Below are 144,179 nucleotides of genomic sequence, written 5' to 3'. Positions count from 1 at the left end.
CACTAAGGTTGAAGAGTTACTTTGCTTGCTTTCATTTTTCTTTAACTTCTAATAATTAGATTTGTAGTGCCCTGGTTTCATACAATAACTATAAGTAATTCCTTATGGTTTCTTTTGCCTAGACTTGGTGGAATTTTGCTCCTTGGGGTTATACTTCTGGTTTTTATTTTTCGCATTCTTCTTAAACCGTTTTTCTTTAGTCCCAAAAAACATGTATATATTCAATTATGCCCTTCTTTGTCTCTCATCCTCCAAGTCACACTGATTTATCAATTCATTCATACTCCATTTGTGAATACAAGTGTTGTAATTAATCACAAAGGTTACAAAGGATTTAGGTAAGGCAGGTAGCACAAGATAAATGAGGAAACCATCATCTAAATCCATTTTCAAATCAAGAAAGTTGATAAACAATCCTAGATACCTTATTGATAAGCTCTTTTATACTCATAAGGTGTTTAAAATTTTGTATCAAAAAGTTGGAAAAGTAGACTCATAATCATAGCCTTTATGGAGACTATAAATCGACTCTTAATAGTGTTAAGGTTTTCCCTAGTAGTATCAAATATGGTAATGCCGGCCTTTAATGGCTCCAAAAGCAAACTTTGAATGATAAGAAGAGCCATTTTGTTGGCCTACTACCAATTGTTATATTTAGTATGGGTTTAACTACTCACTTTGTTGGAGGTTGTAAAGGCTTGGGTTGTGTGAGGCAAAAGTCATATTAACAAGCCCTTAAAGACTGTATCAATCTGATTTCTTCATCGCTTGTAATTGGTTTCGCTCAAAAGGTCAATTGATTGAAATTAAGCAAAAAGGTTTTGAGTATTCATGGCTGCCATTCAAATATAAATACCAATTTTAATTTGCACAAATGAGAGCAAACTAAAGAGATTACAAATAATGGATAGTAATTAGGCATGATTATCAAAAGACAAAGTTGTATATGGTCTCACCCTCTCTACTCGTTTAGGTTTAAGAGAGATCCCATAACAACCAAACGAATTTAAACACACAAGACAAACAGCACATGAACATAGCTAACTATTAATCACTTAAACCTCTAGGTAGAGATGTAAATCGGATGGCTCGGCACGTGTGTGGCATGTGCAAAGTGCGGGCTGACCGGGCCGTGTTTCCCTCCCCTGGGATACTTTGGGGGGTCAAGCCGACATAGCCCATGGCTCGATCCTGTGTGGGCCCAGGTCGGGCTGGGCCATTACGTCGGCTTGGGTTGGGTGGGCTGTGGGCTGTGTAGTGGGTTGGGTTGTGGGCCAACCCTTGGGCCCAGGTTGAATTGGGCCAAATTGCTTTTTTTTTTTTTTTGCTTTTTGACATTTTGATTTTTTTTTTGCTAAAATACTTCACTTTCCTTAATTCAATAATTCCTTTGAGCTTTGGGAACAAATTGGAAAAATAGAAAATCTAACAAATAAATTAAAAAATACTTAAATACTTAACAAAATACAAATTGTAAAAAATTGGAATTTTATTTCTTGAATTTGAAAAATACAATGGGCAATGGGAAATGGATGAATGAAATATAGAAAATGGACTAAAATATAAAAATATATAATACCATTATAAATTTAAAATAAAAAATTACATTGTTGAAAAATAAGAACTAATATAAATAAAATTGGAAAAAATTACAATAATTTTAAAGTTGAAAAAATCACAATAATTGAAATAAGGAAATATTAAGTAAACAAAAGAATAAAACAATATTGACTTCATTTTTCTTCAACTTCCACCTGCACCTACATCCTCATCTAATCATCCTAGATTGTCATCATCTACTTCAAGTGAAACATCAGGTGTAATGTCATGCCCTCCTTTGTCTTGTAATTTATTTTCAACATCCAACCAATCTTTAAGGTAGGTGCACATCTCCAGTCATTCATCATTCGTAGAACTTCTCTTTTTGTCTAGCACCCTAGTACCTACACTAAAACAAGACTCCGATGGAACTATAGACACCAAAGGGGTAAGTATATCACGTGCCATGGCGGTAAGGACTGGATAGTTTTTTTTTAATGTCCTTTCCACTAGGCTAAAATATCAAAATTATTATCCCATACCTCGTTGTCGGAGGAATCAATTAAAGTAAAAACACTTGCTTGTAAATAAAAATTAAGTTCAGCAAATGAACTGGTAGTAGATTTCTGCCTCTTATATAGTAGAGACCAAAATTTGTCTCCACTATTGGAAATGGAACTAGTTGTTTTAGAAGTGGAACTTGCACTAGTACAAGATTTCTTATGCCCACCCATTTGAGATTCATATAAACTATACATTTCAAATAATAAATTTTTAACTTCTTATATTTTATTTCCAACTTCAATATTCATATTTTCACAATATGATTCAAGTAAAATTTTTTAGCCATCTTTCTTAATGCTAGGATCCAATATTACAACTAAGCAACAAAAGGGAGACATTTTCTCTAATGGGTCAGACCAAATTACCCCTCATCAAGTGCCCCCACTCCCGTGCCTGAGGTGCAAAACTCGGGGCAGAAGTTTATGACGTGTTTGGGAGAATTTGGCATGTTCATTGGTTTGGCCGAGGTCCGACTTATGAGCCAAATCTGATCGACCCAACTGGCTCAACCTCAGGGCAAGATCGTGTCTCAAGAATGCACGAACGCCACGCAGACTATAAACTCCACGGACATCAAAAACACGCTCAACCGAGTTCACCCTTGAAATTTGAGCGATCGCCCTCCTGGGGGCCGTTAAATCTGCTCGATTTGGACCGTCTATTTTCGGTTATATCGGCTATAAATAGGAGCTTTAGGGGGTCCATTTTTCTTCATCTTACTTTGAGCTCTCACATTGTCTTTGGTGTTTTCGATGTTGTTAGGTCGGCCTTTCTCCCTTTTCTGTAAGTCATCTTCCCTGCTCATTCCATTTCATTTTCCTTGCTTTAAATATGTCGGGTAGCTAGTCTAGAGAAGATAGGGCCCACTTTGGTACGACAGTGGAGGCCACCTCGATCCGAGATCGACGAGGTCCCCACAAAGGGGCCTCGTCTTTCTGTCGGCCAGCTCATCCTAGAGAATCAAACCGTTTCGGTCCCACCCAAATGTCTGTCGAGGAGATTCGTGCCTTGGCCACTCGATATAGATTTCCCGACCACTATGGCTATTCTCTTACCATGGATGGCTTTTCCTGGGAGCATCACAATATTGAGATAGTTGTCTTCGCGGAGCACTTGAAGGTTGAGCTCTATTTTCCACTTCACCCTTTCATTCCTAAAGCGTTAAAGTTCTATAACATTACCATTGATTAGTTACACTCAAACTCTGTTCGTACCTTGGTCATTACGATCTCTCTTTTCTTTGACATCGACCTCCCTCTTGGTATAAAGACCTTCACCTCGGTCTTCTAGATCAAACAAAACCCTGCCAGTGCCCCAAACAAATTTAGCTATTTTTTGCTCTACCAGCCTGGGTACAAGTTGCTCCACAACTTCCCTTCGAAGGTCACGGCCTGGAAAAGTAGATACTTCTTCCTTGCTCGGTTTAGGGGGTGGCCTTTCCCGACACATTGGAGGAAAGGCATCAAGGATACCAAGCATGACCTAGGTGGCGAGATGTAGGCCAGAATGCGAGACCTAGCTAAGCGTGATTTGAAGCTTGCTAACAACTTGGTCGAGGACAAGCTTATTTAGGCCGGGTTGAGTCCTCCAGGTAGATCATCACCTCGGGTGTGGATACATTATCTCATGCTACTTTACTTTATGTTGACTTGGCTAACTCTTGACTTTCTTCTGTAGGCAATATGGCAGATATTTTGGCAATAGGGCTTCTTACCGAGATGAAGAAGAAGAAGAGGAAGAAGAAATCATTCTGCAGAGATGCATCTCTGGTGCTAGCTGTTGAGCCCATTTCCCCCACCACAGTCGATGAGGTTTCAGTCATAAACTTGGTCGAAGAAGACCAGGAGAAAAGGTCGCCACACTAGCCCGAGGTGTGGCCCAAATGTCTTGGGGATAGTTCTACGGATGAAGTCCCCGAGAAGAATCTGAGCATCATGGATATCCGGACCTGCCTCTTCAAAAGCAAGGAGGCCACCTTTCCTTAGGAAATCTCCAAGTTCACTGAGATGCAGCCTGTCGAAATGGGTGCAAAGATAATGCATTGTGCCATGGTGGTAAGTTCTCGAGCCTATTATTGTGTTGCTACCGAGGTGCTCTCTGGTACTTAGTGAATTTCTCTTCTTCTTGCAGATTAATTCCATGGCGCACATTTTTGTAAAGCAGTTTGCTTAGCAGTTTGCGAAGGTTGATGAGGCCAAGGTGGGGGCGGCTGAATATAAGTCTAGGGTGGAGCGGGCCGTCGAGCCCATCGGCAAATTGAAGGATGAGTTGGTGTCTGAAAGGAAGCGCAACGAAGAGCTAGAGCTCGGCCATACGCAACTCAAGAAGGATCTTGAGGAGAAAGGGGCCTCCTTCGCAGAGCATGAGACCATCCTCATTGATTCGATCAAAGAGTACAACGTCTAGTCAGAGTTTCATATAGAGAGGCAGGACCTCAACACCTCGACATTCTATAAGGGTTTCAACCTTTGTCGGATGGTCGTGAGGTCGATGTATGCTAGACTTGACCTTGAACCTGGACTCCGAGGAGAAGGAAGATGACAAGGTTGACGAGGATGCCATGGAGGAGGCTGACCTGGACGCCGCTGAAGAGGATGCAATGGAGGAAGAAGCCGCCAAGGAGGATCCTGCCGCTGCTGTTGAAGATGGGGGCGAGGAGCCCCAACGTGTCTGATGATCTTCTCGCCTATTTTCTTGGACCCCCTGCACAAATGTTACTCACCGAGCCTTCGAGCTTTGTCTAGAAGATTTCTCTTTCTCCTCTTTTTTTTTACAACATAACGTAATTTTTTTGTGAAGTAATGAACAAAAGTTCAATTTTCATTCTACACACCTCACATTCATTTGTTTGAGGTTCTTGAACTTAAAAAATAATTCTAAGTGTAGGTTCACTTGAGGTGCCTAGCTCCCATAGTGGCTAGACACAATATGGGATATAACCCGGGGTAACTATGTGCGAAGGCGACTAGGCATAGTATGGGATATAATCCAAACTGCATATGTGCCAACAAGGCATAAAAGAAGATATACTCGAATTGCCCATATGCTGAAATGACTAAGTTTTAATATGGTGCTAAAGTTATTACCAAGTCGGCGTGGGGGCCTTTAGGCTTAGAGTGACTTAGCATCCCCTCTTTCGTATATAATTTAGCCGACGTGCATTCTTTGCAGGGCAGCTTGACCAAGTTGCTGAAGTGGATGGTCTTTCATACTTAGAAAAATTTTATTGATGTTGCGGATGCTTGATTCCCTATCTCATAAATAGTACTTCATTTGGTTATCAACGTTCCAAGCATGAGGTACCTGCCTCCCCTCCAACGTCTCGAGCTGGTACGCCCCTTCATTGAACACCTGTTGTACTCTGTAAGGACCCTGCCTGTTCGGTCCCAGCTTACCTACATCGGGATCGAGCACCATAACTTTCTGAAGTTCAAGGTCGTTGACTCAGAAGTGGCGTCACTTATCTCTGGCATTATAATACCGAGCTATTCGTTGTTGGTAAGCTGCATTCCAGATATAGGACAGGTTGTGCACTTTTTCTATTAGGTCAAGATTCAACCACAGCTCGTCGTCATTGGCCTCTTCGTCATATGCCTCTAACCGCAAGGTCGGTACTTCAATTTTGGTAGGGATGACTGATAACCCTGCATTTTAATGCCTTAAGGGCATCAATTCAAGGGTATTTTCAGCCTTTGAGATGTCAAAGTGTACCCTTTTCCCATTTAAAATCAATTATGTGACCTCTGAGGGTCTCTGTGCAAATTATGAAGAAAACTGGGAAGTTTTCTAGGCTGAAGTACATTTTTGGAGAAACTGATGTGAAGACTGAGAGAAGGGATATTTTTGTAAAGAACCGATAACAGGAGGGCGCCTCCTATCTGCTAAACCTAGTTGGCGCCCATCTTATTGTATTACCATGCTCCCTTCTCCTTAGCAAACCCTAGGGAGCCTTTTTAACCTAATCTTTTTAGTCTTAGCAAACCCTAGCTGCCCCTAGGTCTTTATTCTCCATCCTCCACCTCTTTTAATCTCAACTACTCATTTTAGGGCTTTCCTTTCTAGCTTTTAAACCCTAGGGCGCCACCTATTCTGCTAATCCTCACCATTCAGCCCCTTACCTCCAAATCTCAGCCACTCCCTCCATCTTATATCCCAACCATTCAATCTAGGGCACCACCAATTCTTTTAATCTTAACCCTTCAACCCTAGATGTTCTAATATACACCCTCCATTTTAGGGTGCCCAAATCTCTGCCCTACATAATATTGGGCACCCTCTCCTTTTATTTTCAGCCATAGGATCACCCCAAAACCATCTTAGCCACCTATTAGAAACCCTAGGGCATCCCTAACGTTGCTAAATCCCAGCTGCCGCCCCCCATCTTTCTCCCTATTTTCAGTTGTGTCCACCATTCTCTATAAAAAAGGGTTCCAAGGTCCCTGTAGAAGGGGTTGGTCAATTCACCCAGGTAAAAAGGAAGGCTGATCTTGAGAAGTTCAAAGGTAGAGGAAGAGGAGGACGCCTAGACAAGAGGAGGTGTTCCTACTTGCAGTTTTCCATCACCACTACTGCCACATCTGGATTTGAATCCCAACCATTTTTTCTTCAATTTTAGAATTAATTTTTGTTCTTTAATTTCCTGTTCATTTTTTTCTTCCTGCAAATTTTACTTTTCTAAGATTTAATTTGTATTTTATTTCTTTACTGCATATCTAAAATTCGGTCAAGTAAGACGAAAGGCCTAGCTCAAGAAGTTCGAGGCTCAACGGAAAGATCCGGAGACTGCTACCTCTGATCGAATTTTAGATTTCTTCTTTTTAATTTTTGTTGTTTATTTATTGCTGTTATTTATTTTATTTTTAGCAATGTTCAAACTCCATTTTTATTTAATTACAATTTAATTAATGAAAGTTTTGTGATTCTACAATTTCCCTTTGCATTGTTTTAGCCGGATTAAGGTTTGTAAGAATTTTTCCATCGCTACCCTGTGGATACGACCCGTTCTCACCATTTACAATGTTTATAGTTGCTGTGAGAAACGGAAAAAAATTATAAATGTTTAAACTGGTGTTCCAAAGTGTTTAACGGTGCGCTTCCGGATCACACCAATGGCGATATCCGTACTATACGTCAAGTTAAATGGGGTCTCTCTGGTCTCTCTGGTCACCGTTTTGATTGTAGTCCAGTAGGCCAAAAGGACGTTGGGTAGCTCATCCACCCACAAACCCTAAGCTCAAGGATTGCCCTATTCGTCACCCCGACCTGTCCATTTGCCTATGGATGCGCTACCGAAGTGAAATTCTGTTGGATCCCCATCTCGACCCACCAATTTTGGAACTTTATGTCTTCAAACTACTTCCCGTTGTCGGATATCAACACCTTCGAGAGTCTGTATCTGCATACTATGTTAATCCAGAAAAAATTCTGTACATTTCAAGTTGTGATTGTTACCAGTGGATCGACCTCCACCAACTTCGTAAAGTAGTCAGCTGCAACGACCAAGAACCATCTTTGCTCGATCGTTGGTGAAAATGGACTGAGGATGTTTATTCTCCACCAGGCGAAGGGCCACGGGCTGGTCAAGTGCTTGAGGTCGGTAGCGGGATGGTGAAGTATGTTGGTGTGCCTTTGGCAGTTATCATACTTCCTTACAAACTCGAGTGCATCCACCTTCATCATAGGCCAATAGTAGCCTCGCCTTAGTGCCTTTTCGGAGAGCGCCCTGCCCCCTAGGTATCCTCTAGAGAGACTATCGTGGATCCCGTGCAACACTTGGCTTGCCTCTGATGGTCGCAAGCAATGCATGTAGGGGAGTGTGAAGGATCTCCTATATAGCTTCTCGTTAATAAGGGCATAACGAGCTGACAAATGCTCTGCCCTCTGAGCTGCGTTACAATCTGTCGGTAGGGTTTCGTGGGGCATATAATCAACAATCGGATCCATCCAGCTCGGTTTTGCTGTCAACATGGGAGGGACCTCTTTTGCCGCCCTCACAATGCTAGGTCATGACAGGTCATCAACATATACCATCCTTTTTGTGACATCGCTTGCACTAGCTAGCTTCGAAAGCACATCGACCTTTGTGTTATCTATCCTTGGTATTTGTTGGATGAACCAAGAGTAGAAGCTAGGCAGGAGCTCTCTTACCTTGGCCAGATAAGCCAGCATGGCGGGCTCCCGCACCTCATACACTTTATTCACCTGGTACACGACCAACTGAGAATCATTGTATACCACGACGTGCTTCGCGCTGTCCACCCTCACCAAAGTCAGCTCGACTATAAATGCCTTATACCATGCTTCGTTGTTCGTTGCCTTGAATGCAAATCGGAGAGTGTACTCTAGTTTCACGTCGTTAGGCCCATAGAGTATAAGTTCGATTTTGATTCCTCGCTGATTACACGAGCCATTGACATGGTGGATCAAGGGCTCCCCATCCCAAGCCGAGGCTTCCCTGTTCAGAATGGGTGTCACGTTGGTCAATGCCTCTGACGTGTTAACAGGCTTAGTCATCTTAGGGTCTGGCATGCTGAACGTGAACTCGGCTACAAAATCAACCAAGACTTGCACTTTGATTTCTGGGCATGGATCGAACATAATGTCATATTCACTCAACTTGATTGTCTACTTTGTTTGTCGTCCCAAGACCTCAGGTTTCTGAAGTACATGCCTCAGAGGTCGATCAGTTAAGACTATGATGGTGTGGACTTGGAAGTATGGACATAGCTTCTAAGCTACTAAGATTAAGGCGAAGGCCAGCATCTCAATGTCGGGGTACATGGTCTTAGCTGCATGCAAAACCTTTCTTATATAATAGATGGGTCTCTAGACCGGATTCACTTCCCTTATTAACACCGAGCTCACTACCTCGTCACTAGCAGAGAAGTAGAGTTTTATCTCGTCACCAGGCTCAGGTCGGGTTAGTATAGGTGGTGAACTTAATTATTTTTTGAGCCAGTCAAATGCGAGTTGGCACTCCTTGGACCACTACAATTCCTCATTCTTTTTAATGGTCTTAAAGAAGGGTAAGTACCGCCTAGCTGACTTAGACATAAACCGGTTCGGGGTAATAATTCGGCCAATTAACATTTGTACCTCTTTTACTGACCTAGGTGGTCTCACATCTAAGACAGCCAGGATTTCATCCAGGTTGGCTTCAATGCCACATTTGGGCACTATAAAACCAAGAAATTCTCCAGATGTGACCCCAAAGACATATTTATTAAGGTTGAGCTTCATGTTATACTTTCTTAAAGTTTGAAAAAACAATTTAAATCATCAATAAAAGAATTTGAAAATTGGGGTTAGGCACCCCTCTCTCTTGTCAGTGGAGAGATGTGAAAGAGTGATCCCTCACCCTCTAGTCCAGCCCCCTTTTGGACGTAGGGGACTGAACAAAAAGGTAGGAAACCCTACCCCTTTTCTATCAACACCCCCACCTTCGGACTCAATCGGCTGGTCTGAAGGGTTGAAAGAGCACGTCAATCCCTTCCAAATTTCCAAAAAACATAACAATCTAGAAATTCACAAAAACACGACTAGAAAGAAATGATAGAACAAACATAAGAAAAAGAAACCTAGGCTAAAAGCATAAACTAATCTAACAGAAAAGCATCTAATAAATGTAAAACTCGAATCTAAAGAACCGAGTGTGAGGTAAGCGTATTACCTCAATGTTACCTCAGAACAACCAAACAATGTTGCTATCAATGTTGATTGAACTAGAAAATCCTGGAGGGTCGGTTCAAGTGACTTTACTGGAATGGGACTTTAAGATTGTTGTTAAAAAAGCCTTTACTGACGTTGACAGTGGAAGTGAGTCGAGGGTAGAGCAACAACAAACTGAGACTTCAGCCAAATTCAGTTGGAGATCAATGAGCATTGAACTAGAGAGGGTTTGCCGGATTGATTCTCTATATGACGGCAGTGGTCGATTGGTTCTACTCTGAAACACCCTATCCTCTAAACCGTCTCTCTCAGAACCCTGTCTAGCATATTCCTAGTCTTTTCTTCGTAGAACCGTTTTTCCTGAATCCCTTCTACTCTTGCATGAACTCTCTTTTTCTTTTTTGAAATCCCCTCATCTTTCTCCTCTCGACTCAAATCTTTCTCTCTTTCTCTTTTCTTCGCTCTGCCCAAAACCTCTCTCTTTGTTTTTTTTCTCTCATTAGAACTCCCTCTCAATTCTCCATTCGGTGGCCCCTTAATCTCTTTCACTCGAACTCCTTTCTTAATCTCTCCTCTTCGAGCCCCCCTATTTGGGAATAACACTTCTTATTTATAATGGTAAGGAAGGGCGGTTTCTGAACGAAAACTGAGAAAAAAGGGTGTTACAATAAGTAAGGTCAAGAGGAATTGATTGGTATTTTTTTGAAACTTAGGGTAATCTAGGAATTAGGTCAAGGGGAATTTTGGGCAACTCGGTCAAGTGTGTTTTGGTAATTTTGGAAGGAGGGGTATTTTAGTAATTAAGTCATGGGTAATTTGGAAATTGGTCAAATGGGTAGTTTGGGTAATGTTGGTCAAGGGTATTTTGGTAATTTTGGAAGGAGTGGAATTTTAGCAATTAGGTCGGGGTAATTTGGGAATTGGTTAAAGGGGTAGTTTGGGAATTGATCAAAGGGGTAATTTAGGTAGTTTTGATTAAGGGTATTTTGGTAATTTAGGAAGGAGGGGTAATTTGGAAATTGGTCAAAGGGGTATTTTGGTAATTTTAGCTCTAAAGGGTATTTAGGTATTTTCAACTGAAATTTGGTAAGGTGGGGTAATTTGGTAATTTTAGCTCTAAATGGTCCTATATCAGGAAGATCTGGCAAAGGCTTGATTTGGCTAATATAGGACCTTGAAATGGAATCTTGGTGCGATTAAAGGGCCAATGAAGGTATTTAGGGTTGAGATTTCACAGGTGAGCATTTGGGAGTGTTCGAGAAATGATGGTTGTGTTTGATCTGATGGTTGAGGTGCAAGTGTGAGTCGATCGAAGCAATTGAATAGGTATCGTGCAGGTTTGACAGTGGATCTAAGGGATTTTAGGGTGAAAGTTGGGGGTTTTGGGTGTTTTGGACGGATCAGAAAGGTCTGATTGGGTGTTTGTGGCAGATTGGAGGTTCAGTCAGCGGACCGAGCAAAAATCGAGTGTTTATAGCCGCCAAAAGCCGCAGCCCTGAAAAGACACAAGAAGTCCATTTTGGGCAATATTCTGGAAGCTCCAAATAGAGCTTTTTGCCTTTTTCTCAATTCATCTTCCTATGGAAAGACATGCGGATAAACGCGCCTTAACCAAACGTTCTTCAAGCTGTTAAGATCTTGATAAAAAAGCTCACATCGTCTTTTAACTGCCAGAGATTGGAGTGGATCTTTAAAAAAATAACTTGCCAAAGAACCCCGAAGTCTGCTGCAAGGAGCTTCTCAACCTCCTCTTCTACTACCCACCACCTCTATGGGGTGAGGTTCCTTTTACTTTTCCTGACTGGCCGAACTAAAGGGTCTACATTCAATTTGTGAGATATAACAGTTGGGTCTATGTCGGGCATTTCTGATGCTGACCATGCCAAAACATGTAAATTACCAAGTAAAAAAATTACCAGTGTAAACCGAAGTGGTTCCTTTAGGCGAGCTACGGTCTAGATAGTTTTCACGAGCTCAGTATCAAAGACCCGGACCAGGATTGTGTCCTCCATCGGTTGAGCTCGCTCGTCTATATGCTCGGGGGGCAGCTCCAACTCGACGTTGTCTGTCAACTCCGCTTTGCCCTACAATGCCACGACATTGCACTTCCGCGATTCCAACTGGTCACCCCGTACCACCCCTACTCCATACCTTGTCGAGAACTTCATCGACAACACCGCACGAAGTGCATGCAAGATGGATCGACCTAAAATTGCGTTGTAGGGGGATGAGGTGGCGACCACCAAGAAGGTGTGCTCGAATCAAACTGTGTTGGGCTCCGATCCCACTAAAACCGATACTTTGATCCTGTCGAGGGGCTTCACCACGTCTCCGCTGAAGCCGACAAGGAAAACGTCTATTGGCTGCAAGTCTTTCCGCTCTACAAGCATTAGTTCTCCAAGAATAGAATGTCTGTCGAGCTCCCTATGTCGACCAGAATATGCTTTACCTAAAAGTCCTTTATGATCATTTTGACGACAATGGCATGATTGTGTGGATATTGGATTCTACGTGCATCGTTCTCAGTGAAGTAAATGACTTCCTCCACCCGAGGGTTCTTTGAAAGGATTTTGACTTCGTGCTCTAACTCCCAGACTACAATCTTCCCCACCGCCGTGCTGCACCCGGCTACTATAGAACCTCTTGTGATCATGTTGATCACACCATGGATTGGCCTATTTGGTCGTGGTGGATCTCGAGGTGACTTGTCACAGTCTTGCCGCCTGCTCGATTCTTGTGTGTCTCTAGGTTGGTCAGTAGGTCGGGCATCTCTTTCATCACGTTTGATAAACTGCCTAAGGTAGCCGCGACGGATCAACTCCTCGATCTCATCCTTCAGATTTTGGCAACTATTTGTGTCATGGCCGAGGTCATGATGGAAGTGACAGTATTTGTTTGGGTTATGGTTGGTGGGGTCGCCTCTCATCTTGGTGGGGTTCTAGATCGCCTGCCTGATCCAGAACCCCAGTGAGGTGATCTACTCCTCCTTGGCGATCTTCTTTGCCTACCGTAAGTTAACTGGCTTCTCTTCGGCAACTTGCTTCTTCGCCGTTGCTTGTTGTTCTCCGCTTCTTCCTTTGGATGCTTTCTCTTCCCAGCCAGATATATCTCAAACCGAGATCCCAATGCCACCTCTACTTTTGTAAACTTGTTAACTACAATGAGGAACGCCTCCATAGAGGTTGGGGGTTCAACTCTATTTGCTAGAGCAAGTTGGGTGGAGGACACCGTTCACCACCATAGTGAGCCGTACTACTAGGTCGAGGTTAGGAATTTGGAGATGTTCGAGATTAAACCGCTTGATGAAGTCACGGATCATCTCGTCTGGTCGTTGTACGATGTTCAGAAGGCAAGTCGCAGACTTTGGGCACCTTTTGCTAGTGGCGAAGTGTGTCATGAAAAGGTTCATAAACTGACTCCAACTCTTTAACGAGTCCACTAGGAGTCTTGAATACCACATCCGAACTATTTTTCTGAATGTGATCGAGAAAGCCATGCAAAGTCTCACGTCATTTGCCCCTATGGATCTTCATCAGGGCTTCAAAACTGTCAATGTGGTGTCTGACATCGGGCTGCTGGTTGTTTTGATTATTGTTTTGGTTGTTTTCATTCTGTCAGTTGAAGTTTTGCTGCTTGAAATTCTATTGGAACGGTTGTGGCTACTACGGTTGTTGTGGCGGCATGAATGTGATGAACCTTTCCTCCCATGCCCGCATTTGAAGGTTCATGCCGCGAACGTACTGCACTAGTTTGTAGAACTGTCGCACATTGATCCCTGCGGGAACCGATGATGGCTCTACCGTGGGGAGAGAGGCGTTCTCCTGGTACGGCAGGTAGGCCGAGTGGGGTCAGTGGCACTATAAGCTGCCCGATTGTCATAGATGGGACTTCGAGGTTCACTGTGGGCTGCTCTTGCCCCCTGTGACTTGCATATCGTTGTTGTTGATGTTAGCGAGCTGGTTGCCGCTGGTGGATGCCATTGGATCAGTGAGTTGAAGAGGAATGGTGAGAACTAGGCTTTTAGTAGTGGATCCCAGAAATGGTGCTAATTAATAATAAGCGATCTAAACACAACTAGTTGGAAGGTAGCTCAAGCGTCAGATTAACACATGGCTGGTTGAACTACATGAAGAACAGTATCAGAGGTCCCGGGTGCTTTACCCAGTGTGGGCACTTCAATGCTTAAGTTAGCGAAAGAGTGTTATAGTGAGCTGGTTTGCTTATAAGTATGAGAGCATCAGAGCTAAATCGCGCGTACCTTATGAAGCTGGAGATGATGCCCTTATATAAGCAAGTTATTGTAGGCCTCACAAAACACATCCAAGATTTCTGGCCCGCATAACCAGGAGTCCATTTTGCCCCCGAAGACGGACTTCATGTGAGCTGATAAGGCTTATCGAGTCCGTCCAATACAAATGGAATAAGGGTAAGGCTCACTGACGTGTGGTGTGACCCCGAAGATATCAAAGATGACTGGCTAGCTTCTAAAAGATGGCTGCGTGGCAGCTCCATAGGTTGGAACACCACAAGCTGCTCGGACCTTGGTCTTAGCCGAGGTGTCCAAGGTGCTTGAGCTAACCTAGCCTGCTGAGGGGTTCAGAAATGCTGAGTTGTCATCTAATCATCAAGTCGCTCCACATGTCTGCGCCCTAATGGGTCGGGCCCAATTACCCCTCATCAATTTTTATTACAAATTGGTTTGAAATTTTATATTCCATTTTCATCATTAATAAAATATTTCTTATTTATCATACTTATCATTGTTTAATATGTCAAATATATGGTGTTAATAATGTTCCAACATTTTCTTTAAATTCTATATTTTTAGCATTTTATCTATTTTTTATGTTCTCTTATTTTTTAATTGTGACAACATGAGATGTCCCATTTGACCCAAAATAGTTTAATTTCTTACTACCACCTAGATGAAAACACTATTTTGTCCATGTAGACATTAAAAGTACAAGTTTTCAGGTTATTAGAATTATTAATTTATTATGTATGGATTTAATTAGTGGAATTTAGTGTTGAGAATAAACAAAGTTGCTTTAAATATATGATTCAATGAAGGTGAATGGGATCATGATTCAAAGTATCAGAAATGCCAAGTGTATCGGAAAGGCAATTTAAAGAGACGTATCGGGATACACTTTACGTATCAGAGAAAAACTAAGATACGCATAGATACGCTTGAAAACACTATAAATACTTTAATAAGTCATAAAAATACATCAACAATACTAATTATAAGACCTCAATGAGGTGTATATACATTAAATTAATATACTTTAATGATTTTATGAAGAAATATATTATAGCTAGTTATAATTTCATTAAAAATCCTATGCTTAACTATAATTTATAAATTATAATTCTGAAGTTTTAATGTTTTATGGGTTGAGAAAAACCCAACTCTCCTGTCCAACCATAAAACATGCATTGACACAACTTCTATATGAAAATATAATTAATAATTATTTATTATTTAAATATTTATTATTTATTTCCAAAAATTATAAAAAATAAATAAATATTATATAATATATTCAAAAATAGTTATTAAAGAAGAAATTTCAATTGCTTTGTGGATGAGATAGACCATCCATAGAATTATAATATATTCAATCATTGTGATAAAATAATTAATTAATTAAGTAATTTTTAATTCTAAAATATATATAAAAAATATTTATTAAAGAAGAAATTACAATTATTTGTGGATATGATAAATCATCCATAGAATTATAATATATTCAATTGTTGTGATCAAATGATAAAATATAATTAATTATTATTTATTTTTAAAAATATAAAAAATAAAAAAATATTAAAGAAGAAATTTCAATAGCTCTATGGATATAGATAAATCCAAAGATTGTGATTTTCCACAAATATCTTTAGGAAATTTCCATAAATCTACTGATAACACAAAAAAAAATTGTGATTTTGAATGTAAGAAATGTAGAGCAACATAAATTTAAACATTCAAGAAAAAAAGTCACAAAATATTATAAAAGATTGAAAAAATTTACCTATTTTTGCCATATTTTTTTCAAAATTTTAAAAATCTTTAAAAAAAATAATGATGAATTATAATATATTCAATCATTGTGATCAAATGATAAAATATAATTAATTATTTTTTTTAATTCTAAAAATATAAACAATAATAATTATTAAAGAAGAAATTTCAATTGGTTTGTGTATATAACATGTCATCCATAGATTTTTAATATATTCAATTGTTGTGATCCAATGATAAAATATAATTAATTATTATTATTTTTTAATTCTAAAATATAAAAAAAATCAAAAAAAATATTGAAGAAGAAATTTTAATTGCTCTATGGATATGATAGATAAATCCATAGATCTAAAACATATTTAATCTTTATAGGTACAAAAAAAATTATTTTTCCAAATTTTTTTGTTAATTTATATTTTCCTCAAATATCTTCATGAAATTTCCATAAATCGACTGATAACACAAAAAAAAAATGTGATTTCGAATGTGAGAAATGTAGAGCAACATAAATTTAAACATTCAAGAAAAAAAAAAGAAATTACAAAATATTATAAAAGGTTGAAAATTTTTTTCTTATTTTTGCCATACTTTTTTCAAAATTTGAAAAATCTTTAAAAAAATTAATGATTCACACTTGTTTCTTGCAAACTTTTGCAAATCTAGCACACGAGGAATGAAGTTTGGAGTTTTAGAGTCATTTGGGGGTGAAAGAAGACTTATTTCGGGGAAATCTTTTCCCCTTTAGTTTTTTATTTTTTGTTTTGGGTCATATCTGTTTTGTCGATACACCTTGATACGGGTCCGATATGCATGAAAAAATACAAAACGACCGATTTCCATGTGTATCTTGTATCGATTTTTCAAAGATACGATATGATACGCCCCATAGTATTGAAATTTTAAACCTTGAATGGGATTTAATACCTAATATGTGATTTAATGAGAGGGAATTGAATGCATTGAATAATTGTATTCAAATTACATTTTCTACCATCACAATAGAGGGATCATATTTGAAAAAAGGGGGTATTTTAGTTAAGAAAAATTCTAGAAAATTTAAAGGCTATTTTTACTTTTTATAATAGTATAGATATAGATTGGGAAGTTATAGTGTGTACTAGTTTGAAAAAGAAGTTTCTATTTTTTGTTTAAAGTTTGAATACACGTAAGTAGGTTGTCAATTGGACTGAATTTGGTCCAATCCAATCCGATCCAATCCAACATAAGTCCATTCACAAATGGACCGGACCCCATCCAATCCAAATCCAATACAAGTTAAATCCAATCCAATCCATTTTAATGTAAGTGGACCAGGTTGGATCCAATCCAATCTAAACTGAACGAAATATCAAAATTAATATAAAAAACCTAAAAAATATAAAAATTACATAAATATATTAAAATGAAAAAATATGAATCATTGAAATAAAAACTTCTTCACAGAAGGTTTCCTTAAATTTGTACTTTATACAGATCAACAACTTTGTAACTGTAGCTTGTTTTAATACAAGTAGTCTTATCAAGGAACAAAACAAAATGGAAATCCCTCGCTTGTCAAATAGGGTTGTCAAGAAGGCTGAATCATATTTACAATTACAGCTTTAGAAGTTGAGTTGTTCAGGCTGGATTTCACTAGCCATAGATAACCAAGCTTCTTGATCATAGCAATAAAGTTTTTTCCCTGTCACAATGGTTGTAGAAGTTAAATGATTTATAATCATTTGAAATATATTATCATGCCCACTCACTAATCTTAGGTTCCTCTTATAACAATTCATACAGACAAATCAATACATCTCTAGAATTATAACCTATATAGATAACATGTAATAATAATAAAAAGAGAGTCGCTTGCCATGATGGAAGCTAAATAATGGATACAAATCTGAGTGGGCTCTGATTTGTGGAAAAATTATAGGAAAAAGCATAAGTATAAATGTAGAGGTGTAAAATGGACCACAGGCGGCCTGCGCAAAGTGCTAAAAATATGGATACCCTAGGGTTTAGAATGAAGGGTGAGGATGGTTCTAGGGTGATCCTAAGGCTGAGAAGAAAAGGAGAAGACACCCAATATTATATAAGGCTGAATGGTGAAGAATATAAGTTAGGTGGCTCCTAGGGTTAGAATGCTAAAAAGATAGTGCCCTAGAATGGATGGTGGAGATTAGAAGGGATGGAAGGTGAGGATTTAGCAGTTAGGGGTGGTAGGGTTTGTTAAGAGTGAAAAGAATGGGTTAAAAGGTGCCCTAGGGTTTGCTAAGGCGTGGGGAGCATGCTAATACAGTAGAAGGGGCGCCAAACTGGGTTTAACATCTAGGAGGCGCCCTCCTGTTTTCAGTTTTTCACAAAAACACTCCCTCTCTCAGCTGGACTTCACACCAGTTTCCCAAAATCTGCATTTTAGCCATGAAAACTTTCCAGTTTCCCTACAATTTGCACAGAGACCCTTAAAGGCCACAAAATTGCATTTAACTGGGATAATGGCATATCTTGACTATTCTAAGGCCGAAAATACCCCTGAATTGATGCCCTTAAGGCATCAAAATGCAAAGTTACCACCGGCACGGATGTGAACATCCAAATTGAGTTTGAAGTTCACTTCATGGCTAAGATGGCGTGGAACCACCACCCATCAAAGAAAAGAACATGGGAGTGATGGGCCTCCCAAGTTCAAGAAACACTACAAGACATGAATCACACCCAAAACAGAACTAATCTAGGTACTTTTTTTAAGGGAGAGAGGGAAGGTATCAGGCACCCCTCTCCCACAATTGATAAGTAGTACTATTCCCCTAATTTAGTGAAAAGAAAGAAAAAAAAAACTATAAAGAATTAAGTCTACGAGAATGCTAGTAATTTTATGCATGAAAGAGGGTGATTGTCATAGAGGAATCTCCTCTCAAATGATTTAACCCTCCCATTCTCAATTTCAGGTGTGGGAAACCCTTAAAGGATCAAAGGATTTGGCAACTACACGCCGCTCTACTTTTTTATCCAAGGTTCCCCCCATTCCTACCAAACAAATGGGAAAGGGAAAGCCACAAGTGATTCAATCCCCTATGAAAATCCCTTCCAATTGTTATTCCTTATATAAAAAAAAATTCAAGAAAAGAGACCATTTAACCTAGACCAAATCAAATTGAAAAGCTATGAAAGTGAATAGATTTCAGCATTGAAACAAATTCAAATTCAGCCAAAATAAAAACTATAAGACAAGGGATATTCATTCAAAGTGATTAACAAAATGTTCTAATGATTCCTACAATAACCACCTTGAAAACTACTCAAAATAATTACATAATGTCACTTACATGAAAGGGGTCACTTGCTGAAATTAGAGACTACCTAGGATACCAATAAAGTTCAAGAAAAAAATGTATAAAAAAAGAAAAGAATGAGATGAGAAGCTCACCTTTTTGTGGCCTTTTGACAAGCAATTAGTGATGGATGATACGAGCTGAAATGTTGATGGTGTTGAAATGCTTGATCGAATGGCTTGTCTTCGCTTCTCTTGGTCGAATGAGATAGTGTCCCTAAGATTTCAGTTGTGAGATGGTGGTGGATAGGAGACTTTGGTGGTAGAGTGAGAAGGGAGATAGAGGGATTTCGGTTTTTCTTTGGGTGTGAGAGAGGTTAAGGGAGAAAGGAAATGGGGATTTTGGTTCAGGTTAGATTGTGTATTTGTGTGTGTGTGTGAGAGAGAGAGAGAGAGGAGGTGGAGGATGGTTGAGATTTTGGCTGTGGTGTTGTTGGTTGAAGGTGGATGAGGGTTTTTTTAGTAGAGTATGGTCCAGAAGATTGGGAAGGATGGGGAGGAGAGTTAGGAGAGATGGTGAAGTTCGGTTTGGGTTTCTTTACTGGCCAAAACTAAGGAGATCTTCTTCTCCTTCTCTTCTTCCTTCTTCTTCCTTTTTGTTCTTCTTTCTTCATCCTTCTTCATTTGCACGAAAATGGGATGTTCTCTTCCCCCTTTTTTTTAGGGCTGAGATCAAATGGGGGATGGAGAGGGAGATAGGAGATGAAGGAGAATGGTGGAGTGAGTGAGAGAGAAGGAGGAGGCTAGGGTTTTTGGTTGTTGGGTGTGAAGGAGAGTAGATGAGAGTAAGGGAGTTCGGTGGTGGAGGAAGGAGGTTGAGAGAAAGGAGGAAGGTGTAGTTCGATGGGAAGAGTCTTGGGGGAGAGAAGACCGAATGTGAGAGAATCCCCCTTCAAAAAAGATCATATTTTTTCTTGTCTTTTGGGTTTTTTTTTATCCAGAACCGAATTGGAATAGGGGTTTGCTAGGTTGGTTCGGTTAGGGGTTGGTTTACTCTCATTATAACCGATCTAGACTTAGTTTGGTTAGGCTTGGACTGAATTGGAAAGGGTTTAGGGTCTAGTTTGATTTGAGATAGAATGGTTAGGGTTTTAGGGTTTTGGGTAAACTCTCAAAATGATGGATGGCTAAGATGATTTGGTTCCCATCTAATGGCTACGAGGATTGCCACATATTTTTTTCTTTTTTTTCTCTTTTTCTTTTTTTTTTGTCATGGGTTCTCCCTCCCTCTTTGACCGAATTTTAGACTGGGGGATAACATACCTTGAAAGGTTCCCCCTGTCTCCCTTATTTATGGCTAAAATGTGGGAGAACTAAATTTAAAATTTAAACTTAAAATTTGAAATTTGAAAATGGAATTTGAGAGGTAAATATGAAGGTGGCGATATGGGTTTTAAGAGTTAGGGTTTTGGGGGTGTGGAAGTTAAGGCTAGGTTGATCCTATGGTGGAGAAGCAAGGGGGCTCAAACCAAGGGCTAGGATTGATTCTAGGTTTAGTGGGGGCTTAAATGAAAAAAAATAGAAGGTGGTTTTTTACAATGAGAAGGCAAGTCCAAGGGGTATGATGTGTATGATTCAAGGGCCGAGATTAAAACTCAAGATGTTAGGGTTTATCTCGAACAATGAGATCACACAAATTGGGTGATGATAGGGTTTAATGGCCTTAGGGCAGGTGCCAGAGTGAGAAATCATGATTTGGAGTATGTTGAACAACAGGGGGTGTCGAGTCGGGATTTTTCTAGATTAAAGGGTAAAATGATCATTTTGGGCCTAAAATTGGAGAAGGATTTATCCAAGTGTTTAGGAAGGTGATGACGTGGTCTTGGTATATCAAAGGGTGTACTACAATGCAGATCTTGAAATAGAAGAGTAACGGGCAATGAGAGCCCTCGACTTGGAACCTTTATAGATGAGGGGTAAATTGGTCATTTTAAGGTCTAGAGTTTAAAGGATCAACGATCAGGTGGTTTTGATGAGGTTTGGGGATGTCAGATGATGTGTAACGATGGATATCTTGAATTTTTAGAGTATCGGACGACAAGGATGACTCATTTGGAATCTTTTTAAGCGATGGGTAAAATAGTCATTTTCGGGTCTAAAATGTGATGGATCATCAATCGGGATGTTTTGATGGGGTTTGGTAGGTTTTTAAGGTCTTAGATGATGTGTCTCAATGAAAATCTTAGATTTAGAGAGTGGTGGCTAATAAGGTTCATCAGTTTGGAATCTTTTAAATGATGGGTAAAATGGACATTTTAAGGCCTGAAGTTGGATAAGTGGTTGATCAGGATGTTGATGAAGGTTTTGGTAGGTTTTGGGGGTCTTGAATGATGTGCATTGATAAAGATCTTATATCTGGAGAGTGGCAGCTAATGAGGATTGTCAATTTTGACTCTTTTTAGATGAAGGGCAAATTGGGTATTTTGAGGTTTGAAGTTGGATGGATGGTTGATAGGGAAGTTGATGGAGGTTACGGTGTCTAGGATGGAGTATCTCGATGAGGATACCGGATTTAGAGAGTGGTGGCTAATGAGGATCGTCTATTTGGAATCTTCTTGGATAAAGGGTAAAATGGGTATTTTAGGTCTAAAATTTGTCAGATGGTCAATCAGGTGGGTGATGAATGTTTTGGTGAGGTTTGGGTGCATTAGGAGTGGTGTTGTGATCGAGATCTAAGATTTTGATAGTAACGAACAACAAAAGTGATTGATTTTGAATATTTGTGTATTAAGGGTAAAATGGGGATTGTTGGATCTGAAATTTGGGCAGTGGTATACTGGTGTCCTTGGAGTTTAATGGAAGTGCTCGATGGCTTTAGTGGTGTGGAATCATGATGATCTAAGTCATGAGTATTTTGGCCAGCGAATGGGTTTAAAATGAAATCTTGGTTTGATTGATGGGTAAATAAGGGAATTTTTAGTTGGACTTTGGTGGAGTTACATGGATTTGAATTATGAGGCGGAGGGTTTGATCATGTTGGGGATGTGTGCATAGTAGCTTTTTGGTTTAAAAAGTGGTGTACTGTTAAATGTGTTGAAATGGAATCTCTAATGAATGAATGGTGAAATGAAAGAATTTAGGGCCGAAATTTGGTGTGATTGGATGATAAATGGCTTTGTTTCATGTGATGGAGTTTGATCAGGTTACAAGTGTGGTGGTGTGGCATAATCGTGATCGTCGGTTTGGAATCTTGTTGATTTAAAGGTGGATTTGAGGGTATGTGAGTTAAGATTTGGTTTGTTGGGGTTTTTGGCATGTCTCGAGGAAGTTGGTGAGGTCTGAATGGGTTAGAGAGGGAACCGAACAAAAATTGGGTAATCTCTATCGTTCTCCCTCAGTCTTTCTCCCGCTACCTCTCTCATTCTTTTTTTTTTATTTTTCTTACAAACTTTTATAATATTAATCAGACCATATAAAAGAACTAAAGGGACCAACCACTTGTACAATCAAGTTATAAATTTCTATCAAGTTGGTGTAAATTTCATAGCCAAGAGTTTCTTGTGAATTTTTATCAAATTACGGTCCTTTTGGTATGCAGGAATAGAGGTCTGGAATCGGAATCGGAATGGGTTGTTTTGATTCCAACTGTTTGGTTGGGCATAATCAAAATCCCATTCCCATTCCTACTGGAATGGCATTCCCCCATTTGAGGGAATGGCCATTCCCTCCCCCTCCCTTGGGAATGAAATCTCATTCATGCTGATTTTAATTCCCATTCCCATTCCTGTCTGAACCAAACAGTCTATGGGAATGGACCATTCCAATTTTGATTATGGAGTGATTCATTCCGATTCTCACTACGAACCAAACGAACCCTTAGTGTAATGATTTTTTAACTATACCAAGTTGGTCTCATGTTCTTTTATACAGTCTGGTTAATGCCATATAAGCGTGTAAAAAAATTAAAAAAAAAGAACAAGAGAAGGAGTGTGAAAGAAACAGAAGGAGAACAATAGAAATTACGAGAGGAGTGATTGACCGAGGAAGAGAACGAGAGAGATTGAGGATAAACGATAGGTAGAGAGAATGTGAGAAATTGATAGAGAAACGTAAATATAGAAACTGAAAACCATTTTTATTTATTTTCAAATCACACAGTCGTTGAGAAGAGAGAGGCGACCGTGAGAGAGATAGATAGATAGATAGAGAGAGAGAGAGAGAGAGAATGAGAGAAGGAGAAACTGAAAACCATTTTCTCATTTTCCAATCACCCAACATTAAAGGGCAATTTCAATATATGCTTTTTGTTAGGTCCAACATTGATTAAGAGTCCCATGTTGGCAATAGCCACATAAGCCTCCGATGATATGGCATGGGTTTTTATAATTTGAAATATAGAGTCGATTTGTCAGAGTTTTGTTGATTTCTAGACTAACCTATAGCCCGATTTTAAATGTACAACCGGTTCTTACTATAATTTTCCCAAATTTAAAACTAAACCGAAAGCAATTCTATTTTCTTATCCAGATGGTGGGTCAATGATCCAACTTTTATAAGAAACCCAAGATGTTATAATTGAATAATAAATATTTAAAAAAAGATAGAACACCAAAAATGAAAGTATACAGAATTTTGTTAAAAACATTTGAGAACATTTCTAATGTTATATATTCATCATATTAAATAAAAATTATTGTTAAAATAAAAATTATTTTTATTTATGATAGAAATGGAATACAAAATATAATAATAATTGTTATTTGGTACAAGCATTTAAGTTTATTTTTAATCATATTGTTACTTTTGTTAATTTTTAATTTCTATCTTAACTATGTTATATCTAAATTTGAAGTAATTAATATGTAGAAAAATTTCTCACGTGCAATGCATGTGCTTAATTACTAGTCCTTTCAAGCTCACTAAACACACTACCTCACATTTATTCCAAAGAATTAACCAGAATTCCTTTTACTTGATTATAGTGAGACAAGCTAAGGACCATTAGATGTTTACATCTCAGCAAAAATGGCAAGGATTGTTGAGAACACAATAAACATTATTGCAATGAACCAGATAGTGGACAACAAAAAATCCATCAACTCTAAATGTGATAAAGTGATGAGCCTATCCAACTTGATAGAATGAGGTATTAAAATGAAGAAAAGAATTTACATGATAAGATTGAATATTTTGGAGGGATGCAAGGGGATTGAAAAACGCACAGATGGGAAATTATGATACTTAGAGTTACAAGAGTGGAGAAGGAAAACCAGAAGAAAATATGCTTTCAACTTCTAAACCCAAACTCCAAAGTCATCAACAAAAAGATGGCTTACCAAGTAGTGTTTTTACAAACAAGGTAGTAGTCTTTAAATTTGTCTCCTAATAATTCAAGACTAGCAGAGGGCCCTTACTTCGCAAGGTTGGAATTGCAACATTGCTATTTGCTACATTAAAAATGACAAAGGTTTTTTAATAAGAAACTTGCAAATATAAGTATCCAAGTCTTGAAACTCATATAAAGACTTAAAAGAGATCATCATGTGCTCATTTTTGAAATATTGTTTCAGCAAAGCATCTCATATAAAAGAATACGATCATACAGTGATAGTTCTGAGTTCTACTTCATAGCTGTCATTTGTTTCACTTCGAGAACTCCTAGTTGAATCGAACAGTAGGACCGTTCGGCCCGAGAACCATCTTGGAAATCGGTTCCGTTTACCCCAAATTCGATCCCTGGCAAAAAATTGTTGAATCAGTTAACGACCCATTGACCCGAGCAGTCGACCCATTCAACATTTTTTTGCCATTTTTTATTTTTTAATTTTTGTAGTTAGAACGGGCCATCTGGTCGAATCGTCGACCTGGAAACTGGTGGCCAAAACGGTTCTGATTCTGGGTTGTTTTCTCTATATGTCAATAATTAGACGAAATAACTTTGTAGTCATAGTCATGGCAAGGGTGGACATTACAAAGGATTCTAAAACCTTTAAAGATATATCTAAAGTGACCTTAAACACAAAAAAAAATGCCATTAAATCCACCAAACTAAAAAAACCAAGTAAAACAAATTAGAAAATTGAGTTGAAGTTCCACTTAGAGACGGAGCTAAACATACATGCAATCAAAGAAACAAACAAAGCATATTGTCTTGTAAGAAAATTAAAACAAAAAAAAAACATTGTACAAAAAACCCAAAGAAAATACAAAAGGTAAGAAATAAAATTGTGGTAAACCCTATACCATTTTGGAGGATATTGAACAAGAAGACCAAACAAAAAACAAAACAAAAGCAGAAAATGAAAAAAACGGAACATACTGCACGCACACACTCGAATAAAGCCAATAGTATAAGCAAAGATTTAAATATCGATACGATACATCCGATATTAGGCGTATCGTATCAGTATCGGTGGTGGCGGATACATGATACGTTACGACTGGCATTTTATCGTGCCAGTCATGCGTATTGCTATGATATGGTACTGTATCGGTCGATATGGACCGATATGCGCGATATGTAGATACACATGCAACTTCCATCTTAAAAAAATTTGCGTCTTACACAACTCAAACCCAGGCCTACTCGCAACTTAAAATGCTTAGCGATTTAAGCCACTAAGCCATCTTATAATTTGTGATGGTAAATGAAATACAATTATTGTTATTATCTTTATTTAAAATGTAATCTGAATAAATGTCATATCTTTATATTAAATAGTTCTAACATAAAATTAAATACAATAATATTAAATTTTAAGATTTATAAATATAAATAAAATAAATAATCTACCAATTTTATATTTATAACAAAAATTGATTTTTTACTCAATAAATTTATACAAATAAAAAGATTAATAATAGAATAATTATTTTAGTACTTAAAATTAACATATTATATAATTTTAATATATTTTTTAAATTATTAACTGATATTTTAATTTCCACAAAATAATAACATATTTTATTATTTATAAAAATAAAAATTTTGTTTAAAAAATATTCAAGCATATAATATTATATTGAATCTATTAAATACACTAATTTAAATTTATATAAAAATTATTGAAGTAAAAGTGTTAATAATGGAATAATCATTTTAGTAATTAAAAATAATGAATTTGCAATATTATATGCTTTTAGAAATTTTAATATATACATATGAAATATTTTAAGTTAACGTCATATATTTTACAAATTTTCAGTTGATATTTTGATTTACATTTTATAATAACATATTTATTATTTACAACAATAAAAATATTGTTTATCAAGCATTTCAAAAATTAATATTTGGTTGACTTTTTTTGTTAATTGAAAAGTAAAAGTATTAAAATAAAAAATAATTATTATAGTAATTAAAATATAATAGCACTTGTTTGTATTTTGGAATTAAATATATAATAATGGTTTTATGCATGTATTAATTTGTAAAGATCTATATAATATGAGTCTTAGTCTCCTGATTGGTGGATTATCAAAAAAGTTGTATGATATATATGCATCCCATAATATTAATTGTAATATATTCCTTTATATATACCATTAAAATATATATTTCTTATTTTTTGTATCTTATTTGTAGCTATTTTGACATTAAAGCAAATGTAGTTGATGTATTTACGAAATTTGTATATATTTTCTTAGCGTATCCATGTGTTTTCATATCTTTCATTTGTATCCATGCGTTTCCAAAGCATACCCGTATCCGTATCCAAGTTGTCCGATACGATACCCGATACTGATACTTTGATCATTGAGTATAAGATACATTTGAATAGTGAAAATCCAAAAGCACAAAAACCATGGTTTTCAAATCGCCGTTGACCCAGATGGATGAACATTTTGGCACGGGAACCATCTAAGCAACCAGTTCTATTTTACTCCAATCTTGGTCCTTGGGCAAAAATCATTGAATCGATCAACGACCTATGGACCTGGGCAGTTGAACTATCGACCCCTTGACCCATTCAATGGTTTTTTACCATTTTTTTACCCAGTCCTTGGCCAAAAACTGTTGAATCGGTCAACAACCCATTGACTCGGGCAATCGAACCGTTGACTCGTTGACCCGTTCAATGTTTTTTGCTTTTTTTTTATTTTTTAATGTCAGAATGGGCCATCCGTTTGAACCGTATGGTCAAACCATCAACCCCAAAACTGGTGGCCAAAATGGTTCCATTTTTTGGTCGTATGAGTCGCACGCTCGAATGACATAACACATATGATACTGCTTAATGGACCTCACACACTCAATTTTTTGCCTGTAATTTTTGTTGTTAGTACAAGTTGTCTATTCAAACCGGACGGTCGAACCGCCATTTTTCTTTTTAATTGGGAATCATCCAGACAGTCGGTTTTGTTTTACCCCAATCCTAGTACCTGGCCAAAAACCGTTGAATCGATCAACGATCCATTGACCTGAACAGTCGAACTGTTGACCTGTTCAATGTTTTTTGGCCTTTTTTTTGTTGTCAGAATGGTCCGTTCAAACCAAGCGGTTGAACCGTCAACCCAAAATCGGTAGCCATAACAGTTCAGTTTTTGGTTGTATGAGTCACGTACTCGAATGACATAACATGTATGATATTGCTTAATGGACCTCACACACTCAATTTTTTCCCTGTAATTTTTGTTGTCATAACGGGTCATCCGTTCAAACCGTCGACTCAAAAATCAGTGGCTAGAACGGTTCTGTAATTTTTTGCTTGTAATTTTTGTTGTTAAAATGAGCCATTCATTCGAACCAGATGGTCGAATTGTCGACCCAAAACCGGTGGCAGATATATATATATTAAAGGGCTGCCATTTGGCGAAAGGGGAGACCACCTGTATCCCTTTAATAAATATATTAGCGAAGGGGCCCTGCTTCGCAGGGGCTGGAATGGAATTGTAACATTGCTATTTGCTACATTAAAAAAGATAATGGTTTCTTAATAAGAAACTTGCAATTATAAGTACTAGTCTTGAAACTCATATAAAAACTTAAAAGAGATCATCATGTGCTTGTTTTTAAATATTGGTTCAGCAAAGCATCTCATATAAAAGAACACTATCATACAGTGATAGTTTTGAGTTCTACTTCATAGTTGTCCTTTGTTTCACACCAAGAACTCCTAGTTGACCTGGATGGTATGACCGTTCAGCCCGGGAACCATTTGGGCAACTGGTTCGATTTTACCCCAAACCTCGTCCCTGGCCAAAAATCGTTGAATCAGTCAACGACCTATTGACCCAGGTAGTTTAACCGGCGACCCATCGATCCACTCAAAGATTTTTGGCCATTTTTATTTTTAATTAATTTTTTTTATTTTTGTTGTCAGAACAGGCCATCTGTTCGAACTGGACGGTTGAACCGTCAACATGGAAACCAGTGGCTATAATGGTTCCATTTTTGGGTCGTTTTTCCTAGGTGTCAATAATTAAACGAAATAACTTTGTAGTCGTAGTCATGGGAATGATGGACATTGCAAGGGATTCCAAAACCTTGAAAGATAAATCCAAAGTGACCTTAGACACATAAAAAATTGGCGGTAAAACCACCAAACTGGAATGGAAAAACCAAAAAATCGAGTCCAAATTTCCGCTTTGAGATGGAGCTAAACATACACGCAATCAAAGAAAGAGACAAAGCAGATTGTCTTGTAAGAAAAAAAAAATTGCACAAGAGAACCCAAAGAAAAAAAAACAAAAGAGGAGAAATAAAATGTTGGTAAACCCTAGACCATTTTGGAGGATCTTGAAGAAGAAGACCAAGCACAAAAAAAAGCAAAAAATGAAAAAAAAAGGAATATAGTACACACGTTCGAATAAAGCCCATAGTAGAAAAAAAAACTTTGAATAGTAAAAATCCAAAAGCACAAAAGACCATAGTTTTTGAACCACCGTTGACCCGTACGGATGGACATTTTGGCCCGGGAGCCGTCAAGGAAACCGGTTCCGTTTTACCCCAATCCCGGTCTCTGGCAAAAAATTGTTGAATCAATCAACAACCCATTGAACCGAGCGGTCGAACTGTCGATTAGTTGACCTGTCCAATGGTTTTTGGCTATTTTTTATTTATTTTTAATTGGGAATCATCTAGGCAACTGGTTCCATTTTATTATAATCTCGGTTCGTGTTGAAAATTTGTTGAATCGACCAACGACCCCTTGACCCGAGTGGTCAAACCGTCGACCTGTTCTATGGTTTTTAGTCATTTTATCATTCTTTTTTTTAATTTTTGTTGTCAGAATGGGCCATCCATTCAAACCGAACAGTCGAACCGTCGACCCAAAAACTAGTGGCCATAATGGTTTTGTTTTCAGGTTGTATGAGTCACATGCTTGAATGACATAGCACGTATGGTACTACTTAATGGACCTCAAACACTCAATGTTTTGCTTGTAAATTTTGTTGTCAGAACGGCTCGTCCATTTTTTTTATTCTTTTAATTGGGAACCATCCAAGAAACTGGTTCCGTTTTACCCCAATCCTGGTCCTTAGCCAAAAACCGTTGAATCGGTCAACAACTCATTGACCCAAGTGGTCTAACCGTCAACCTGTTGACCCATTCAATGGTTTTTGGCCATTTTTTTTTAATTTTTGTTGTCAGAACGGGCCGTCCGTTCGAATCGGAAGATTGAACCGTCGACCCGAAAAACAATGGCCAAAACAGTTCCATTTTTAGGTTGTATGAGTCACACACTTGAATGACATAACACGTATGATTAATGGACCTCACACACTCAATTTTTTGCCTGTAATTTTTGTTGTCAGAATGGGTCATCCGTTCGAACCAGATAGTCGAACCATCGATCTGGAAACCGATGGCCAGAATGGTTCCGTAATTTTTTGCTTGTAATTTTTTGTTGTCTGAATTGGCCATCTGTTCGAACCGAATGGTTGAATTGTCGACCCAAAAACCGGTGGCCAAAACGGTTCCGTTTTCGGGTCATATGGGTCACACGCTCGAATAACATAACACGTATGATACTACTTAATGGACCTCACGCACTCAATTTTTTGCCTATAATTTTTTTTGTCAAAACAGACCCTCTGTTCAAACCGTCGACTCGAAAACCGGAGGCCGGAACAATTTTGTAATTTTTTGCTTATAATTTTTGTTGTCAGAATGGTCCATCCGTTCGAACTAGACGGTCGAATCGTCGGTTGTCAGAGTGTTATTAACAACATTTATCAATAATAGTAAGTAATTATAATATTTTATTAAATAATCATTAATGATAGTTTTATTAATATTGTTTAGTTATTTTTAATATAACAATAATTATTAAATTTCTGAATAGGATTTATTAACAATATTCATTAAATTAATAATTACCAAAATTGAATTAAATTAACAATATTTATTAGTAATAGTCAATAATTATAATATTTTATTAAATAATCAATAACAACACTTTTGATAACATTTTTAATTATTTTTAATATAACAATAATTAATAAATTTATTAACAATATTTAATAATAATAATATTTATAATTTTTATTTAGAGTAAATATATATTTATTAATGATATTTATAATAACAATAGTTATTTATTATAATCACTAATTATATATTTATTAAATTACTATAATAAGCAGTAGTTATTAAAATCGTGTTTCTAAATTTATTAATAGTATTTATAATTTTAATTTAAAGTAAAATTAAAGTAAATATCTAGTTATTAACAATATTCATAATAACAGTAATTATTAATTATAATCACTAATTATATATTTATTAAATTGCTGTAATAATCGGTAATTATTAAATTAACATAATTAATTATTTTAATAATCAGTAATTACTGTTATTTATAATCACAATAATTATTTATAATCGGTAATGACAGTAATTAAAGGGAAATACTGCCCTTACTACAGATCTAGGTTGCTCTCACGTGGGATCTACTCGCACGAGTAGATTCCATTTCCTGCACGGAGAGAGCACCCATTTCCTATTAATAGATATATATAAGATGACTCAGTGTAGGAACAAACTACATGCTATATTTGCTTCATGAAAAAAAAAATGCAAGGTATATAATATCCTTATGTAGAAATCTACAAGAAAGGCCCTTAGTCTTAAACAAAGTTTAACTCTCAACTCTTAGGAGCCTATCATTTCCACTATCTCTGGGCCATCTTATGATAAACATACAACAACAAACCATCAACATTTGCTTTGTTAATAGACTTTGTTACTCTCCTTTGATCCACTTATAATCTATTCTCAGCTTGCAATGGTAAACTCTCTTGTGTTGCATATGTAATAATCACATTCTCATGACATAAACTTAATTGATATAGGTTCTATGTCTATTCATTTAATATCTATGATTTCATTTATGTAGAATCTTATTTATGGCATTTCTACCCTATCTTTCCTATTGACCTTTACTCAGTACAAAGCTCAATAGTCATTGTTTTTAGTCTATAGTATTTTCAATAATGCAAGAAACCATATTCACAATCTACTAAAAAAAAGATAGGTATTGCAGAAGGATGTAACAAGATGAAGCTTCACTTGTACAAATAATACAATGTTAAAAGCCTGAAACAAAAGTAAACCTGATTTAGATTGGATTGGTTCAATTCAATGGGATGAATATTGGTTTAACCCGAACTAGATTGGATGGCAAACCTGATTTATTTGCTAGTTAATACTTGTGGTTGAAGCCTATGTTAAGTGTTGGGAATTCTTTGCTTCAAGCAGTCGATCATTTTTTGGGTCGTGTGCTTCAGCTTCTTTATATAGTTTATTTGGAGTGCCCTAAAGCAGCACGACAAGCTTAATTGAATGTTAAGGTCAGCCCTAAAACCCTATTTGGAGGGGCTGAAGTGCAACAATTTATAGCTTTTTGACATGGACAACCTTTATGATTAGACCTGTTCATGGGCCAGTTCGGCCCCCGAACGGGTTTGAACATTATAGGCCTGTAGGCTTAAACTCGGGCCAAAAAGCCCGGCTTGTAATAAATTCGAGCCGGGCTCGGGTTTTGTCAAAATAGCTCGGTCCGACCTAAAATTAGACTTAAAATGGGTTATGTGATCATGTCCATTTGAATAAAATTTTTGATTTAAGAACGTAAAACTGTGTTTTAAAACGTAAAAGAAAGGGAAAAAAACCATCTTATAGGCCCATTGTTCATTTAAATAGGAAAAAAAAACCATCTGAATTTTTAATTTTAATTTGAATAGGGAAAATTGTAATTTTTTTTATTAGATCAGGTTTCGAGCTTTTTATCAGGGCCGGGCTCGGGCTCGGGCCTAGCGTATTTCCATTAATGATGAGGAAAAGCCTGGCCCGGCCCGGCCCATGAACATGTCTAGTTATGATCAATGACAAAATCGGAGAGTCCAAATCAGTTGTCAAATCGATCATTTTTTTGGGCCGTTCACTCCTCTACGGGTGTTTATGGTCCAGTTTAGTGCGATTTAGAGAAGACCTCAAACCAAATCAATAAATTACATATTTATAATTTTATACATTTGGTTTATATATATTTTATATAATATTATATGCTTATACATTATACTTACGTAATTATGTATTGATATTGTATATTTTTATCAACCTTTGGTTTGATTTATAAAATCCAATAAACCAAACTGAAATTGTAAACCGTAATTTAATAAAATAGCAAATCAAACCAAACTGTTTTTCAATGCAGATCAAATCAAACCGCAAATTTAATTTGATTTGGTTCGGTTTTGCCGTTTGAACCGGATAATAAACACCCGTACCAGCCTTTCTAGTCAGTTTATGAAGAGCGGTCAAAGCTGTTGAACCAGATTGGCAGAATGTTCAGCTCAGCTCTCCTAAACGGCAGCGGGCACCGTTAGAAGAGACGGGATCTGCTCTTCGCGAATGGGCGTCTCACGTGCACATCCACCGTGCATTAAGAACATCTCCCGTCAATAATAATTAATAAATGCGGGAGATGTTATCAATGCATGGTGATGTGCGTGTAAGTGTGTGAGGAGAAAATCCGGTCTCCCGTTAGAAAACGGTCCTCTCCCGAGTCCCGAACCTCTAAACGATTGATCGGCACGGTAGATGGGTTTATGGGCCGGCTTGGCAATCTTGGACCGTTATGGCCCATCTAATACAGACCTTGAACTCAACCGTGGTCCGTGGACAGTGGACTTGACTGGCTCGATTTTGGGCCGAGTTTTGGTGGTTGACTGGTGGGGAATTCGTACAATCGAAAAGCCGTCGTGACACTGGCGAGCTAACCCCCCTTTCGGCTTCCGCTTCTGTCGTTCAAAGGAATCAATGCGCGAGTAAGGGGGGAAAAACTCATTCTGGCTCTGGTCAACAAAATTGAAGACAATTTTTGGAAAATTTCTTGAAAGAGGTCCAAATTATTTTCCAATCTGAGAAGATGAAGATCACTGTAATGACCGCCGACGAACAGTTCATCACATTAGACGTTGATCCAGATGAATCTGTAACACCCATTTCTTATCCCAAACCTTACTGTTTCTTACATTCTACTGTATTTCATACATTTAATTATTTTGCAATCGAGCTAGGTTGTTCCATCTCGAAGTATGAAGTATGTTTTTCTTATATTCTTCTATTATTTGCTTTGGGCTGTGCATTAACAGGTTGAAAACGTGAAAGCACTGCTTGAAGTGGAGGTGAGAAGACATAAATAGTCGATAGCCCCTTTTCTTTTTAACTGTTTTCTATTTTTTTATTTCTTTTAATTTCCTTTTTTCCCGATTCTTGCTTTTTATCTCTACAGACCCGTGTGTCACTTCAACAGCAGCAATTGCTCTTCAATGGAAGTGAGATCAGGAATTCTGATCGGTTAAGTTCCCTTGGTGTTAGAGATGGGGATTTAGTGATGATGATATCTCGTGCCTCCTCTAGGTATCTCTTAGCACGATTTACTTTCCCACTGACAAACATCTGCAAATTACATTGGCAATTGGCATTACCCTATAAGTTATAACGTCACTTAGATTGATGGATGCTTGAGGTCAAATCCGTAATCTCCGATAGAAGTCTTCGTTTGGATTACACTTTCATTTTTTTTGTGTGTGGGTTGCATTGGGCTCAGGTATATAACTTGGTTTATGTACTCATTTTTTTTGATCATCATTGGTTTAAGTACTCATGGTTGATCTTACCTGCCAAAGGCTTATATAGTCTGACTAGATTATACCTACGACTTCAATATAACCACCGTTTTACATGGCTTGGTTCCATTTCTTTTTATCAAACAGTTCTTAGTCTTGATTAATGACCTCAACTCTCTTGTTTTAGTTTTTTCTTCTCCTTTTTTTTTTTCCAATTATCATTAGATCACTGGCAGTCCAGTACAAATACAAAAACCACAAATCCATCTACTCAACTCAATCAAAAAAGTCCTATCCCAAGTCCCAACTATATGAGGTTGATTCTTATTTTTCAACTCGACTATATAGGGTTTTATCCATGTTAAATTGTAATTCCTCATATTCTTCCACTCTATCATGTATTAAGCTCATCCAAAGCACTATAGATTACTGTGATTGCATTACTCAAACACACTTGTCATTCTTGTGAGCCCAAGTTTTACCATAACGGTCTTTAAGGCTCAGTTTGGAAGGAGTACAAATACAAATATGTAGAGCACAAAGCCTTGTATTTTGTATGTATTTGCACTGTACATATTTGTATTTGTATTCTTTCCAAACTGAGCCTAAATCATTTATCTTCTATATCAAATAAATAGATGGAGAGAAAAAGTACTGGTTTTACCTTTTGTGTTACAGACCCATGGCACTGTGGTTAAGGCAAGTGGGTCTTTTTAACTGGCGAAGTGAGTTGGTGTGTAGGTGACAACTAGGTTGCCAAGGTGTCATTAAATAAAGAGATATATCCTGTAATGTATATATAATAATACATAAAGTATTATGTAACTACATGTTAATTCAAAACTATGAAGTAAACCACTAAACAATCTAATGACAACTATAGAGCACCTTATTTTCAGAAAAGAATAAGAAGATTTTTGAATAACCAACCTGTCTCAAAGTAAAATGCCCACAGTGCACAAAGGGATTAATAGTGCTAAGTTTAGGTCTAAAACACTCATATTGATTCAACATACATTACATTCACTAAATGTCAATATATAAAAGGTGGGAATAATTACTTTTTTTGCCCAATAGAATTTTATCTATAGTATACAACATGCCTAATTGACACTTTAACTACATTGTACAAGGGAAAGAAAATTAGTTCAGTATTAACATTGAAATAAAAAAAAAAACTTATACAATATTAGAATGCAATGAACAGATTAGAGCTCTGTGCACAATTTTTTCTTGCCTCCTTTCTGATGATGCTTCTGTCTATGCCAAACTTAAATGATCATAGATCCTGATTTGTCTTTTCATGCTCAAAAAAGAACAGAATGGCAAAACAGGATTCATGATGCCAGGTCCATATAGTTGGGATAAGGCTTGGAGTTGATGAACTAGACTTTATGTGTAGCATTATTAGCAGTCCTTTTTCTAGTTGCGACCTGATGGGATTAGCCTTTTGCCTTTTAAGTTTCTTACGAAAAGTGCTCTTTTCCTTGGATTAGCAACTTTTACAATTTTTCCTCATTGTTTTGCTTTTAAGAAACTCAATCTTCAACACTTATTAAAGAACTTCTCTGCTGCGGCTTCTAGTTATACAATATGCCTAACTTTCCACTACATCAACTATTGTTGCCTCTGAGGAACTGGTGCTGAATCTGAGAGCTATTTTAGCAAATTCCGAGACGCTTACAGGTCTGAAAGTTAACCTAGGTAAGAGTATGATAATTGGGATAGGGGAGGGGAGGTAAGGAAGGAGGAGCTGGACCATCTTGCTGCGGTTTTTGAATGCCAAACAGGTGATCTACCTTTCCTATATTTAGGACTTCCGGTAGGATCCAGAACTAATGAAGCAGGGATTTGGAGGCCAGTGATTGAACGAGTAGAGAAAAGGCTAGAGAGATGAAAAGCCAAATACCTATCTCTGCTGGGAAGACTGGAAGAATTACACTGGTGAGAAGTGTTCTCTCAAGTCTGTGGACTTATTATCTATCTCTTCTGAAGGTTCCAGCAAAGGTGGCAGAAAAAATTGAAAAGATTCGGAGGGACTTTATCTGGGAAGGAGTTGGTGGTGCAAGGAAGTTTCATTTGGTGAAATGGGATATAGTGTGTAGGCCAAAAAAACATGGTGGCTTGGGTATTAGATGAGTTAAAACTTTCAATAAGGCCTTGCTGGGAAAGTGGCTGTGGAGGTTTGGGTTGGAAAAGGAAAGGGAGTCCCTTTGGAGAAGGGTTGTAGCAGGAAAATATGGGTTGGTGAGGTTTGGGTGGGAGTCAAGGGAGGTCTCCAACTCTTACAGAGTGAGTGTTTGGAAGGGGATCATGTTGTTCAATCAAGAGTTTAAAGATGTAGTCAGATTTAAGGTGGGAGATGGGGCAAGAATTTGATTCTGGGAAGATGAGTGGTGTGAAGTAGGGAAGCTTTGCGAAGTGTGCCTGAAACATTATAGGCTGTCTGAACACCAGATAAGAATTGATCAATGCTTTGAAGTGTGCAGAGAAAAGGTTGTATGGTGTCTCAAATTCAGAAGACCCTAGCTAGACCAGGATATAGAAGAATGTGTTCAGTTGTTGAACTTGCTTCAGAAAGTGGAGGTACCCACTTCCTCAAGGGATGGTTTGTGGTGGAAAGAGTGCAAGAATGGGGTTTTCTCAGTGAAATCTTTCTATCTAGCTATGTTAAAGGACCAGCAGGGATCAGATTATAAGGGTGGAATCTGGGGGAACCCCATTCCACCTAGAGTGGAAGCTTTTGCTTGGCTGGTTGCCATGGACAGCATCTTAACATCTGATCATCTGAAGAGCAGAGGGTTTTCATATGGCAAACTTTTGTGTCATGTGTAGTGCAGATGAAGAATCTGTTCTGCACTTATTTTCTACCTGCAAGACTGCAAGAATAATTTGGAGTTGTTACACTTTTTTATTTGGGAAAAGTACGATTCAGCCAAGATCTGCAGCAGAAATTTTCTCCACCTGGCCAAGAATTGGGGGAGGTAGGAAAGCAGGGGTAGTTTGGAGCTGCATTCCCATTTGCTGTGTGCTGGACACTATGGAACGAAAGGAACAGAAGGATTTTTGAAGACAAACTCAAGAACACAGAAGTTCTGGTGGCTCTGGTTGGGAAGCTAATTGCAGATTGGGTTTGGGTGTTACCAGATTTCGATCAAGTAAACAGATCATATTTGGGGGAAAATTTCTGGTGTTTGCTTGAGATTCAATGATGTATCTGTACCGGTCTTAGTGTTGGACTGTACCTAGTTCAGTTTTGCTCTGTTTTGTTAGTTAGGTGCCATCTTGTCACCCTACTACATGTAATCGATCTTTTTCTTTTAATAAAATTTCTAGTTTACTCTTCAAACAAAAAACTATGGTTATGATTGTTAATGCATGTACCATCACTCAAGGTTTATGATGACACTTGATTGTGTTTGCCACATAGGAACCTCAACCTTAAATCCTGTTTTGAAGTTTCATGTTTGTATAATTGCATTATACCTTGGTATATTAAATAATTTACCAATCAACTTGTTCTCTAAGTTTTGTTTTAATAATAAAATAAAAGGAGAACTTATTGGAAGGAAAAAAGTTATGATCGGAACAATGAAAGTTTACAGGTAACACTCTCAAGATCAACCATTTATCAAAAAAAAAAAAATCTCAACATCAACCATAATATCAAAGCAAGCCAAAAAAAAATAAAAGAAAAGAGAGACCCATTTGTCATCAGCTAGAACCCTCATCCAAATGGTTTGGTACCCCTCAACCTCTCTACCAAGTCAAGCTTTTTTTTTTTTTTTTTTTTTGAGCAAAGGTAAAGTATAATTATATTAATCAACAGGTCCTTTGTACAATGAGAAGCTGTACAAAAACAAACCTTAAGGACCTCAAAAAAAGGCCATCCTCAAAATAGTCAAGCTAAATTTTGACAGCTTTAGTGTAGGTAACCCAGGGAACTCTAGTGTTGGAGGTGTATTTAGGAGGAGTGCTGGAACCATATTATCCATATTTAGGTCCTATTGAAGTAGGATACTCAACAAGAGCTAGATTGTTAGCAGCACTATAGGGGTTAAAAGGTTGGGTAACCTCTCAATCTTAGGAACTTGGTGGTGGAGGGGGATTCCAAGGTAGTAGCAGTATGGCTAAGAACTGACTACCAAGGTTCATGACATATAATGAGGGAAATTAAGCATTAATCAAGGAGAGCTGGAACCTACTTTCTCATGGGTCCAAAGGTTAGCTACTCATGTGGCTGATAATATGGTCTATAGCTAAGCAAGGGGTAAACAGGGGACAACTATTCTAGGAGTGGGGGTTAGTCTGTAATGGTGTAAGCAAAAGGATAAATTTGTGGTTGGTAGCTGGACTAGTCCAACATATGGGGGATGTAATCACTGTTGTACATAATTCTTTTTCAACAATCCCAAGGAGCTTTTGTTGAAGGTAGACAAATTGTTCACCAGATTTTAGTGGTTAATGAATGGGTAGTAGAGAAGAAAAAAGGTGGGAAAGGTTTTATTAGTAAGCTGGATTTGGAAAAGGCTTATGATTTGGTGGATTGGTCCTTCCTTCTTGAAGTTATGGAGAAAGCCGGTTTTGGGGAAAGATGGAGGTGGTGGATTAAGGGATGCTTGAGCTCAATGCAATATTCAATTCTGATCATTGGGTTTGCTAGAGTTTTTTTACTAGCTCAAAGAGGATTGAGACAGGGTGACCCCTTATCCCCCTTTATTTTCACCTTGATTGCAGAGGTCCTGAGTGGAATGATCACAAAGGCGGATTTGAATGGTTTAATTAGAGGTTGGAGGTGGGAAGGAATGATATTATAGTTACCCACTTGCAATTTGTAGATGACATAATACTATTTTGTGAGGAGACTAGTCCTAAGACCCTTAGGAATCTTACAGATTTGGTAAGATCCTTTGAGAAGCTTTCTAATTTAAGGATCAACTTGGGGAAAAGTTGTCTGGTGGGCTGGACTTGCAAGATGGGGAAGTCCTTAGTATAGCAGAGGTCTTTAGGTTGTGAAGTCAAGAATTGGACTTTGGAGTATCTAGGACTTCCCCTGGGTGGAACCTAAGATTTGAGAGTTTTTGGAAGAGGAACTACATTTCTTTGGGTGGAAGGATTACTTTGATCAAAGTCACTTTGGCCAATCTTCCCATCTTCTTCTTAACCATTTTTCGCATTCCTGTCAAAATTGTTGGGAAGATAGAAAAGTTAATGCTAGATTTCTTGTGGGAATCGGGGGATGGAAAGAAAGATCACTTGGTGAAATGGGAACATGTTAGTAGACCTAAATAGAAGGGTGGGGTGGGGTTAGGTAACATAATCTAGAAGAATTTAGCTCTCTTAGGAAAGTGGTTGTGGAGGTTTCCTCTAGAGAGAAATAGGCTCTGGCACAAGGTTATTGAAAGCATACATGTATGGGTGGATAATATTGGTATGCAAAGGTAGCTCCCAATGCAAATTCCTTTTCTCCCTGGAAAACAATTTATGTGGTATATCCTTTGTTTATTAACCTCATTCGGTATGATGTGGGCAATGGGCTAAGAGTCTTATTTTGGGAGGACCTTTGGATTGGTATTCAGCCACTAAAGGTCCAATTTTTTGAACTTTACGCACCGTCCAATTACAAAAGTGAACCCATTTCTAAGTTTGTGATCTTCTTTGCCTCGGGCTTAAATTGGGATTTTGGTTTTAGAAGGTGTCTTAGGGAATTGGAGTGTGAATCCCTTATCTAGGGGTGGATTCGAGCCAAGATGAGCTGAATACTTGGCCATTCGAGCTCAACTCGCTGAAATTGTGTTAGGCTCGAGCTCGAGCTCGAGTTCGATTCGAGCTAGAGACTTGAGCTCGAGCTTGGCTAGATTCAAAGCTCGCAAGTTCGAGCTTGGCTTGGCTCAGCTTGAGCTCGTCTGCAAGCCAATTGTTTTCTAAAAAATAAAATTATACATATATATTTTTTATTTTATATACAAAAAATTAAGAATTATAAAAAATATTTATTATTATACATATAAAAAATAAAAAAATATACATATAAAATTATTTTTATTTTACACTCAAAAAAATAAGGATTATAAAAATTATTTACTATTATACATAAAAAATAAAAATATTATATATAAAATATCATTATATATAATAAAAATGATTTATTATATATATTTATATGTATGTATGTATGTATATAATAAAAAAATATTTATTTATTATACTAGGCTCGATTAGGCTTGCGAGCCTCATGAGCCGATCTTCACTGGGCTTGAGTTTGGCTCGATTAGCAAACAAGCCTATATATCAGGCTTGAGTTCAGCTCGAAGCTCAGTTTAAACTGAGCTGAGCTCGGCTCGTGGGCACCCTTACTCTTATCCTTCTTTTGGCCAGACTTGACTCTATTTTTTGGATCAATATGTTGAGGGTAACAGGGTATGGTCTATCTCCTCAGAAGGCTTTTTCACTTGTACTTCCTTCTTGAATTTCTTGATTCAGCTTTCTACCTCAAGGGTGTCATTCCAGGTGAGAGTTTTGGAGCAAGCCAATCCCTCCTAAAATTCAGGCTCTTTCTTTGATCCAAACTTCTTGGGATAGCCAAGAAAAGAGGGACAATGATGTGGAAAGCTGTGAGATCCGCCTTGATATGGACTATTTGGGTAGAAAGAAATGAGAGGATCTTCAAGGATAAGAGTAGAGCAGAAATGGAAATCATGGACACAGTAAAAATAAAAGTTGTCCGTTGGGTTAAGAGTATGGAGGATTTCCAAAATTTCTCTCTAAATGACATTTTTTGAGAAAGTGGAAGGAAGTGACATTGTTGGTTAAAAACAAGGAAATAGTGATCACGGTGTGGAGACAATCAGCAGCCAACTTTGTTAAACTTAACTTTGATGGGAGTTACTGGCAATCAGACAGCGGCTGGGTTGGGAGGGGTCTTCAGAGATTCAGAAGGAGGGGGTATTGCTTCTTGTGACATTTGAAGCTTCTTATGTTGGTTTTATTTATTTTATTCTTATTTCTATTCCCTTTTTTTTATATATAGCATGTATGGTGAACATCTTTCTTTTTTCTCCTTTCCCCCACTTTTCTATTATAACTCACACATCTTTCTTTTTTAATCAACAACAGAAACATTTCATTAATAATAACAATTATAAAAACATATCATTAATAATAATAAAGCATAATTATAATCCAGGCAATTACATCCTGGAGCCGATGAATATGATACATCACAGCCCAGAACAATTGGTCCCTGGCAACCCCTTGCTTGGCTAATAAGTTTGCCAAGCCATTTGCAGATCCTCTGACCCAAGAAAAGGTAGCTTCAAGTTTCCTGGCAATGCATCCAATCTCCCTTAAAGCTTGTATGTGAGTCCACGCTCAGTTTCTGCTTTGAAGTCGTGATATCATCAATTTTGAGTCCCCTTCTACCTCCACCTATCTGTGTTCTAACTGCTTAGCTAGCCTTATACAGTGCTGTAATTTCTGCATTTAGGGAGTCTCCAGTCCCTATTGGACCCGAATACATGGCCATAATCGAACAATTGCCATCCCTAAATACACCTCCTATTCTAGAGGGACCTGAATTGAGAGCTTCCGTCAAAATTCAGCTTGATCCTATTGTTAATTGGATGCCTCCATTATTCATGTATTTGATTGCACACTGAAGAAGAAGCTGCAACCACTCCCCAAGCTCTCAGAAAGTCATCCACTGTGTATTCCTTGAAGATCTTCATTGTTTTTACCCAGTGAACACCTTTCAAAAATACTTTCTATGATTGGCTCCTTTGTTTTGTTAAGCTCTTTGAAGATTCTAGTACTTCTCTCTCCCATAAAGTCTAAACTATTGCAGCTCTAGTGGCCCTCCACCTAATTCTACCTCTCTTTTTAGGTTCTCTAAGAAACCTGGGGTTGAATAAGCTGGCGACATCTTGAGGAGGACCCTACCTTCAACCAAAGAGAGAGCAAAAGAACACCCAATAATTTCATGAAAGAACAGAAGATTAGTAAATGGGAGATAGGCTCACCACTAGCTTTGCAATGGATACAGAAGTGGGGCGAGAGACACCAACTTGGTCTTTCTTTTTTGAAGCATAGCAGAGGTGTTAATTTTACCTAGCACCACTTCCCAAAAGAATGCCTTAATCTTAGGAAGTTCTGGTATACCAGGAGTGGCTGGCCAAATACGACTATCCCCACAAGAGTGATCCAGGAACACACTCCCAAGTTTAGATTACAACTCAACCACAGAGGAGCATTGCCCATCCCTAATACCCCTTCTAAAACCAAAGTCCCAACCATCCCCATTGGCAGATGACAAACAAAATTTTGAAATAGGTTCCTTCTTGTAAGAAGAAAGAGAATATTATAACTCACACATCTTGCTGGTCTAGTCTAGTGCTATTAATGTCAACTAGTCAGTGATTAGCCAGCTGAGGATCATACCAAATACATCACTAACTAGTTGGTGGTGGTGCCTATGATGCAGTCACCTAGGGCTAAGCATCAACTAGATCGACTAGATTGACTGAAAACTGGTCAGAATAGCCAACCTAGTCAACCACAAAACTATTTTAAAGTTCTATTTGCATGTCTTTATTTTGTTATATGCACATTATTTGCGTTAAACATTTTAACATTTCTGATGATACATGGTTGGGTGATGATATATAGAATACAGACAAGGCATAAGATAAAGAATAACGGTGAAAGAATTCTTTTAGTTATTCAATTATCAAAAAAAAAAATTCTTTTAGTTATTCTTGCGATCAATTATGTGCCGGTATGGAATTACCACAAAGGCACAAACAGGGGGATCACAGTAAATAATTCAAATTGCATTGTTTTTTTTCCTGAAAAGAAAGACTACCACTCCCTATCTCAATGTATCTTACTTTTCTTTTTTTTTTTTTTGTTTGCAAAAGAGACAGTAAATTACATCTTTTATATCATTCTTTTATTGCATATTTTTCTGTCTTTATTGACTTAAATATGATACTGCATTAATATCTTATATATATATATTGTGTGTGTGTGTGTGTGTATTTGTCTAGTAATCGGTTCACTGCGTTGTTTAGGGAGGTTTAACGATTAGCCATCATTTCATTGCATTGATAAACTGCCCTATGCTAATTTTTTTTTTTCTCCTTGAGTGATCTCAGTATGCCCGGCAATGATCTTAGCTTTAATCCAGATGGATCTGCTGTGAACCCTGGAGCCTTCCAACAGCATGTGAGGCGTGATTCTAATATGATGGCCCAACTTCTTCAGGTAGACTGCATTACCTTGTTCTCTTATCTTCTTGTCTATTTAATGATCATGAAACTCTGCTGTCAGTTTTAATTAATCAGTATCTTCCAATTGATTAGAATCTAAATTCATATTAGTTAGATGTGATTTTTTTTGATGAATTATTATTTAGATGTGATTAATATTTTTGATTGTTAAAATTGCTATTAATTCAAGATAGAAATGTAAAATATACAATGTCAATTAATCCTGGATGGGCTGGATATGCTTCCACCTAACCCATACTTTTTTTTTGAGAGAGAACTTTTTACATTACTTTTTCTTTGAAGAATAAAGAACCAAATACCCCACAGATTACAGGCTTGAAAACCCATCCAACCCAAGATAAAACCCGAAATCGACCCAAAGCAAATCCCCAAAGAAATCAAAAACATTGGCCCGACAGCTGACCCAATCAAAACCCTTTCCTGAAACACCACCCTTCAGTTTAAATCCGTGAGAACATCATCCTCCTGGTCCGAGACATCCTCATCCCAGACCTTGTTTCCTTTGGAAAGTAATTTTTTCTTCAATAACTCTTCCTTTTTTCTTTTCCTGAATTTCTCAAAGGCTCTCCTGGCAAACTCCTCCCCACCCCAGAAAAACAGACCCAGGCTTTTCCCAATTTTAACCTCTCTATCCACCAATTTCTGAAGAGCTTAATCACTTGATTCTCTGTCAATAGTATTACTACCCTTCTGCAACTTGTTCTCACCTGGGTCAATTACAGTACCTCTTAACTCGTTCTCCTGATGTTCCTCCGTCGAATGGGGAGTTGAAGCCTGAACTTGCTTCGTTGCCTCTCCATGGTCTGAACCAGATATCCCCTTACTTCTCACTCTCTTCCTTCTATACACCCATTTGTATTTTTTGTAGGTCCTGCCCCCACTAGGCTGATTTTGAGCCTAGAAAAAATCTTTGTCACATGTACAATGTTATGGTTTCTCAAATTACTTAATTTCTTGTTAATTATCCCGTTGGTCTGTTCCTCCTCCTCCTCCTCAAGTTTGCTCCTTCGGCCTAAGTTGACACCCAACCTACCAATCTTTATTTCTTCAAAATGCAAATGATCCTTGACATAGTGCACCCTGCCCTTTAGGGAGTTCCTCACCATTTGAAACTCCCTTTCCTCCAACCGCACCTTCACTTTCCATCTCGACATTGGCGTTATCTCTCCTCTGAGCTGCCTCATCCCTCCCTTCCACCCTCTCTGCTTCTGCTGAGGCCAGCTCATCTGAAAACTTCGGATCTGGTTTTCCTACTTCACCCCCAACCACTAGGGGCATCAAACATGTAATTGCAGATTTGGAGGAACCTTGGATCCCTTCGGGATCCCTGTAACCTGAGACAGAATTCCTGCATCACCATTCACAGGAGAAGAAAAGTAGTCGTTGGGAGCCTCTTGTGGTCCACCTACAATCCTCTTCCTACCTTTTTTGTCATACCTGGCGATCACCCAGATCCATCTTTCTCTAGCCTCATGCGAATTCCTTCTTACTGTCGTTTCACTCCTTTTAAAAATTGGTCTGATGAATCCAGGATACTTTTTCTTGTTGATTCCTTCCTTCTGAACTGATTCTCCTTTTTGCCATTGAACTCAACATTGATGTAGCCTTCATTCGACCTTTCTATTGGGCAGGACAAAAACTTCAGTTGAGTACCCTATTCAGAGAAAACCGACGAGTGTTGTGCATCACGCTTCTTTACCTCACCATCGATTCCTGGAAGGGGTTCATCTGTTCTCGCTGAATCCCCGTAAGTCCCATCATGTAATATAGTAGGGGAGACACAGCAGGAATGGCAACTAAATTTGAGCAGGCCTCATCGCTCGAATTTATCAAAGGCCCAAGTTTCAAGTGATTAATAAGGTAATCACGTGAGTTTGTAACCTCAGCTGATCTATTCTTTTGAACCGCTGGCTAACCATTCTCTTTGTATGGTGGACCCCACCCACTCGTCGATTCATTCTCCTTCAATGCTGTTTTTTTTTTTTTTATAATTTAAAGATTCTTTAAATTTCATTAAAACAGTAGAGATAAACAACTGTTACAAGCTTCCCCAATAGAGGCACAAGATGCAGCCTCACTCATAAAGAAAAGACAGCACAAAAATTACAATTGAGCCCAAAACAAATGATCCCTAGTTACCCCTTGCTTAGCTAAAGAATCAGCCATAGCATTCGCCTACCTCTCCACCCATTGTATAATCAAGCTCATCTGTTGTGTTAACCATCTGAATTTCTTCATTTCGTCTCGATAGCTTCCCTCCCTCCCCTTCAATGCTGTTTCCCCGTGCAATCCTCTTTCCCTGTGCGAGCCTCTTTCTTCATTAACCTCATTTATTCCCCCTTCTGTATTCAAGTCTGGAATTTTAAGCGTCTCACCCTACTTCTTCCCAGCATCCTTTCCAGCCTCCATGTCACTGCCCACCTGTGAGAGGTCAGTTACCCATACCTTGCCACTTGTAACCCGACCTACCATGTCATCACCCTCCTTCATCCTCCCAAACCAGAGCACCGCTTCCACTTCTGAAGCCACCCACACCCTGTTCCATGGGCCTCCGGTGTGCAGCATGAAGGACCTTGGTATCATCTCCGACTTGACTCCAGCAATCTTTAGGCATAGTGCCCTCAGACCAAGTTTGTTGAATGAAAGCAGCACACCTTCCATTGCTGTCGCTATCTGCTGAAGGATTTCTCCCTGCCAAAGATTGGAAGGCAGGCCCAGCAGGCTCAAATGAAAACAGCCATTGTTTAACTCCAGATAGTTGCAAGACAGGAACCATTTCCTGATCGTCACAGTCTCATCTTTCGTGTCTACTGTCTCACAATCCACCTGTCTTTCCTGCCTCCAGAATAGCCTTCCTCTCATTGAAAGGTATGAGAACTGTTTATTCTTGAACCCTTACTCTTTTGTCATGTCTTCTGAGATTCTTGTCCAGTTCTTCACTTCTTCTCTTGCCATAACCACTAGCTTTTGCTCCCAGTCCCCCTTCTCTCCATATAGTCTGATTCTTGGCTCCGATGTGAATAAAACACTTGTCACAGGGTTCTTACAATTGAACTTATCTTCGATTCCTTTTGCTTCTCCATATAGTTTGGGTTTCCATCGACCAAAACTGCTATTCCCTTTTTTTTGTTCAACCGAACTCAAGATTTCAAGAAGACTTCTCAGTTCTCACAGACCAAACTCAAGATTCAAGATCAAGAATATTGGAGGGAGGAAGACAAATCGAATCGTGCGTACAGAGGTACAGGTCCTCCTCCTCCTCCATCTCCTGTATGAATCCAGTTTCAATATTAAATGCATTTCAATATTTCCTGAACTGAAATGCATTCCAGAAATATATTGAATCTGGATCAATATTAATTTGTTATATTGTTAATTTGTTTTTTGCTTATTTATTAATTTGTTATTTCAATGAACATGATAAGTGCTGTGATGATACATGTTGCATACAATGAACATGATATTGTTATTTATTAATTTGACTACAGATTTGTTATTCTCATTTGAATGTTTCCTATTTTTTCTTGATTTATCCTTGGGTTATTTTTTATACAAATTTTGGCATGTTCAACTTGATTTGAACAATCAGCAATTGTTGAACCATACATTAAGTCACAAACAATTGTGTAAACTTTCAATTATTTATTTTTTCATAATTTTTTAATTTTTTAATTTGAGGCTTACACCTCAAACCGCCTCGAGGCTTACACCTCGCCTCTTTAGCACCCAACCACCTCACCTCCGCCTTTAGCCTTACCTTGATCCTTCCTGATTCTTACCTTCTCGTATAATAATCATTTGCTTCTTTCCTTTCTCGAACCTTTCTTCTAACGAAACAAACCCACCTTTGAGTTCCTTCTTCTTGCTGCAAAGTAGTCTTTATGCCTAAAGCTGAGTGTCTTTCCAGTCCATTCTCCAGTTCACATTCACTGCTCCATCTAGGAAACTCTGAAACCAGAACACCGCTTCCCCCACTAGCAAAACTGTACCTCTCCTGCCCTCTCGAATCTTAACTGTAATCTCTTTCTGTTGAGACATGTTCTCCAACAGAAACTCCTTCTTTCCACTTTGAAAAAACTCCACATCTTCTACCGGGTACTTGAGATCCCCAAGTGGTGATCCTGCTGTGATTTTTTCAGAAGAGCTGTACTAATGTGGTTAATTTACAAATGATGAATTTTTGACTTTTATGAATACTTTCGTATAATACAGTTTTATCTTTCTTTTTATCTTTTTTCATGGAAAGAGCATGTTTAAACTAGCATTCAGAAGGAAAAATAAAATATTTAGCAATGATTTGAATAGTGGAACCAAGGAAAGTGAAAAAGATGGGATACAAAAGCAGAACATAACTCATTAAGGTCACCATGGAGAGATTACAAAGCCAAAACAGAAAAAAGAAGGAAAAAAAAGCTAAGAAGAGCCCCAATTCTATGATTCCTTCACCATGCTTCCTCGGGTGAAACTATCTCTTAGCAAGGTCTCCAATCTGGGAATTCATTTTGAGAAGATATTTACTCTATATGCAAAACTCTTGCCTCCCTATTAAACTGTCTTAAACTCCATGGGCCATCTGACTCGTCTCTCAACCACCTAATGGTAACATGGGAATTATCCCCCATCTCTCATGTCTGAAAACCCAAAACCTGAGAAGAATCAACTTATGCAACACATACATGATAAGGACATCTCTTTGGTGAAGTTTTTGGACACAAAGTTTATATGAAGTGTTTGACATGGATGCAACATCCATTTTTTAGTGTCCATTGAATGTGGAGAAAGATATCCCTTGTAGAAAAGACAAAGTCCCTACTTTGTTGGAATCTCCCACTATCATTGTGCTAAAATAGGCAAGAATCACCCATTCCCTCTGTGACTCTGTTTCTAAATGCATGTCCAATATTAGAGGCACCAAAGATCTTAAGCAAACAACCATCAACATTAAGCTTGGTAAAAGAAGCTATGGACTGTGGCTCTCTGGTTGGCATTGACAAAGCCACTCAAACAGTGATCAAATCAATCATAGGCTCAAATGAGGTAATCTGTTGGAAAGAAATTGTGGGATTCGTCTCCTGGAGAGGTTGTTGGAACTAAATCACAATCTAAGCTGTAAATATCATTTTGTTTTGATAAATGAGTGGTAATTTTATTAAGAAGAGAAGAAAGTGTACAGTCAGCAGCCCAAAAGGAGGCACAAGATGTTAACCTCCCCTTAGGAATGAGGATATAATTACACTCTTAAGCTGTAAATATCATGGCTATCTGGTTAATTAAAAGTAATAATTCTCTCATGATCAAGTGTTGTGTGACCTGAATCTGACCTATCTTTGCATACTGTCAATCCTCAATAAATTTGAACTGCTGGCATAATTATCATTTTCAGAGAGAAGAGCAGATGAAGTTTTGGGTTCTTGGGTTTAGAACTGGTTTTGATTTCGACCCTGCCCAACTTATCAGTTCTATGTTGCTCCCTGATAGGTAACTGAAATTCAAATCAAAATATATTTTTTAAGATAAATAAAGAAAAAAAAATTATTACTAAAAAGAGTTTACAGCTCAAAAGATGACAAGAGGTCACCCCCAGAAACAACCAGAAAAAACAATAAAACAGGCTTAAATGCAAAATACATCAGAAACCCCGAAAATTAAGCTTTCAAAGAGCTCCAGAAGTCTGCCCCAAAATCTTCTTTTAATCCTTGAAAATCTGGTAGAGGTAACACCCAACCAATGATTGATGAACTGATCCAAGCCACCCACCTCTTCCCAACTTTTCTTCTTATTCTCGAAGATTCTTCTATTTCTTTCCTTACAAACTTCCCAACACACCGCAAGTGGAATGCAGCTCAGCTTGACCTTAGGACCACCCTGAACTCTTGGCCAAAGTCCAAAGATTTCAGACTGGTCTGAGATTGACCACCGATCTACTTTAAACAGCTTGAAAAAGTGGAACCATATTGGGGAAACGAAGCTGCACCCTAGAACAAATGCATAATGTTTTCTTCTCCAGATAAGCATAGGGCACACCTGCTTGGAAATTGAAATCCTCGACTCTTTATGATGTCCTGAGTCAGAATACACCCCCTGGCTATTAACCATGCAAAGGCTTTCCACTCTTAGGGCACAGGTTTCCCCCACACTCTCTGAATTGGATCAGTTTCCACCATATTTCTGATCAGAATTAGAGTACATTGACTTGACTGTAAATTTTCCATCCTTACATTCCTTCCACCATCTGATATCACCAACTGATGGATTAATTTCCAAAGATTGCAATTTGGACAGCAGCTCCACACATTCCTCTAGCTCCTAGTCGAGTAAAGGTCTTCTGAAATTTGGTGTCCACACCACAGAACCATTTTGAAATTTAAATCAAAATATGGTATGTATGACATGCCCATTGTCCCATAGATTAATATTAGCAATTCTATGTTGCTCCCTGAGAAAGGGGAGGCAAAAACAAAAAGAGGAGTAAATGCATCACAAGACAGTGTCAATCCCTTTGTTCTCCCTGGATTTCGTCATAGTTCTTTTTTTTTTCTTTTTCTTTTTCCCGCTTCATAGTTTGTGTCTTGAGCTTCAAAATAGATATAATAGGACTTTCAACTTAGGCTGCATTTGGAATGTTGTCAGAGAATTAATTCTGAAAGTTTGGTTTTATGAAAATTGTTGGAACTAATTCTTTTTCTGGGCTGAAAACTCACTATAAGAATTGTTCAGGCTGGAACTAATTCTTTTTCTGGGCTAAAAAATTTTACTTCAAAAGAACCATTTTGGCTCAGAACTCATTCTTCAAACAGTGATTCTCTGAAGCAAAATTTTAACCAAACATAAGCTTAGCCCCTTAGCCTTTTCAGAATCTTCTTGGGAGATAAAAATGAAACTGTAAGGTTGAAGTGGACTTTCCATTTTATCGTCTTGGAAATGCTAACACCAATGGAACACAGTAGTTGTTTAGGAATGGTTACACTAGGATTAAAAGAGGTGCTGACAGAAGTACTTCAGTGCTTTTTCTGAAAGATGCTGATCTCCCTTTGCCTAATTATGCACTGCCACCTCCCTTGTACACTACTGTCTATTCTCATTGTTGACTGTTAAGGCCCCCTTTTTCCTTTTATTCTTTTTAAGTATAGTGTGTTTTTAATAATATTCACAACCTCAAGCCTATTTTGACTTTTCCCCATTTTTTGTCCTGGGAAGAAATAATTATTGTCAAGGTAGATTTTATTTTGATCACTAACCGTTAAAGTTTTACTAATATGAATAAGAGAATGGTATATGTGCAACTATGTGCCTAATCCCCAGATATTGGCCTAGTCCATGCAAATCACCCATCAGGGGAAATCAGACCCCAATACAACTGGCTTCTGTTTTCTCCTTATCTTGCTAACCCATTATTAGCCACCTCATTCTATTCTTTAACCAGACCACCACTGTGTGGAATCCCCTTCCACCATTAAATCTCTATATTCAAGAGATTTGCCTCAGTCCTAGTAGAACTGCCACTATTTCTTCCTCAGTCGATTCTTTGTGTCCGATAGGTCCAGGATACAGAGCCAAAATGACCCCACACTTTTCTGATTGCTCCCCTTATTCCTGAGAATCCTGGAGTATCCAAACTGTCACAACACCCATCAAAGTTTAATTTTACAATATTAGAGTTTGGAGGGATCCAAGGAAGGTTAGGAAGAGTCCTTGTCAAAGATGTCACCATGACCTTCCAATTTATAATAATGTTGGAGAAGGGTGAGAAAGCCTCCATGGATTTTATCTAATGTGCTGTCTTTAGTTTTCAGGGTAGATTCTTATATGAATTTTATTCATCTTAACCAATGTATTATAATATTTTGAAGATTTTGTTAAAATTCCATGATTTCTTTATTCTACCATCTTTCCTTTGTTTTGTCGAACCTTATTTTTGTTGTGATTTACAAGTCTTTGCTGTAACTGGTGTTTATACAACTTACAGACTGATCCAGAACTTGCACAAGCTCTTCTTGGCAATGATCTCAATAGACTGCAGAACTTATTGCGTGAACGGCATCAACAAAGATCTGATCTACGCCGCCGACAAGAGGAGGAGCTTGTAAGGGTTTTATTTCAGTATATCATTTGTTCTTCTGTACTTGGTCTTTCAGGAATAGTATTAGTGTTTGCATTTCAACTGCAGTAATTGGCTTGTTTGATCAAATTTTATGGTAATGAGTGCATGGTTTTGACATCAGGCTCCTCCTAGAACCACTTCTTGAAATAAATGCGTTTCATTTACTTCTTGTTTGGCTTAAGCATCAGCCATGCTATTAGTACACCTTGGGTTCCACTGGAAAGTAACAACCAATTCTTGTGCCAATGATATGGCTTCCCTCAACAGAAATCTAGATTTCAATGTTCCTGCACATTTTTTTCTTAACCAACCCACTACTACCTTGCAATCCCCCTCTGCTATGATATTCCTATACTTAGTTAAGAACTCTGCCCAACCTTAGTTCTTACAGAACCACCTGGTGTTCTGCCCTAATGGAATCTCCATATCTATTGGGCCCTGAGAAGAGTGCCATAACAGTCCCATCATGCCTTCCAAAAACTCCACCAATGCTTTAGCTACCCAGGTTGTCTAGGCTGCAATTATCAAAGCTCATCTTGAAATTGGGTTCAGTGGGAAGCAGTCATTGGACAATTACTCTTGTTTTAGCTGTGGAGTCAGAAACGACTTGCTAAATCCTAACAATATTAAAACAAAGTATGTGAAAGTGGGCAAAGTCTTCACCCAATTCACCATCCTTGCCATGCTCATTTCCATCAATGCTTTCTTAGTTTGACTTTAATTATGTAAATTTAATAAGAAAAGAAGTTTTTTTTTTTAAACCAGGGTACACTTTGAGACCAAGAGACTCAATGTGACCTCTTCTGTTACCTTGATTCAATAAGAGAGAGAGGGAGGGAGGGAGTTGCCCATGGGATTAGAGCAGGATCAAAGGTGTATACTACTCAGGCCAAAAAAAAGGAAAATTTTATACAAAGAAGAACACTTGAAGGATAGGGAGGGAGGGAGTTGCCCATGGAATTAGAGCAGGATGAAAGGTGTATACCACTCAGGCCAAAAAAGGGAAAATTTTATACAAAGAATAACACTTGAAGGATAGGATCAGAAATGAACTCATTTGAAGGAACCTTGGAGTAACTCCAGTAGGTGATAAAATGAAGAAAAGTAGACTAAGATGGTTTGGTCAGTACAGAGAAGACCATCTACAGCACCCGCAAGAAGTATTGATCTATTACAAGTTGAGGGCGCTAGAAGAGCTTGGGGTAGACCAAAAAGAACATGGGTTGAAATAGTAAGAAATGATTAAGTGTGAGGCTTTTCAATCTCTCCTTGGCCGGTGGTTGTGGAGATTCTCTAGTGATACTGATGATCTCTGGAGGAAGCTTATTTTGGGCAAGATTGGCAGGACAGCCTGGGCAGTGATCCCTCTAGCAGCTTTTTGGGCGATTTGGTCTGAAAGGAACTCTCATCTTTTTGAGCAGAAAAAGAGTTAGGTAGAAGTTGTCATTAACTTGTCTGTTGGTCTGATTAGGAACTGGCTCTCAGCAAAAAAAAATATTTGTAGGGAGCACAGTCTTACTTTTTTGTCTAGACCTTTTTTGTCATATTTGAAGCCCTGTGGATGGATTGTATAGAATCTCTTTTTACATGGGTGTTTATAGTTTTGATATCTAACACAATTTTTTAACTTTTTTTTCAAAAAAAAAAAGGGGCTCATAATTTGATAATGGATATGGCACTGAACAGAATGGAATGGCGAAACAGGATTTGTGGCCAACCCTATATAGTTGGTCAAATGGGATGTGGTGTGTAAACCTAAAAAAGATGGGGGTTTAGGAGTGAGAAGGGTGGGAGTCTTTAATAAAGCTTTGTTGGGAAAGTTGGTGTGGAGGTTTGGGAGGGATTGAGGGAGAGGGAGGCCCTTTGGAGGAGAGTGGTGGCTTGTAAGTATGGGGTGGTGAACTTTGGGTGGGATACAATGGAAGTGATGTCTTCTTATGGGGTAAGCGTGTGGAAAGGGACACTGAGTTTGAATTCCTTGGTGCTTCCTTTCTTATCTTGGAGGGTGGGGAGTGGGACCAGTATAAGATTTTGGGAGGATGATTGGACAGGGATTAGGAAGTTGTGTGAGATATGTCCAAGGTTGTATAACCTGTGTAAGAAGGGAGTGCCTATATCTGATTGCTTTGAAATAATTAATGGCTCTGTGGTTTAGAGCCCGGATTTTAGAAGACCATTATTTGATTGGGAGTTGGACGAGTGCTTGGAGGTGCTGGCAAAGCTTCAGATAGTGGAGATTGACCCCTTGGCTTCAGATATCAGATGGTGGAAAGAATCTAAGGATGGAAAGTTCACTATCAAATCTATGTTTATTGCTTTGTTTAGGAATCAGGAGGAGCCTGAACCAATTAGAGGTGTTTGGGGGAAACCTGTTCCCCCTAGGGTGGAAGCTTTTGCTTGGCTGATTGCTAGAGGCTCTATTTTAATACAGGACATATTAAAGAAAAGAGGTTATCAGTTTCCAAACAGATGTGTGCTGTGTTTTACTGAAGAGGAAAATATTCTGCACCTGTTGGTTCAATGCAATTTTGTGAAATCAATCTGGTCCTACTTCAAACTCTTCAATGTGGATATGTTGTCAGCATTAGACACGGCTGGGATTTTTGGTTCTTTCCTAGGGTTCAGGGTGGTCCTAGGGCAGAATTTTTATGGAGCTGTATCTCCTTTGCTGTATGTTGGGAGGTGTGGAGGGAGAGAAACAGGAGGATTTTTGAGGAGAAGAGGAAAAGTTTGGAAGATGTTGGGGTGGCAATCAGTTCTTCAGTTATTGGCTGGGTTCTGTTTCTTCCGGATTTTGAAGGTCTAACGAAGGAAGACTTCGGTGCTGACTTTTGGGTCACTCTGCATGCTTAATATGAGTTTTTTGGTTATGCTTTATGTACTTTGAAGTTTGTTTGTTGTGATTCTTCTCCTTGTCTTTTGTATTTGATGGATGGGGTGACTCCTTGTCACCTGTTTAAGATGTATCCTCCTTGTTTAGCAATAAAATTTTCTTCTTTTTTTATCTTCAGAAAAACTGATGATCAGTTCTAGTTACGGTGGTTAACATGAAATCTAGGACTGTACATAGGTTTATATTTGTTTATGATGATGAATATACTTTAATTGTCTTTATTTAAAAGTATCAAATAAAATCACCCTTTCAGAATCTTTCAAATAGTTCATCGAGCAGGTCAGAAAGAGTGCATTTTTTTTTGGGGGGGGGGAGATGTTGGGGCATGGGATTCATTTTGAAGTGTTGATGGGGTTGTTTAACTGTGTTTTGAGGGGGTGTGGTGAATTTTTATTTGTTAAGGTTGTCTGGCCAAGTTATTGTTTTGTGCTGTTGGTTGGTTAGGGGTATGCAATTGTTTCATCCTGTCTTAGGTTGTTTTGTGTTGGAGTTGTTTAACGATGAGCTCCCAGTTACCTGGTGGAATTTAAGGTATAGGAGCTTTTGTTGATTTTTCTATTTTCTGGTTTTCATTGTGGATTTCCCTGGTGTTGTACTGTGTTGTTTTGGGTGATTCTTTGCTTATTGTCTTGGTGATGTCTTATCACCTCAGATTGTATTTATTGGTTCCTTCCTTTTTTAATATATTTCTTTTTATTTACTAAAAAATTAAATATTTTTAAGTTGGATAGTTTTGTCCTCTATTTTATCCCCTTTCTGTTTTTTCTTTTCAATCAAGAAAAATATATATTTTTCTTTTGCAAGAGTGTTAAAAATGTCATAAATAATGTTTGTAACATTGAAGCTACTATTCTGTTTGTATGTAAATGATATAATTCCATATCTGTCTAAGTCTATTTCCCCCATTCTATCACATCTCCATGATACTGATACTTTGGTGCTACTTCTTGTTTTGGTCTTCAGGCATTGATGTATGCAGATCCTTTTGATGTGGAAGCACAGAAAAAAATTGAAGCTGCCATCCGCCAGGTTAGTGCCTTTTTGTGCAAGAAATTTTAGTAATTCTACTTTTTTTTTGATAAGTAATTTTATTAGAAACAGAATATTCATCAGTACAAACATCCCATTCCTTGGGAGAGGTGTGAGGTTCACCTCATCCAAATACAGAAAAAGAAAAAGTACAAGTTACTTTTGAGCCCAGAACAAGTGATCCCTATAAACCCCCTGTTTGGCTAGAGAGTCAGCCATTCCATTGGTCGATGACTCCCATTGAAACAACACTGTTAAGTTACTGGTGAGCCATTTGACCTTCTTAAATTCATCCCTAAATTCCCAATTAATAGTTTCCAGGTTTTGTAGCCACCCCACTACCATTTTGGAGTCTCATTCCACAACTAGTCTGCTCAAATTCAAATCTTTTGCTATTTGTAGACCTTGAACTACTGCCAGAAGCTTGGCCCCGATTGAGTCTCCCAGACCTGCTGGACCTGAAAAACAGCAATAACATGTCCATCTTTGTTCCTGTAAACTCCTCCAATCCCAGAAGGGCCTGGATTTCTAAGGCTGGTCCCATCAAAGTTAAACATAATTAAGTCATCTACGGGCAGAATCCAAGTAATAATAGTCATCTGCCTTCTAGAAGAGCTATCTGCCACCTTGCCCCAATTCCTCCAAAGGTCATCAAGGGAGAACTGAGAAAATAGGTCCAATGTTTTCACCCCATGTATAACCTTTGCCAAAATGCAATCTTTCACAGCTTCTACACTCCTTTCCTTCTCAAGAAAGAGCCTTGCATTTTGTTCTTCCCAAATAGTCCATGACACTGCTGATTGCTTCCCTCGTGCACCTCCACAAAATTCTTTCCCTCTTCTTGGGCCACTGAAATATATTTGGTTCGAACAACCCGCTCACCTCCATTGGTAGAGTTCATGTGATTCTAAATAAAGAAAAGAAACAATCCCAAATCTCTACAACAAAGGGACAAGAAACTAATAGATGGTAACAACTCTCTCCATTAGCCTTGCACAAGATGCACCAATTAGGGGATGAGCAAAGATAAAGTCTCCTTTTCTGCAGATTACCTATAGTATTAATTTTCCCATGAAAAACTTTCCAACAATAAGCACAAATCTTAGGGGGGATGGGGTTTTACCAAAACTCCTTGAAAGGAGCAAAAAGGGCTTGGGCTGAAGAGCAGAGAGAGCTAAAGAACAAGGCCCAAGTGAAGACCCTTTTTGGGTGAGGGGCCCAAACACATTTATTAGACATAGAGAGGTCAAAAGAAGCTTTTCCCCTAACATCCAATAGCTGGACCAAATCCCCAACCTCACTCTCTCTCAAACCAAATTTGAAGTCGAAATCCTAGTTCAAATTCACGAGAAGCAATGGCGGAGGTAGGAACCTAGAGATAGATTCCTTTTTAAACAAAGAAACAGAGTACAACGAAGGAAAGTGATCTTTAAGAGATAAATTACCAATCCACACATCTTCCCAAAATAACAGAGTCCCTAGAGCAGACATCATACTTGACATTAGACCTGTTCATGGGCCAGGCTTTGTCTATGTATCAACAGAATACATTCAGGCTTTAGCCTGAGCCTGGCCCGACCATCGGGCCTAGGTCTTGAGTCCAAGCCTGGGCCCAAACCCGAGCTCAACCAGAAATTCAAAAACAGAATTTTCTTTTTTATTCAATATAAAAGTCTTTTATTTATATTAAAAGCCCTCAAAACTCAAAAATAATAAAAGATCTCATTATTACTAGAAAAAAGAGGAGAGAAACAAAGAAAAAATATTGTATATATATTTTTTATTAAGTAAAATATGTTTTTTATTATATAATATATATTATCAAGTCGGGCTTGGGCTCGGGCCGGGCTTTTTTGAGAAAGCCCGAGCCCGTAGGCCAAAAAAGCCTGAACCCGTAGGCCTAAAATAATGTATAAGCCCGACTTAGAACGGGCAAGGCTGGCCCGGCCTGTTGGGCTACCTGGCCCATGGAACAGGTCTATTGACATGATTTAAGGAAAGAGGGAGAATACTACCAATAGCTCTCCACTGTGAAGCCAACATTTGCCTGGCAGATATACTAGTGTCCTGGCCATTACCTGAAGCCCTATGAATGCTTGTCACCAATCTGCTCTACAACCTTTCCCTCTCAAGTGGCCATCTCCACAACCACTTCCCCAATGGAGCTATGTTCTTGCTAAATTCCCTATTTGCAAATCACCCTCCTTCTAGATACAACCTCCCACTTTATCAGGTGATTCTTTTTGCTCTCTCTAGGTCCCACAAGAAATCCCTCATCAACTTTTCTGACTTACAAACCTCCTTCTGGGGGATCCTAAAACACAAAGAGAAAATATACTGGGAGGTTAGCAAGTTTGAACATAATCAGAGTAATTCTACCCCCCAAAGAAATATAATTCCACTTCCCAAACAAATGGAATTCTAATTTATTTGAATCTTTATTGTTTTTGAATCTCCCTAAATGGAAGGATTGCCTTTTTATTCCAAAACTCATGTTACCAAGATACAACAAGGACATGTTGTTGAACAGGGATATCACTAAAAATTGAAGAATCTGACACAATGTGCCACCCTTGTACAGATATCCAGATATCAAATCCAATGCACCCATCATATGTTCACCTATCTAAATTTGTAGAACCTATTTAGATTTTGGTATTTAGCCTCTTGTTACTGAGGAGTGAGGACACCAATTTGGTTTTGTAAAAACCACTTATTTTTTCAGTTTTTGCATAAACTGAAAGCCTTCCCACCCTTCCCCTAAGTATCAATTTCACCTCTCCTCAACATTTTCCTTGAAGGTAGGGTGTATGATCCACATATTCTCAAATTTAAAAGGAATTGGTCCAAAGAAGGCTCATCTAATTGTAACAAAATAGGCCAATGGTCAGAAATAGGCGTAACCAATGATTTCACCATGACTGGTCATAATGTTCCTCCCATTATGTAGTAACCAGGAATCTGTCCAACTTACAGCAGATTGTATTTTCTTGCATGTTAGACCACGTAAATTGTGCATTTTGCAGGGGCAAATCTCTTAACAGGCAGTCTGAAATAAAGTTGTTAAAGTTCCTCAAGCTTTTTGTCACTCTAGAAGTTGCATTACTCTTTTCAGCACAGAAATGGGTAACATTAAAACCACCTGGATATGGCTATGCTTGAGGCCAGACACCCAGGTTATTTCCAATACCAACTTGTCTTTGATGAACTTGCAAAACCTAATAGGCCCTTTGAAACCTGGAGGCTTGAATCCATGGTGCTAGGTAGGTTCTCCAAAACCTTAATGGTTGAACAATGTGCTGGGTGAACTTTTGGGGCTAGTTTTGCAAGGGGCTCAGGTTCATTCAAGTGTCTGGTCAAGCCAAGGGAATTCAAACAGTGGTTAATTCCATTTCTTTTTTAATGCTATTCATTTTACGGCCAGGAATACCCCCCACCCCCCCAAACACCAAGAAAAAAAGAAGGTTCTTGATTTTATTGTTTAAGTGTGGCCAGCATATTGATGATTGAACTTGATAATTCTTGTATGCATATGTAATGAATCCCAATTCCTTCGTAGGTCCAAAGAGAAAAAAACTTGTGACTCGTAATTCTGGAGAGATGAAGATTTTTTTGATCAGTGTCAAACAACATATTCATGCCAGAAAAGAGGACCATGCATTCCAAAATTGGAATATAGGACTAGTACAAGCAGCTTATTGCTGACCATATAGATTTACGAATGTTGAGAATGTTCTTGATACAAACTCTTCCCAGGCCCAGGCAATCCCCAGTCCAAAAATATTTTATTTACTCCCTCCCTTGCCAGCCTATCTGCTAGACTGTTTTCTGATGCGGGAATTGATTTGAACAAGTGGTTCATTCTGGATACCAGTAGCTTGATTTCTCTTATCAGATGCCTTAGGCTTCATGGGCCTTGTTCTTCTGATGCTAGCTATCCAATTGCAATTTGGCAGTCACCTTCTATGGTAATCAGCCCAGCCCATTGAACTGCTCAGCTTGAGGCCCACCCCCACAACAACAAACCAGCTACAGATCCCAGAGACTCATTAAGCAACGTAGTCAGATTTTGATGCTGCAACCCTCTTCTAACCAAGTTATCCTTGGTCAGGCATCTGTCCAATACTGCAGTCCAAACCAAAGCATTGGCTCCCAGAGGAACCCTCAAAGTTAAAGTTTTTTTTTTGGGAAGAGTAAAGGGAAAATTTTCATTAAATAAAAATAAGGAAATACAATCTGAGAGGTGACAAGCTGACACCTGAACCGTACAAAACAGCTACAGACTAACGAACAGGGAATTGTTCAGTAATACAAATTTATAATTCAAGGATATTCCAAAAATTTCCCCCAAATCTGATCCACTAATTGATCAAATTGACGAAGCATCAATAATTCTGCCTGCCACCATGTTCCGACCAAGGTTCAAAATTTCGCAACGTATCGGACTGTATCGGCTGATATGTATGTTCCAACAAGAGCCTGATACATGGAACGTGTAGAAATCAGCCGTTCCGTTTATTTTCGTATGTATCACACCGATACGGGCCTGTATCGGGTTGTTTCGGCTCTATATTGGCTGATACAAGCCCAAAACAGTCTGATACAGCTTGATATACTTGATTTTTTTCGGGTGTCCATTCATTAATCTCATTAATTACTTCTACATTTAATTCTAACTTTTCTTTCATTAATTATTTAATTACTTCTACTTTAAATTTAAATTTGAATTTTAGTGCCTAATTCAAATTCTCTTATTAATTCCGCTAATTGATGATCATTTCTCATTAATTTTGTTTTGTTAGTATAAAAACTACGAAATTTAAACAATGGCAAGATTCAAACTTTAGTCACCTGGTTTTAACAACCGTAAGTCATCACTAGGTCACGCCCATTTGTTTGTTATGGTTGTATGCATTATTATTTTTAAGTAAATTTTCTCTTTTCTTAGTGGATATTTATTAATAAATGCTAGAATTAATTATTAAAATTTATATACTAATAAATATTAAGATAAATTGATGTATACACATAACATTTATATTGGTTATTTGAAAATTGATGTATACACTCTCATATTTTAGTTTTTTTTTTGTTTTCTCACATTTTATTTATTCCATCATTATTCAACAGTTATTAATTGTATCCCAATATCTCACACTATATAAACCATTAAATTATGGATTTTTACATTTAAATGACTTATTTACAATCATTTAAAACTTGTAATTATTGTTACTAATATATTTTTTAGGATATATTTGAATTTCCTAACATTTAAATTATGAATTGCCTTAACTTTGAGCAAACTTCTGTTCTTTTATTCCAAAGGACCCAGCAAATAGAAGAAGGGAAGCAACTCTACCCTATCCTTGCTTTTCTGCTACCATTGATCCTTCCTCACCCTCATTCTTACCCATTCTTCCTCGTTACCTTAAAAAGATTGAGCTTCGATCCCTCACATGTCCTCACCCAGCACCTCCTCCTCAGCCCTTCTTCGCCCCAATCTCTATTCTTCCCAATTCTTTCCTGTCTTATGTTTTTCTCCTCCCTTCTCACTTTCTCAAACTGCTTGAAAGCTTTCCTGGCAAAATCTTCCCCTCCCCAGAAGAACAGGCCTAGGGATTTCCGAACTGACACCTCTCTCTACCAGCTTGCAAATTTCCACCTTTCCATTAAGTTTCAGTTTACCAGTCTCTGGTCTTTCCCGTTGTACTAAAGTGGGTTGTCTTCTTGGTGCAGATTCCAGAGATGAGGATTTTGATATCTTAAATATATTTTAAACATTGTCCAAAATAAGTACTAAAGTGGATTTGATGTTTTAACAAAGTTGATAATAAAATTTTGTTCCTTGTTTTGCTTTTTGATTCTTGCTATGCATACCTACGAGTACAGAAAGGTATTGATGAGAACTGGGCAGCTGCACTAGAATACAATCCTGAAGCTTTTGCAAGGGTGGTATGTGTTTATATTTTATTTTGTACACACTATATGTGTGTTTTCACTTTCCTTATTTTTTTTCAAATTTATATTTAATTTGAACTTGTTTCCAGGTGATGTTGTATGTGGACATGGAGGTCAATGGCATACCTCTGAAGGTAGCAATCAGGAATAATATCTTATAATTTGGCATGGTTGATCTCGTGGTTTGCAATTTCAATATCAATGGATGTTTCATCATGCAGAAATATGGGAATTTTTGGGATATTTTGATGAACTTTCCAAGATATTTAGAGAATCTAAGAATCAGGAAAATTACAAAATTTTGAATTTGTTAATGATGGATTGTTAGAAGAAATATAGTTGCACATTTAAGACTTAAACAACCATGCAAACAGTGGACTAGAGTGTCCTTATTTTTGGATAAATGGGAGTGGGGATTAGTCTATGATTGGAAAACAGTGGACTAGAGTAGACTAGAGTGTCCACTATTTTTATATTTAAATTGGTGCAGAATTACAACTATGCCCTTAGTTATGAAAACAGTGGACTAGAGTGTCCTTATTCTAAGATAAAAAACACTTAACTACCCTGCTGCCCATATACACCCAAAGTAATGCTCTTTCAACACTTATATTCATACTGTTGCTTTAAATATTTGTGATGGAACACGATTGGATGATGGGATGCAAAATGGCATAAAATAAAAGGATGCAGTGGAGGAATTAGTGATGTGCTGGTATGGATTTGCTACAAGCAAAAGGCACATCTGATAGTCAAGGCTGCACTCTTTCTTTGGAAAAAATGCTGTAATTCCCTATCCTAGTTTTTTCAGCCTAACTTTTTATGTTTTCAATAGGAAGATCATGAACTAAATTTTCCATATTATTCATCTATAGAAAAATCAATATTATTCTTATGTTGCATTTTTGTAGTCTATATTAACTTATTTATGAGATTGCATCAATATGATAAATTTAGAAAATATCTTTTTTCATTGACTAGTCAGTGCCTAGGCACCAACTAGTCATCTCATTGACTAGCAAGGTAAAGAACGATCATTGCGTCATCGCATTGATAATTCAATGAAATTTGCTTGTTAGGAAAGTTTAGTATGGCCCATGTCAAAATTTTCCATCAGTAGACTCATTATTTGGATGGCATGACCTCTTTCATGTGCTTTTTCTCATTCATCCATTCGTTTTAGGTGAAGAGGATTTAAATTTATCATCATCCACTTTCTTCCATTCCAGGCATTTGTGGATAGTGGAGCACAATCAACAATAATATCTAAAAGCTGTGCTGAGCGTTGTGGGTATGTTTTGGGCTTTTTGAAGGAAGAAAAAGTCAAGCTTATTATCGGTAACAATCAAATATTGATGTCATTCATAAAAAAAAAATCAATCAAATATTAATGTCTAATAAAGAATGCTATGCAAATAGGATAAGCTGAGACTTCCTTTGAGTTGGACAAGCACCTGCTACCCACCCTATTCTTTTGCATTTATAAGAAGGGGTTTCTTGCCTTGTACTGATGGTTAAATTTGTTTGTATGTATGTAACATGCACTAAAGGATCTGCATCAAAAGGAAGGCATGAAAAAATTGAAGATGCATGTGTTTATCTGCCAGGTTTGAAAATTGAGGCTGGGATAAACACATGCATCTCAGATATACCGTAAAACATGTCACATAAAAGTTCAGTGTAGTTGGAAGGTGCTAGTCCATCTATTCTTATGCTAGCAGTACTGTGTCTTTTTAATAAAGTAATCCCTGCCCGCCAAAAAAATAATGAGCAGGGCACAAAGAGAAAGAATTTAGCTATTGAACCCCAGATCTAAAGAAACCATAAACACTATCAGTTTAGAACCCAGCACTGGGCCCTGGATATCCCCATACAAGATTATCCTTTGTAACCACAATATGATTATCGCTTTTCCTCTCTGTTGATGATATTTTTCTTTATCAGATTGTTGCGACTCTTGGATCGACGTTATAAGGGTGTTGCTCATGGAGTAGGCCAGTCTGAGATACTGGGACGGATACATGTGGCACCAATCAAGGTTATCTGTTAACTAATTCATGGTTCAGCACGTCTTTTTTCCTTTTTTTTTTGGTCTGAGGATCTTTGTCTGGCTGTTTGTTTGTGCATTTTCACATTTATGTTTGCATCTCATTATAGGAGTTTACTTTTAATGTTTTCCCATTGTGGAAATTTATTATTACTATTAGAGTTGCCTACTAGCAGAACTGAGCTAGATTTTCGATGTTTATTAAGAAAATTCTTGCCTTGGGTCCATCTATGTCCAACATGCTTGAGATTGGTCCTATAGTGAGATTGTACGTCTAAAAAACCAGAACCTGAGCATCTTGTCAAATTAATTGGTCCCATAGTGAAAGGTGGATTTATGAACTTCAAAAGAGGGAATCTAGAAAACTTCTATGATGACCTTTGCAGAAATTCTGCATTGAGGTATCTTGGCAAAGAAGATAGAGGCGAAGAAGAGAAGCTTGTGAGAGTGAGAGGATTAATTGGTGAGGATTAGACTCGAACCACCGAAAAGATAACCCCAGTCCCATCTCACTATGCTCTTGGTCCACAACTCCCCATTTCACTGGTGTATGCATGTAAAAGGAAGAAGCATAGATCATGCATGTATTGAGCCTCCTGCCACACCACCTGGAATAGTAACAAACCTGTAGTTAGTTAGAAAAAGCATTGTAAGAGGACAACAACAGTATATAGGACTGATTCCTCGAGCAAGAAAGGACAAGAAGAAAGAAACTCCCTCCCAACAGTGAGAGGAGTTGATGAGGGCGAGCAAGGAAAGTGATGTAGAAGAATTGAGCTATGGAGGTAGTGGATGAGGTGAATTGGAATGGGAAAATTTGCTAAACTCAACTTTCCCACTTACTCTGGCGGAGATCCCATTCCATAGATATTTAAGGCAGAGCAGTATTTTGAATATCATGAGATGTCAGGCCATTAGTGGGTGACCATTGCCTCATTCCACCTGGATTGCAACGCCATACTTTGGTTCCAATGGTTCAAGAGGTCTCTACCACAGGTTTCCTGGCAAGACTTCATTGATGCCCTTTGTGTGCGCTTTGGTCCTACAGGGTATAAAGGTTGGGTTGAAGTTCTCTCCAATCCCAAGCAAATTGGGCCAATTCCTGAGTATCAGGTGGAGTTTGAGAAGCTTGCCACCAGGGTTTATGGATGGCCTGAAAAGGGCCCTGGTAGGATGCTTCATTGGTGGCCTGAGAGATGACATAAGGTTGGAAGTGAAGACCTGGCAGCCCTTGGCTTTGCTTGCTGTGGTGGGTCTACCTCGATTGCAAGAGTTGTTGAACTGACTTCAAAGAATCACTTGGCCAATGGGCCTGATTTTGAAGACCTCCTTCCAAACTGGATGGGCTTTTGCCTGTCCCATGAGTGACCACAGTCAGCCCACAACCCAGAAATACACAATCCCTTTCAAATGCCTATCATGGGCTGAGATGCAAGCCTGGCTAGCAAAAGGGCTGTGCTATAATTGTGATGATAAATTTGGGACAGGCAACAAGTGCAAAGCCCAACAGATTTTCCTCTTGCAAATTTAAGACAATAAAGGGGAAATGAAGGTTCCAAGTCCAAATAAAGGGGAATCGAGATCTCTCTCCATGCTTTGACCGGGTCCACTTCTCCCAAGGCTATGAAGGTTCATGGAAAGCTTCTCGGATGATCAGTGACCATACTCATTGACAGTGGGAGTACCCTCAATTTTGTCACCCAAATCTTGTCTCACCAATTAGGTATGGTTGTTCATTATTTCCCACCTTTTGCTGTTTATGTTGCTAATGGAAGCAAAGTCAAATGTGAAGGGATTTGTAGGGATGAAGAGTTCGTTCAGGGGTACAAGTTTATTGTAGACCTCCATCCCTTGTTTTTTTTTTTTTTTGATCAGTAACTGTGGATTGAATTAATATTAAAAATATGAGGAAATTACAGGGCAAGGGGGCGAAACAATCTTAGCTCCCAAGAACAACCATTAAACATCAAAAGAACAAAAATTACAAGACAGCCCAAAAAAATAGAATGTCTGTTCACCCCTTGTCTAGCTAGATCATCTGCCAAAGAGTTTGGACTTCTTTTTACCCATTTGTATTGGATTTCCATGTCCTTAGTCAGCCACTTGAATTTCCTCTTTTCATTACTGTAATTCCAAAGTCTAAGACTATCCTCTTTCAGCTAGTTTACCACCACTTCAGAATCTCCTTCTATGATCAGCTTGCTAATATGCATACCCTTGATTCTTTGTTCTCCTTCAAGAGCTGCAAGAATCTCAGCTCTCAAAGAATCTCCCACCCCAACTGGTCCAGAATACATAGCTAACAAATTCCCTTGTTCATCTCTTATTACTCCTCTTATTCCGGATGGCCCTGGATTGCCCAAGCTGCTGCCATCAAAGTTCAGTTTAACAAAGTCATGGGGTGGGGGGATCCAACAAACCTTTGAGGCCTTCCTCATTGGAACAAGTTCTGCTATCTCTTCCACTTTCTTTGCAGCTCATCAACTGAGAATTCTGCGAATAGAGCCAAGGTTTTCAGCTAGTGTATAACCCTAATGTGGATGACCTCCAGCATTGCTTCCAAACTTCTCTCCTTATCTGTAAATATTCGTGAATTTCTCTCCTCCCAAATAGTCCAACAGACTGCAGCCCGCATACACCTCCACATAAACTTGGCCCTTTTTGTTGGTCGAAACGTCATAAATGTGAATAGGCTTTGCACATTCGAAGGGGGGGGGGTCCACCTGCACCCAAACAAAGAAGTACACCACTCCCAAATGATGTTAGTGAACCGATAGGAAATTAGTAAGTGATACCCAGACTCACCATCAACTTTATAGAGGACACACCAGTGAGGACAAAAACAACTATTGGGTCTTTTTCTTTGAAGTAAATCTGCTATGTTAACTCTTTCCAGAAAGGCTTCCCAATAGAAACTCCCAACCTTAGGAGGTATAGGATGACACGACACCTCTTTAACAGGGAAAGACAAGCCAGAAGAAGAAGAATGTGTGAGAGCACTAAAGAAAGAGGCACAAGTGAAAGAACTAGAGGAGGTGAGAGTCCAAATTCTACTATCTGCCTTTGTTGGCTCTAGGAATACCCCTTCAAGAATGGATAACAATGATGAGATACCATCAAGCTCTGTGTCCCTGATATCTCTTCACAGGCCCAAGTTCCAGCCGACCCCATAAATAGAATTAGAAGGAACAATGAATGAAGACACCGGTTCATTTTTAAAAGTGGAAAGGGCAAAAAGGCTTGGGAATTGGTCTTTTAGGGTGGAGTCCCCAATCCAAACATGTTCCCAAAAGTTAATGAGATTGCTTGAGTGCAAGTCATACCTGATCCATGGAGAAAACAAAGGTAGAATAGCTTGAATAGCTTTCTAAGGAGATGCTCTTGTACTCCTTGCCAGAATCCTAGAGTCCCATTCATTTGTTGCAACCCCATGAATACTTCCCACCGTCTTCACCCAAAGTTTGTCCTTCTCCAATGAGAACCTCCAAAGCCATTTCCCCAGAAGAGCCAAGTTCCTATTCCTTATGTTCCCGATACCCAAACCTCCCTCCCTCTTACTCCTACAAACCATCTCCCACCCCACCCTATGGTCCTTCTTCTCCTCCCCCAGCTCCCAGAGAAAGCCTCTCATTAGTTTTTCTAATCTACTAGCCACCTTTATCGGAATCTTGAAGATTGACAAAAAGTAAATAGGAAGGTTAGCTAAAGTAGACCTGATTAGAGTGGTTCTCCCTCCAAGAGACAAATAATTTTTCTTCCAAGTTGCTAGTTTCTTTTCAAACCTCTCCACAACCGGAACCCAAAACTCACCTTTCTGAGGGTTATCACCCAATGGCAAACCGAGGTAATTAAGGGGCCAATTTGCTATTGCACATTCTAAGATGTCTGCAGCCTCAGAGATCTCCCCCTCGCCCATATTTACCCCAACTATACAACTCTTCTCAAAATTCACCTTAAGGTTTGACATTTGCTCAAAAAGTCGTATAGTGAGCTTCAAATTTCTAATCTTGTTAGTGTCCCTTACTTCACAAAAGAGTATGGTGTCATATGCAGATTGCAAATGTGTGAGTGGCATAAGCTCCCTCCCAACTCTCCAACCTCTGATTAAGCCCTTGGAATCTGCTCTATAAATTAGTCTCCCCAGAACTTCAGCTACCAAAGTAAATAAAAATGGAGAGAGGGGGTCTCCTTGCCTAATCCCTCTCAAGGCTGGGAAGAAATCGACCACTGCCCCATTTACCAGTATGGAGTAATGGCAGTTCCTGATACAACCCAAGACCCATCTGCACCAATTATCCCCAAAACCAAAATTGGTCATCACCCCCATGGCAATATGGGGATGCCATGAAGGAGATAAAAGAGCTAAATGGGGAATGGGTTATCAATGTAACATGGGTTCAAAGAACAGCAAATGGGATGGCTGATTGGTTGGAAAAACAAGGAGTAAATCAAGATCAAATTATTTTGGCTGATAGGAAATGAGGATGTAGCAGAAGGTCTGATGGTATATAATACTTCTTTGAGAGGTGGTCTTCTCAGCTATCTAATCTAAGGGATGCTTGGCAACTATGTAAAGGTGGTCCTCTCTTTACTAATGAAATTCAGTTATCCATCAAATAAGGGGGTGCTTGCTAATATGTTTGATTTTGTTTATGAAAACAAGAACAACTGCCACCTCAGCAAAAAAGTATGATTTTACCGATGCATCAATTGTTTCTGTTTTGAAAAACAAAATCATACATATTGATGAATGCCTCCCAAATGTACATAATATGGACCTTTTATTATACATATTCAACTGAGAGCTCAGCCTTCTTAGGCTGGTTTCATTATCTTTTTTCTCAATCAAATTCCATTTCATAGCAAAGGATTTGGGGGTGTCTTTGGGAATGGGGGACACAAAACTGGTTTCATTATCTTTTTGCTAAATTGAATTCCTGTCAAGGTATGAAGATTGCAAAACAACATGGTTATCAACATATGTAGGTAGAGGGGGATTCAAAACTGGTAATAACTTGGATGAATGACAACAACCTGGGAGGATCCACAGGCATATTATAAGTGATCTTAGGAACATAGCAAAGGATTTGGGGGCAACATTCAGATGGATAAAGAGAACAGCAAATGGGATGGCTGACACGCTGGATAAACAAGTGATGCCTAGGGAACAACTCTTTTAGGCAGGTTTGTAATTGGAGTTCCTTTCAAACTGTTAGCGGGACTGAACTCACTTGTAATAGAAATACTATGTAATTACGCTAATATGCTTCTATTGGAATTAATGAAATGAACCTTTTTACTGATCAATAAAAATTCGAATTCCACTTTAGGCTTAGGCTTGGTTAACTATATGCTGAACAGAGTTCAGGTCCACTTTATGACCTAATCACTCCATTGAGCTTGGCATGGCTACTGGTTGACAGCACCAGTTGTTTTTTGCTCCTTTTGACTACTGGTGGTAAAGCATTGGACAGCAGCTGTCTGTCATTTCAGTTACATAGGTTTGACATTTTAAAAGTATAATTATTTGCTCAATGCTGAGTTAAATTATGCTTTATTGATTCTTTTCTTTTCTTTGTATAGATTGGAAATATATTTTATCCTTGTTCTTTCATGGTACTTGATTCTCCCAACATGGAATTTCTTTTTGGGCTTGATATGCTCCGTAAGCATCAGGTAGCATACTTTTTTATTCTTGTTTTGTGATTTATGACAGAATCTTATAATGATTTCTAATAAAGCAGCTTTGTACAGTGCATAATTGATTTGAAGGAGAATGTCTTGAGAGTTGGTGGAGGAGAGGTTTCAGTGCCATTCTTGCAAGGTGTCTTTTGTTCTATGTGCTAATCTTTGTAACTATTGTATGACTAAAAATACCTGCTTTATAAGTTTATCCTTGCTTGTGTGACTTTTAAATTTTAAGTAGTGTTCTCAAGTTCTATCATTTAATTGGTTGCCTTTTTCTACTTTTCTTCTGCAAATATATTGAAATCCCTAATTATTTTCAGAGAAGGACATCCCATCCCATTTTCTAGATGAAGAAAGGTTTTCAAAGCAAGCATCTGCTTCAGGTTCAATTGCAGTAAGTAAATTCTGACAAATTTCCAAATATAAATAGTGTTCCGATTGTTCATCAGCTGATGAGATGCACTTTTTTATAAAGTTGTTAATATTCTAAGCTGTGTGATACGGATTTGTTAATTTTTTTTTTTGAGAAAGGTAAGAATATAATTTCATTACTAACCAAAAAGCATGATTTTTTTTTTGATGAATGAATATAATTTATTAATTCAGAAAAAGGCAGTACAGGGAACCCAAAAGAGGCACGAGCTGTTACCTCTTCAGGGTAGTATTACATCAAAATAAAAAGCAGAATTAGCCATAAATACAATTATAAAGCAGCCCAAAATAAATGTTCCCTTGTAGCCCCCTGCTTAGCTAAACCATCCGCTAAGGTGTCTTCCCACCTAACGAAAGGTAACAGTCATATTTCTTGTAAGCCAGGTGAATTTCCTTAATAAGTCTTTGTGTCGCCACATGGCTGAAGCTGGATCTGTCAGCCATCCCACAACAATTTGAGAGTCTCCTTCAACTACCAAATGCTGAACTCCTAATTGTTCTGCAATCTGAATACCTTGTACCGCTGCCAAAATCTCAGCTCTATTAGAGTCTCCTATTCCCATAGGGCCTGAAAACAAGGCTAATATATTGCTCTCCGTATCTCTCAGCACCCCTCCTATTCCCAATGGGCCTGGGTTTCCTTGGCTGTTGCCATCAAAGTTCAGCTTTACCCATCCTTCAGGCAGAGGGGTCCACACTGCAGAATCCCTGTCCTTCCTTGTATGGCTACTAGCCACCACTATCCAATTTCTTCAAATATCATCAAAGGAAAAAGTATGAAAGAGGTCCATAGTTCTCAACCAATGAATGCAAGCAACGGAATGGCGTGAAAGCCGTTGCTTGTTTCTTCGCATGCCCTAGTTAAGATACAATCCTCAACAACCTGAATGCTTCTTTCCTTTTCCTTGGATATCCTTGCATTCCTTTCTTCCTAGATTGTCCACAATGCGGCTGCTCTAATACATCTCCACATCATTTTTCCTTTTTTTGTAGGCCACACAAAAAAAGAAGGATGACTTAAGTCTGTGGACAAATTCCACCTGTACCCAAACAAAGAAAAAATCCAACTCCAAATAGCTCTAGAAAAGGAACAAGATACAAGTAGGTGGGAGCAATCCTCACCATTAGCCCTGCAAAGTTCACACCAGTTAGGGGATAAACACATGAAAGACCTTTTCTTCTGCAAGCAGTCCAAGGTATTAATCTTTCTATTAAACACCTCCCAGCAGAAAATAACAATTTTAGGTGGAACAAGTCTAAACCTTTTGGATTAGGGGACCATAATCCACTGACTCAGGGAAGAGGAAAGGGACTTAAAAAAGGAAGCACAAGAGAAGTAACCTTTTGGATTAGGGGACCATAATCTCACATCCATACTAAGAGGGTCCAAAAAGACACTGCCAAGAAGAGACAACAGATTTGAGACACTGTTAAGTTCATCATCCCTCAAACCTCTCCGAAAGCCAGAATCCCAAGTTAAGGACGAGGGTGATATAGGAGATGGGAGAAAATGAGAGATAATTTTTTCCTTGTAAAGGGAAATAGAATAGAGAGACGAGAATTGGTCCTTTAGAGCAGCAGTCCCCACCCAAGTGTCTTCCCAAAATAAAACAAGGTTACCAGAATTGACATTATACCTGACAAAGTTGAGAAATTGAGGGAGGATACTTTGGATTGCTTTCCAAGGAGATGTCAACGTTGCTTGTCTTGATACACCCGCATCCCATCCGTTTTCCAGTCTTCCATGTATACTAGCTATCACTTCGTGCCACAACCTCTCCCTTTCTCTAGGCCACCTCCACAACCATTTTCCTAAGAGGGCTTTATTCTTGAGAGTTAACCTACCTAACCCCAGTCCACCTTCCTCTTTTCTCCTACAAACTATTTCCCAATTAATTAAATGATCTTTCTTTTCCTCCCCTAGCTCCCAAAGAAAATTTCTCATTAATCTCTCTAGCTTCTTAGCCTCCCTATTAGGTATCCTAAAAATGGATAAGAAATAGACCGGTAGGTTCGCTAGGGTTGCTCTCAATAAAGTCACTCTACCCCCTATAGAGATATAGTTTCTTTTCCAAGCTGCTAATCTTTTCTCAAATTTTTCCAAAACTGGGTTCCAAAAACCATTCTCTCTTGGGTTAGAGGGCCAAGAAGAAATGGGACAACCTAGACAATTTGCCACAGATTGAATAATCCCTCATTCATATTGACACTGACCACAGAACTCTTATCCAGGTTTATCTTCAAATTGGAGACCTTCTCATAATGTTGTAACAATTCTCTAAGGTTCCTCACTTTTTGCCCGCCACCTCTTTCATAAAATATTATGATATCGTCAGCAGACTGTAGATGGGTTACTCGGACATTGTTCCCTCCTATCCTCCAACCACTCACTTCCTCTTCCCTATCTGCCTTAGAGATTAATCTACTGAAAACATTTGCAACTAAGGTGAAAAGGAACGGGGAGAGTGGGTAACCTTGTCTAAGGCCTCTACAAGCTGGGAAAAAGTCTTTGACCACCCCATTAACCAAGACTGATTAATGGCAAGAACTAATACAACCCTTTACCCAATTGCACCATCTATCTCCGAAGCCACAACACCCAAGGATCTCTAGTAAAAAGCTCCAATCCACAAGATCATAAGCCTTCTCTAAATCTAACTTACACGCAAAACCTTGATTCTCTGACTTTCTCATGTCCTCCACACACTCATTTGCTATTAATATCTGATCTGTTATTTGCCTTCCTTGCACGAAAGCACCTTGTGCTTGATTAATGATGGATGGCAGTACTACTCGGATTCTCAAAGGCAACGCTTCAGCCAAAATTTTATAGATTCTAGTCACAGGACTGATCAGCCTAAAATCCTTAGGGTCCTTTGCATCTATCTTCTTTGGGATTAGGGCTAAGAAGGTTGCATTAACTCCAGGACTTGCCTTTTTTTATCTGCAAATTCCTGAAACAACCCAACAGTCCTGATAAAAAGCCATTGTGAAGCCATCTGGACCAGGAGCTTTGGATCTATCCATTGAAAACACCGCCTGTCTGATCTCTTCTTCACTAAAATCCCTTTCTAACCAGTTTACTTGTTCTTCAGATATCCTGGTCCACTCCAAATCTTCCAATGTTGGCCTATCATTCAAGGGTTTCCTATAGATCGATTTGAAATGATCCACAAACAACCTTGCTATCTCATCTTGATTTGTTACTTCCTCCCCATTCACCTCTAACTTAGCCACGAAATTTTTTCTTCTCCTCCCATTAGCTAGCGCATGGAAAAATTTTGTGTTCCCATCCCCTTCTTTAATCCATTTATGTCTTGACTTTTGCCTCCAAGAAATTTCCTCTCTCAGAAGGACTTCTTCCAAATCCTTCTTTAAGTTCCTTCTCAACACCTTTTCTTTTTTGCTCATCATCCTTTGGGCTTCTTTGGAATTTAATTCCTCGATCCTAGACAACGAGTTACTTTTTTGCTCCTCTATTCTTCCAAATTGTTCCCTGTTCCACTCCTTGATTTTGGATCTCAACCTTTTTAGCTTTTTGTGGAATCTCACTCCCTTCCACCTCACCCCTCTTAAATCTTCTCTCCATCACTCCCCAATCAAATGCACAAAATCCGGGTGAGTTAGCCACATATTCTCAAATCTAAAAGGCTGTGGACCAGAGGCTAATGTTTCAGGACTTAACTGGATAGGGCAGTGATCGGAAGTGACTCTGGGTAATGCTCTAGCCATCATGTTCCTCCAACGACTCTCCCACTCTTCATTAAAGAGGAATCTGTTTTCAAACAAAGAGGGTTTTCTTGGAAATTAGACCAAGTAAAGTTGGCTTGTAAGAGAGGTAAATCCTTTAGACCACAGTTACTACTAAATTCATTAAACTTTCTCATGCTGGTAGTAACTGTCCTCTGGGGGTTGTTAGATTCATTATAGAACCTAATTACATTAAAGTCCCCCCCAAGACACCAAGGACCCTCCCATTAGCTTCGTATTCCATATAATTCTTCCCACATCTCATTTCTCTCTCTATACGTGTTTGGCCCATAGACATTGGTTAGAACCCAGGTAAATCCATCCCCCACATTCCTGACCTTTAAAGACACAGAGAATCTCCCTATTAGCTCGTCCACTGATTCTACAACATCCTCCCTCCATAATGTTACTAAACCTCCAGAGGCACCCCAAGAAGGGGCCAAGGTCCAACAAACTCCTTTTGATCTCCATACACTTCTGACCCACCTTTTATCCATTTTTTCCAACTTGGTTTCCTGTATCAACACTATGTTCGGTTTCTCTCTTTCTTTTACTGAGAATCTTTCTTCTTCCCCCTCTCCCACTAAATTCAATGTCACCCTCAATATCTGAAATCAATCTCTCCACTTCTGATCTCTTTTTCTTTTTCCTTTTATTGTTACCCTCGATCTTCCTGGATGATGCATTAGCTTCAGCTACCCCTCCCCCCAACTTGGAACTTCTATAGAATTCCTTCTCTTGAGAAATTTCTGCTCTCTTCCTTTGATCTAGTTCCTCCTCCTCTTTGTATTCCTCCAACAACGCACAAATCATCTCCCATATTCTCTCTAATTCCTCCTCCTTTCTCTCTCTAGGGGCCACTTCTTCCCCTCTCAGTTCACTCTCAGAATTGCCGTTCTCTCTTCTCTTTCCCTCGACTAAAACTTCCGCTCGGGATGCTGGAGTATCTGTTACAAGCATAGAAGGCACATTAATAACCAAAACCGAAAGGACATCCATACCTGTGTTGTTTGGAACCAATGGGCCATCAATCAAGGGAGGGGGATGCGCATAAGGAGAGAGGCCTAAATCTGTTCCCTGTGATTGATCTTGCCTTAGAGAGTTTATAGTAGGAGTCAATACCCTGTCAGCTTTAGCAATTGAACTATTCTTCCTGTGCTTCCCTTCTTCCGGTATTACATTACAGACCAAAGTGTTAGGATTTTTTCTTACCGGCCTCGTATCCTGTTTTTCCTGAACTACTGGACTGACTTCCCTTGCGAGTGCAGGCGTCACCTGAACCTCAGCTCTGGTCAGACGATCCAATCCATTCACATCGTCTTCTTCAACTTTTTGAGAATCATCTTCTTCCTTGTTCTCTTGAAAAAGCACCTCTGTACCCAAACTATCTTCATCAAAAACGGTTCTCGTTCTGCTCAGAGCAATGCTCCCCAAGCTCACTGTATAGTCTGAATCGGTATCACTGGCATAGTGGCATCTTCTTCCTCAGAGCACTCATGCTGCTTCCGCTCTTCAAGATCACTTCGCCTGATGCTCCTTTTTTGCTTTTCAATTATTTTGATTTTTGACAATTAAAGATTATTATAATCATATTGAAAGAAAAGGGTGGACCCCATACATAAAAATCTGCATTATTATGAGGTAAGATGCATGTGCAAAACAAATATATAGGCTATACATCAAATCATAGGAAAAAAGAAGTCGGATGTCCACTTCCCTGTGAAATCATCAAATTTGATAAACTCTTTGAGATCCTACAGCCACTAAAAGAGTTATTGCCCATATTTCTCCAATCACTGATAAATTTTGAAAACCTATCTTTTTAAAATACAGCTACTACACTACGTCTGCTGCTTGAATGGAGTGTGAAACCTCTATTTATAAACCCTGTTTAAATGGCTCATGGAGTGGATGTTCCAGAGAAAAAAACATTCCTTTTAAATAACAAAAAAATTCTTCAGAGTTGACTGGAACTTGTTCTGCAAACCAAAAGAAGATGGAGGCATCATCTTGTGCCCAAATTCCTTTTACATTCATTACAAAGCCCATTCTAGAAATAGCTTTGGTGTTTTTGGATGGTAAGCGATCATTTGTGGTGGAGAGTGGTTGCAAGTTGCAACAAACACATGGGAGAAACATTATTGGTTTGAACTTCAATGAGGTTGTGGGGAGTTGTGTGAAAGTGTAAGGAAGAGAATGCAAGAGGTTGCTGAAGGTTTCAACAAGGTCACTTCCTTTAAGATTGATGTTGAGGGAGAGAATTAATGATTATGTTTTGCATGATGTTTCGTGTGGGGACACGCCTTTTAGACTTATTCCATTTTTCTTAAAATGGAAGTTGATAGGGATGGAATTAAATTTTTTTTTGAAGAGAAAAGAAAAAAATTATTGAAACAAAAAAGAAGGTACAAGGAAGGTGGTAAGCAATCACCCGAAAGAAAAGACCAGACCAAAGAGACAACCCAAAGGAGGCTGACAAAACCCAAAGGTCCCGAACAAACAATACCAAACCAACTAAAGATAAACTGAACTAATGAAAACCCCTCATAAAAACAACAAAAGAAAAACGAAGATAAAAAACAAAATAGAACCCAAAACAACCAAAGCAAACTCTGACACCCACAAGATACCCAAGAAAAGCACCCTGCCCCCATAATGGGACTCCAACACATTAACTTTTCTTCTCAGTTTTTTGAATGCAACCCTCTTGTTGTCTTCTGATTGATCTTTTGGGTTTTTTGACAAGCTTGTTAGGCCCAACACCAAACAGACATCAAGGTTTAAAATGTCGATGTTGATGGAAATGTCGCTTACCAAAATATAGGACATATGTCGGAAATGTCGAGGGGAAATATTGTAAAAATTAGAGACATTGTGGAAATATTATGAAATATGTGGAAATATGCAATGATATTTTGTAAAATGATAAAAAGAAGCACTAATACATATTTCTAGACTATTATCTTATTCCCAATCATTATATAAAGCTAAGAAACTAAGATCAATAACAAATTAGTAAATGACGATTTACTGATTTATTATGCATTTTGATGTTTTTACAAGGTTATCCGATATTTTCTTTTCTTATTTTTAATTCTGATTTATTATAAATTCCAATATATTTATTTCACACTAGTAAATATAGAAATACATTTATTCTGATTTTTAAATATTTAAGTTATAATACATTATGTTTTATTATAGTTTTAATAAACTGATTCTCCTTTTTGTAGTATTAACTATTAAGATTATGATAAATTCTGATTTCTTATAAAATTTAATGAATTTTTTATGATTTTTAATACTAAATTGATAATAAATTATGATTTAGTATAAAATTTAATAAATTTATTCTCATTTTTATATTAAATTTAGAGTATGCTTTATTATAAAATTTAATAAACATTTTCTGATTTTAATAAATATTTTAAAAATACTAACTAGTTAATATTTTATTACTTGAAAAATATTTTATGTTTTATATTATAAAGTAATTAATTTATTCTTTTATTTTTATTTTTTTGTTAATTATTTTATATATATATTTTATTTGAAATATTAAATAGAAATTATTAATGGAATAATTTATATTAATATACTGTATTATATTAATATAATATACTAATGTATTATATTATTAATGTACATTAATTGACATCCTGTCGACATAATAGGAAAAACTGTTTTCTTTTTTTTTTTTGTTATTTGGACCGATTTGGTTGACATTTCCAAAATATAAGGAAATGTTGACCGAAATAATGAAATTTTTATATTACCATCCATTTTCATGTTGGTGAGCCTTGACATCGACATATGTCGGGCGACATTAGCGAAATTTCGTGACATTTGAAACCATGACTGACATCCTTTATTCTCACAAAAACCTTAGAAACTAGGATCTGCTACTGATTTCTTTTATTCCTTTGAAGTCTGAATCTTCTAACTGTATTCAGAGTTCCCACAGTTTCTTCTGACTTTCCCATGGACTTCTGACCCCTATCTGAAACCACCACCCCCTCAAACTCTTCTTCTGTCTCCTTAGTCACATCCCCACAACCTCCAGCAGCTGCTTCCAACTCTTGAATTATAGAGTTATCGTAATTGCAGTTAACCACTGGAGCTTCTCCCCGATCCTTTCATCCACAGACCTGAATGCTTCCCCTTGCAAACTCCTCCCTAGGAAAAACAGATCCAGAATTTTGCTGACTTCCACTCCCCTATTCACCACTTTCTTGATGTCAGAAGTCTTCTCTACCTTATGGGTCTCATCAATCATCGATTCAAACTCACTTTCCTCCTCCCTCTCTGTTCTCCTCTGTTGTCCCCTGATTCTGCTTCCCCCACACTTTCTCCTCTTTTAAGCCTCTATCCTCTTCTCCTCCTTTGTTCCCCAAACATTCTTCATCATCTCGCGTTTTCTTTGCCCCTTCAATCTCATCCACCTCATCTCCCTGTCTGCTCCTCCCCCTTCTGCAATTCTACTTTCATTACTTTCTGGCAAAGTCAGAATAGTCCCTCCATCATTCTCTTCTTCCACCACCACTCTTTGCTCACCCCAATCCTCTTCATCAATCCTTTCCAAAACTTCTCCCTTACCATTAGTGGCATCCAAAATGTTTTTCCCATCCCCCCCCCCCCCCTTTTTTTTTCTGTTGAAGAAAACTGACTTCAAAATCCAGCTCAACATCTCCCTTCTCTTCCGCACACCTCTTTTCACCCATATCAACCTTCTCTAAGGTCATTGAATTGTCCTTATTTTTAATGAAAAAATTTTTCCATTCTCCAGACAAAACCTTCGGCATCACAAATTGCCTCTTCTGTAACCTCCTTCTCTATTGACACTTCTCCAGACACTGAACTACTTGACTCAAAAAATATTGTATCCATCAACCGGCTTGACCCCAGAAAGCCTCTTAAAATCTTGGGCTAATGTGCCTTCGTTAGCGGGCCCACCCTTTGGCCTAGAACTAAGTAACTTAGTTTTCCTGGGTCCACCATTACAGTCCTGCCCAAAGCCCATTTGTTTCCTGCCCAGCTTATCTCCCTCTTTTTGACCCATGTGCTCCCCAAGAGAATCACATGTTGGGCTAATAATGAGAGGCCCATCAGTTGTAAATTACCCTCTTTCTCCTGAAGTATTTGTTTGCCTTCTTTTCCTCCCTTTCCAATCTCCCCTTTCTCAAGATCAGCACCATCACCACCTTTTTTCGAAAATTGAAAATACAAATTATTAAGCATTGAACTTTTAACACCAAGTCACCAACCCTTTCAACTTCTCCCTTTTCCCCTGTTTGTGTCACATGGATTCCACTAACCCAATTGGCATCATCTTCAACCACTCTCCCCCTGGACAACAGAAACGCTTCAGCTTCTGATGCCACCCAGAGCTTCCACCGTCTTCCTTCGGCAAAGAGATCAATCAAACGGGGAATCCTATCCAGTTTAGCACCAGCAATTTTAATCTTCACCACATGGATATCAGCGGTACAAACATCTTCCAGAACTCCTCTGCATACCGCTGCTATCTTATCAAAGATATGATCCATCCATAAGTTGAACGGAAGTCCAAAAACCTACGAGGTTACACTTCCTTCAGGGATTGAAAGTGTGATCACTCATGATTGGTTATATCTATTGCATATGGCCAGTGACAGTCTCCAACACCGATGAAAGTGGAACAAATGACAACGAATTTGCATAGCATAGTATATGAACCTTTCGATCCACATGATACATAAACTGACCAACAAATAAGTGCCCTGTCTATTAAGGGTGCAAAAAGACAAAAATAAAGGAGCTCTCCTCTTAACGACAATGACAACGACAACGACAACTCATTATTTTTAGGGTAAATTACATGGACATCCTCTGTACTATGGGGTCTGTGAAAAAGACCCCCCTGCACTTTTTTTGCGAAAAAGACCCCTTGAACATTGGCTGTTAGACAAAGTTCTCCCTTTGTTAGCATTATGTCAATTATCATTGGAAAAGATTCTCATTTCGTTGTTACAAGAGTTTTAAATCCCCAAACTACCCTTTTGATAATTATTCGAACAACTTTGCACTTATTATCATTTTTATATTTGCCTTACACTCTGTTGTCTATCTCCTACACCTGGTCCCATTGTCGGTGCCTGTAACTTGCTTTAGCTCTCACTTTGCTCAACAAAAAGAGAGGAGATGTGGTCTCTATTGTAGTTTCGAATGTCCCAGCAATGTACGAGCTCCACTTCGCCGTTCCCATGGTCAGTGCCATCCTCAACACCATAAATACCCGCCTGGATGCCCAGACCATCTCCATCCTCCATCACAGTGAGACCAAGCTTGTCTTCGTTGACTTCATGTATTACTCCCTTGTCCTCAAAGCCATCTCATTGCTCCCACCCGCCACGCAAAGCCCTCTTCTTTTCTTCATCACAGAGGAAGGAAACAAAACAGTAGCTATTGAAGATGATCTGACTTACAAAGATGATTTGGAAGTTTTCTTGTTGATTGGAGGGAACAACCATTGTTGATTGGAGAGAACAACCAATCTGAACCGGCACCCATATTTTTTCTGGCACTGTTTCATCCATTAGGATGACTCAAAATATGAAAAGCCATGGATCAAGACATTCATTATTATGATATACAATGGATTAAGATGGTCTCAAATGGCTAAAACATTCATCAATCAAGGATATTCAAGATTCAAGTACAATCCACGGTAAACCTGCATTGTATAGTTGGATTTTTTTTTTGTTTGGGGGGGGACCAATAACCCTGCTTTCAGCAATTCATGGCTAGCCTTGTACTGTAAATTACGGATTTGTCAAAACAGTATATATTTTTTTTTGGTATTAACCATTAAAAAAAACTTAAATTGATTTGGGGGAGACAGAGAAAGAGAGAATACTTGTGAGTCTCTCTCCAGAACAAGAGTCAAGACTCCTTCAATCAAAGCATTGAGAGAACCGGCGAACACCTAAACAGAGAGAGAAAGAGGAACAAAGAGAATAAAGCCTGGGAGCCAAGTAAAGAAAAGTTCCGAACTGTTCGATAATAGGAATATAGGATACAAAGAAGATGAAGATTTACAATTTCATAGGAAGGAGATGCAGTTTATCGGTTTGCTTCGATAACTTCTACTTGAGGGGGTGATTTGCAGATTTGCAGAATGATTTACGATTTACAATTTGCAGGTTTGCTTATTTGACTTGTAAATTTTGAGAATCCACTACTGGTGTCTGATTTATGATTCATAAGAAGGGAGATGCAGTTTATGGGTTTGCTTCGATAACTTCAACTTGAGGGGGTGATTTGCAGATTTACAGAACAATTTATGATTTGCAGATTTGCAGGTTTGCTTCTACGATTTATGGTTTATGAAAAGATGTTGATGGTGTTTGATTCGCTTGCTAATTTGCAGAACGAGAAGATGAAGGCAAAACATGAAGTTGGGTTAGATTAGGATTTAAGAGAGAAGGACTATAAAAAGAAAATACAAAAAGTTCAGATGGGCATTTTGGTAACTTAATTCATTCTGTTATCTGGCATAACGGTTAGGGGGGTCTTTGTCTAACAGCCAAAGTTCAGGGGGGTCTTTGTCACAAAAAAAGTGCAAGGGATTGGGAGGATTCAGGAGTTTTTATGGAACTTCAATTCAGAAATTAAACAAATTCCATCTTGTTAAATGGGATTGGGTTTCAGGGTAAAGAAGGGGGATTGGGCATTAGAAAGGTGAGGGTGATGAACAAGGCATTATTGAGAAAGTGGGGGTGGAGGTTTCAGTCTGACAGAGAAGCCCTGTGGAGATGGGTAATGGAGAGTAAATTTGGGGTTATTAATTTTGGGTGCGATTCGAGGGAGGTGGTTTCATCTTATGGTGTGGGGGTTTGGAAGGGAATTGTTAGTGTTCGGTCTGCCTGTTAGACTGATAACAGTCGAGGAAGAGAGAGAGAAGAAAGAAGGAGAGAAAGAGAGAAAGGAGAAGAGCAGAAGGAAGCTCTCTATATTTGGTGAGAAGGGGAGAGGAACTGTGTTTTCATCTGGTGCCATTGTCTGAGATGGTGAGAGGGTGAAGCAAAGAGAAGGTTGCTGAGAGGGTGAGAGGGTGAGAGGGAGAGGAACTGTGTTTTCATCTGGTGCCATTGTCTGAGTTGGTGAGAGGGTGAGAGGGGGAGAGGGGGAGGAGCTGAGATGGGAGAATTCGTGGAGGTAGGCCGTTGGAAAAAAGTTTTGAAGATTGAATCTAAGGAACTCCTATTTGAGGAACAGAGATTAAATGGTCAGCTGAGCTTGAAGATCAGGGAATCAAAGAGAGGGATGGTGCTGTTAGAAGGACTGGGGGTAATTGAAGGGCTCAAGGAGTTTGTGGAAGGTGCAAGTAACAAAGGCAAGCAAAATAGTTGGAAAGAGCTTTTCTCAGAATCTGGAAGAAGGGTTGTTGTAGAGTGTAAGAGAAACCTTAAAGGTTATTTCATCTCCTTGACAGAATTTTTTGGCAAGGGTAGAAAGCAGATGATCTGCTTTCCAGAAGGAAGGAAGAGTCAGGGCTGGAAGGCAGTTCTTGACGCCTTTTGTGAACTGCTGAAACACTTGAGTGTAAAAAGAGAAGCATTAGTAAAAAGGAAGATAAGCAGGTCTAGTAGTATGGTGAACAAGACTAAGCAAGAGACTCCTTTAGTGTTAGTTGGGGCAGGTAATTACAGAATGGGAGTAAACATACAGTGAGGGGATTGGGAAAGTAAATTGATAGTTGAAGCTTCAGCTCCCATTCTTGACTGGAGGAAGGTTGCAGTGTTAACAGCAAGGTTAAAGTTGAAGAGCACATTTATTTTAACATCCTTTGAGAAGAACAAGGCTTTGCTGGATTTGCTTGAGAACAGAGTAGAAGTTGAGGCTTTAAACATTCAAGCTAAGCTTGGAAATTTCACAGTATCAAGATGGTGTCCGGGTTCAAACTCCAAAGATTTCTTTGTTGAAGATGGAGTGGTGGTGCGTCTGCTAGGTCTTCCCTTTCATTTGTGGAAGCAAGAAACTGCTGAAGCCATTGCTTTGATGTGTGGAGGATCACTAGGAGGGGCCTTTTGGGGAGACCTTCGTTCAGCTTCCATTTTATTGAATGGAGTAAAACCTGAGGAGATACCTCAGAAGATAGAGGTGCTAGTCGAGAGGCAGTGCTACTCAGTATGGCTGGCTTCATCCACTGAATCGATGCTCTGGAAAGAGGCTCGTATTGGAGGGAGATGAGAAGGTTGAAGAAGAAGAGCTGCGTGGCAAGAAAGGGTTGGAGGATTCAAACAAGAAAAGCACTTTCACTAAAATGGAAAAACATTTGCTGGAGAAACAAAAGGGTAGTAGGCAGGGGGTGGGATTTTCGCGTGTGGAAGAAGTGAGCAGTCTGGAGGGTGGCAAGTCCTTTGCACAGGTTGTAACTGGCGCCAAGAATGTTCTGAACAAGGAAAAGGAGCTGGGCCAAGGAAGATTTGAACTTAAACCTATTAGAACCAAACCGGGGTCGGGGCTGGACGCGCGTGACCTTCTTAAAAGTCACGTGAGCTCGCGGGTGCTTACAAATGGGCCAAAGCAAAAGCCCATGTGGGCTGCAAAGGGTATTCTTAAAGGCCCAAACAGGCTAGCGGGCTCGACCCTGATTGTTTATAAGGCGCGTGAGCCACTAAAGAAACACGTGACTGGGGTTTCGACTAAGATAGACTTCGGTTTCGGTCTATCATCGTCCCCAGCCGCGAGCCAAAAGGGGGAATGCGCGCAGCGTCAGAAACCAGGAAAGAAGAGGGCGTTACAGTGGGTCTCCCGACGCAGCTTGAAGGAGCTTATTCCCGTGCGAGGCTTCTCAGAGAGGCCGGAGCTAAGTTTCACTAGGGGAAGAACTGAAGAGAAGAAAGAGAAGTTTGAAGGGTGGGTGCAGTGCAGTGAAGACGATGGTGAACCGGAGGACCTTTCTGTCGATGGCTCTAGTGTGGGCAGTGTAAATGATGAAGGCAGCTGTGCTGGAGGTGATATGGAAGGGTGGAATATTGCAAGATTATTCCAGGGTGAAGATTGCAATCGGATTATCTCATTCCCAAGACCACAGAGTGCGCAAGGTTTATCAGAAGGGGAAAACCGGGAGAACCGGAAGCAGAGCAGGAATATGCTATCTAGGGGTGACCCAGGGGTAGAGTGGAAAGATCACCAGGTTGACCAAAGGACAGAAGTACTTCCCAACCAACTCAGGAAGATAATTATTTACCAAACTTCGGAACAAGAGAAGGAGGCCGGGAGCAGTCCTATTCTAGCTTGTCTTTCAGTCCCTGTGCTACTAATGTGTCTCCTGTGTCTTTGGTTCCAGATTCCGTTCCTGTACCATGTCCTGTAGCCCATGAATATGCAGCCGAGCTAGTAGGCGGGCTCTCTGAGGAGGGGGAGAGGGGAAGGAAGGATTGTGGGAAGGTGCGGGAAGAAAAGTATAGAAGTGGACAAGTGTGGGAAATCATTGAAAGAGTGTTTAAGGATGTGGAAGGGCAGCTGATATGGAGGAGGGAAGGGGAGGAAGGAAGAAAGGAGGGGTTAATGGAGAGGAGGGACAGGAATGAGGGTAGAGATGGAGAGGTTTACGGGGAGAAAGCAAGGAAGGAGGGAGGTAACAGTAAGGGGAGGAAGGTTGGAGAGGAAAGAACCGAGGTGGGAATAGAGGAGAGGAAGGAAAGGCAGGTGGACAGAGATGAAGGGGATTCTATAGGAAGGGTAGGGGTGGTGGAATCGGTGAGAGAAGACACGATAGCAGAATTTGTAGGGAAGTTGGGCTGTAGGCTGGAGGATTTGAACGAGTTGAAAGAAAGTTTACAGAAGAGGAAGATGCAGATCATAACAAAGAAGAGGAGGTTGAGTGAAGTAGAGAGACTAAAGAGAGATGTAGAAGGAGACAAGAAGCTCGAGGTAAAAGGAGATAGAAGGAAAGGGGGAAAGTAGCGGATAGGTGGCAAGGGGTTTGTAAAAGAAGCGGAATGAAGATTCTTAGTTGGATTGTGAGGGGAATTGGGAGTGCGAAGAAGAGAGCAACAATAAAAGTGGTAATAAGACGGTATGACCCAGACATTGTGCTGTTGCAAGAGTCTAAGAGAATGGAGTTTAGTGACAAATGGGCAAGGAGTGTATGAAAAGCCAGGGGGATTAGCTGGGTGGCGGCTCCATCGTGGGGTGCTTCCGGGGGGATTGTAACAATGTGGATGAGGGATGTGGTTGAAGGGATGGAGGAGTTGATCGGAAAGTACTCGGTTTCCATGAAGTTTAAGCAGCAAGAGGATGATTATATGTGGGTGCTAACAAATGTTTACGGACTGAATGATTACAGAGAGAGAAAGGAGCTGTGGGAGGATCTGGCTGATGTTAGAGGGTTGTGGGATGGGCCTTGGTGCATGGGTGGGGACTTCAATGTGATAAGGTTCTCGGAAGAGTCCAATAAGATTAACCAGAGGGTGACAAAAAGCATGAGGAAGTTTAACAGTCTTGTGGATGCCTTTGAGCTTAAAGAGATTCCCCTAGCGCATAAGGCATTTACATGGTCAAATCTCCAATCTAGATCCTTTGCTCTAAGCTGGATAGATTCCTGTTCTCTTTGGATTGGGAAGAACATTGGGGAACCTTGGATGCTAGAGCTCTCCCAAGGGTGACCTCGGATCACTGGCCCATAGTGTTATGCAAGGAGGAAAGAAGGTGTAGAGGTCCTACCCCCTTTAGATTTGAAAATATGTGGTTACTGCATCCAGGGTTTACTAACAAAGTGAGGGAGTGGTGGCATGAGTGTAACCCGTTGGTGGAGTGGGAGGGGATTCCATAAGAAACTACAATTCTTGAAAGCAAGAATTAAGGAGTGGAACTTGATGGAGTTCGGGAGGACAGAAGAAAGAAAGGGAGACTTGATGAAGAAGATTGAAAGCCTTGACTTTGAGGAAATGGGAGAATTTGGAGAGGAAGACAATGACCTCAGGAGAGAATTGAGAAGACAGTTAGAGGATTGCCTGCACAAGGAGGAAATTAGATGGAGGCAAAAATCTCGGTGTAAATGGTTGCAAGAGGGAGATAGAAACACTAGGTATTTCCACTCTCTAGCAGATGGTAGGAGAAGGAAGAACTTTATCTCCAAATTGGTAGTAGATGGAGTTGAGTTAATACAGCAAGAGGAGATTGCCAGGGCCTGTGTGGAGCATTTCAAATCTATTCTAAGAAGGCCTGTGAGTAGAAGGGTGTGGGTAGAAGGTTTGGATTGGCCAGATGTAGGGGTGGAGAATAGGAGAAGGATGGAAAGAAGCTTTAATATAGAAGAGATCAAGGAGGCTGTGTTTTCTATGGATAGAACAAAAGCTCTAGGGCCGGATGGGTTTACATTGGCTTTTTATCAGGAATGTTGGGATATTTTGAAAGATGATCTCTTGCGGGTGTTTGAGGAGTTTTTCAGGAGAGGAATTGTCAATCCGGGTGTGAACTCTACATTTATAGCCTTAATTCCCAAAAAGAAAGATGCATCCCACCCGAAGTATTTTAGGTCAATAAGTTTGGTGAATAGCTTGTACAAGATCATTGCAAAAGTGTTGTCTTTGAGGCTGAAGAAGGTAATGCCGGATATCATTGAACACTATCAAGGAGCTTTTGTGAGTGGAAGACAAATTACAGACCAGATTTTAATTGCTAATGAGAGTGTGGAGAACTTTAAGAGGGATAAGAAGAAGGGAGTGGTCTGTAAGCTGGACTTGGAAAAGGCTTATGACTTGGTGGATTGGGAGTTCTTGAGGAAAGTTTTAACCAAATTCGGGTTTGGGGCTAGATGGTGTAAATGGATCATGGGCTGTGTTCGGAATTGTCATTATTCAGTGCTAGTGAATGGGACAGTGGTAGATTTCTTTCCAGCCAGTAGGGGTATAAGACAAGGAGACCCCCTTTCTCCTTTCTTGTTCATTTTAATTGCGGAGGTTTTGGGGAAATTGATTCACAGAGCAGATTCTAGGGGGCTCATTAGAGGCTGGAGGGTTGGGAGGATGGAAACCCCCCTCACACATTTACAGTTTGCTGATGACACGATTCTGTTTTGTGAAGGTGGTAATGTGAGGTTTATCAGGAATTTAAAGTCGGTGGTACAACTGTTTGAGCAACTGTCCAACTTGAAGGTTAACCTTGGGAAAAGCTGTGTAGTGGGGGTGAATTTGGAGGAGGGAGAGATCAGGGAGAGTGCTGAAGTCCTAGGGTGTGAAGTCACGGGGTGGCCTCTGAACTATTTAGGATTACCATTAGGTGATAATCCCAAGAGAGAGAGCTTCTGGAACCCGGTGATGGAAAGGTTTGAAAAAAGATTGGTATCCTGGAAAAAGAATTACCTCTCTCTTGGCGGGAGAATTACATTAATTAAGGCCATGCTTGCTAACTTACCCATTTTCTTCATGTCGGTGTTTAAAATCCCAGTGAAGATTGCTAACAGATTAGAGAAGTTAATGAGAGATTTCCTGTGGGAGCCGGGAGAAGAGAAGAGGGATCATAGAGTTAGCTGGGAAATAGTGTGCAGGAGTAAGTCGTGTGGTGGTTTGGGGCTTGGGAGTATTAGGAGAAGGAATATGACTCTGCTGGGGAAGTGGTTGTGGAGGTTTCCGTTGGAGAAGGAGAAGCTATGGGCTAGAATAGTGGCAAGTATTCATGGGCTGGAGCACAACGGATGGGACGCTGGAATCAGAGCTAGGATCACAAGCAATTCTCCTTGGAAAGCCATTCATGACCTGCTACCTTTTTTCATTCCTAATATCAGGTATGACTTAAATTCCAGTAATTCCATAAAATTTTGGGAACAAACCTGGGTGGGGAGCGCCCCTCTAAAGGATCAGTTTCCGTCTTTGTACGCTCTTTCTGATTTGAAAAATGAGCCGATCTTGTCTTTCACCACCCCGTCCTCTTCCACTTCTGGGATTGGGTGGAACTTGGGTCTAAGAAGGGATTTGAGGGATTCAGACTTCGACTGTATTTCGAGCCTTCTTGCAATTCTTGATAACGTTGTCTTAGACCCCACTAGGGCGGATTCTAGAATTTGGACACCTAACCCCATTGGCATTTTCTCTTGTGCTTCTTTCTTCAAAGTCTTAAGTCAGTCCACCAATCCTACCCTGTCCCCTTTTCCTGTTGGTGAGGTTTGGTGCAGAGCTATACCTCCTAGGGTTGGTAGTTTTTGTTGGGAAGCCTATCTGGAAAGAATCAACACTGGTGATCTACTCCAAAAGAAGAGACCCAATACTTGCTTATCACCTCAGTGGTGTGTTCTGTGCAAAGCTGACGGGGAGACTGGTTTTCACCTAATGGTGTCGTGCCACTTCGCGAGGTCGTTGTGGGTTTGGTCTTTCTCCTTGTTTGGATGCAGCTAGAATCCCCCATTAGACATGCAGGGCCTTTTTGCCCCCTTCTTCTTCAGGTGGCGGTTAAAAAGGGGAAGGACAATGTGGAGAGGACTAAGGGCTGCAGTATGCTGGACACTGTGGGAAGAAAGGAACTCTAGGATATTCTCAGAAACTTAGAGAGGGACAGCAGATTTGAGGACTATCATACAGTTTAGGGCGGTACAGTGGCTGAAATCTTTGGAAATATTCACAGATTACACTGTGGATGACATGTTGAGGAAGTGGGGTGAAATTGCAAGTTGCACACAGACCAAGTCAGTAATGAGTGTGGCTTGGACCCCCCCCCACCTAGTGGATTCTTGAAGTTAAACTTTGATGGATGCAGTAGGGGAAACCCGGGACAATCAGGGATTGGGGGTGTTTTTAGAGATGAAAATGGGGTCATCTCTGCTTTGTTCTCAGGCCCAATTGGAGTGGGTGACTCCCTTAGAGCTGAGATATGTGCAGTTATGGAAGGAGCACGGAAAGCTAAGGAATTGAACATCAAGAAACTTATAATTGAAGGGGATTCAGAGGTGGTGATAGGGTGGCTGACCAAAGAACAAAATGATCTTTGGAAGTATAACAATGAGAAGAGGAAATTCAAATGGCTGGTGCGGGAGATGGAAGTTAAGACATGTTGGATTAAGAGATCAGCTAATTCCCTAGCTGACGGTTTAGCAAAACAAGGGGCAGAAAGGGATTCCTTGTTTTGGGCTAAGTTGTAATGTTAGTGTCCTTGTATCTTTGTATTTTCTTCTTTCCTTTCTTGAAGTTCTTTTGTGAGTCTTGGAAGATAAGTGTGTTTGTCTTCCACTTGTAAATTTTCTATTGATGAATTAATGAAAGTGTTATTGATCAAAAAAAAAAAAAAAGGAGAAGAGCAGAAGAGAAATAAGGGGAAAAATTCTGGTTTGAATGAGAGAAAAAGTTCACTCTCCCATTCGGTTAGATGTATTTTATATTACTAAAATAATGTGGAAAAGTCACATATGCCCCTACTTAAGTTAGGGACATTAAATCTAACGAAAACTTACACATCAGCACCTAAACACAAGCACAAAGACAGAATTACCCCTACATACTCAACACTAACACTCCCCCTCAAGCTGGAGAGTATATATCATATAATCCCAGCTTGTTACATATGTAGTCCACTCTCCCCCGACTCAACCCTTTAGTAAACAAATCTGCCCACTGGTTCCCTGTGTTGATATATGCAGTGTCTATCACTCCACACAACACCTTCTCTCTAACAAAGTGATAGTCAACCTCTATGTGTTTGGTTCTCTCATGAAACACCGGATTAGAGGAAATGTGAATTGCAGCTTGATTGTCATAGTAGAGCCTCATTGGAGTATCAACAGTGTATCCCTTTTCCTGTAGAAGGTTCCTTAGCCACACTAATTCACAAGTAGTATGTGCCATAGCTCTATATTCTGCCTCTGCACTGCTTTTCGCCACAATTGTCTGCTTCTTGCTTTTCCATGTCACCAGATTACCCCCAAGAAAAGTGCAATAGCCTATGGTAGATCTCCTATCAGATACAGAGCCGGCCCAATCAGCATCAGTATATCCTTCTATTTCAAGTTTTCCACCACTTCTGTATATCAAATCGCGACCAGGAGCCCCTTTAAATACCTCGCAATCCTTATAACCACATCCCAATGTAGAACCAGAGGTTTTTGCATGAACTGACTTACCACACTAACTGTGAATGAAATGTTTGGCCGAGTGATGGTTAGGTAGTTCAGTTTACCTACCAGCCGCCGGTATCTGCTAGGGTCTTCAAACACTTCACCCATATCACTACTCAGCTTAGTGTTTGTTTCCATAGGAGTTTCAACTGGTTTAGCACCTAACAAACCTATTTCTTCAAGCAAATCAAGAGCATATTTCCTTTGACACAAGTTAATACCATGCTTGGACCTTGCTATTTCTTTACTACCTCACTAAATCTGCCAAACCATGCTCGAGGAGACTGTTTAAGCCCATAAATGGCCTTCAGTAGCCGGCACACCTTACCCCTTGAGCAACAAACCCCGGTGGTTGCTTCATATAGACCTCCTCGAGCAGATAACCATGCAAGAAGGTATTCTTGATATCAAGCTGATAGAGGGGCCAATCATACATCGCAGCAAGAGAAATCACAACACGGACTGAACCAATCTTAGCAACCGGAGAGAAAGTCTTTGTGTAATCAATACCATAGGTTTGGGAATACCCTTTGGCAACCAATCTAGCTTTTAGCCGCTCTACACTACCATCAGGTAAGTACTTAACTGTATAAACCCACTTACAGCCAACAACCTGTTTACCAGGAGGAAGAGTGGTGAGTTCCCATGTATGATTATGAGCCAGAGCTGAGAGTTCTTCTTCCATCGCACGACACCATCCTGGAGAGGCAACAAAGGATAACAAAGATAAATTGGCAATGGGAAGTGGAAAGGTGAGTCAATGAAACATAATTGGAAATAGGATGAAGGGTACAACTGCGCTTACCTTTCCGCAAGGCAATGGGAAGATCAAGATCAGATACTGGGGTAGGGACTGGTGTGGTAACAGCTGCCGGATCTGTCGACGATGATGAAGCTGGAGGAGGTGTCGGTACATGTGGGCGATGTGTATACACATGATGGATCAGTGGTCGTTCAACAGGTGGTGGCACCGGAGGCAAAGACTTGGTCACTGCGGGAACAAGGGGAACAGAGTCCACAACTGGAAGAGGAAGGGGAGGAGGTTATGAGGAAGAAACATCATCGGACCCCAAGAAGAATGGAGTAGACTCAAAGAAAGTAACATCAACACATACAAAGGAACGTCGAGAGCTAGGGTGATAACACTTATACCCTTTCTGAGCCCGGGAATAGCCAAGGAAGATGCACTTAATAGACCGTGCATCTAACTTGTCAATTCCTGGCCCCAAATTATGAACAAAACAAACACATCCAAAAACTCGAGGAGAGAGAGGAAACGGAGACAAGGTAGGAAACAATGTGGTGAATGGAGAATAACCATCAAGGATAGACGTGGGCATCCAGTTAACCAAGAAGCAGGAAGTAAGCACTGCATCACTTCAAAAGGATTTGGGAACATTCATGTGATGCATGAGGGACCGAGCTGTTTTCAAGAGGTGACGATTCTTTCTCTCAGCCACCCCGTTTTGTTGTGGGGTGTAGGTACATGAAGTCTGATGGATAATGCCATGTTGGTCTAGGTAGTCTTGAAATGATGAAGAGAGATATTCACGGCCATTATCAGAACGAAAAATTTTAATGTGAACACCAAATTGGTTGATAATCTCAGCATAAAACTTTTGGAAAATGGTAAACAATTCACTTATTTCTTTCATTGAATAGAGCCACGTCATCCTTGAATAATCATCAACAAAAATGACAAAATATTTATATCCATTGTATGACATCACTTTATAAGGACCCCAAACATCTGAATGAACCAAAGAAAAAGGACTCAATATACGATTATCAACTCTAGGACTAAAGGGAACACGATGATGTTTCCCCAACTGACACGACTCACAATCCAAAATAGAAAGATGACTCAATGAAGGAACCAAAGTCTTCAAAACTTTCAGTGAATGACGACCAAATCGACAGTGCCACTAGAGAGGAGAGAGGGACGATTGGAGAGCTGTTGACATACTTCCACCACCATCAAGATAATACAATCCACTAGCTTAATGCCTTCCACCAATCTTCATCCCCGTCTTGAGATCCTAAAAGACACACGAAGAGGGGTAAAAGGTAATGGAGCAATTAAGAGACTTGGTCAACTTACTAACAGACATAAGATTAAAAAGAAATTTAGGGACATACAAAACTGAGAATAGGGATATAGGGTCCAGGTCAACATTACCAACACCACAAATGGAGGATGTGGAACCATTAGCAAGGGTAACAGATTGTGATGTTGGGCAATGAGAGAGGGAAGAAAACACACCTGGAGTTCCAGTCGTGATCGGAGGCTCCAGAATCAATAATCCAGGGATGGGGTGTAGATTCTAGACAAGCCGTACCTGAGTGCGCGAGAGTAGCCGTGTTCTGTTGAGATGTGGCCTGTACTAACCTTTCATAATCATCACGGGGAATACTCATCATCTCCTTCCCAGCAACATCTGTGGATGTAGGAGGTACCTGATCGACTAAATGGCTCTCCTGTCTGAAGCTACTGTCACTGGTCACGACATGATTGGCCCAAGTTGAAGGTGGACCATGCAAGTCATGGCAATAATTGATGGTATGTCCATCCATACCACAGTGTGTACACCTCCTTGGACCCGAACTACGTCCTCTGCCACGAGCTCCCCCTGAATCTCGATCTCCAGTACGACCACCACCATGGTTATATGTAGGTCCACTACCACCACTCCGCCATATGCCGGTCCACTACTACCACTATGGCCAGACTGAGCTCCCCGAGCTCCACCTCTAACACCACGGCCTCTGGATACTGCTAGGGCTGATCTATCGGAAATATTAGGGTTCTCGGTAGATCCAATGGAAATCCACCCGAGTCAAGCAAACACCTCTTCTAAGGAAGGGAGAGCTGACCCTCCTAGTATATGGAGCCCGCACGGGTTCATATTTAGATTTCAGCCCCACCAAAAACCGAGTCACATCAAATTGTTCTCTCTGTTGTTGCTGAATTTTGACATCAGAAGTGAGGGGGTGATAAACATTCAATTCATTACGGATGTTTCTCATACTAGCATAGTACTACTCAAGACTCTGATTACCCTGTTGTAGATTAAAGTATTCCTGGTACAACTGATATACTCTGATTGTGTTGTCTTGACCCGAATACAGCTTCTTCGCATGGTCCCATACTTCTTTGGCAGTATCAAGGAACATGAAATTTACACTAATCTTGGGTTCCATACTATTCCATAACCATGTGGTGATCTGTGCATCTGCCTGCTCCCAATCATCATACTCAGGAGAACTGGTGGAAGGTTTTTCATCCCTTATGTGCTTCACCTTCTTCTTTTCCTTAAGAAAGACTTCTACAGATTTGGCCCAAGGTACATAATTTTCTCCATTCAGCTTAATGGAGGTCATTTGAACATTCAGGTAGTCAGTAGGGACCATCACACTAGTCTTGCTATCACTGTTGTTTCCCATTGCTGAATTCGGCAAACTGCACACTAGATCACACTACACACTGATTTCAGCACTTACTACTGCTGCAAATTGCACTCTTTACACCACAAACCCAACTCCACGACTGCTTGAAACTTCCCAACATTGTTTGAGGACCACCCCCCCCCCCCCTTCGAATCACACTGAAGGGTGCACAAACCCTAGCACACTACAATCTGAAATCCCACCATACAGTCTGAAATAGACTTCTCACTTGATGCACACAAAAAAAAATGCATAATACCTCTTACTTGATCACCGAAAATCAGACCACACAAGACACCCACTGCACCACACGAATCAGCCCTCTTCTCTTCATCGATTAGGGGAGGGCTTCTTAGAAACTGCAGCAACCAACCACAAACACCACAACTGGAGGCATAGATACCTCCAAGGGAAGAGGGCGATCACTCTTTTTCAGCCCTGTCCCTTATCTCTAGCTGATGGCAAAGAAAATAAGAGAAAACCCTAGGCTGGGTGCGCAGATAACAGAATTCTGGGCAGATCTGGTTTGCTCAGTTCATCTCTGATACCATGTTAGTGTTCAGTCTGCCTGTTAGACTGATAATAGTCAAGGAAGAGAGAGAGAAGAGAGGAGAGAAAGAGAGAAAGGAGAAGAGCAGAAGAGAAACAAGGAGAAAAGATTCTGGTTCGAATGAGAGAAAAAGTTCACTCTCCCATTCGGCCAGATGTATTTTATATTACTAAAATAATGTGGAAAAGTCACATATGCCCCTACTTTTGGGGACATTAAATCTAACATAAACTTACACATTAGCACTTAAACACAAGCACAAAGACAGAATTACCCCTACATACTCGACACTAACAGGAATTATGAAATTTCATCAGTTGATGGTCACTTTGACAGGATGGAGGGTAGGTTTGGGTAACAGTAACACCATTCGGTTTTGGGAGGATGATTGGTTGGGAGTTGGGAAACTTTGAGATATGTCCAAGACTTTATAATCTAAGTGAAAAGAACATTGTTATAGCACAATGTTATGAAATCAGGCAGGGTTTGGTGGTTTGGGCTCCAAAGTTTAGGAGGCTGTTGCTGGATCGAGAGGTGGAAGAATGTATACAGTTGCTGTCCAGACTACAAGAGGTAGAGATCAATGTTGAAATGCCAGATGAGAGATGGTGGAAAGAGTGCAGAGATGGATGATTTACAGTGATATCTTTCTACAAAGCTCTTGTGAGAAATCAGATCAAAAGGTCAGAGGTTACAGGTGTTGGTGGAAATCCAATCCCTCCAAGAGGAGAGGCATTTGCTTGGCTGGTGTCTTTAGACATATCCTGATGCAAAATCATATCAAATGGAGAGGCGTTCATCTAGCAAGCAGGTGTGCTCTCTGTGAGTTGAATGAAGAGGATGTGCTTCACCTTTTCTATGGCTGCATGTTTTCTTTCTTTGTTTGGGGTTTTTTCTTCTGTCTCTTAGACAAAGACATTTTGGCCACTGGGTTCACCAAGTGAAATCTTTGCGTATTGGCCTAATTTACTAGGAAGCAAAAAAGCTTAAATTTTCTGGAGCTGTATTCCTTTCGCAGTCTGCTGGGAACTATGAAAAGAGAGAAATAAAAGGATTTTTGAAGGAAAAGTGTGTAGCAGGATGAAGTCTTGTGCACGGATTGGGTTCTAATTTACCAGAATTCAGAGAAGATTCAAAGGCTCCTTTGAGGCAAGCGTTTGGGAAACAATTGGATGGGGAAAGGTCCTGGGATAGATTTTTTTTTGATACAAAAGTTTAGCAGTCTGTCTTTTCTATGTTGGTGGTTGCTCGTCACTTTTTATTTTTCTTATTATATTGGAATCTTTGTACTCTTCCTGATTTTCTCTCTCTTCAATAAGAATTTATTTTTATTTACTACCAAAAAATATTATGCCTTTTAATATGAGTTTTGCTGTGCTCTTTATAATTCTGGTTTGTTTATTTGTCTCTTTTAGGAAGCATCTGGAACAAAGAACGATGGCAAATTGCCTACTGGAGGGCAATCTTCTGGTTAGTTTTGGAAATCATCCCAGTTTTCATGCCTTCCACTATTTTATTTGACTCTGCAATAGCCTATCCTTCCTTAGGAGTTTCTCTTTTCCTCATTAGTTTTACTTGATTCTGGTCCATTTAAAACTGAGTGCCTGCTGTCCAAACCATGTCAATGATTATGGCATGGGCAACATGGTTTCTGGTTGCTTTTGCCAATATGCTATACATTAGGTAGTTAGGCATGGCTAGTGGGGGACATATCTACATATTCTATCTCCTATCTGTGGAAGTAATGCTAACCATAGTTCTCTCTTTGCTCACAGGTACCCCGCAAACTGACCCAACACAGGTAAAGTGGATCTCTTGTTTCAGCTTTAAATTATTATAATTAATGATACTAAAAATTATTTGCTTGCATCATTTGAGGTAAGATATCCTATTAGTAGGGGTAAGAAAAATAGCTTGCATGGTAGTTTTGCTGATTCAAGAAAGGGTTGCAGACTTACCAAATCCTGCAACGTCCCTTAATGAACAAAAGGTCCTCCCCTTGGCACTTGTCCCATGTATAAGGGTGGTAGGTTGCTCTTCCTTTTTTAATTAGTAGGATTAGACCTGTTCATGGGTCGGGTGGCCCGACAGGCCGGCCCGGCCCGGCCCCCAGACGGGCTTGAACGTGGTTATAGGCCCGCGGGCTTAAATTCGGGCCAAAAAGCCCGGCCCGTAATAAATTCGAGCCGGGCTCGGGTTTTGTCAAAATAGCCCGGCCCGACCTAATATTAGACTTAAAGTGAGTAATGCGATTATGTCCATTTGAATAAATTTTTTGATTTAAGAATGCAAAACTGTGTTTTAAAATATAAAAGAAAGGGGAAAAAAACCATCTTGTAGGCCCATTGTTCATTTAAATAGGAAAAAAAAAAACTATCTGAATTTTTAATTCTAATTTGAATAGGGAAAATTGTTTTTTTTTATTAGGTCGGGCTTTGGGCTTGGGCTCGGGCTTCGGGCTTTTTATCAGGGCCGGGCTCGGGTCCAAGTTATAGGCCCGTTGGTCGGGCCGGGCTCGGGCTCGGGCCTAACATATTTCCCTTAATAACAAGTGAAAGCCCGGCCCGGCCCATGAACAGGTCTAAGTAGGATGAAGCGTTTACTGTTAATTGAATGAAACCCTCACATCATCAAAGCACTGTGGGAGAGACCAGAACAGCCCTGAGGCTGGCTATGTCTTTTGTAGATAAACGACACAATAGCATGCTAGTTGATGCAGGGATATATTAACTTTTATCATAAAGCATGATATATAATGTAGTTGATTTGTCAAAGAATAATTGAGATTGCTAAATATTTATTTAAAGCCTTATAATGGTCATATTTTTTATTTTGGTAGTAATGATCCTGAAATTATGCGATAATGGCCTTTGTGATACAAACATAAACATTCACAATGTGAAGAGCCAATAATCCTATATGTAACTTTTGGAGTTATCATCTTGTTTGATATTTGATATCCTGAAGTGTTGCGCCTTAAAAGAGTTGATATTTCCTAGTTGAACACACTATGGGTCTCTTACATTGTGCAGTTGTGATTAGTTGTGCCCCATATCATCAATTTGTACTGCTTAATGGATGGTTCATGGTAGAATAGTGAGCTGATGATATTGATGTTAAATTGATTTTATGATCAAAATAAATAATAGTAGGTTCTAAATGATTTTTAACTTTGGCTGCAGGGTCCAGACTTTGAAGCCAAAGTTTCGAAGCTTGTTGAGCTTGGATTTGGGAGGGATGCAGCAATACAGGCTCTTAGGTTTTTTGATGGTAATGAAGAACAGGCGGCCGGATACCTATTTGGGGGTTAACAGAAAAATCTGATGTGTTTATTATTTTTTTTAATGCCTCCCGCGGAAACAATGTAATTTTACTGTGTATTTTGCACGTGAAGTCGATTCATTTACACTGCAAGCTTTCTGATGGTTATTAATTACAGACAGGTGTCTTTAATTTTTATATATTTATTTTTTTGGTTGGGGGTGCATACAAATACAATTATTAAAACATTTGCACATGAAATCAATTCATTTGGATTAATTGATCTGACATGTAAACGAGTCCTTCAATACTAACCAAAGCATAGAATTGTCTTGAATGTAATTAACAATTTCATGTTATTTTGCCGATACTATTAGTCCATTACCATCAAAGTGGAGCTTACAAGAGCTAGTGGATATGATGTAATTAACTGTTAGGGTCTGTTTGGTTTGCAGTTAGAATTAAAATTGAAATGATCTATTCTCTCTTTTTGTTTGGTTCAGATAGGAATCAGAATCAGTTGGAATGGGTTTTTATCGGAATCAGTTAGAAGGGTTCATACATTTTGACCCAAAAAGTTGAATTGTTCACTCACTACCAAATAGGAAAACAACTCTTTTTTGGTTGGTTTTAAATTTATATGTTATTTATCATCAATAAAAACAATTATTCTTTGTTACACTTATGTTTTAAAAATGGTTAATTAATATAGGATTCAATAAAAGAACAAGAGTTAATATCCTAAATATATGACTTAATAAAGGCAATTGATTGAGGAAAAATGTAGTAGTTTAAATTACATTTTGTGACCTCACGATTAGAGAGGGATCAAATTCAAAAATAGGGATTTGAATTAGGAGAAAAGTGGTTGCTCAAATAATATTTCTGTACTTAGAGGGATTGGATTCAAAAATCGAGTTATTTAAGTCAAACAAAAGTTTCAAACTCTCGTTAAACTTTTAATAGTAGTATAGATATAGGTATAATATAACATATATTTGTTAATTTCTAGTCTAATTGTCTTTGTGAAAATCTAAATTTCTAAATAATTTCAACTCTTAAATGGTTAAGTGACACTCAAGCACTCACAAGTCAATATGCAGTGTTTCTTTATAAAAAAGTGCAGGATTGGTGGCGTGTCCAAAGCCTTGCACCTTAAATGCAATTCTAAGCCATTAAACCATGTTTTTCTTGCGATAAAAAATAAAATAAAATAAAATTTATTAACTTCTATCTCTACATGCAATTTTAACAAAAAACACATCTTTATATTTAACAACTCTAACTAAAATTTCAAAACAAATACAATAAAAACTAAAATTTCAAAAGAATAATATTCAAAAACAGTATTTTATAAACTAATACAATAAATAATATATCAAATCCATGTTTATATAAAAAGATGATTTTTAATATCAAGAATACAAATAAAATATTAAGAATAGAATAGTTATTTTAATACTTAAAATTCATAAATTTGCAAATGATATGCATATTAAAATTTTTATATATTTTTACAAATTATTAATTAATATTTTAATTTATATTAATAAGTAATAACAACATATTATTATTTATAAAAAAGAAAAATATTGTTTATAAAATATTCAAGAATATAACATTAAATTGAATTTATCAAATCCACTAATCTACATTTATTTCAAAAAATTATTTTTCATATTAGAAAAAATATATAAATAAAATATTAACAAAGGAATAATTATTTTAGTAATTAAAAATTATGCATTTTATGATATGTATATTATAAATTTTAACAAATTTGATATACTTTAAGTTAAGATTAGATTTTTACAAATTATTAATTAATATTTTAATTTGTATTTGAGAATTTAATATTTAGTTGTCTTTTTGTTAATGTTAAAAAATAAAAAAAAGTAAAATAAAAATAATTTATATAATAATTAAAATATAATAGGTGCATATGTTTAGTGCCTTGGACTTAGGGGTGGCAATGAGTTGAGCTTTTCACGAGCTGCTCGATCTCGGCTCGGCTCGGTTTTAACCGAGCTCAAGCCCAATTCATTAGCTCGATTATGAAATGAGCTGAGCTCGAGCCTACTAGATAATATATACATATATATATATAATAATAATAAAATTGTAGAAAATAATATATATATATATATTAAAAATATTATAATTATTAATTATTATAATTCCTATTTTCTTAAATATCAAATAAAAAATATTTTTATATATAATTTTTTATTTTTATAAAATATTTATTCTCAAAATCGATCTCGAGCCGAGCCGAGCTCAAGGTTCTGGCTCGAACCGAGCTCGAGCTCGAGCCTTGTAGAATAGTCTCGAGCCAAGCTCGAGCCTCATACTATTCGGCTCGGCTCGGCTCGAATCCACCCGTACTTAGACTCTTGATTGATGCATTATAAATAAAATTATATGATATTTATATTATTAATATAAATAAAATTGGCCGATGCGTATCGTTTCGAAAGAGTTTCGATACACATAACATGAATAATTAGATGGTTTCGTATTTTTTCATTTGTATCGAACCGAGTTGAACTTGTATCGGACCGTTTTGAGTATGTATTGGCCGATACAACCCGAAACATGCCGGTATGCATTATGTATTAGTCGAATTTAATTTCCCTCTCTTTTTTAAATTTAAATTTAATTTAGCTATTCTCTCTCTCTCTCTCACTAATATCAATTTTAATTAATCCTTAAAGTTTGAAACATCACTAAATGTTAATATATTTCAATTAAATGCTCATTTAAGTTACCTTTATATGTCATTAAATGTTATTTAAGTGAATTAACTTGTTAAAAATCACAAACCAAAAGTAACAAGTTTGGAACCCAAGTCATTTTACTTACAACAATAATTAATAAACCAATATGCCAACCTTAATTGCTTATTAAAACAACTGCTTTTTTTATACTTAAAAATAATCTCTTTTGCCTTGGTGGATGTTTCCCAATAAATGCTATAAATTTTATTATTAATATTTATATAATAATAAGATGAATGCAAGTTATATTTATTTATTAAAAATTAAGGTATATATTAACTTGTATACATAATAAATATTATCTAAATCTATATATAATAAATATTAACTGATAAATATTAGTATATATACACACATTTCAGTTCTATTATTTTTCAATGGTTACTAATTATATCCCGATACTTTATATAAATCATTAAATAATGGATTTTATGTTTAAATAATTAGTTATACTCACATAAAACTCAATTTTATTATTGTTCATATTTTTTAAGGATTTTTTTTTGGATTTTTGTGTATCTTGATTTTTTGTCCGTATCTATACGTTTCCAAAGCATATCTCGATATGTCTCTTAAAATTATCTTTCCCATACACCTTACGTTTCCGATACTTTGAACTTTGTTTATATGTATTTTCCTAGCGTATCCATGTTTTTTTATATTTTTCGTTCGCATCCATACATTTCCAAAACGTATCCATATCTGAATTATCCGATACCAATACTTTAATCCTTGATTCTAACTCTTTCGTCCACCTTTTACATGTATCTTCTAATAGAATTTTGCCATGTCATCAAGTTCATTCCAAAATTAACAAGAGGGTGCTTAATGGCATTTTCACTATTCAAAGTCTTCCTTGCCTCTTCATTCATCCGACAAAGCTCTTAGAGCAGAAACCCAAAATGTCTTTTTGGGTTCATTACAGTAATGTGAGCTCGAGCAATCAGAACTGGCGGTGGCAACCAAATTCCGGCCACACTCAACTGCCTCAATCTCATCTCTCACCAATTGCCATCAAGAACTTTGATTTCCCCTCATCCACTTTTATAAAACATACAGAGAACTACAAAAATCTTTTGCTCGTAAAGTACCAGATTATGGTTTGTTGAATCAGAGAGTACAATCAGTTCAAGCATTCTTGGTTTCTGAAGAATTTCTCCTGTTATCCATCCATAAAAAAAGTGGAAGAAATAGGAGAAATGGATAAAAACTCCCATCATTTCAAACCGGAATTTGATGAATGCATTGGAATAGAGCAATAAATAAATTTGAAATTTAATAATTCAATCTATTATCAATAAAAGTCAATTACAACGCCTTGAATCAAATAGATCATAGATATGAATGTGAATTCTCTTGTGTTATAGAGAAGTTACAGTCGTTATGTAACTAAAATACAGCATGGTGATGTTGTAGGAGAAACGTGTATGATGGACTTTCTAACATGCGCCCCTCAACTGAAATTGGGGTTGCACATTAAGCTTGTCTTTAGGAAAGTAAAACATTTGACAGGTAAAGCCTGGGTAAAAATGTCTATAACTTGGGTGGTGTTCGGTATCGTGGAATGACCACGAGATATTGTGTTTTGGAACACACAGCGGTGGCTTAAGACGTTTGGTTGGCCTATGGTGTACACCAATTCGTGGATCGGTCCATACCACGGGCCAATTCCTCATCCATGGGTTTTTCTTGTGGATCAAAACACACTAGACTGATCCCATGCTTTACATCTGATGTTTATCTAACTGTAAACCCAATTTCTTTTACCGTTGCAACTTCTCTTGCAGAGCACCGCCGCTGCCCCTTCTTCTCTACTCACCTCTATAACTCCGACCACCACTCACCATTGCAACTCCAACCACTGCTGCACCGAATCACTGGTGGTAAGTGCTTCATCTCCATCTATTCTTACCCTTGTTTCATATTTGTTTTACAGCTGATGAATATATTCTTCTTTGATTCTTTTGCTTTGTGACTGGTTACATATTTACATATCTGCATGTTTATGTATTGTGAGAAACAAAATTTATCTTCATAAATCAATAGCCCCTTGGTGTTTTCGATCCTTCATGATCTGAGCTTAATGTTAGGCTTTTGCAATTTACTTTCTGCCCCCAACATCCAAAACCCACAAAAGGCTGTCACACAGTGATTATGGAAAGAGGCAACCTTACTTTGTCGAGCAATTTACCTAGAAGTCAAAGCCCATCTTCGCGCTTACTTTCCAGGACAAAGGGGTAACCTTCTATGACAAATGGGACCCATATATTTTTCTTTACATAATTTGTTTTTATTTTTTATTTTTTTGGATGGGTAGTTGCAATATGAACTAGATCTTTGAGTCTTACAAAGCCTTGGCCACATCCATGCTATGTATACAAACCATTTAATTATTGGTTCTCACATACCAATCTTGGTGAAAATTGAACCACCAACTCTGTCTCTCCCTCTAGTGGGACCCTATTAGTTCAACTGTAAAGATGAAACCGACACTTGCTAAAAGAACTTCAATTTTCTTAAAGGTTTTAACAATTTGGTATCTAATTGAAATTTTCTTTGAGGATGAATAATCCATGAAGGTCCACAATATATAAATACTATAGTTAACAGTCTTGCATAATCTGAAATTTGGTCAGATTGATTGTAATCTATAGTGTTTGATTTTGAGGTACAATTTGTTGTATGTAACACTATATACAATTTGATGTATGCAACAAATTACAAGCTCCTTCTCTGAGTAATGAAATTTTCTTTGGGTCAACATTTTGTTCTGTTCAATTTCTTTGGGTCAGCATTTTGATTTAATGTTTTGATCGAGTCCAATCAATTTTCAGGTTGGATAAATAGTCATGATACTTTGTATTAGCTCAAGTAGCATGCCATTAGAGTCATCTTTTGATTTTTAATAGAATTTTACCAATTTCCATGCTAGGTTCATGCCCAACTATAACAGTAATTTGCATTTGTATATCTTGATCCACCATTTGTATTAGCTTAAGTTGTATATCTTACTCAGTAGGACTCAACATCACCTCAGGATGCTTCTTCCATCTAGGGTAATTGCAGCAGAGGCAATACCCAGTTGACTCAAGGAGGATTTTTATCTGTATCATCTTTGATGTGTTGAATGAAGTGTTACTATATTTCATGTCCCAATAATCTACAAAAATAGTAGAATTGAGACCTCTACTTGAATCTTCATTCACTTGATCAAATTAGTCTATTTCTTTACGTCCCTCTCAATATTTCTGACTTTTTTGTACTTTAACATCTCTTGCTAGAAACACCTGCATCACCAAGCTTTTTTAAGTTTTCGAAAAGATTCATTTGAGATTCATTGTGAAAGAAACACCTTACAAAATTGAGAAGGCTACTCTAATTCAAAAATCTTTAAGGCTATTGTCTAAAAATGGGAATACAGATAAACTAAAAATTGTAGTTCTATGGATGTGGATTATCTATATACATATCAATCAGAACAATGTTCAGAAAGAAAAGATGGAAATATGAATGGAGATAATCTTAGTATCATGGAAGGAATTTTCAGAAACTACATAGTTACACTCCCATATGTACAGATTTCTCCTTAGAAGAAAATATTTTTGTCTTAGATGCACAAGGCTCCATTTGTTTTCAGTGTAATTTCATTTGCACTTGATGCAAATACACTGGAGTTCAAATAAAAAAGATTGCAAATTCTGATTTTTACTATTCTTTGCTTCAGCTTTTATGTTAATTCTTTACAATAACAAACAACACAAAGTGAAAATAGAAATTAATATGAATAACATTTGAAGAGTGAAGGCTCATTAAACAACCAAAGATGTTAATGTCAATGGCAGGTTCAAAGGGATCTATTTATCTATCTATGAAGTTTTCATGTTGTTCTGTAGAAATCTTGATCTAGTAATTGATTGTACTAATAAAACACACAAGAATTAAGAAAAAAAAGTAAGAAAATGAAATTTCTTTTTCCCCTATGAGGTGATCCTTCAAAATCTGGTAATTTGACATATCTTTTGAGTTTCAATTGCCATAACTCTTTCCTGACTTCTATGTGGTCTGGGAACACAGGATGCATATGTGGGTCTTGCTCTTCTTGGACTATCTTAACTTGCCACCTGTCACATGCTTCTAGCATTTGAACCCACCAGATGGAACCTAAATTGGGAGACCCGTTAGGCTGAAAATCAGTTTGTACAGAATGTTAACAGCCCACTGCTGTTACTGCATTCAAAAAATGGAGATAAGTTTCTCTAAGAGTGAAGTAGTTCTATTTAGAATGTCAAAATCAGATGGTTGAGAGTCAATCAAATTAAACTGAATTTTTATACATCCATGCCCTTAGTTGGGACCCACTCATTGGTTGGCTCTGATTGTTAATATTATCAATTATCATTAATATTGTTACTCATTTTTAATTCTTATTAATATCATTATTTATAATTTAATATTATTAATTATTATTAATATTATTTTTGTTAATTATTATATCCTTAGAAATTTACTGCTAATTTTCTATTATGTATATTACTAAAGAAATAAAGTATTGCTATTAATGATTAACGACACAGATCATCTCAAATGTTATAATTGAGATGCATGGAATCAAAACACAAGGTGTGGACTGAAATGCACCACACCTTGCAGAATATTTATAGAGGTGTGGTGTGATTCAATTCACACATCTTTGTCCACAATACAAAACAACTACCCTATTGGGGTGTGGTGTGTATTCATCAACACCATAGGTGAAACACACCATCCAATTTTTTGTCTACGTTACAAAACATCCCCTTAGTTGATGGTGGAGAGAAATTTAATGTCAAGAAGATGTCGTTGAACCTTACCCCGTACAAAATAAAAATCCAAATTCTATATCCCTAGTGCGAGTGTGACGAACTTGATTAGAAGCTAGGTAAGTGACCCCGATATTGTTGCAGTAATAATAGGAGGTGAAGAAGCCAAGTTAGTTCAGTAGCTAAAATGGCTAAGGACTGATACTCCACCTATGTGCTAAAATGAGAGATGGTTTGTTGCTTCTTGGAAGACCAGGACACCAAATTGTCAATGTAGTAAACACAATGAAGAATGCATGCTTGAGATTGCACAAAATGCGCCTAACAGCTATCCAATGAGAGATTGTAGGCTTAGCCATGTATTATACCACTTTGTTACTTTGAGGTATTAAAGGGCGCCTACAATACTTTTGTGTATAGTGTTAGGTTTTCAAAAGATTGTGAATCTTCTCTTCTGTACTTATTTTAAGAGATGAGGACATAGGAGTAGTACATGAATTGTGATGATGATATCATCTTAGGCTATGTTTGGTTTGAAGGAAAATATAGGGAAATTTATACAAGATTTGTGAAGGTTTTCCTATTTTTTCCTTCCTTTCCCTACTTTTTCCTTCAAACCAAACATAGCCTTAGCAGACAAATAGGAGAATGACACTAGTTGCAATGTGATGAATGAGCAAGGAGAAATCGGTCTGCAGTAGAGCATTGAACTATTTATGCATGGGTTCACAGCCTACGTATAGGAAGATGGCTCAACATCTAACATAGAAAATAAATAGGCATATTTTGGATGCTTTAATAACGCTAGTAACTTGGAGATTAACCGGTAGATAGCGGTGTCAATTGGTTGGATTTGGTCCAATATGATCTAATCCAATATGGGTCCATTTACAAATAGATCAGACCTAATCTAGTCTGAAGCCCTAACAAATATTGAACTCAAACCGGTCCAATTTAAAATGTAAATGGACTGGATTGAATTCAATCCGATCCAAAATGGTTGAAACATAAAAAATTATATGGAAAAACCAAAAAACATAAAAATCAAATCCACTAGCAAAGTTTTTTCTTTTTCTTCGGATCTTGAAGGGTTTTGATTATTTTTTTGTCACTAAAAAACCAAAATCGCCAACAGAAGTCAAGAAAAATGAAGCAACCAAAGGAACTTGAAAGCAATTAAAAGGAATGGACTTCAAAACCCGAAAATCTGAGGCCTGATCTGATTATCTTGGATTCGGATGATGTATTTATGTAATCGGATTGGATTTGGATTTTGTAATCTACGTCCGATTAATAATTGGATCATATTCGGATTTGAATCCATCTAATCCGACTAAAATCCAAATTCGATTATATTATAATATTTATTGATTTTAATATATAAATTTTATATAATTATATTTAAAATTATAAAAATATATTTCTATATATTATATTATATATGAATATATATCTAATAATTTTAGTATGTATTTTTAGATTAATTTATTATATATAAAAGTTGAAAAGTAATTAAGTTTTTATTCTTTTGTATTTTAAAAAAATTAAAGTAGAATCGGATTAAATCCGAATTCGATTCAAGTCCATTAGGATTTGAATTCGAATGAGAGTTTAAATCCGATTGAATTTTAGATTGAATTCAGATGTAAGCTTTCGATAATGGGATCGGAGTTGGATTTTGTTGAACCCAATCTGAATACAACCCTAATTTCGTCCATTACTTGAGCTTGTAATTGGACCGGATGAGAAAAATCCAATTCTGATCCGAGAGCTTGCATCCAAATCCGATCCAAAATCTGATCAGATTTAAATACCTTGGATTTTGAATTGGAATCCTAACAGACTTGGACTGAATTCAAATTTAATCTGATTTCGTTTTAATTTTTTAAAATAAAAAAATTAATTACTTTTCATCTTTTATATATAATAAATTAATGTAAATGTACTTATTGGATTTACTATATACATAGATTTATATATAATATAATATATATATATAATTTAAATATTAAATATTATAATATAATCATATTTGAATTTTAGTCGAATCGAATAGAATCAAACCTGAATTCAATCTGATAGCATAAATATAAAATCCGAATCCAAGATAATCGGGATCATATGTCGGATTGAGCCTCGGATTTTTGGACATCATTGATAGACCTAGCGACTAGGTGATGTGGCTAGAAACGACCGATTCAGCATGCACTCTCTCTCTCTCTCTCTCTCAATCATCAGCACTATTGATGAACACAATGCATTATAGGTATAACCAATGAATGGAACCTCGGATTTTTGAGTATCATTGATAGGCCTAACAACCAGGGACCAGGTGATGTGACTAGAAATGACCTGTTCGGCATGTAATATCTCTCCGTCATCAGCACCATTGATGAACACAATATGTTATAGGTATAATCAACGAATGGAGCCTCGAAATTTTGAATATCATTGATAAGCCTAGCGAGTAGTGACCAGGTGATGTGGTTAGAAACGACCGGTTCAACATGCAATCTCTCTCGGTCATCAGCACCGTTGATACACAATACTCTATAGGTATAACCAACGAATGGAGTTGAAGAAAATTTGTAGTCAAATAGTAGGTATATCCCCAAACATATCTATTATTGAGTGGACCTTTGATTCTTTGGACAATATTGTTTTGGTCCGCTAACCTATTGGACAATCAATTTTCGGACCAGTTCAATCCGACATAAAACTTCGGTCCGTTCAAACTGATTCAATTAATTACGGTTGGGGTGGAGTTTAATCCGAACTCAGTCCATGACATTGATAGCCCTACTAGTAGAGAATGATGCTTAATGATTGTTTTATACATTTCAATGTTAAAGGAAATCGGCTTCAGTTTTCACAAGGCTGTACTCACACCGTTCTCACAGTTTTGCATTGGGAATATCTCCTCATAAAATAAAATATAAAAATATGGAGATATTCCTAATGCACGATCATAAAAGACTGTGCGCGCTGATCTCTTGTTAAGGACGACATGCGAACCCAACAACGCAACAAGCCCCTTATTGTGTTCACTAGTAGTAGTAGAAAGATAGAGGTCATCCTTAATTGGTTTGCAAATCTTTACCAAAAACAGTGGTTTGTGAAGAAGAGGAATCCCTACTTGTTTGTCCTTCACAACAAAGCCATTCACATAAAAACCCTGACTTGGCTTATGAAGCCTAAAACGCTGAGTTGGGTTTTGAAGCTGAGCGACAGAACCTTGAGTTGCCTCTATAAACTTGATGCCATCACCGGTTATAGAACCTAGGGGTGTCCATGAAAAAACTGAAAAATTTAACTGAATTGAGAAACCAAACTGAAAAATGTGGTTAATTGAACCAACCGGTTTGGTTTTTGGTTAATCTATAAAAAAACGACGGTTAATCGAATCGACTGGTATATATATTAATATATATCACATATTTTCTATATATTCATTATATATATATTATATTTATAATAATCTATTTATAAATATATTATATATTTTTATAATATATTATATATCATTTATTATTTATAATATTATATTATATATATATATTTATATAATATATATTATAAATATAAAAAAACAAAAAACCAAAGAACCAAATCGGTCAAAAACCAAAACCGGCAGATTGGTTAACCAGTGGTACTGGTTCGGTTTCAGTTTGGGGAATTGGTTCGGTTAACCGAACCATGGACACCCCTAAATTAGAACAATTCAAAAACAAAAAATAAAAAGACCTTAGGGGATGTTTGGAAACATGGTCGTTTTTCTGAAAAACGGTGCCACGTCGGATTCACATAGGCGTTTCAAAATTTGCCCATATATATGATTATTTGGTTCACGCGTTTTTTGAAAAAACGCTTAAACCACGGGCATGCCTTGTAAATCGGGACCTACCGATGCATGAAACGTCGGTGAACTGTTGCCCCCAATGGTTAATTGAGCTGGTGAATACGTGTATCCTACATGGCGCTTACTTGTAAGATGAATTGGCACCAGTGGGAATGTACCAGTGCTTCCGGCCCATCGGAACATTAACCCAATGAGTGGTAGGGTTCACTTGAACATTCTAACTCTTTCTTCTTGCCGCCGAAAGTTCTCTTCTCTCACAGACAGCCTCTATAACCTCTGCTCATTTCTCCGTCATTGTCATCGCCGGAAGAGGTTGGTCATCACCGGAGGAAGTTGGTCATCGCCGAAAGAGGTTTGTTTCTAGACTTTTTTTTCCTTTGTTTCTAAACTCATTTTCTCTGTGTGAAATGGTGTTAAATATATTGTAAACTATTCGTTTTCTCTCTATAGCTGAAGAGGCTGAACTGAAAATACTTTGTTGCTTTGTCTTTTGGTGAAAAGATTTAAAAGGAGGTTGTGGGATTGTGAATGGCTGAACCTAGGATAGATCATATATCATCGAACCCACAATGCTTCCCATAAACTGGGACATTTTATCTTATTTGGAAAACTTCATAAAATTTCCCATCGACCAAAATCTCCATGCAATTCGAAATTATGAACCTTGAGTGATAGAATGAGTTGTTGGAGTTCCATTTGGATGTTGACTTTCAATCAAAACATACTCTGAAGTCTGTCGAGTGTTGATATTTTATGGTTAAACACTACACCTACACGGTGAAGTCTCATGATCAGGTGCATCTTCCATTGGTTAAACACTACACCAATCCAGACTAATCCATCTTTAATGCAGTTAAGGTCCACCGATATCCAGCTAATCTGAACTAGAATGTATGAAAGAATATCTTATTTCGATCAGATACAGATAATGAAAATTTGAAAATGTCTCCATGAACCCTTCCTTATATCTGTTTATATTCAATACCCAATAAACCTACATCAGAAGCTGTGAACAAAGAGAAAACACCTAAAAGCTAGTCATATATCAAAAGCTAGCTTTTTCTTCCCTCTTCAACTACAAACAATTGCACTCAATGTCACATTTCTTTCTCTACAAATCAGACAGAACTATACAGCTTCTGGACGTCACAGTTCTAGGTGTACTTCATCTCAAAAAACTTGCAATTTCTCAAAGAAAGAGTTTGGTTGAATGGCAAGGCTAACCTGGCAATATCCCTTTATTCATGCTGATGTTGTTGATCTATTCCAATAATATTTTCAACCGTTGGATTTAAATTTTTAGGCCAGATATTATAAAATAATCATCACCATTTGATAAGCATCTTTATATAATTTGGTATGATATTAGCGTGCATCATCTTATGGGGTAATGCGTGCACATACATGAAAAACGGTGATGAAAATCACTTTACCAAACGGCACAGTGTTGTTCATTGCCTATGTGGCAGAAACACTCCCAAAACATGGACATTTTTTCTTGAAAATTGGTCCCAAAAAACACCCATACTTCCAAACACCATCTTAATCGGCAGAGAATGTAGAGAAGATAGCGCCCAATTAAAAATAAGGAGCTGCCGTTGCCGTTAGAGGTGAGCTCAGTTACTTTTATCTTCTTGCACACTCAGTAGATGTGGTGTTTATTTGTTGGTCAGTTGATGTATCATGGATGAAGGTTTTTTTTTTTTTTGTATTTAATAACTTCCTCCTGACCCCTTTTTTTCCCAAAGTGTTGGTTGCGAGATTTGATTCCACTAACAAATCAGCTAATACACCAATGAGCCAGCCCTGAGTTGGTGGTTGGTGTGGATAGAAAGGTTCATACTATGCAAATTCATTGTCATTGGTTCCACTTGACTGGATCTACTATCCACACCTACTCACTAGATACTACACATTCAGCTAATCTTCTCATGAGTTCATATCTAAGCCCCACAAGTGCCCCACTGCACATCTCAATCATATATTAAAAACGTCTCCTGTACTTGTACTTGCCATTGGGAGCATTCTCAATACATGGTTGGGATGTTTTGTAGAGCATTTGTAGGACGTCTTCTATGGAGTGCAGATGTGAATTCAAATTTCAGATTTCAGCTTCAATCAGGGCAAAGCCCATTGAGTGAATTCAAATCAGCCCCCACAATGTCTCACAACACACTTCTGTAATGTATTGGAAACATCTTCCGATGACAACATCATCATTTTTGGGATTATCATCGGGAAATGTTCCCAATACATGGTAGGGATGTGCTGTAAACGTTGTGGGGGGCTGATTTGGTCTCCATTCGAACAGCCTTTATTTCCTTGCATTGAGAATCGGTACTTTACTTCCTTGCATCGAGAATCCGTACTTGTATGCTTTATTTCATGGCGAGATATTCTCAATGCAAAGTTGTAAAAGACTCTTAAAAAGTGTGGGCACAGATATGCCTCATAGAAGCAGATCTCCAAATTTCATTGGTGTTGGAATTGGTCGTATGCAATACATATAACCAATCATGACTGAACACGTCAGTATTTTGCCACATGGGACGAGTCTAATGTGTACGGCTGCAGTGGATTCTGGAATGGCGTTGGGAGCGGTTTGTTGGTAGCAGATTCTTACCGACCGGCTCACTGGCGTGGTTGGTTCCACAGCCTGCTGAAAAAGCCAAAACGTTCAGCTAATCCGAATTCTAGTGGGACGGGCTATCCCCGTGAAGCTCTAAAAATTGGGATCTGCTAAACCAAACATATTTGGACGGTCGAGATGTATTTACAGGCATATAATCCAACGGTAGATGAGAAAGACTGGAGTCTAAGAGAATATATAAACAGCGGCGATGGGAAAGATTGGTGTAGTTAGGGTTTCAGAACGTGAAGGAAGGAAATTTGGAGAAACGGGAATGGGAGCTGATCTATTGAAATCCTTAGGAATGTGCGGGTTGGAAACGAAAACAGCAACCGCACTTGCTCCTACTCCTTATCAGGGTTAGAGGGTTTGTGGTGTTGCTTCCAATTCCGCCCATTCCTAAGTCTTTCAATTGTTCCTCCCTTTCCCTTCTTCTCCTCTTCGTTTCAGTTTCAGTTCGGTCACAAGCACAAAATCAATCTCAACAAGTTAAAGGTAGTGAGTTCCTGTTACTTTTTCTCTCTGTTGATCTGTAGTTTCGTTCGATCTGTATATGTATTTGTTTCCCCTTTGCAGTAATGATTTTGTCTTCTTTTTCGATTTTTGCAGCTTCTTTAGATTGTTTTCCATAGATAACAACGATGACGATCGATCGAAATATGTTAAGAGTGGAGAGGATGGATGTTTCTCGTAGATTTACCCTTTCAATTTTCTTTGTTCTTCGTTTCCTCCCCTAATTTTATTGTTTGATTTGACGTGGATAGTTAATCGTTTTACCTTGCTAATAATGAGGAATTATGGTGTTCGCTGGGATAAGTGATTCTACACTCCATCTGGTAAATCATGCCCACCACGCGTTTGTATAAATGTATTCTTGCAAGTAGTGAAACCCTAATTGCAGATTCCAGCAAATACTTGGGCCTGACCTAGCTTAGCCCGAGTTGCAGTGACGATAAAGGTAAAGAGGTTGAATTGGAAAGGGAAAATAACCAAATCAGAAAAGAAAAAGCTTATTCTGCACTGAGCGATAGAAAGACAAAGACACGATCTTCACTTAGCCATGGAATGTGCGACATTAACAAGGAAATGGTGAAATTAGAAAACACAGGAATTCAGAATTATTTGTGAACTTGTGATCTTTGCTGCTTCTTTCTCCTAAAGGTTTTCCTTGCAACTTGTAGATGGTATAGTTGTTTTGTGTACTTGTAGAAAGCCACATCTCGCCCTACTCTGTAACGAAAGAGTGATTTAGAATCAATGTCAGAGGCAAAGACTGAATACATGACACAAACGATTTATTCGTTACGAAAGTATAGCAATTGAATACCTTTGTTTCAGTAGATGAATATTAATGAATGAAGTTTCAGATCCATGTGAACGTCCTTCCAAACACTCCACTTGAGCCTGTGAGGAAATTTTAAAGAAAGAAAACCCAGACCCAGATGAGAATTTAGGCTAAAAAATCCTCACCAAAGCTCACAGAAACGAAAGCATCAGTTCCTACCTAGTTCCTAACTTCCTACCTCTATGCGGCCTTGACCACAATTGGACTCCTAACATAATGATTTCCATCCGACCATATGAGCCGCCCGAATACATAGTTGCTTGCTGCTGGAGCTTTCTTAGCCTTGAGCTTGAGGGTAAGCTTGAAGCTCTTCTCCTCCCCCAGCTTGTCGAATTTGAGGGTGAGGGGTTCGACGGAAACAGAAATACCAGGTGGTGGACGGAAGCGAGCTTTGTAAGTTCCTGGGGTGCCAACGTTCTTTACAGTTCGACTGATTGTGGTAGGGCCAGAGAGTCTAGGCACAGTGATAGAAGGGTAATTGAAGTCCAAGAGTCTAACGTGGTTGGGGCATTCGTAGGGCTCCTCCCAGAAAGATTTGATCTTGGTTTCGTTGTAACCAAGAGCACAGAGGAAATTCAAGTAATCTTTGACAGTAAGGTCGTAGACCAACCCAGGATCCATGGCCCGGTTTGGTCGGACGTGCCCTGCACCATAATCAAATGGGTTCGCCTTGACGTAGGACGAGTTGAGCATTGGCTCCCTCTTGTTATCTCTAGTCCTCGCTGTAGAAGAAAAGTTAGCAAATGAACTTATTTGATCAACTCATCAAAACTTGTAATTCATCAACTAGTGGCTCCGTAATAAGAGTCTAACCGCTAGTCATGATGGCCGATCTGATTGCCGACGGGCTCCAGTCGGGGTGCAGTGTTTTGAGAAGGCCAGAGATGCCGGCAACATGGGGACAGGACATCGATGTGCCGGATTCCGAGTTGAACTGAACTCGACGCTCATCGCTCTTCTCACCTGTTGGTCCAGTTGCTTGGGTGTATGCTGCTATGATACTCACCCCCGGTGCAGTGATATCGGGCTGAATGGTAATATAATCAATGAAATATGTTATTAACTAAACATCAAATTATAATACGTCAATATGTCATTCAGAGAGAGAGAGGACCTTGAGAATTTCGGGTGTAATGGTATTAGGACCACGTGACGAGAAAGAAGCCATGAAGGGAGCAGGCTTGACAGCCATTTGGGTGACGGGACGCGTGATGTAAGCGATGGGTGATCTGTGAAAGATAAGAAAAAAGAGTGCGTAAGCAAAATTCGAGTCAACGATGGAGTTCGTGGACATGTCTGGACCGAAGATGGATGCGATTGCCGCCATGATATGTTTGCCATTTTTGTAATTTACTCACTTGGTAGAATTGATGTAAGCAAAGAGATCAAGACCGTCCTTGTATATGATATGAGCAGCAGGAAGGACGTGGGTATCGACTATTATCTCATTCCCATTGATCTCGTCGTTGGCCAGAATCATCCCCACTGCACCGGCTAGAGCCGCCTGAATGCCCTTCTGTACTCTCCCGTTGACGCCTCGGAGGCAGGCCAATATCTTACCCTTCACCTTCTCAGGATCCAGAGTCCCAGCCTTGCAGAGCAGACTGCAAGATATTTGATATATAATTCAACCAAGCATCCTTAGCCGATGGCAGAAATCAAATAGCTATCTAAAAATGGGTTGTCTCTGTACTCACGCATCCTTGGCCGATGCATTTGCAGCTTTGGCTTTTGCTCCGCTAATCAGTGGGTAGTACTTCGCTGCAGGCAGGGAACTGGCAGACAGACTTTGTCCCTGGTAGAGGAAGGAGATCAACCATTACATCTGTGACTGTGACTGTGAGTGGAGAGAAGAAGAGACAAACCTTAAGCTGAACTTTATTGCCAAGTTTAACGTAAACAGGAAACTCCCGATCGATGGTGCTGGCTCCAACGGTGAACAACCATGGGGAAACGTTGGAAACAGAACCAGCGTCGGGTCCTGAATTGCCAGCAGAGGTGACCACAACGATGCCGTTCTTGACGGCATGGAAGGCTCCAATTGAAATGCCGTCCTGGAAATAGTCGGAGGGGGCTCCGCCGAGGGAGACGGAAATGATATCGACGCCGTCGTGGATGGCAGCATCGAAGGCAGCTAAGATGTCGGCATCGTAGCATTCACTGCCGTTGATGGGAGGCCAGCAGACCCTGTAAGCAGCCACTCGGGCTCTAGGGGCCCCGCCCTTGGCGGTGCCATTGCCGAAACCGAGGACGTTGGCACCGGGTACAAAGTTACCGCCGGCTGTAGAAAGGGTGTGGGTCCCGTGGCCGTCGTCGTCTCGTGCGGTGGCCAAAGTCAAGGATGACTTGAGGAGGGTCCCCGCAGCAGAAGCGTAGCCTTTATTGAAGTACCTTGCTCCAATCAGCTTCCTGCTCAAGATTTTCAAATGTGAAATTCAATACAAAATACAGTAGTTGAAGCTCCTAACCCAGAATACATGCATCAGCAAAATAGAAAGTTACAAAAACAGATTCCAGAGTCAAACTCCCCTCTCTGTCTGTCACTCAAATCGCTAAGATACAGAAAAAATAAAATAGTATTAATTACAGCCGCTTTGGACTTCAGACATGGTTGAATTTAGAGATTCAGAAATGAGAAATACGCTCGGATACAAAGTCAAACTCCTCCCGCCGCCTTTCGCGGTGGCCAACTACCGTAGAACAAGCTGTAACTATCAGCAGCAATAAAAAATTTCCTCCTTTAGACAGTGGAAACTATTGGACTCTTGGGTGCCGTCCATACTGAATACTAAATCCAATTGCTTTCGTAGTTTTGTTTGACTTACTGAATGATTATTATGAGGGTACTAAGCCAAATGTGTATATATATAATAGCCTTTTGTTTTTGTTAACAAAACATAGCCATGTGCAAGATATTAATGCTGTTAATTGCATCACTCAGATGAAGAAATGAGGTTTGATTAAGAGCTAGTAAGCCAGTCATGGTTTAATCTAAAAAAAAAAAAGAAAATTAAACACTATAGAATGCTGGACCACTTCAGTCATGGTTTTAATTGATCCAAATGAAGCAAGACAATTTGGACGAATCATGTGAATCGATTAAGTGGACGAGACGTCCCAAAATCCAAAGCACCCACCACGCTCTATTCAATTATCGAATCATTCATGCATCAAACAACTGATAATGATATATAATTCATTCGGGTTGCTCTGTCCCCAAGTAGTTACAGACATGAACAAAAACAGTAGCAACCCATTCGATATGGAACAAAATTGTATTCAAGGACAAATTTCGAGCCAATGGGTTGTCTGCTATCCTGTATCCTCCTCTCCGTGGGCATGTGTGAAGGTGGTTCATTATTTCAAGCTCATTAACCTTTTTCTTTTCCACAAAAAATGAGCAGATATTGTTGAATATCAGTTGGATGTAAACGCGGATAAAGGTAGTCTGAAATACAAATGCGAAAATAAACCGACCAAAATAATATTGAAATCAACCAGTTTCAACAAGGATTACTCGTCAAAGCCTCCAAAGTTAGATGAAGCCCAACTGGTTTGGTGGGATTCGGCCAATCTGGTTTTTCTATAAAAAGTGGAAATCTTTTAGTGGGGACCCAACTACGATTACATAAAGTCGAACTACGTTATATCAGAATTGTATTAAACAAGAAAGAAAAAAAGCAGATTTCCTTGGATGAGATGAGATCAGACATACACAAAAGAGAAAAACAAGAAACGAACCACTGGTTTGCTGTTTTTTAGTAAGAAAAGTAGAGACCTGTTGCAACGAACTACGTCCTTGTTGGTGCCACTCTGCTGACAGAATCCTTTCCACTTGGGTGGAATGGGTCCATACCCATCATCGCTAAAGCTCTTTGATTCGGGCCACACGCCTAGCACCAATCCCACCATCACCCACATCAGCCAAGGTGGAGATGAAAATGTCAATCATGATAGCAATTGACAAACAAACAGTGATGCACGTTAAATGGATGCACCAGATAGCCTAGTTGTTGTTCTTTTTTTTTTTTTTTTGGTTCTGTTTTCAGGAAAATGGGAAAGGAGAATTGGGAGAGTAAAGTCAATGATTCATGGCTTTTTTCTTTAACCTTTCATTGACAAACTAGCTAGAATGTGGACCAATAAGATTAAGCACCAGAATCATTATGACTATGAAAGAGAACACTAGTAATGAGGTAATTCTGTTGGATTGACGTTTAGAAGAAATTAAAAAACAAAAAGAGAAATAAATACTTCATCCTGGTCAATGCATACTTTGATAACCTTTCACTTCTTCAATAGTCTGAGCATATTTGATCCACTTCATACAACTTTACTTAAATCGTTGAAAAGAAAATAAAAATCAGTGTAAAACAGTTTATCACGAAACCCAAATGCATTGACCTTTTTCTGTTTATGCTACAAATCTGTTCGTTTAATTTGTAGTCAAGTCAAACACCCAGAAGCATAATAAAGTGAAAAAAGAAGTAAGTCCCTAAAATCAAAACCATGGGCTAGACTCTAGAGACATTAGAGAAAGTAAATGGAGTTTACTGGCGATGGAAAATCAATCTTATGGTGCTAGTCTCGTTGGAGACCAAATAAAATGGCCACAGCATTACGACTGTCAGTGTCGACTGATTGAAAATTAACCAAAAATGTTTATTAAAGTATATGTTTGACTTTGTTCTTCTAAATTCTAATATGCGATTAATCGAAGTTTTGATAGTTGAAGGGGGAAGCTTGAGCTGTCTCTATTGAGAATATACTTGTCTCAAAAATAATCGAGAATGTACTTTGGTGTGATGTAATAATCGAGTTAATCCCATAACAAAAATCAAGATGCATCTGTGAAAAATTCATGACGATGTAGAGAAGAAGAAGGATTATTGAAGATGAAGCCTTACCAGTGTCAAGGTTCCCAATGATGGTATCTTCACCGAACCTCGCCTTACTCCAAATAGACTCCGACGAGATCGAGCTATCTCTCTCCTGCAGGCCAAGGAAATCCCATGATCGGGTTGTATGTAATTTCCTTCCTTCGTTCAAGAAAACAGAAATAACTCTTGGGTTCTCTGCAATGGGAGATTATAACACAGAGATGAGAATTGAGAAGATAATGAACTAGATTAAAAGAGACAGAGAGAAATGGGCATTATGGGCTAACAGCACTTCTTACTTGCTATCTCGGCTGCTTCTTCCTCTTCGAGGGTCGCAGCAAAACCATTAATATGTCTTTTATACGAATAGAAAATGGCGTCTTCGGCCTTCTTGTAACTGAATTACAGAAAAAAATGGAAGAATTTTCAGTCTAAATTGCCGATAGATAAGAAATGATTAAGACAATTCAACAAGGATAGCATACCTTCCCAAGAAGGAGCCCAGAAACTCGCAATGAGAATGTCTAACTTCATCCAGATCCAACGATGAAAGCTCCGGACCATGTGAATGTCCTCCCATGTATACCACATAAGACTGCACCATAAACAGCCATTAGTTACCAACAGCAGCAGAAGAAGAAGAGGAGGAGGAGGAGGAGGAGAAATGGTGGTTGCCTTTTTGATTGCAAAAGTGGGACTCTGCAAGAAAGAGAAAAGGAGGAGTGGGACAAGGAAGAGAGGAAGTCTCGACAACACCATTGCTTGGCTCAGTCCCTGATTGTCTTCTGCAGAAAGAAGAGCAAAAGAGACTTCCCTCTGGGCTTTTCCCCTGTTTCCGAGAGTGCTGGTTTCTGGCTTCCTGCCAGCCTTTTTAATAGCGGATAGTGGAGGAATAAGGGATTCTTTTCTAAAAATAATGGGGTTTTAGTTTTACAAGGAAACAATGAAAACCAAAACGTATTCTGTAATTTAGAAGGAGTTAATATGGATATTTAGTTCAATTTGGTTGAACATCTAAGGGAGAATAAAATGCAACAGCTTAGTGAAAAACTGAAAATGGGTAAATGAAAAGAAGTAAAAAGGAAAAGAATAACTACTGCTTGGGGGCAAACAGCTTTCTTTCCTCTTATAGGATTACTGGGTGAGACTGCATCTGTCTTCCTTGTAATAGTAGTAGTAGTAGTAGACGGATGCTTGGTTTTCTTTGGATTCCAATTTGACGATTCTGGCAGCTCACTTACACAATGCCTTTTGTGGGTTCATTATGATGGGAAAAGAAATGGGGTGTATATTAATTGAAAAATTAAGTGGGAGATCTCCTTAAATCTCGATTTATTGAAAATAAGAAGCTAAAATTAAGCAAGGAGGAAGGAAAGACAGACCATTAATTCCTGGAATACAACAGTAGATCGACAAACACTGGTAAAGCATGAGCTAACAAATTCAATTCTCTCCTAATAAATAATTATTAAGGAATAGATCAGAACAGTATTGACCAAGCTCCTCTATTCAGGGGGACCATGCTTGAAGGGTGACGCATAATCTTGATAATGGACAAGCAATCACCCAAAACAGAAATTTTGGCAGACTGATAACACCAGTCACCGCCTCAGCAGCCTTAGCATCCATATCGGTTGCAGTCGTTTGGGAAGAGTGCAAATGCATATATGCAGTTTGCTTCAATTTCGCAGGTGTTTTGATAAGAATGCATTTTCATCCAATTTTCACACTCGAAGTTGGTCAATATTGAAAACAGGCGGATTCTGATCTCGGGATTTGTGTTTGTATGCATTGCAAAACTAAACCAACTTTGTATTTTTATTAAAAGATTAGATTTATTTGCAATTTTACTGAACATTTTTTTTTTTTGTATTTGCACTTTTTCTAAAAAAAGGAGCTTAATCTCCGTGTTAAATAAATTGATACTCGCCCGGCCACTTGTTCAAGTGGTGATAACAGGGGAAGGAATTGCCTACGATTTGATATCAACTCAAGGGCCATCATGGACCAGACCGGTCCATCTCACAAGGGCTACGTTAGCCTGCCCCAACTTGATTCCCCCTTTTTTTGGTATTACATAGTACACATGAAGGGACTCAGAGGTAGGGGTATCAATTGGTTTTGGTCCAATCCGATCTAGTTCAATGTAAGTCTATTATAAATGGATCAAGTTCAATCCAATTCAATGTCTGAACCATCCAATCTGTTTAAATTCATTTTGATTTAGATTGGTTTCAACCCATATCCGGTCCATTGATGCTTATATTCTTATCTTATATCAATAGGCCAGATACTGGCTTAACGGATGGCCTATTCTAATAAAAAAATAAAAAACAACCAAAAACCGCTGGATGGTTTAAACGGTTTGATCACCCAGGTCAACGGTTTGCTGACCAAATCAATGGTTTTTGACCAAAATGACGGTTCTGGGGTAAAACGGAACCGTTCAGATGACTGATTCCCGGTTTTCTGGTCCGACAGTCCAGTCCGGTCCAATTTTGAAAACCATGGCATTAAGAATCAATTTTAGGTTCAAAAGTAGGTTAATGTCTTCCTCATGGGTGAGTGTATATCTTTGGCAGGGCTATAAAGATAGAAGTAGAAAGGTGTGAATCAGTGAATCAGAAAGTGGTGGAAGCTGGGGAAAACTTGAATTGGTGATGGGGAATTACTCGGAAGTGATTACAGGACTTTTCTTAAGTAAGATGGTGTTCTACAACATGAATGTTTTTGTTTTTATTTGTTTTAGGAATCGCCACATTAGCCAAAAAAACTAAAACATGTTTTTGAACTCTGTTTTTTGTTTTCAACAAGAAAAACAAGTCAGTTTTGTTTTAAAAAATAATATATATTTTTGGAACCAGCAAAATATTGATTTTTTTTTAAATAAAAATAAGTTTTCTAGTATAGAAATTATATGATTTATGAAGTATGATGTTAAATAATCAATGAAAACATGTTTTTAAAACTAGATTCAAGAATATATTTTTTTGTTTCAGTTTTGAAAACAAAAAACATGCACAATCAAGAACATGTTTTTTTATATTTTTATTTTAAGAAACAATCTATTTTCAAACCAAATGATTTTGATTTATTTTAAAACCGCAACAAAAAAAAAATTTCATGTTGTAGAATACCCCTAAATATTCCACTTATTCCATTCTATGGCTATATTTGGTGTACAATTTCAGTGTCTAGACCCATCCGGCTACTGCTGATTTTATGTTATCTACACTCAACATGGACATACAGTCTCGCTCACGCTCAAAGTGAATGTGTGCTCAGGGTATTTGACAATATGTAGCAGGGAAGTAAACAACTTTGGTTTGAGATAATTCGGATTTGCTCCTCAAAGAGTACACCTCACACCAATCTCATAGTACATCATAGCTGTATATTAGGAGAGTCCAGCTTCAGCAGCCTTTACAGTCTTGCGTTGGGAATATCTCTGTAGTTATCTAATTTATTTCATGGAAGACATTTTCAATGCAAGGTTGCAAGGGGCTGTTCGAACGGTGTGAGCATTGACTTGCCCTGATAGAAATCGAACTCATATTGGAAATATCTTCCCATAAATGATGACATCAAGTAAGGAGATGTTCTCAATGCACGCCTACAATGCACTCTGAGGTTGGGGCGAGGTGCACTTTGTAAGGAGCAAATCCGATCTTGATTTGAGAGGAATTTTGTCTTTCATACAAACTGAGAAACCATTTTTAAATCTATTATGGAGATATATCAATGAATATGTGCATATTATATGAATAAAAATACCTTTATATACACTTCTTGAAGCCATAGAAAAAATTGGTAATATTTGTTAATTTTATAAAATAATAATATATTGGGGACATATTTTTATTGTACTTTAGTGAAAATACTTAATCTGGTCTTAATTGTCTATTTTATTAATAAACCTTGTAATATAACCTGAATGATGAATGATGATACAATTATGGACACCATAAAACTATGGGGGGTTATTATTGGAAAGGGTGTAATTTAAGACAAATAGACATTTACCCAAATGCCCTTAACAATACAGATTAGTTTTGCTCCCAAAAAATATAATGTGAATATTTATTAAAGTACCAACTTTTATAATTTTACCATCTATAGATATCCAAATGCCCTTAACAATACAAATTAGTTTTGCTCCCAAAAAATATAATTTGAATATTTATTATAGTACCCATATTTATAATTTTACCAACTCAAACTTTTATATTGTTTTATTTTTTCCTGCATTCATATTCAATATTTTTTTACATGATTTTCAAAACCGGACTGGACCGGACGATTGGACCGGAAAAACTGGGAACCGGTCACCTAATTGATTCCATTTTCCCCCAAAATCGCTTTTTTCCTCAAAACTGTTGATTTTGGTCAGCAAACCGTTGAATCGGCCGATTAACTATTTGAACCGTTTTGACTGCTTTTCAATTTTTTTTTTTAATTTTTTAATTTTTTTGTTAGAACGGGCCGATCATTCTGGTTGAACGATCGAACGTTTGAACCGGTAACTAGATTCCTGACCGGTTCGGTCACATGCTCGGTTTAAAAAAAAACGTTTTTTTTTTTATTCTCACTAATTCAAAGTGGAAAAGTTTTATCCCTTCAAAAAATATAAATGAGGATAATAGACAAGAAGGTACCATAAAAGGTTAAAACTGACTTTTAAAAGCTTTAAATGTCATGGGAACACTTTGAACACTAAAGCTGATCACATGTTAGTGGAGTGGTGGACCCCATACTACAAAAAGGGAGTTGAGTCAAATAGGTAAATCTGAGGAAATTGGTTGCAAGAAATCTTTCAGTTAAAAAGAACTGAATTGATGGACAAAGGGGGTTGAAAGAGAAAGGCATACATGTGGCAGGTATAATGGGGTAGATTTAAGAAGGGTTTTATAAATTTTAGACCTTATTTGTTTCTCTAAACCTCCTAACTCATACTCTCTTTAAAATCCGAAATGGGTTAAATTTGCAGAATCTAAATTCTTCCTGCAAATAAAGATGCAAAGAGTCGTGGATCAATTCTAAAACTCGGATCTAATTTTAAGCAATAAACAAGTAAAATAATATGAACAAACATCAAATTGTTCAATTGTTTAATTAAAATATATAAAAAATACATAATCTATCTATTATCTTTCATATACGATTGCAAACAGTATTAAATTGAACACGTAATACATAAGCATCAGGAGTTGTGTATATCCCCTAATATATTGGTAATTTGCTTATAAGCCTTAGAGATATTTTGTAAATTTAATGTGTATATCCCAAAATCCATATCCGCCTCAAAATCCATTTTTTCAATAAAAAAAAAACTGCCCTATCGGAGTGGATACACTCCGATTAAATAGGGTTCAGGTGGAATCATATTACAACCAATGTTTTGAAAATCAAACTACATCAGCCAATTAACCTACATTCAAGTGGAAGTAAGCCTCTTTCCAGTTCAATAAAATGGGAAAAAAGAACCTCTATGATTTAGTAGGGTCTATTTTGGTTGGATTATGCACTTGGATTGGATTACGGGTTGCATCTTAAAGGAGAATGCATATATGCTTAGACCCATAGCTGGCCCTAATATTGACCGGATCTCTATAGTTGGATACAAATCGGGTTTTGTTTAAAATGTGGATCTTTATGAGGCTCCAAACTCATTGTATGCGGACATTTGCAGGTTGATTCCTATTATCAAGGGTATGTGATTCCTATCAAGGGGTGAGAAGAGAGGAACGTGAACTCCACTAACCTTAGAGAGAGAGAGACTGCAATTAGATGGGTTTGATCCCAAGCCTCTGTATTCAGAGGGACACGAACGAGCATCTCAGCTACTGGGTCATCGGTCAATTTTTCTCTAAAAGTGCTATCATCCACCCATCTCTAGAAGATTCTCTATAAATGTGTAAGTTGTGCTTTGTTTGGGTGCTTTCTCTCTCTCGTGTACCTAATACCTTGTAGGAAGGTGCCATTGGATGCACTATTATTGGTTTATTTGGACAATGACGAATCTTTTCAAAAGTTTTCTAGTGGTGGGGAAGCGCCCATATGCATAGTTACATTAATCAATGTTTTTTAACTGTCGTTGACCCGGACGGTCGGATTGTTCGAATCGGAAATTGTTCAGGCGATCGGTTCTATTTTATTTCAAACTTGGTGTCTGGTCAAAAACCGTTGAATTAATCAATAAATCGTTGATCCATATGGTTTGACCGTTGAACCATTCTATCCAGAGAACGGTTTGCGTTTTATTAACTTGTAACAACAAAATGAAAAGGGAAGAAGATCTCTCAAATCTGAGATCTACTGAAAGAGATGTGTGAGACAGTGAGAGAGATCTCACATTTAGAGATCTGGGAGAGAAGTTTAGAGTCTTTAGACTCTAGATGACAGATTTGCGAGAGAGAGAGAGAGTGAGATCTGAACAGAGAAATCTCATATCTACTCTCGTTTTTCACCATTGCCGTCGCTATTGCCGCCACCGCCATCGCCGTTGCCGCTATAAGTCACCGCCGCCATCGCCGCTGCAGCCTTCAAGCCCTCATCTTCCTTCTTCTTTTTCTTCTTCTTCTTCTAAGCTCTTTCAGCCGACAACTTCTCAAATACCTCACATTCTATCTTTATTTTCTCTTTATATTTATATGCATCTTACCCTAATATTCCAATCTAATGGGTAAGATGACATATCATTGTTAAAATACTCAAATTGTCCGAATTGTTTGACTCGGATGGTCAAACCGCTGACCCAGAAACCGGTGACTAAAACGATTCCATTTCTTGGTCGACTTTTAAAACCTTGCATTAGATCATTATCATCGGCATAGCCTCAATTAAAATGGGTTTGTCTACATGAATTTCCATTTGGCCATTCAGTTCTGTTTAGTTTTATATTCCTCGTTAAATCATGAGTGTTTAAATCATTTCTTACCAAAACTCAGGTACTTTTTGGTTTGCCCCTAGTTCTTTTACTCCTTCAACTAGCAATAAATTGCTTCTATTTTTATGCGGTAGATGATCTTTTATGCGGTAGAAATAAATTGCTTCTATTTTCTTTCATTTTATGGCCTATCCGAGTAATTTCTAGGTTTCTTGGAATGATTTTTTAATTAAATGGAATTTGCTTTTGCATCAAAGTTCAAAATATCGATATGTATCGGACTGTATCGTATTGGGGGCTTCCCGATAACACCCTTATAGGGGGTGTTTTGGGGTTTTGCCCAGTTTAGAGGGTGGATGGACCTTAAATTGGCCCCTCTGAACCAGCGTATTGAGCAATATTGATATTTTGAACCTTGTTTTGATTGTGGTGAGAGACCCCTCTATAATTAGTCTCCATAAGCAAGATGGAAATGGAGAGAGAAAATATTACAGTAGGCACGTTGAGTTTTCAGCGCAGGAGTTTCCTGTAGATACTTGTTTGCCTTCACAAATTTCTAACGTAGAAAGACTTCATAACAACACCATGCTGCCATCCCCCAACGCATTTTCCTAAGGCTCAGTTTGGAAGGAGTATAAATGCAAATATGTAGAGTGTAAAACCTTAGGCTGCATTTGGTAGAGGTGTGAAATCAAATCCAGGTAAATTTTACACCTCGGTTTGATTTTGCAAGCATTTGGTAAACATGTAATTTTAAACTGAAAATGGGTATAAAATTACATTTTACAGTTTAATTACATCGATAATCGATGCAATAAATATATCAAAATTATTGATATAATAAATACATTGTTCTCTCTCTCTCTCTCTCTCTTCTCCTTCTCTCTCGCTCGCTCGCTATCTCTCTCTCTCGTTAACCTCTCACTCGTTCTTCTCCATCTGCTGTCTTCAGAATCCTCATCCTCGTAATCAAAGTTGTCGTCGTTCTCTCTTCTCCAAGTGTCCCTGTAATCCTCCTTGAGGGTCTTCGACCAGTCGGGTATGTTAATCGGCAACGACGTCGAAGTTGCAGTTGCTCCACCACCCCGATCAACATTCTCGACCCTTTTCTCTTTTGAGCCTTTGAGAATTTCTTCCTTTTCTCTATGCTCTTGGTTTTTCTAATTTGCTCTGCTTCTATAAAAGGTGTAAATGGATAACGTTGTCCGTTGACTCCCTTTTGCCCTTCTCTCTCTTTCTCTCTCCCTTCCTCCCTCCCTCCCTCCCTCTCTAATAAATCTCCTGCTGCAACAAACCAGAAAACAGGGTAACCTTCATTTACGTTGATGTAACCAAACAGAATAAGTGCAAATGGGCACAATGGCCGGTCCATATTTTACACTCTCACCGAACCACCGTGTCTCAATTCCATCGGTGTAAAAATGCATTTACACCGAAAACAAACGAGGCCTTATATATTGTATTATTTTATATGTATTTACACTGTACATATTTGCATTTATACTCTTTTCAAACTGAGCCTAAGAAGTTTTACACCATAGTAACGGTTATGTGATGCACTGTAACATCCTGGCTTCACATTGCAGGCAACTATAATCTTTTGCAACGTGATTCGTTTCCCCCTCATCTCAACCTTGTAATCCAACCTCACCTACATATCGACATTAGCAACACTTAGATGTTTACAGAGAAACTACTCTATAATCGCATAGGGCCAAGCTTCTAGGAGAGTAGCTACACTTGTGCTCATGTGTGGATTCTAGGAGAAGAGAGAGATGTTCGGTACTGGCATCACCATATGGACATGTGGCAAAACCCTAATCCACTTACCAACATCAGACCTAACGAACTTAGAATTGCCTTTCCAATGTGGGAAGGCTTCCCTCCTTTACCCAAGAAAAGACATTATAAATAGGGGAGCTGTGAAGATCCCCATTCAGACTCATTGTAAAAACCTTGTGTAAGCTTTGCTATTTCAAAAACCTTGGCCTCTCTAGTCCCTTTAGTCCTTTTCATTCTCACACTTACCAAGAACATTTCCACTACCATCTACCGTCCTTCAGGTAGACATCCCCAGTGCCACACACCTACCAATATCGTCAACAACCTCTAGAAGGTTGAATGGATTTACTGCTTAGAGTAATAGAAGACAGAGATTAAGTAGATGATCCTGCAATTGGGAAATGTTTAACAGCAAACTTAGTCATGACATTAGAACCACCCCTAGTTCTTGCACCATAGATGCCCCATCTGGTGTTCCAAACACCGGAATTGTTTAGACCCACCTACTTCACCAGGGGGACTGTCTGTCACCACTATAGTTCCAGCACCACGCTGACTTGCCGAATGAGAAGGCTAGTGCACCTGAAAGTTGATCATCCATTGATCATATTGTGCAAAAAATCCCAACAATTAGAGAGGTAACATTTAAAAAATTCATAGAACTCTATTGTTGAAATCGCATAAGTGAAAAAACTGGTTTTTCTCATTGGATCGATTAGGTTCTTGGGCCATGAAAGATCAAATCTTTTAGATCAAGATTTAGTGTATTACCTGATTTTGATATCCACAAGTGCAGAATTGAAGTGGTGTTCACACCCAAATTTGAATATTCTTGATAACATTGCAATAAGTTGAAGATGGTGAAACTCTATCCTTGTAGTCTTGGAATTATTCTCTAGAATTTGCAGCAGAAAAGGTCCAACCTTTCTCACGTTTTTGGGCCATGTTTCTGACCCAAAACTGATTTGGAATAGTGTTAGAAAGAATGGATAATAAGTCTAGTTGAATGGGGTTCAAAACCCTAGGTGAATGGTCTCGCAATGTGGGATCGGATTCAGCTAGTATGTAAGAGCTTGTATGGTTCGATCTTGTCTAGTTCCCCTCTATTTATAGACTTTGGAGGGCTGCAAGAGCCATTTCTTAATCTATCTATAACTCCTTACTTGTTTAAGATTAGAGTGGAGAGAGTCCAACTCTCTTAAACCAGCCATTAGATTGAAATCCATTTAACTAGTTAAATCCTAGTCTTATTAGACTTATCTAGCACATAGCTTAACTACGACTTTTATGTAAAACTTTTAATTATCCATTAGCACTATAAGAATTTCTGAATTCTTATCCAATTAGAAGATTACAACTCGTATGATGTGGGCCTACAACTTAATGAGAGCTAACATGTCACATGCTTTATGTAAGCTAATGGGGTAGGCTACTTTAGTGGTTTGGCCCATTAAGTGTTAGGGCTTAAGTGATCAAGCCCATTAAGTGTCTAAACACTTAAATCACTTGACACCTTACCATCTTAAAGGCCCAAGTCTGTTTGCATATGATATGTATCTTAAAAATTTTATTAGTTATTAATTGATATTTTTATTTATTGTTTACAAAAATAAAATTACTGTTTATAAAATATTTGAGAATATAATATTAATTGAATCTATCAAATCCACTAATATACATTTATATAAAAAATCGATCTTATACTTTAGAAAATTTAAAGAAATAAAAATATTAATGAAATTATTATTTTGTTAATTAAAAATTATGAATTTACATATGATATGTATCTTCAAAGCTTTAACAGATTTGATATATGTTAAGTTAAGATTATATATTTTTATAATTTATTAATTGATATTTTCTTTTACTCTTTATAATAACATATTTATTGTTTACAAAAATAAAAATATTATTTCCCAAACATTTGAGAATTAATTTTTAGTTGACCTTTTTGTTAATGTTAAAAATTAAAGATAGTAAAATATAAAAATAATTTATATAATAATTCAAATATAATAGTTGCATATGTTTTTTTTTTTTTTGCATTAGACTTTAATAGAAAATTAATTAATAATGGCGTAGTGCATGCATTAATTTATAAAAATCTATATAATATGTGTCTTGAACTCTTGATTAATGTATTATCAATAAAGTTGTATGATATCTATGAGATGAGCTATAAAAATGATTACCCCTAACAGATGGTGAGTTATAGGGGCCACCAATATACATATGCATATGTAGGCAAAGAATGGTCTGCCAACTACCATTTCCGTTATTTTATTTTATTTTATTTTTTACGAACACAAACACTTTCAGACCACTTAAACTTCCTTTGACGTATTTGAAAATTACCATTAACAACCATGGCATTTTTGTTCTGAAATTATTCAATATTCCCTTATCAGCTGATGTGGCATTATGATGACCTTCTTTTAGTAACCCTCATAACATATGATAAAAACAGTTTTTTTTTTCTTGGATCATTTACTAAAACACCTCTTATAGTTTTGCATTTTTATTAAAACCAATTCTATGGTTTATATTACTAAAACTCCCCTTCTATCAAGGGCATGGGTCTATGGTATTTTATTGGATTTTTAGCAGATAAGGGCAACTTTTTGCCTTGAATATCAATAAAAGATAATATTTTTATAAAATAACAAAAATATGATAGCTTTTTTGAAAAATATAAAGGCAATGATACTGTTCATTGTCTTCCTCTGCCCTTTCTCTAGTGATGGAGGCCGGAATTCCCTTTCTATACTGGTGAAGGAAAATCGAAACAAAAACACGGTTGTCTCCAATGTGCCACGAACATGAACACAAAGATGAAAACCGAAAGACGAATACAGCGCCTTGAAACCCTTACTAAACCCTTAGAGTGGTTCATGATGAATACAGCGGTTTCAAGGAGGTCCTTGCTGCTGCTCCAGTTTTGCTGACAAGGTTCAGGATGAATACAGCGGTTCTGCTGCTCCAGGGTTTAGTAAGGGTTTGAAGCTCAAACGGGTAAGATCGTTTAAGTAGTCGAGGGTGCTGTGCATTAATGAGGAACACATGTGATTACATTGTTTTGGACGGCTCTGCAGTTGACTCCAATTCAGTTGTGAGGTTCAGAATGAATACAAACGCAGAGGAAGACAATGAACAGTATCATTGCCCTTCCTTGATATTTTTCAAAAAAAATTATCTTATTTTTATTATTTTATAAAAATATTATCTTTTATTGATATTCGGGGCAAAAAGTTGCCCCTATCTGCAAGAAACCCTATTTTATTCCAGAAATACTCTTAACACTTCATATTGAACTTTTAAAATTAATCAATATTTGATTTTCAGATTTACCATACAATGTTTAGTTTTAGAAAATGAAGAGAGAAAGGTGCACATCCCATATAGTTTGCAACATTCCTTTCTTCTTTAAATTGAGGATAAAATTTGATTGGAAAGAATTGTTGCCCATGTTTTATTAGGGGCAAGAATAACATTTTCAATTATATTTTTTGTAGATTAAATTGATCCTAACAGACATTAATGTCAAAACTGTCATTTTCTATTAAATAAATTATGAACTATACAGGATGTTTTTGTAAAATACAAATTATAAGGTGAGTTTTAATAAATTCATTAAACTACAGGGGTTGTTTTAGTAAGTTTTTTTTAATTTTTATTTAGGGCTTCAACCTGAGGTGGGCACCTGGTGGATGTTTCTCCAAGTTCAGTCCATGTTGGGTTTGGGCCAAGCCTATGACAAGCCCAAACCCAACCCAACAACTGAGGTCAGATTGGTTTCGAGCCACTTCCGGGCCAGCTTAAGGTACCTATTTCTAGCTGGTTTGGGTGATATTTGGACAGACCCATTCTAAATTGCAGGCCATTTAGATCCAAGAATACTTAAGAGGCTTCATATTAAGAACAAAAGGTTGCTCTTAGGGAGCCCACAGGCTCAGCCTGGTTAAGTGCAGACTGCACCTGTGAAGGCCTTATAATCTCATGTTGATCTAACCCTATTCATGACGCATTCAACAATACAGCCCTAATGCACCAGATCCCATTAAAATGAATTATACAGTGCAAGGTGGTAGAGAGGATTTAGGTTTAGTCGTTTAGGCTGTGTTTGGTTGCAGTGCAATTTTATTTGTACTAGTATAAATTTATAAAAGGGTAAATAAAAAAAAAATGCAAATTCTGGTTTAATTTTATTTTGGGTTTTACTTTATTCTGCTTTATATCTTAGTTTACTTTGTACTACAATCAAATAAAATAAACTAAAATTCGATACAAAAATAAATCAGAGTTTACACTCAAATCGTTTGTACTGCCATAATTTTGCATCAGTACAAATTTATTTGCATTGAAACCAAACAGACTTGGAGTGAAATGGAGCCCGCAAAAGTGTCTTTGTTGCAGAGTGTCATATCTTTAGGCTCTTATCACGTTGAATGCAGATGCAGTGCACTACAGTACAGTTTAGCTGCTGTCGGTGGTGGTACCGGTGCTCTCAATGACAATTGACAACATCACTGTAGATCAGATGTGCGGATATTTTTTTGACTCATGCTCGCTTTAGCCTTTAAGTCTACCAAACCAGCAGGAAGCAATACAATGACCTTACCTATAAGGCTGTCGAAGCTTCAGAGTTCAGATTTCAGACCATTATTACCACGGCCATGAGTTTTTTAAATGGGTCTTGCCGCGGGCGGCCCGAATTTTGCAATGATCTGGGCTTGGGGTTTCAGGTTTACGGACCAGTATAGTACGACCTGTAGGCCCGTAGTTATATAGGTTTGTTTTTATAAAAATACCCCCTCAACAGCTATAAACAGTTATATAGGGAGGTATTTATGTATTTTGGTTTTGGGGAGAAAAAATGACACAAATGCCCCCAACAACTATATAATAGTTGGTTTGGGGGCATTTTGAGTAAAGTGATAAATTACTTTACAATGACCAAAATATCCGTCTTAATAACTAAAAAATGATTAGTTTTTAGGGTACTTTAGGTAATTGAATTATTTTCAATTCTTATAAATAGCCCTTATCCTCCACCATTCTCATCACACTAATTTAGCGATTCCTATAAATAGCCCTATCCTCCACCATTTTCAATTTCTACAATGGTTAAAGTCAAAAATCAAGAACAATAGGAGAAAACGATGAAGCCAATATTTTTTGTATACTCAATAGTTGTATAGCAATTTTTTTTTCAAATTATTGTAAATTTTATTTAATTTATTTGATCATTTGAATAATGTAACTTTTTATTTTCAATTTTTTATATTTAGTAATTTATTCAATTTTCCAAATTTCATATTTCATTTATCAAACCATTGTATGCTTTGTATCATTCTAATTTAAATGAAATAGAATTCCTATTTTTCTTCCAATTTTTTATTCACTTTATCTCTTTGACTTCTTATTTAGTTAAGTATTTTTTCATTTCTTCATTAGATTTCTCATTTTTTCAAATAGTTACCAAAGAAAAGTTAAATATTTTAGTTTTACTTAGCAAAGAAATAAAAAAAATTAAAAATGTCAAAAAAAACAAAAAAAAAAACCAGTCTTGCTTGGTTCAGCCCACGCCCAAGGCCCAGCCTTTGCCCAGCCCAAAACGGCCTAGTCCCATGGCACGGGCTTGGGCCGTGGACTGTGCTGGGATGACCCCCTAAATTATCCCTAGAGAGGGTGGCATAGTCTAGGATGGCTTGCACTTTACACGGGCCGCAGGCGGGGCCCAACATGACCCGTTTTAGACCTCTGTACTGCACTTCCTCTTCTTCTTCTTCTTCCTCTCTCTCTCTCTCTCTGTTTGGGCTTAAAAAATGACTTTCACCAGTTGATCAAATTCATGGCGGCTACAAGTAGGGGTGTTATTATATGAATCAGACTATCAAATTGCACTGAACTAATCTCAAATTGGTGATTTAATCTGATCTGGCCATTAAAATGGTTTGGTTTGTTATGAAAATTTTTCGGATCATAATTTTTTATTGATTTTTATGAATTTTAGAAACAAGATGAAACCATAATAGAACGGTTTGATCTGATTTGGTTTTTTATATTAAAAGGAAACTTATGGAATATTTTTGTAAGGTCGACACCGAACATAGGAATATTTTGTAGGGCCACTATATTATTGATATTGTTTTGGGGTTTATGGCTTCTATCGATCCGTCACAGTGATCTATATTCCTGATCTTTGCGAGATCACAGGGTCCCACAGGTGATTCACATGCACATCTCAGCATGTATTGAGAATCTTTCGTACTTGCCATTAGGAGATGTTCCGAATAAATAGTTGGGATGTGCTGTGGAGAGCAGATCTTTGGTGTTCGATGCAGTTGTAGCAGATACCAGTTTGACAAACTTGTAGTTGTAGTATTGGAATTCTCTGTCCCGACTGCTGACTGTGCTTATCTAGCGCCAGCTCGGAGTACAGGGTTTTCTCTATTTGTTCTGAGACCGGATCTGTTCATAACAAAAAGTTGTTCCAACACCTTCCAATATGATCTGTATCCGTATATTGCAGACATGGTGGATCCGTGATGTGTGTGGACACAGATCATGTTGGTACCGTATTGGTACAATTTTTGTTATGAACAGATCCCACTCACTTTGTTCTTAGTTCTTACTTCTAACCTGAGAGGATATAGGATATTAGGATATTCCTTCCCTGTTTAGTATATCCTCTTCTCTGCTCCAACAACCAGCATATTCTCTCTGAGGGAAGTGGTTTAAATTTCCAAGGTGAATGCTTTAGAGAGAAAGCAAGAGATAACACGTAATGGGCCTGATCGAATTCGCATTGGATTTGAATTCATAACATCCTTAGATATCTTCTTAGCTGGTAATCTTTGCTTCTCTTCTCTGCTATTTTTTTATTATTATTTTTACATTTTGGGTCTGCATATTTTTTTTCCTCTGGGTGATTTAAATTTGGTCATAATCACTGTTAACATTTGAATGGTATGCGGCTTTGATGACAATTCATTCTTCTGTCCAACTCATGGATTAGGCGTATTCTCTTTGCTTCTACAGACATATATAATCTCCATTTTATCCTTTTTTGGGTACTTTTACTCCTTAGCTTTTACTTATACAGTCATTGTAGTTCTAACCTCCATTTGCTTAGAATATTTTGTTTTTCCCTAGAAGATTGTAAATCACCATCTCTGAGTCACTTTTCAATTCATAAAATCTGGCCGCTGATTTCTGTGTATAACAATACTGCTTCCTGCTTCTATTTCTAGTGTCATTTCCTTTTTGCTTCAGTAAAGAGGAATTCACACTGCTTCCGTTTTATAAGAATGTTGAGCCAAAATAAAACTCCAGAGCATAGTCTGTTCAGACCACCCCTTCCAAGACCCTGGATAGCCAGAACCATCTTTGAGTAATGACATTAAGAGGGGGAGCTCAAATGGCTTCAATCTTATGAAAACGTCAAGCTAATGGTAACTAAATGGTGTAATATCAGCTTTAGATGAGAAATTAAGGTCAAACGAGCCTATTGTAGCTATTGCATTGGCTGTTTGGAACCCAAAACTATGCCAGTGCAGCAGACATGCACGGGAATATTAGAAATGATAGAATCAGAAATTAACTTGTTCATAAGAACCTAGGAGTAATTCCAATACGTGATAAAATAAAGGAAAGTAGACTCAGATGATTCGGTCATGTATAGAGAGAAGACCACATAGAGTCTCAGTAAGAATAAGTGATTTGTTACAAGAAGGGCTTAGAAGAGGTAAGGGAAGACCGAAAAGGATAAGGATTGAAACCAGTAAGAAATGATTTCAGGGCCCATAATTTAACAATGGATATGACATCGAACAGAGTGGAATGGTGGAACAGGATTCATGCAGCCAACATAAATAGGTTGCACAAGGCTTAGTTGTGTTGAAGAAATGTAGAGTGGGAGGTTGACTGTCATTGGTGTATATGTCCTCTGACCCACAATTTTCAATTCAAGGAGGTGTATTTTAATGGTCCATCCTATCAAAACTGGATTGGATGATCTTGAGAGCTGAAATCTTTGTTGTTAAATCTATTGAATGGAATTTTCCAGTGGTTTTTTAGTTATATATTTGTTGGATGATTAGGATTCTATAAATAATATAAATTTGGGACTATAGTCTATCTAAAAGATGCTCCATGTATGCCTATCCTGTTCCATGTATAAGCCACTTGGCATTTTGGTGTTCATACATAAAATGCAAGCCTCAGTCATACCTCTTCTATTTTTCATGTTAAAAACCCTGTTTCTACTGTTAAATTTTGGGGCTTGACTACTGCTGCTACATTTTTCATATTATTGCCACCAATTGAGGTTTGTTAAAAGGATTGTCTAAATGCCAACATATACTAATTTTTTCTTAAAAATAACTGCATTGAAATCTGTGGTTTTTTCTTTTTAAGATAGGTTTTATATCAAGCACCAGCAGAAATATCAAACACCAACATATATTAAATTTTTCATTCTTTTTTTTTTTAACAATTGCTAGGCAAGCTTGGTGGTGGGGTGGGATGGATAAAAGTGGAATTTAATCCCAGGTCAGTTGGAACTATCATGGCATGGCAATAAGATTTTCTGACGACTTATGTAATCCTATTTTTTTTCTCAGTAAATCATTAGTCATTACTCTCTGTTTGGTTAACTTGGTTTCAATTCTCTTTCTTGTGCTGTTTGGAGCCTTGATAGGAGGCCTATCAGAGTTTTTGCTTATTTATTGCTAGGAAAATTGGCTACGTAGACTGGGTGGCCCGTCCACCAATCCCAACCAAGGAAGCCTTTGATCCCAGATCTCTCTCCACTGCAGCCAGCAAGAGGCTATCAACAAGCCAGCTGGGACCTATTAGGGTTAAATGTAGCAAGGACCATTTACTTGGGAAAAAAATCTTATTTGGTGTCATGTACAATTGCATATTTCCCCCTCTAGTTAGTTTCATTTCTTATTTCTGTTTTGGTTTGGGGGCAAGAAATTTTCTTTCTGCAGGCATGCTTGATGCTTCCCATTCAATGCTTTATGCATGTTTTCTTTTTTATACATGATGAAGTGGACAAATAACCACGTGAAATTTGATATGAAATTTCTCTTTCAAAAAAAAAAAAGATATGAAATTTTTGTTCAATCAAATAACTTACCATAACCATGAAAACTTTATTTAGTAACTTGGAATCAACTTTGTAAGCGGTATTTGAGTTTCAATTTCAGAATCAGGTCAGAGAAAACTCACTTTTCTTGTAAATGAGTTTGATAGTTCAGCATGGTCCTAACTAGAAACCAGATAGCAATCATCTAGACTTCAATGTTTCATTGCATAGATTGAGATGTATATGAGTATATCTTCTAAGTATGACTTATTGACTTGTAGGCTATAGAGAAGATTCAAGAAAAAATTGAAATCTGATCATTAAATACTGGTATATATCAAATTATTTACATTAATCTTTTTTTACAAAGCAGTTCATGAGTAAATGTTTCTCAATGACATTTTCATCTAAGGAGAAATATACACATTGACATAATCAAATCCACCTCAACAAAAGAACGTTATAATGGAAACAAATCCTGCACAAATAGAATTTCATCCCAGCTATCCATCTGCATGGAAATAATTACATAGAACACTAGCCTACATAAGCACACTTGATTACTTTTTCCTTGAGCAAATTTTAGAAGCCTTTCCAGGTGGCAAGAATCTCATGGAAGATCTCAGCTATGAGGTCCCTATCGGCACATTGTAGAAAGGCATTAAAATCATCTCGAATGTCAAATACCTTACCAAATTTCACGAGATACCTCATGCAACTGCTCTTTAGCCTTGGCAATTGATAGAGAGAAGCATTCTGTAGTCTCTCAAGTACGTTCTTAGTGTCAATGTCTTCTAGAAGGCTCTCATGACATGCTTCTTTCAGGTCAGAGATGTCATACTTATCAGCTGCACGGAGAAGTGCAAGCCGGTGGGTCAGAAACTCATCCTGTTGGATGTTGCCATAGATGTAGTTCAGGAAAGCCTGGCAAGCTTCAATTGACATGTCTGTGATGTCTATAGTTGATAATTCCTTCTCTTTGAGGTCATGTGAGAACATACTCCGGAAGACAGGTGATCTTGTAGCTAGCACAGCACGGTGGGCTACAATGCTCCCATTGGAGGCATTGATTGTAATGTCCGTGTGGATACTTTCAGACAACATTCGACTGAGGCAGGCAAGGGCTGTTGCATTGGACCGTCTCCGAGTGGATTCTTCAGCCCAAATGGAGCAAGGTTCACCGCCCTGTATATTACATGACAAATCACAACTGAGGGAGGAGTCAAGGGAACACGATAATACAGGCAAGTAACAAAGCTTTCCTGGACTGAAAATCTTAGCTAAATGAGTAGCCTGTAGTCTTAAATGGCGTCAGAATGTCTCTAATTTCTCATAGCCATAATGTGCAACACATACACAGAATGCAATTCCATTTAACTTTCCTATAAAGAAAATCTTTTGGGACAAGACTTGGATGGACAGCAATCATCTGAACTATCAGCATTAATTTAGTAAAGGTGCCATGAGATGTTCAGGTTATCTGCAAGGCTGATACTTCAGATGATTATAGTCCTCCTCTGATGTTGCAAACTTGCAATTGTAAGACCAGGAGTTTGAAAGTTCATCCTGAATAAAAGTTAAGGGCATTTATTTATTTGTTACAGAAATCAACCTTCTATCTGTTAGTATTTTTCTTTTGTAGAACAGAATTGAACTGGGAGAGAGAGAGAGAGAGAGAGAGGTAACACTTAAGGGAAAAGATGGCAGAGAGAGAATCATACGTTTGGCGATGAGATCTTCAAATCAAGGAACTCGACGTCAATAATGCACTTCCCGGTTAACTGAGTATCGATCACCCAAACAAAATCGTCGTTACTCTTTATCTGTTTGTTTGTTATTCCTGCAATCTCAAGTAGCATAAAATAAGTTCACGAAGAAAGCAAGAAGCTGTTCTTTTGCCATGGATACGCTGTTTTAGAAAAAAAGGGCACTTAACTAATTAGGCTCAAGTAAAAAAAAAATAAATAAATATTGTGCACTTACCCGGATGAACCAGTGGCTTTCGATCTCCCAAAGAACATACGACTCGAATGATGAAAGATGCAATTGGGGGGTTGTCTCTCGTTAGATTTGATATTTCTGGGTATAGTTTAATGGACAATACCCGATTCTTCTCTACCGATAAATGCCTTCAAGACCAGAAAATTTTGAAGAAAAAAAAAACATAAGGATTAATTCTTCTAATTCCATCTTTCTAAGAAAAAAAATGTTACAAAGACAAGCACGGAGAGTGGGAGAGAGAGCACAAAAAAAGGTCATTTCATTTTTTAACTTTGTATACAGAATCGAATGGATTGAGCTGATAAGAAATAATTGGAATTTTCTATCTTTTAAAGATAAAGAAATGATCATTCGAGATGTTTCTTGAAATTGGGGAAAGGCAAGAATTGATTGAATGTCTCACCAATTCCAGTTGCCCATCTTGAAAGGATCGGATTTCCGGTAGGTGCAGGAAGCCAAGCTGTCGATTCTCCATTGGGCGAGACGGGACGTGGTATCGACTCTGTAAGCTGAGGAATCGGTCATCCTAGTGAAGGGGAGAGCAGCAGTGATCTCATGGATGCAGTCGAATATGCTGTCGAAGAATTCGCCAGGCTTTCCCAGGTTGACTACCAGAGAAACCACTCCTCGTAAACATGGAAGAAGAGGCAGCACCAAACTTATCTCTGCTGCACTCACTCTGACCACTATCAACCACTATCAATCTCCTACCCAACCCCAAGATATTAAACAAACTTGGGGTTTGCCCTGTGAAAGTTTCGGACACGCAAAGATTTTGAACTTGCTTTACGCGATTGAAGGCGAGAATTGCAGAGACAGAGAGAGAGAGAGAGAGGTATTGTTTTCGCAGACTTATACTGCACTTCAAGAGGGGTTTTTATTTGAGTGGAACATCTTTGTTCTTTTCTTACCGATAATAATTAACATTTGTTTTTATAAGTAAAAGAACATTATTATTTATTAAGGTCGCGTTTGGTTGTAATGTAATTTTATTTCTATTAATATAAATGCATGGAATTACAAATAAAAATAATGTAAATTTTGGTTTAATTTTGTTTTGGATTTTACTTTGGTGGTGTATAGAACTATTGCTCTTTTATTTACTTTTAACACATATGGTGTTTTGTTAGTCATTTTCTTTAAAAAAAACAGTAAAAAAAAATTGCCGTTTTTATTTTGAAAAAACTGTCCATCTTAAAAAATGTCATTTTGTTTTTTTTTTTTTTTTTTTTTTTTCTTTCCACGTTTATGGTGGCCGATATGGCTCCTCCTATATTGCACCGTTTTATCAGAAAACAACAACGAAACCAAACAGTACTATGAAAAAAACGCTTCCAAATACCTATTTTATTTTGCTTCAGATTTTATTTTACTTTATTTGTATTATTAACAAAAATAATCAAAATTTGCACCCAAAATCATTTGCACTATTATAATTTTGCACCAATGCAAATAAATTTACATTACAACCAAACGTTAAAAGTGACCACAATTAGCCTCTTTTTTGGGTTGGCTAACCAACCTCTATTTTTTCTTTTTTGAAGTTTAGGCTTAGTTTGGAAGGAGTATAAATGTAAATATGTAGAGCGTAAAATCTTATATTTTGTATTATTTTATATATTTATACTGTATATATTTGCATTTGTACTCTTTTTAAACTAAGCCTTAGGTTAGACTCAGTTTGGAAGGAGTACACATATTAATGCAAATTTATAGAGTGTAAAACCTTGTATTTTACATTATTTTGTATATATTTGCACTGTACATATTTGTTTGTACTCCTTTTAAACTGAGCTTAAATGAATAAATGGATAATATTGGTCAAAATATTCAACAAATAAAATCAAGTAACCAATCAAAAACCACATACAACCATTAATTGTAAGATTAAGACAATGAGAATGAATGGAATAACAATGAATGTAGTATGTATATTGAATTCATGTGATCATGTATCTACATGTATCTATTATTAATGGATTTCACTATGATGCCAGAAAGACATGATATCAAAAAAACTTACAACCAAGTGGGTTTTTGTTAAAATTCACGAGACATTGTGATTGGTTAAAGCCTTTTTGATATCATGCATTTGTGGTGTCATAGATTTTTTCATTACTAATATATATGCATACATACATATAGGTATATTTTTAGCAATGAAGGATTTGGGCTCCGGACATCCTGCCCACAAGAATTCTACCCACGTCTACACACAATACAGTACTCCCGTGCATTAGGAACATATCTCTCCGTGCATAACACTATATACAAGGATGAGATATTCTCTATATGTAACTACAATATTATGTGAATAAACATGAACAGAATTCTTGTGGGCAGAAAATCCGAACTTAAGGATTTGATCCAATGCATTTCAATAATCTTAAGGTTTTTGGCATATTGATCAAATACTTTATTTATTTTTTTGATAAAATTGTATTGATCAAATACATGATACCATGACTGGTGGGCCTCGCAAGAAGTATTGTGGTCCCACCTCCATGAGTGTATCTATTATTCAAATCTGATGCTCAAATGCTCTCTTGTTGCTATGTTTCTTGCTGCCATGTCCTGTGTAATTGTTTATTCCCTAATTGCTATTTGGAATTTACAAAGTAGATATGATTATTTTCTTTCCCTTTCATTCTCCCCTATATTCTCTTTTTTTTTTTTGTCTTGGTAGCATTTACAAATCCTCCTCGAGGATTGGAATCTAGGGTTTGTTTGTTTCTCACCTCACTCTTCCCCAGATTCTTTTTTATTCATTCATTATTTAATCGGTAATATAGAATTGATTTCTTGGGCTTTTGGGTGCAAGGAGAAATCGTCAAGAAAGGTATCTGTGTGGGTGGGGCCTTTTATAACCGGAATCTTCAAGCATTCCCATTGTTAGAAGCAACCACCAATAATTCGCTTCTCTTTTTCTTTCATTGTTTCTTCTTAGTGAATACAATGACAAAAGCCAAATATTAATTAATGCACCCTTGACCCCTCTCTCACGTCACTTGGACTCTCTTCCCTTTCTACAACAAACCTTACTTACAAAAAATATATAGATTGTGTTTGGTTGCAGTACAATTTTATTTACATTAGTACAAATGAAAAAAAAAATACAATTTTCATTTATTTTGTGCATGTCTTAATTTACTTCATTTGTATTGCAATCAAACAAAATAAGTTAAAATTTAAAACAAAAATATGTCAGAATTTACACTCAAATCATTTGTGCTGCCATAGTTTTGCATCAGTGCAAATTTATTTGCATAATTGCATTGCAGCCAAACATAGTTTAATTAATTCCATTTCATTTATGAAATATTTTTCTCAAATCCACATACTTCCATCAAGTATAATGTAAATTAAGGGGTTTTTTTTGCAAGATGAATGTTTTTGTTTTCATTAGTTTTTTGAATTGTCATGTCAGAAAAAAAAAAAAAAAACAAAGGGTTCAACTAGACGTATAACCAATTAGTTAGTATGAGTATCATAAAAGTGGTAACCAATTGGACGGATTTGAATCACAATTCATGGAGGGTTTCATTGGTCAAAACCTTTGCAGTATCATGTCTTTCTGGCATCATAAAATTTTCCAAGCAAAAACATATGTTCTTGGACTATGTTTTTGTTTTTGAGCAGCAAAAATAAGTTAGTTTTGTTTCAAAACCATCAAAATGGTGTAAAAAAATGTTAAGGGTACAGATATTGATTGATTTATGAAAGATGATGAGATATGTGCTGTATAATTTAAAACAAAAACAAGTTTTAAAATCAGAAATTCAAGAAAGTGTTTTTAACTGGTTTCATGCAATTTATTTAAACCAAACAACACATTTACAACCCAACCCAAGAACATGTTTTCGATGTTTTTGTAAACTAGATGATTTTAATTTGTTTTTAATACTCATAACAAGAAAAAGAATTGAGATTGAAGTTATGACCACCTGATTTTAGATATTACAATATTTAATATATACAAATTTTGGAATTGAATTACTATAGATATATGAAGGATGTTCACATACAGGATTGCAACCAAACCCAACAAATAACAATCACAGCCCGAAATCGGTTTCAGTACTCACAATGCACGATGTAGGTATACTGTTCTCATATTCCCTTGCACTGTTGCATTAAGAATATATCTCCATGAAGAAAAACCAAAGATATTCCCAATATAAATGATGTAAAAAGTTGTATGAACTGTATGAATACAGTCTTGTGAGCACTGAACCCAATCTCTCACAACCCACGGGCACCGATCAAATATTGTGGCGAAGGGGAGGGAATTGGGGCTATCACCATAGTGATTATATTTGTTTAAAATATTAATGATGGGTAAGGTTATTATGGAGAGATCGATGGTGACTGATGAGTTTTAAGAACACTCGACCATCTTACCTAGTTAATCTATAGGATTATTAAATGGTTGAAAGGGACATGCATCGACATGGTGCAATACGACAATGCAATGTTGGCTCTCTACTAATTTTAATTCACCAGTCCAACGTCGGAATCGTTGTTGGAGTCCATTTGCACAAGTGGCCAGCGTGTTCATTTCTTTCTATCTTTTGATTCTAGCTAAAACACTTGCACCATTCTTTACAACGGAAATCCTATTAAAAATTATCAAAGAAAGAAAGATGGATCTTCTACACTTCTATATCTTTAGCAAGAATAGCTAGAACATATTTTCCACCTCTGCCCCTGATTTTGAAACAGATCTCTATCCCCAATTCTGATTCTTGTAAAGGGATAAAAGTTACCCTTCATCCTTGATTCTTGATAGAGATGAATTCCCTAAGAGATTTAAATTCCTGAATTTTTTAATTAAAAGTACTTTTTTTTAGAAAATAAATTTACTTAAAATAAAGAAAACGTTTTAAAATATAAATAATATTTTAAATAAATATATATTTAAATAATATTTAATATATATATATATATATAATTGGTATCGGAGTCGAATCTTTATTAATCCATCCCCAACCCGCGAAGGCAATTTCCATCCCTTACCCCATGGGGTCGTTACCCGACCATCCCTAATCTTTAGTTAATATCTTAACAATAATTAGGTTTTACGACTTGTGATGCTTATGAAGATTTTTTATTTTTATTTTTTGCTTTTTAGGTTCATTAGCACACAATATGCGTACTCCATCCTTCATGCTCATAAACCCCCAACCTAAGGCTGTGTTTGGAAATGATGCAAATGGAGTGTAAATCTCGGTTCAGGGTAAATTCGCATTCCGATTAACTTTTGCCTGTGTTTGACAACATTACATTTTTGAATTGACAAATGACAAACCAATGCATATTTACATTGATAATAAGATGTAAAAGTACATCAATAAAAAGGGAAAATCTATGATGTGGAAAAGATATGGAATTGAAAGAGCTTTGACCAATCAAAACCCACCCATGAATTTTGATAAATAACACGTAATTGACTACCACGTTTCTGATTCTAGTTGACTGGTCAGAAGTTTTTCAGATATCATATCTTTTCCATATCATAGTCGAACCCAAAAAGCCAATAAGAAAGAAATAAATTTGCATCCAAGTGGGCTTTTGATAAAAAAAAAAGCATATGCTTTATTGAAATTCATGTTTGCATCCATTACAAGTAAAAGTCTGTTTGGTAAGAAGGTAAATTTTCAGTGCAAAACTAACTCAACTTTGCAATTTATATGAACCGTTTTACACTCTACATATTTGCATTCACACATATTTGCATCATTTCCAAACGCAACCTAAGGTAGTAGTGGGATTCATTCAATCTCAAGTCTATCATTCCAATTAAGTCAACAAAGTCGTAATTGGCTCCAGGTTGGCAATTGTAATAGTGGATTCTTTCATTCTTTTGCCTCCATTAGACGGTGTAATAAAAATAATCTCTTGGCCAATGTTTTCAAAATTGGACCAGACCAGACGATCAAATTGGAAAAATTGGGAACTGGTCACTTAATTCCATTTTGCCCTAAACCCACTATTTAGCAAAAAATCGTTGATTTGGTCAGTGAACCATTGACCACCCTCTCATCTCTAATATAAATTAACCAGTCACAGAACCATAAGAACATGGCTATCGAAGGCAAAGCTTCTCTTACCACTTGCTTCCCATTGTTTTCTTGCTGTTTTTTGGTTGCAAAGTGGGGTATGTGGTTCAATATTGGTGAGCCCAGTTTTGTTCAGGATTTGATTATTAATCTGTAAGTCTTATGAAGAGGAATTGAACAAGATCAGAAGTAGTAGAAAGTTTGTCATTGTTGTTGCAAAAGAGAAAGCTATATCATAAGCTACATGCAGATTCAGAGGCTGTACAACACAGTGAATGGTGCAGTTATCAATTTAAGCTGATCTACGTGAAGCTAGTTTGGTGAATGAATCTATACCAAACCAGATGATTAACAGATTCATGTAGGCAAAGCCCGATGGAAGACATTTCCATATCTTATGCGAGCCAAATGTATGCCAATTTGTGGAAGCGACCCAATTTTGATTTTTAGTCAATCTCTATCCAATTCTAACGTGTGAATGACAAATTTTGGAAGCTTGGTAGTTGTTGAATTCATATGCCATTGAACTTGAGAATCCAAACAGGGTGGATAAATTTGAAGTTCATTTATGCGTAGGACAGAGATGTTTGGGCAATGGGATGTTGGGATAAAAATACGATTGTGCCAGAGACCAGATAGGAGCCAATCCACAGCTAAGTTGTTTGTTCACTGACAAATTTACTTCAAGAGGTGATTCATTTATGTAGGGCACTGAGGAATAATTAGTGCAAGAGGAATGAAAACAAATGCATTAGGTTGATGTGTAGTAACAAGTAAAATAACTTTGAAACTTTATTTGTTATTGGGATATACATTGGATGCGCAAAGGGTGCTTTGGACCATTGGCCCATACAAATCCCCTATACATGTCATTTTGGTCATTGGATGTGATTTTCATCCAAAATCAGCCGTTGGATCTCAAAATATGCAAGCAAGGATAATAGTTTGGACCATTGGATCGATACAATGGCACTCAAATATCAAGGAGAGGTGCCACACCAAACCACCCATATGGCCATTTCTTGAAACGCCCTTCCGATCCGAACAGCACAAGATGGGAAACGTTTCTCATCACTTAGTTGGCAAGTGCCTTTAAACGCTATTTCTTGAAACACCCTCAAATTAGCTCAACCAAACAATAAAAAAAGACAAAATGTTTAAAGTGGCGTTTATCAGACCAACGGAAACAAACATATGATTGAATAATCAATCATACCCATGCACAATGCAAAATGCATTCTACGGTTGCATCGTTTCTTTGAGGCATCTTGTTCTCTCATTATCAAGTGTATATTAGGATATTCTTTCTTTGTTGATTAATGGTGTTCTATCTCAACCTATCCTGGTTTTCAAAATCGGATTAGACCGGATGGTCGGACTGAAAAATTGGAAATCGGTCAGG

The 144,179-nt window shown here is 37.9% G+C and overlaps 3 protein-coding genes and 3 long non-coding RNA genes across 8 annotated transcripts; 4 read left to right on the top strand and 2 right to left on the bottom strand.

The window, feature by feature from the left end:
• The first annotated feature begins 33,218 nt into the window (after positions 1-33,218).
• DDI1 (ubiquitin family protein) lies at positions 33,219-96,962 on the top strand. 2 transcript variants are annotated; one of them, XM_010254682.3, is made up of 16 exons: positions 33,219-33,493; positions 33,654-33,686; positions 33,794-33,921; positions 43,283-43,391; positions 51,384-51,500; positions 55,375-55,440; positions 61,333-61,395; positions 61,491-61,535; positions 62,631-62,692; positions 63,346-63,439; positions 69,032-69,124; positions 69,203-69,272; positions 69,457-69,530; positions 94,821-94,875; positions 95,181-95,206; positions 96,588-96,962. In XM_010254682.3, the coding sequence occupies exons 1-16, from the start codon at positions 33,428-33,430 to the stop codon at positions 96,714-96,716; spliced, it is 1,230 nt and encodes a 409-aa protein (XP_010252984.1). In that variant the 5' UTR covers positions 33,219-33,427; the 3' UTR covers positions 96,717-96,962. The 2 variants fall into 2 exon arrangements, with proteins under 2 accessions (XP_010252984.1, XP_088759293.1); XM_088903167.1 differs by having other exon boundaries at positions 33,289-33,493; positions 43,274-43,391.
• Positions 96,963-111,082: 14,120 nt separating this feature from the next.
• On the top strand, positions 111,083-111,546 carry LOC104594388 (uncharacterized). The gene is made up of 2 exons (XR_734730.3): positions 111,083-111,225; positions 111,340-111,546. It is a non-coding gene; the product is annotated as an uncharacterized LOC104594388 (long non-coding RNA).
• A 39-nt stretch (positions 111,547-111,585) lies between these two features.
• Positions 111,586-117,808, bottom strand: LOC104594389 (subtilisin-like protease SBT5.4). 2 transcript variants are annotated; one of them, XM_010254683.3, is made up of 13 exons: positions 117,631-117,808; positions 117,441-117,550; positions 117,255-117,352; positions 116,983-117,150; positions 115,854-115,968; positions 113,941-114,484; positions 113,773-113,870; positions 113,434-113,679; positions 113,190-113,304; positions 112,889-113,102; positions 112,254-112,797; positions 112,058-112,134; positions 111,586-111,960 (listed from the first exon to the last, which is right to left on the bottom strand). In XM_010254683.3, exons 1-11 carry the CDS (start codon positions 117,712-117,714, stop codon positions 112,256-112,258), a joined length of 2,334 nt encoding a protein of 777 aa, XP_010252985.1. In that variant the 5' UTR covers positions 117,715-117,808; the 3' UTR covers positions 111,586-111,960; positions 112,058-112,134; positions 112,254-112,255. The 2 variants fall into 2 exon arrangements, with proteins under 2 accessions (XP_010252985.1, XP_010252986.1); XM_010254684.3 differs by having other exon boundaries at positions 111,717-111,960; positions 112,235-112,797.
• Positions 117,809-132,087: 14,279 nt separating this feature from the next.
• LOC104594391 (uncharacterized) lies at positions 132,088-135,681 on the top strand. Its single transcript, XR_734731.3, has 3 exons — positions 132,088-132,473; positions 134,128-134,176; positions 135,543-135,681. It is a non-coding gene; the product is annotated as an uncharacterized LOC104594391 (long non-coding RNA).
• On the bottom strand, positions 135,011-137,255 carry LOC104594390 (BTB/POZ domain-containing protein At1g55760-like). Its single transcript, XM_010254685.3, has 4 exons — positions 137,122-137,255; positions 136,701-136,846; positions 136,439-136,557; positions 135,011-135,902 (listed from the first exon to the last, which is right to left on the bottom strand). Exons 1-4 carry the CDS (start codon positions 137,241-137,243, stop codon positions 135,300-135,302), a joined length of 990 nt encoding a protein of 329 aa, XP_010252987.1. The 5' UTR covers positions 137,244-137,255; the 3' UTR covers positions 135,011-135,299.
• On the top strand, positions 135,826-137,682 carry LOC148803328 (uncharacterized). The gene is made up of 2 exons (XR_016084689.1): positions 135,826-135,961; positions 137,131-137,682. It is a non-coding gene; the product is annotated as an uncharacterized LOC148803328 (long non-coding RNA).
• The last annotated feature ends 6,497 nt before the right edge of the window (positions 137,683-144,179 follow it).

Source organism: Nelumbo nucifera, chromosome 1, assembly GCF_055504915.1.
Source record: "Nelumbo nucifera cultivar China Antique chromosome 1, China Antique-T2T, whole genome shotgun sequence".
In the NCBI taxonomy this organism is placed as follows: Eukaryota; Viridiplantae; Streptophyta; class Magnoliopsida; order Proteales; family Nelumbonaceae; genus Nelumbo; species Nelumbo nucifera.
Note: the sequence above shows the minus strand (reverse complement) of the source record. Positions and strands in the feature narration are given on the sequence as shown.

What these genes read in the sequence shown, in the direction of transcription:
- DDI1 (XM_088903167.1), top strand. Translation starts at nt 33,428, where the DNA reads ATGAAGATCACTGTAATGACCGCCGACGAACAGTTCATCACATTAGAC. An exon ending in AAGCACTGCTTGAAGTGGAG is followed by an intron (nt 33,687 to 33,793) that starts GTGAGAAGACAT and finishes TTATCTCTACAG; the next exon opens with ACCCGTGTGTCACTTCAACA. An exon ending in CTGCTTCAGGTTCAATTGCA is followed by an intron (nt 69,531 to 94,820) that starts GTAAGTAAATTC and finishes TGTCTCTTTTAG; the next exon opens with GAAGCATCTGGAACAAAGAA.
- LOC104594389 (XM_010254683.3), bottom strand. Translation starts at nt 117,714, where the DNA reads ATGGTGTTGTCGAGACTTCCTCTCTTCCTTGTCCCACTCCTCCTTTTC. An exon ending in AGAAGCAGCCGAGATAGCAA is followed by an intron (nt 117,151 to 117,254) that starts GTAAGAAGTGCT and finishes CTCCCATTGCAG; the next exon opens with AGAACCCAAGAGTTATTTCT. An exon ending in CATTGGGAACCTTGACACTG is followed by an intron (nt 115,969 to 116,982) that starts GTAAGGCTTCAT and finishes GATTGGTGCTAG; the next exon opens with GCGTGTGGCCCGAATCAAAG.
- LOC104594390 (XM_010254685.3), bottom strand. Translation starts at nt 137,243, where the DNA reads ATGACCGATTCCTCAGCTTACAGAGTCGATACCACGTCCCGTCTCGCC. An exon ending in AAAGCCACTGGTTCATCCGG is followed by an intron (nt 136,558 to 136,700) that starts GTAAGTGCACAA and finishes TTGAGATTGCAG; the next exon opens with GAATAACAAACAAACAGATA. An exon ending in TGAAGATCTCATCGCCAAAC is followed by an intron (nt 135,903 to 136,438) that starts GTATGATTCTCT and finishes TGTAATATACAG; the next exon opens with GGCGGTGAACCTTGCTCCAT.